Below are 144,179 nucleotides of genomic sequence, written 5' to 3'. Positions count from 1 at the left end.
GTGAAATATTGCATAACATATGTATACGGACCAATGTTCCCTGGATGAACTGGTAGATGTTCCCAATGAGGAAGAGGATGTCAATGGTGCAGCACAAATGGCGGGGTGACAAGAAAAAACACTGCTGCTTGAGTTCGCAGGAGACAACAAATTGTACAGAACTTCTACACCTAGATTCAACTATAAAATAGGAGAATGCACCACCAAATTAATGTCTGGGTGGAATGTAGGTAGAGTCTGCCCCTCTACCTATGTACATTCTAACACACTTGTCACACAAATCTGCTGTCTTGATACATGCATGCAGCAAATCTTGATATACATGTGAAGACTGATGTACGGGTATATGGTCTAGATAGGAAAGGATTTGCAATTACCTACAATGGTTGACATGTGTCAGCAAGGTTACCCAGTATAGTCTGTATGATGCCATCACACACCCTATATGAAAACACTAACTCTCATTGACACTCACATGCCTGACAAAGAGAAAGTTACAAAACAGTGAGAAAATTCCCTAAGCTGTCTTCGTCTCCAACATGCCACTTAGGTGTGGGAAGTGCAAGCATGTCTAACAATGTCCAAACCTGTCACAGGCCCATCCTAAAATGTATGTCTGAAAAAGGAGACAGATATGTTGCATGTGGCCAAAAAATAATACAGCACTGAGATGATTTCACTCACTAACAAGATACACTCATGGTGACAGTGACATGTGGAATGCTGAATTTAGTACAAACACATGTACACCAAAGGATGTGTAAGGACAGCTGAGAGAATCTCACATATACTTGGAGATACAACATGGGGAGGTCACTTGGAGACTACACAAGTGCTTTGGCAGGTGTTCTGCTGTGTGTGTGTCGAAGTGATGTAATCTCGCAAAGCCTGGAAACGAGAGGGAAACTATCATGTAGCCAGTAGTAGAAGATGTGTACATCTCCAACTTACACAAGTCACACATTGCATCCTGTCCATGTATGACCGGAAAATGTTGTAGTAGAAGATGTGTACAAAGTGTAAGCAACCTAAAGAATACCAGTAATGTAGGACCTAATTTATTCCAAACAAGAAATGCCGTAAATGATGGAGAATGTACACACCTAGGCTAATACTGACTGTGCAACACAATGTCACCATGTGATCACCCAACATATGTTTAGAGAGGATGGCTAGGTCAGTACATAACCCACTCATGTTTGCTACAACAACAGCAGCATTGTAGTTGCCCATTGCTTACTATTCTGACAGAAGGTAGTGACAGATGACATCATCTATCTCCTGGATCATGCAAAAATTTCAGGTTACACTAGAGGTACAGGCCCTAACCAAGCTGCAAATGGAAATTACTAAGAATGTATTACCTTGTCTGCCAGACAATGCCAAATGATGAAACATGTCCTACACGTTCAAGTAGTCAGTCCTCAGTATATGATAGGGCAAGCCTGACATCAGGTACCTCAAAGGATAATGAAAATCCCTTTTCACTACAGATCACTGCACCAGGTCACTGTAAGTCTCTCCTATGGTAGGCCCTCCTAGCCTAGAGGGTAGGGTGCAAGTACCTGTCTGTGTGGGCACCCCTGCATGAGCAGAGGTGCTCCCACGAACTCCAGCTCCATTTTCACGGAATTTGTGAGTGTGGGGATACCATTTTGTAGGTGTACGGGACATAGGTCACTTCCTATGTTCAGCTACATAATGGTAACTCCAAACCTAGGCATGTTTGGTATCAAACGTGTCGGAATCATACCCCAATACTGTTGCCAGTATTGGTTGTATGATTCTGTGCACTCTGGGGGCTCCATAGAAGACCCCCAGCATTGCTCCTACCATCTTTCTGGGGATTTCTGGGCAACCCAAGCTGCTGCCACCCCTCAAACAGGTTTCTGCCCTCCTGCTGCTTGTTCAGCTCAAGTCCAGTAAGGTAGCACAAAGAATTTCCTCTGGTAGAGGGGGGTAACACCCTCTCCCTTTGGAAATAAGTGTTACATGGCTTGGGAGGGGTAGCCTTTAAAGGGCACATTTGGATCCCTCCTTGCATAAACTAGTCTGCACCGGTTCAGGGACTTCTAGTCCTTGCTCTTGCATGAAAGGACAAAGGAATGGGGAGTGGCCAATCCCCTGTCCATCACCACGCCAGGGGTGTTGCACTGAACTCCTCTAGAGGGTCCCTTGATTCTGCCATCTTGAATCCAAGGTGGGAAGAGGCCTCTGGGAACATCTGAGTGGCAGGTCAGGCAAGTGACGTCAGAGCCCCCCTGATAGGTGGTCACCTGGATAGGAGACCAGTCCCCCTTCCAGGGCTATTTAGGGTTTCCCTCTTGGGTGGGTCGTCAGATTCAGCTTGCAAGATTCCAGCAGGACTCATCTGCAACCTCTACTTTGACTTCTAGTCACTGGAATCGCGACTGGACCCTCTAGGAACCGACAATATGCATCCACGACAAGACTCTGCTTGGAACATTGTTTCCATGCCTCCTTCCAGCTTCTTCAACATTTCCCAGGCTCTGCATCCTCTGAGGGCAGCAAGTCTCCAGACTGCACGAGAAGGAAGAAGAAATCTCTCTTGGACTGAAGGAGCCACTCCCCTGCATCAGCAGGCACCAACAGCAATGATGACTGGCTGTGTGGATCTCCTCTCCTCCTGAGCTGCATTGATGCTGCTTCATCGGTGGTGATCTGGAGTGGTCCTCTTAGTACTCACTGCCAGCTACCCAACTTTGCCTTCCCACGCAGGACAGTACCACCGTGCACTGCGTCTCTTGCAGCTACCAAGGCTTGTTGGCAGCTCCTCTAAGGGATCTTCAGGCTCTATGTAGCCCCAACATCCAGCACTCTTCCCTGCCACGCACAGCCCTCAGCCTGCTTCTCCTGCGGCATGGAACCCTTCTTCAGTTGTGATGCGTGGGCTCCTGGGTCCTCTCCCAGTGGGCCTCCTGTGAGGGCTGCCTCTTCTTCTGTGGTCTCTCTGGTCTCTCTGCCTCGCTGAGGGTCCCCTGAGACTCCCCCCTGTAGGTTGAGTCCTTCTGGACCTTCTGGATCTTGCTGGTCCCCAGCAGTTCCACTTTTCTTCTACTGAGGTTCTTGCCTTTGCCAAGGCTTGTTTGTGGCTTTTTCACACCAGAGACAGACTGCGATCTTCCATCTGGCATGGGAAGTTGACATCACTCTCCAGGAACTCTTCATCAACTCCAGGGCTGTACTACTGACCGTCTTCGTCCTACTTTCGACCAACTCCTACAACCACAGAGGACTGGGTAGTGGCTCCTGCCACCACTGGACACTTCTGCAACTTCTGGACTTGGTCCCCTTCGTTTTCAGGTCTTCCTCTTCGAGTATCCACCTCTGTTTTCATACACTTTTGTCTGGGTGTTGTGTTATCTTCTTTTTAGTCCTTTTGGGTGGTTTGGGGAAAATCCAGTAACTTACTCCTTTCTTCCTGGTCACTGGGGGGCCCTGTGGTACTTACCTTTGGGGTTTCCTAGTTCCACCAGCTCCCCGCTACACACTCCACTTATCTAGGTGGGGGTCCTCCATTTGCATTCCATTTCTTTAGTATATGGCTTGGGCTCCCCGTAGGGTCACTAACGTATATTGCTATTTGTACTGTTTTCTACTGCTTTACATGCCTATTTCTGTTTACTAGTGTACATATCAAGGGGCAGATTTATGGAAAGTGGAGCTGCACTGAGTGCAGCGCCACTTTCCCTGCGCCCCTTAGCACCCCCAACCGCCACCATGTGTGCGCCGTATTTAAAATTAAAATACGGCGCACCATGGCGCAGGGTAGGGGGCAATAGCGTCATCATTCATGACTCTGTTGATGAACTCTGCAGGAGTAGCACCAAAATATTGGCGCTACTCCTGCAGAGTACATAGGACCCCATTCTAAAGAATGGAAGGCCCTTTTTAACACCTGCTCTTGAGTAAAAAAAGGGCGTAAGGACCTTATGCCCTTTTTCCTGCTTCCCTTATGGGGGGATGCCCCCTTTACATACATTGTACCTGGCGCAGGCATAATGTAGCGCAAATGGTTACAGGGTGGCGCAATTCATACATTGTGTCACCCTGTATATAAGGCGCGGGGATTTCAGCCTCGTTAGGCCACATTAACATCAAAAACAATTACGGTAATGTGGTGTAAGGTGGCGCTAGGGCACTATGAATATGCCCCTAGTGTGTTACTTACCTCCTATTCGAGGGTTGCGTCTATAGCACTTTTAGGTAATTGTGTCACTAAAATAAAGTACCTTTATTTTTGTAATACTGAGTATTTTCTTTCAAGTGTGTAAATGCTGTGTGACTACAGTGGTATTGTATGAGCTTTACATGTCTCCTAGATAAGCCTTGGCTGCTCATCCACAGCTACCTCTAGAGAACCTGGCTTCTAGACACTGCCTACACTACACTAATAGGGAATACCTCTACCTGGTATAAGGTGTAAGTACCATAGGTACGCACCACACACCAGGCCAGCTTCCTGCATACTGTGTTGTATTTATATGTACATTTGGAAATCCCATATTAAAATGTGGTAGACCCACATCTATGTGTTAGATCACATATGTACACTCCTAGTACACATGTGGTAACATGTATGTGTAGCAACACATGCACATATGCAAACGGTATCGGTCATCGCATGCATCACACACATATACAAACAATGGTAACACATACCAATGTTACTGTTAAGATCTGTATGAACATGCACACACAATCAGCCATATGATACTTACTACATACATGCATAGCCCCTGTGACATAGTATGTGAATCTGGGTGCACTGTCAGCCTTTCCAACAAAATCCACACATTCCTGTTGTGCGTCAACAATATGGACGCATACAGCAATATTCAATACTCTGCTAAAAATATGACGCCTGGTCCCTGCGTGTCAATCTCAAGTCCACAGGACTTTTCAGGCTTCATTGGCAGGAATACCACACATGACTGTCATGCGTCCAAAATTTCGGCACAAACGACAATACTTCTAACTTTGCTAAGGAAAAAATTACGCCTGGCACCTGCATGGCAATCGCAAATCTTGAGACCTTGTCAGCCTCAAAGGGAAAAAATCAACGCATAACTGTCATGCTTAAAAAGAAAAAGACACAGAAAATGTGACGCACAGGCCCAGGAGGGGATGAAACAGGAATTCCTGGAAGCATACATGATACAGTGCATTCACTTTCACTTCACAGTTTTTTGTCCGTGACTGTGTGAGGGTGTGTGGAGCTGGTGCTGGTGAAGGATTGGTGTTGTTGGAGAGTTTTGTGCTGTGGCTTGTTGCTGTTATGTGCTTTTTGTCTATTTCCTCAGTCTTTTGTAGTGTTTTAGCATTGCAGGGTGTTTGCCCGGGGTAGCATAGTTTGTTGGGATAATTGGGGTTAGGCAGGGTCGTTTGTTAATTTTGATTTGTTTGGGGTTGGTACATTTGTGCTAACCTGGCATCCTTGGTGTGGTCTCTCCTGTCTTTTTTGCCTCTGCTTCCCATGTTTTGCCTCTGTGCTGGACTCTTTTTTTTCTCTTTTTGGTACTCTGGGCAATTTACCACTGCTGATCAGTGCTAAGGTGCAAGCACTCCCTGTGTAAAATGTATGTGTAGTTGGCTTTTCCATGATTGGTGCATTTGATTTACTAGTAAGTCCCTAGTAAAGTGCACAAGAGGTGCCTATGGCCGGTAAATCAAATGCTACTAATGGGCCTGTAGCACTGATTGTGCCACCCACACCAAAATGGCTCAGACCTGCCACTGCAGCGTCTGTGTGTGCAGTTTTAAACTGCCAGTTCGATCTGTACTCACTTGCCAGGCTCAAGCCTTCCCTTTTTATACAGATAAGGCACCCCCAAGGTAACTCCTAGGCATCCCTATGGGCAGGGCACAGTGTATGTTAAACATATTGGGGGTCTGCCGCCAGTCCGCTGAACCGCGATGTTGTGCCTGGAGACCTCTGAACGCACCTTCCACCGTAGGTTGTTCCACCTCTTCCTGATGTCCTCCCGATTTCTTGGATGCTGTCCCACAGCGTTGACCCTGTCCTCGATTCTGCGCCATAGCTCCATCTTCCTGGCTATGGATGTGTGCTGCACCTGTGAGCCAAATAGCTGTGGCTCTACCCGTAGGATTTCCTCCACCATGACCCTGAGCTCCTCCTCAGAAAACCGGGGGTGTCTTTGGCGTGACATGGGGTGGTGTAGGTGATGTGTGGGGTGGTGTATGTGTTGATGAGTGTGGTGATGTGTAGTGGTGTGTGGTGTTTTGTGCGTGGATGTTGTGTGGGTGATGGTGTTGTGTGCCTCTGTGTGGTGGGGTTGTCTAGTCTGTGCTCTCTCTCTCTGGCCTTCGTCTCTATTTTTTGGTCGTAGGGGTTTGTGGGTGCTGTGGGTGTGTGTTTTATATTGTGTTGGGTGTATGGGAGTGTTGTTTGTATGTGTATCAGGTGTGTGTATTTGGAATTGTCCAATGTGGCGAAGTTTTGGAGATGTGTGTGTATTTTGAGCGCGGCGGTGTGTACCACCAATGGAATACCGCGGCTGAAAGACAGCTGTGTGGATTCATGGGTCGTAATAGCATGGGCGTGTTTCTGTTGGCGTGGAGGTAGAGGTTTTGTTTTCGCCAGTTTACACTAACCTTTTTTGTGGCGGACTTGTGTGGGTGTCTGAATTTCGGCAGATTCCGAGATGTGGGTCATAATAGCTGGGGCGGGATTCCGCTGTCGCGGCGGTGTATTGGCGGTCTTCTGCACGGCGGTAAGCGCCTTTTATCGCCATTGTTGTAATGACCACCATTGTATTGTATTGTATAGCATTTATAGAGCGCATTCCAGCCGTAGCATTGAAGCGCTAAAGAGTAAAAGTAAGTCGGAAGGAGTCCTTACAAAAGTAGAAAAAACGGCTGCCTATGCTATCAGCAAAATAGGACGTCTACTTCAGAGGCAGAAAGAGGTAGAACAAGGACTAAATTGCACACACAGTAATTTGTGCAGGGAAAATTTCAACGCACCACCTGCAACCAGCTGAAAAAACTACGTGCTACCCGCTTCACGGCTGAAATACATGCACCACCTTCATCGCAGCTGGGAAATCGGCACATTACCTGCATCACGACTGGACAAATAACGCAAACACCCGCTTGTGGCTGGTGAAAACAACACAACCCCCTTGGTTTTTATCACTATGTGGCCGGATTTCACACACATTGTCGCTGGGCGTCAAAGTCATTGTGAACCTGTACCGATCCGAGGTGCCCTGTCCGGAAATCGACCCATCACTCTCTTGTTGGAGAGAAAAAAGGCACATAGCCTACCCGACCGGAGAAGAAACAACGCATGGTCTCAATTACAACTAAGGAATTGATGCATCAGTGACTTTTCCAATGCATGCTCGTCTGTGCTGCTTTATTTTTTATGCAAACCAGGTACTTTGTGTAAAAACAACATTTCCATTATTTTCTATGGAGTAAGAATGTATTCTTTTGAAAATTCATATCTTGATTTGTGTATGTTGGATTTTTGTCGTTTTGGTCTTGTTTGATTTAGATAAATATTGCATATTTTTTAAACTGTTGTGTTGTCCATTGTATAGTGTGTGTTGGTACACCTACTTTACACATTGCCTTTGAGATAAGCCTGACTGCTTGTGCCAAGTTACCAAGGGAGTGAGCAGGAGTTATCTAAGTGTGGGTCTCTATTGGCCTGACTAGAGTGAGGGTCTCTGCTTGGACAGAATTCAAACTGACTGTCAACCAGAGACCCCATTTCTAAAAGTGGTGATGAGCTGTACTTGACATACACTGATTAAGCGTACACTACTGTTTTCAGTGCAGACCATTACATGATCACATACTATTTGTTTTAGCTTTTTCTCATTTTGGACTTTTCTACCTCCTTTTTTTGTGATTTTTGAAGGAGGCTGGGAGGCACACAGAGGAGGAGGAGGGTAGGAAGGGTGCAAAGTAATCCAGGTGGTGTAGAGGATGTATTTGTTTTGCCTGGGGGAGGGTCTCCAGGACAGGCAGCAGTGTGTCATCCAAGGGTCTGACTCCTGAGGAGTTGCAGGACAGATAGGCTGAGAGGGTGCACCTGTTTGAGTCACAGAAGCTTAAGATGCAGAGGGAGATGGAAGAAATGAGGCTGGCCATTGAAGAGAAAAAGATGCTCTTGGCTTATGAGCTCAGTTTAAGGGAGCTGAATCAGAGGAGCCAGTCTAGTAGAGATGGTGGCAAAAGTACCTCAGGGGAGTCTGAGAGCAGGGTACACATTCCTAAAGATCTGGTGAAGAATTGCAAGAGGGATGATGACATCGGTCTGTGGTTCCAGGTGTATGAGTCTGCTCTCCACATGAACATGATCCCCAAAGCACATTAGGGGCAGGTCTGTGGAAACATTTTGAGGTAGAGAGGAGGGACACTCTGACATCATTAGGGGATCCTCAGGGGCTCACCTACTCTATCATGAAGGATGCCTTACACACCAGATATGGTCTTACTCCTGAGCAGTATGAGGAAATAATTGGGAGCTATAACAAAAGGATTCCCAAACTTGGTTGGAGTGTGTGGACTCTTTTTGCAGGTCACTGGATGGTTAGGTGAAGGGCAGAAAGGTAACAACTTATGAGGTGCGTTATAACTTAGGCCCTGATTTATACTTAATACGTTAGTGCAGTTTTGCACCAAAATGTTTAGCACCGGCTTGAACCATTTCTGTGCACCATATTTATGGAATGGTGCAAGCCGGTGCAAAGGGTAGGCTAGCATTAAAAAAATTGCATTAGTCAGGTGGGGCTGGTAGTATGGAAGAAGGGGGTTTTGTACCAAAAAATGACGTTAAGCAGGTTAGAGTAAAAAAAAGACTCTAACCTGCCTAGAGTCATTTTTTGATGCAAAACCATCCATACCACATGACTCCCCTCTTAGAAAAGACAGGTGTCATGCCCATCACCTCAGTGGCCAGCACAGGGGGCCACGGTCCCCTTGGCATGGCCATTGCACCCAGTGCCATGTAGGGGGGCCCATTTCAGGGCCCCCAATGGAACATTAAAAATAAAATAAAATACTTACCTATACTTACCTGGGATGGGGTCCCCCATCCTCCTCTGTCCCCCTGGTGTGGTTGGGGATGTCCCTGGGGAGGGCACCTGTGGGCTTATTCCATGGTGTTCCACCATGGAAACAGGCCCACAGGTCCTGTAACGCCTGCCCTGACCCAGGCGTTACAAAAATGGTGCAAAGCAAGCTTTGCACCATTTGTTTGACCCTCCTCCCTCCCGTATGAGAATTTAGCATGGGGGTATATATATGGCACTAAGGCCATAGAGTCATTTTTTGCACAGGAACACCTACTTTGCATCTCATTGACGCAAAGTAGGTTTTCACGTCCAAAAAATGACTTTAACTTCATAAATGTGGCGCTAGACGGGTCTAGCGCCAAAGTATAAATATGGACTTAGTTTTGCACCAAATTTGCATCAAAGAAATTATGCAAATTCAGCGCAAAACAAGTATAAATATGCCCCTTAACTGCTTGGGAGCACTTGTACAGTCTTTGTTTTCCAGAGGTGCGCCAGCACCTAATTAACAGCAAGCTGACTGACCCCAGAAGGCTTTCTTAGGAAGCGAACTGGTGAGAAAGCACGAGGGTCCAGAAGAGGTATGGGGGGGACCATGCCAAGGTTGGGCAGGGTCCCCATCCGAAGAAGTAGGGGGTTAAAGGTAAACAGGGGGAGTTCTATAAAGGGCCCCAACTAGTTCCCGGGGGAAGGATTCCCAGCCCCCAGTTGAAAAGAAACCATGGGTCTCTACAGGGAAACCTGCAGAGAGGGGTTTCCACAAGTTCTTTGCATGTGATTAGGTAGGTCATATGAGGGAACACAGGCACCCAATTGTGCTCAGTCACAGGGTTTGGCCAGTGCAACTCTTGGGGAAGAGTTGGTTCCAGGTGGGTGGGAGCCAGCTGAGATGACCTTTGCCTCACTAGGGGATAGTGAGATGGTCCAGAGGATCCTCGTGCCTGAGAACACAAAAAAATACAGGCAGTGGGTGATCATTAATGGACAGAGGGTGGAGGCTCTGAGAGACACAGGAGCCAGTGTGACTACTGTGAGAAGTCACATGGTGTCTGAAGAGCAGGTAGTTCCCCATGCACTTCAAGTTGTTGCAGAAGATAACTCAGAGCTTCTATGCATAGTGGCATAGGTTCCCTTTGAGTGTGGCGTGGGTCTCGGGTTCCTTGAGGGTAGCTGTTAGTCCAACCATGTCTGTAAATTGTCTGCTTGGCAATGTCCTCGAAGATTCCCCTTGGAAGCAGGTGGAACACAGGTCTCACTTGGAGATATTGGGTCTGCCTGGGTGGGTGTGTGTGTGTCCACCCAGTCAATTGCAGCCCGTCTGGGTGATCAGGAGGCCCTGGAGCCTGAAAGAGTGGTCCAGGTGTCTTCCAGAAGGAGGGAGGGCGAGGGTCATGGGAAACCAACTCCAGAAGTTTCCAAGGTCTGAGAGAAGAGTGAACCTGAGGGATATTCTTCAGAGCCTACAGGGGAATAGGTGGCTGAACTGGGGGAGGTCCCTGAGCTGACTCAGTGGCATCAGGAGAAGCATTCTGTGAGGCACAGAAAATATGCCCTTCTCTGATGGGTTTGTGGCAGCAGGCTGCAGACAGGCGTCTGGCAAGGAATTTGGTTCAAATCTGAATTATTGGGAGGATGGCCTCCTATATGGTGAGCGTAAGGTTGCTGAGCCTGGGGCAGCCTGTTTGCTGGTGGTACCCCAGTGCCTCAGAGCCTTTCTACTGGGTTTTGCTCATGATGTGCTTTTAGCTGGACTTTTAGGCAGGACAAGATCTTTGAGAGGCTTGTCACCAAATTTTACTGGCTCCAAATGCGCAGGCACTCAGATGCACACTGTAGGTCTTGCCAAACTTGTCATGCAAGTGGCAGGAGTGGGGGGTTTATAATGCTCCCCTCCAACCTTTTCCTGTTGGAGGGTTGGTATTGACATTGTGGGGCCTCTGGATCCCAAGACAGCCATGGGCAACAGGTTTATCCTGGTTTTGGTGGACCATGCCACCAGGTACCCAGAAGCAATTCATTTGAGATCAATAACTGCCCCTGTAGTGGGACGTGCATTGATGGGGGGTTTTACCATCATGGGGTTCTCCAAGGAGGTGGTATCTGAAAGGGGTTTCCAACTTCATATCTACATATATGAAGTCTCTGTGGAAGTAGTTTGGGCTAACCTACAATTTTAGCACTCCTTACCCCCAAGGAAACGGAGATTCAAACGCACCTTAAAGGGAATTATTATGGGCCTGTCTGAGCTGTTGAGGCATAATTGGGACGTCAAGTTACCATGCCTTCTGTTCGCCTACAGGGAGGTGCCACAAAGGGTCTTGGACATAGCCTTTTTGAATTGCTGTACGGCCACCCTGTAAGAGGGCCTTGAGTCTGGTTAGGGAAGGCTTGGAGAAAGCTTCCATTAAGCGCCACCAGGATGTATTCAGTTACATGCTGGCTTTTAGGAACCAGACTTCCTGCTTCAGGAAGCTCACTCAAGAGACCCTGGAAGTATGCCAGGAAGATATGAAACAGTGGTATGACCAGAATGCCACTCTGGTCGAGTTTCATCCTGGATAAAAGGTGTGGGTCATGGCCCAGCGGAGCCTCGCTCTCCCCAGTACAAGTAGACTGGGCCTTTTGAGGTGGTGGAGTGCAAGAGTGATGTCACCTATCTGGTGAACTTGCGGACTCCTAGGAACCATTTGAGGGTCCTGTATCTGAACCTCCTCAAGCCTTACTTTGAGAGGACAGAAATGACTATGCTCTTGGCAACATATGTTGGGGTGGAGAATGAGAGAGAGCCTCTTCCTGACCTCCTGTCTGCCAAAGAGAAAGATGGTACAGTGGAGGGTGTGAACCTCTCCCCCTCACTAACTCTACAAAGGGACTGTCATCAAGTGTTGGGACAGTTTGCCTCTCTCTTTTCCTTGATCCCAAGTGTCACGCACTTGTGCACACATGATGTGGACACTGGGAACAGTCCTCCTGTGAAACATAAAGTTTACAGGTTAGGGCCAACATGAAGGATGAGGTATCCAAAATGTTAGCTCTTGGGGTTATTGAGTTTTCCAGTAGCCCTTGGGCCAGTCCTGTGGTCTTGGTCCCAAAATCTGCTGCTTCTGGTGCCACTCCAGAACTCAGGTTCTGTGTGGATTACCGGGGACTCAATGCAGTCACGAAGACTGATGCACACCCCACCCCCCGAGCTGCTGAGCTCATTGATTGGTAAGGGGCTGCCAAATATCTCAGCACATTTGATTTAATGTCTGGATATTGGCAGATTGCTCTGGCTGAGGAGGGCAAGGAGAGGTCGGCATTTTTTACCCCTGATGGGCACTACCAGTTTAGGGTGATGCCCTGTGGGATGGAAAATTCTCTTGCCACTTTCAGAGGCTGGTTAACCATGTGTTGACTGGATTGGAGGATTTCAGTGTGGCCTACCTGGATGGCATTGCTGTGTTCAGCTCCACTTGGGAGGAAAACTTGCAACACCTCTGCAAAGTGTTAGAGGTCCTGAAGAAGGCAGGCCTCACTATTAAGGCATGTAAGTGTCAAATAAGGAAGGGTTCTGTGGGGTACTTGGGTCATCAGGTGAGAAATGGCCTGGTGACACCCCTACAGCCAAAGATTTATACCATTCTGGTTAGGGAGCCTCCCAAGACCCAGACTGAGGTGAGAGCCTTTTTAGGTCTCACAGTTTACTATAAGAGGTTTGTCAAAGGGTACGGCACTATTGTTGCTCCCTTGACTGAGTTAACCTCCAAGAAGCAACCCAAAAAGTGACCTGGACCGAGGGTTGCCAGACAGCTTTTGATGCGTTGAAGGTAGCCATGTGCACGGCACCCATGCTGAAGGCACCTGACTTCTCTACAGAATTTGTCATGCAAGCTGATGCTTCAGAGCATGGTGTGGGAACAGAGTTGCCACAGCTAAATGAAGAGGGCCTAGACCAGCCTGTAGCCTTCATCAGTAGGATGTTACTTCCCCTGGAACATAGGCAGAGTGCAATTGAGCGTGAAGCTTTGGCTGTGGTCTGGGCATTCAAAAAGCTAAGACCCTACTTGTTTGGGACTCAGTTCCGGGTTTAGACAGACCTCAGGCCCCTCTGATGGTTAATGCAGATGAGGGGTGAGAGCCCAAAACTGTTGAGGTGGTCTATCTCCCTACAGGAAATGGACTTTACAGTGGAACACCGCCCTGGAATAGAACATGCCAATGCTGATGGTCTGTCCAGATTCTTCTGCCTTAGTGACGAGAACTCCCATGAATTGGGTAGGTCTCCCCACTTTCAGCTGGGGAACACATGTTAGACCTGGCATCCTTGGCGTGGACTGCCCTGACTTTTGTGTTTCTGCTTCCCATGTTGTGACTGTGTGCTGGATTCTGTTTTTGCTGTTTTTGGTACTCAGGGCACTTTACAACTGCTGACCAGTGCTAAAGTGCAAGAGCTCCCTGTGTCAAATGTATGTGTAATTGGCTTTTCCATGGTTGGCACATTTGATTTACTAGGAAGCCCTTAGTAAAGCGCACCAGAGGTGCACATGGCCTGAAAATCAAACCAAATGCTACTAGTGGGCCTGCAGCAATGATTGTGCCACCCACGTGACTAGCCTTGTAAGCATAGCTCAGACCTGCCACTGCAGTGTCTGTGTGCAGTTGTAAACTGCCAATTCGACCTGGCACGTGTACCTACTTGCCAGGCTCAAACCCAGGTGCGGCTCCTCTATTAGGGTGGAGGAGCGTCGCCACCCACCAGCAGCACTGCATTTATTATAGTTTTATTTTTAAAGGGGCGGGCCATGGGATGACGAGCACCGAAGGGAGTGCACGGAGCACTCCCCTCAGTGCGCATGTATCTTTGGCCGGCCGTCTCTGGTTGGCCAAACACACATGCGTACAAGGGCTCTCTCCAACCCGGCACGGTGTAGCCGAGTTGAAGAGAGCAGTCCCAGGCTCCGAGTCTCCCATTTTTGTCATTTTGGTCTTGTTTGATTTAGATAAATATTGCCTATTTTTCTAAACTGGTGTGGTGTCCATTTTGTAGTGTTTACACTGTCTTACTGTGTATGTTGGTACAAATACTTTGCACATTGCCTTTGAGATAAGCCTGACTACTTGTGCCAAGCTGCCAAGGGGATGAGCAGGGGTTATCTACGTGTGTATCTCCATTACCGTGACTAAAGTGAGGGTCCCTGCTTGACAGAGTGCAAACTCACTGCCAACCAAAGACCCCATTTCTAACAATTTGCAGTTTTCACAAACTGCATAATGTCTTGGAAAGGGAGGGCAACCAAGATGGTAGCTGATGAACTGGGAGGGTTCATTTAGTTGGTGCAGTATTACCTTCCGATAATGCTAGTTTGGGTGGCCACGTAATCCAGGGCTACCCTAGAGAGGCACAGAAGTTGCAGTGGGGCAAGGTGCTCCACCACCTGCGCAGAATATTTGGAGTAGTGCACACTGACCACCAGTTGAAGCACCACTGGGCTAACCTGATAGCACGGAAGTAGGATCTACTGGATCACCTGGTGATACAGATAGGTGGACCAGTTGGTAAGTGTAGGAGGCTGGCCTGGTGTGTGGGGGGTACCAATGGTATTTACACCTTATATAAAGTCCAGGTATCCCTAATTAGTGTAGTGTCGTCGGTGTCTAGAAACCAGGCTCGCTAGAGGTAGCTGTGGATGAGCAGCCAAGGCTTTTCTAGGAGACATGCAAAGCTCAGGCAATACCACTGTAGTCACACTTAGGGTCTGATTCATACTTTTTTAGGGGCGCATTTGCATCATTCTTTGACGCAAAAGCGGCTAAAACTTACAAAATATAATTGCATTTTGTAAGTTTGCTCTGCTTTTGTGTCAAAAAGTGACACAAATGGGGCGCTAAAAAAGTATAAATATGGCCCTTAGTACTTACACACATGAAAGAAAACACTCAGGGGGTCATTACAACATTGGCGGTAAACGCCGCTTGCCGCCGTGCAGAAGACCGCCAAGACACCGCCGCGGAATTCCACCACAGCTATTATGACCCACATCTCGGAATCCGCCGAAATTCAGACACCCACACAAGACCGCCACACCAAAGGTCAGTGATAAACTGGCGAAAACAAAACCTCCACCGTCAGGCCAACAGAAACACGCCCATGCTATTACGACCCACGGATCCACGCGGCAGTCTTTCAACCGTGGTATTCCATTGGCGGTACACACCGCCGCGCTCAAAATACACACACATCTCCAAAACACCGCCACATTGGGCAATTTAAAATACACACACCTGATACACATACAAACACCACTCCCACACACCCTACACAATATAAAACACACACCCACATCACCCACAAACCCCTACGACCATAAATCTGAGACGAAGGCCAGATAGACAGAGAGCACAGCAACGGAGAACCCCACCACACAGAGGCACACAACACCATCACCCATACAACACTACACACACAAAACACCACACACCACTACACATCACCCCACACATCAACACTTACACCACCCCACACATCACCCACACCTCCTCATGTCAAGCCAAAGACAACCCCGGTTTTCTGAGGAGGATCTCAGGGTCATGGTGGAGGAAATCCTACGGGTAGAGCCACAGCTATTTGGCTCACATGTGCAGCACACATCCATAGCCAGGAAGATGGAGCTATGGCAAAGAATCGTGGACAGGGTCAACGCAGTGGGACAGCATCCAAGAAATCGGGACAACATCAGGAAGAGGTGGAACGACCTACGGGGGAAGGTGCGTTCTGTGGTATCCAGGCACAACATTGCGGTACAGCGGACTGGCGGCGGACACCGCCTCCTCCCCCACAACTAACAACATGGGAGGAGCAAGTCTTGACCATCATGCATCCAGAGGGCCTCGGAGGAATGGACACTGGTAAGTAAAATCTCAACTATTATATCCCCCACCCTACTTGCATGCCATCACACACTCCCACCCTCACCCCATCCCCAATCCCTCCAACTCCTCACTAATGTACTCATAACACAAACCACCCATCCCAACACCAAGCCCCGCATGGAAAAACAAAGCATGGTCAGCCCTAACCAAAGCATGCTCACTGCACATACCCATAACAACCCCCTAACCATCATCACACAAACACACACACAGGAATGCTTGCACTGGGGTACACGCACACCCACCCATTGCACACCATTACTCACACACATGGAATAATCATGCTTCCATATCCCTGCAGGACCACTAAGGAACGTCACCACACCAGAGGGTCCAGACATCTCCACTCCACCCACAGAAGAGGCCCACAGTGACGACAGCAGCTCTGCCCTACTGGATCTTGATGACCAGCCCGGACCATCGTGGGCCTTGGAACAGTCGGTTCCCCTTGCACAGGCACAGCCCAACACTGACCTTCCACCCTCTGGTAACACCAGCACAGCACCCACCCAGCGGGCTCAATCCTCCGTACCCAGGACACGTCAATCAGCGGTGTGTCCACCACTACAGGGAACCCAGGATAACCCACCACCCCAACAACAACAGGGACCTGGGGGCAATAGTAGTGGGCACACGGTCCAGGGGACGGAGGCACAGGAACACAGGGGAACTGGGAGGGCTGCTGTGCGACAGGGGGTGGACAGGCCAAGGGAACCCACTCTCCACGAGGCCCTCTCCTCCATCATGGGAGCATACCACCACTCCCAGGAGACGATGGCGACGGTACTGGCCAAGTTTCAGGAGACCCAGCGCATGCAGGACGAACTGTATTTGGGGTTCAGGGAGGAGCTCAGAACCATCAGCTCCGCCCTGGGCACCATCGTAGGGGTGCTGAAGGACATACAAAAGACCATGAGGGACACCGTGGCACTCCAAGGGGTACCTGACACTAGCATGGACGATGAACTGCCCACCACCTCCGCCGGCGCTAGTGGAGAGGACGCCCCGCCACAGGACCACCACACCAGCACCCCACCCCCGGCAGACAGACAACCACCCCGCAAGCGGTCCCTGAGATCCAGGAACAGGACAGAGCAAGATGAAAAGACCCCCGCCAGGAAATGAGACCACCCTGATTGTCCTCCCACTGTCTCACTATGTTACCCTGTCCCGATTGTAACTGCCCCATCTCCACTCCCTATGCCCATATGGGCAGTGCACCTGTGTGACTAATGGAATGGACTCTGCCATGGACATTCCTCCACCGTCCCCCATCACCATATCACTACCCCCATCCATTTATGAGCACTGAAATAAACACCCTTGAACCACAAAACAATCTGGAGTCAGTCTGTGATTTGGTAAATATGTATTATCAATGACAGTGTCAAAATGCTTTCCAATTTCATAGCCAACATACCTATGTCACACATCACAAGTCCTTGAAGGATGCAAGCAGATGACACACGTTGCTAACCACACCTGTGAAACCGTAATGGAAAGGTACAACTCAGTGACCAAATACTGCTATGAACTGACAGACAGGATAGAGGTAGAAGTGTGAAAGTGAATGTAACGGCAAAAAGAAAACTGTTCTCACCTGTGTGTCACTGGAAATATTGTCATATGACTGACTCCCTGTTGTCTATGTCTTCTTCCTCAGCGTCCTCCTCATCACTGTCCACAAGCTCCACAGGCTCCACAGCTGCCACAACACCGCCACCTGGACCATCCTCCTGCAGAAAAGGCACCTGGTGTCGCAAAGCAAGATTGTGAAGCATCGAGCAGGCGATGCCGATCTGGCACACCTTCCTTGGTGAGTAGAATAGGGAACCACCTGTCATATGCAGGGCCCTGAACCTGGCCTTCAGGAGGCTGAAGGTCCGCTCGATCACCCTCCTAGTCCGCCCATGGGCCTCATTGTAGCGTTCCTCTGCCCTGGTACTGGGATTCCTCACTGGGGTCAATAGCCAGGACAGGTTGGGGTAACCAGAGTCCCCCAATAGCCACACCCGGTGCCTCTGGAGTTGACCCATCATATAAGGGATGCTGCTACTGCGCAGGATGTAGGCGTCATGCACTGATCCAGGGAACATAGCATTTACCTGCGAGATGTACTGGTCTGCCAAACATACCATCTGCACATTCATGGAATGATAACTCTTCTGGTTCCTGTACACCTGTGGGGGGGGACCAGAGCTCCATGGGTCCCATCAGTAGCACCTATGATGTTGGGGATATGTCCAAGGGCATAGAAGTCACCTTTCACTGTAGGCAAATCCTCCACCTGAGGGAAAACGATGTAGCTCCTTACGTGTTTCAGCAGGGCAGACAACACTCTGGACAACACGTTGGAAAACATAGGCTGGGACATCCCTGATGCCATGGCCACTGTTGTCTGAAACGATCCACTTGCAAGGAAATGGAGCACTGATAGCACCTGCACTTGAGGGGGGATTCCTGTGGGATGGCGGATTGCTGACATCAGATCTGGCTCCTACTGGGTACATAGTTCCTGAATAGTGGAACGGTCAAACCTGTAGGTGATGAGTAAATGTCGCTCCTCCATTGTCAACAGGTCCACCAGCGGTCAGTACACTGGAGGATTCCGCTATCTTCTCAAATGTCCAAGCTGACGGTGCCTAGGAAGGACAACAGCGACCACAGAGTCAACAAAATCCCAGGTATGTACCCACAGATACACAGAACACGAGACCAAAGACAAAAATCTTCCTGTATGTGTGTCGAGTGTAGGCCCAGGTATGTGTGACGCAGTTGCAAATTAAGCCATGTGGGCCCCTGAAATGGCAGCTGCATGACCTCTAAACTGGGACAGTGGGATGTGAGGTAACTGCGCTGGCGTTGTACACCGTCGCGGTAGGAGTTTGTAGACCGCGTCGCAATGCTGCATTGGTTAACATTGGACACTATGGGTCCCAGGAGCCAATGATGAAGTGCGCCGGCAGTGATGATACGCACCACCACGGACGTCACCGCCGCGGACGTGACCGCCATTTTCTATCTGTTCAATCACTTGATACCTGATCTTCGACAGGAGAGGACCTACACTGCAAGTGCTGCTGTGACCTCGGTCTGGAAGAGACAATGGCTGCTGCGTTTGGGGAAAGGGCCCCCGCCTTCACTGCTCAGGAGTTGGAGAAGCTCGTGGACGGGGTCCTCCCCCAGTACACGCTAATCTACGGTCCTCCAGACCAACAGGTAAGTACCAAGGGAGCACGTTGTATGGGCTATGCTTGGGTGGAGAGGGCTGGTTGTAAGAGGGAAGGGGGCAGAGTGCAGTGAACATGAAGGACTGTGAATGCATGTGCCACATGGCAAGGGCAGGGATGGGGGCCACTCACTTCGACGGTGCTCTTGCTAATGACTTCTCTTCTTCCCCTGTGCATGTCATGTAGGTCAGCGCCCACCAGAAGAAGGACATTTGCCGTGCCATCGCCAAGGACGTCCGGACCCTGGGGGTCCACCAGAGATGGGGCACCCACTGCCGTAAGAGATGGGAGGACATTCGCCACTGGAGCAAGAAGACGGCGGAGGCTCAGCTGGGGATGGCCTCCCAACATGGGAGGGGTGCCCGTCGCCCCATGACCCCCCTGATGTTCCGGATCCTGGCGGTGGCCTACCCTGAGTTGGATGGGCGCTTGAGGGCATCACAGCAGACACAAGGGGGTGAGTACACAATCATTCTGGGACTTTGCGCGCAGTTGAGGGGTCTAGGTGTGGGAGGAGGGCTGTGGGTTTCCCTAGGCCAGGGCGACTTCCATAGGCTAGGCCCCTCTGTAATGCAGGCCATTTGGCACGCCACCCCACCGCAGTAGAGTGCCAAGTACAGGTATACATGCCCCTGTGGCATCCATGTGTGCAGATGTCCACCATAGCGATGTAGGCCATATCCCAGGAATTGCATCTGTAGAGGCCAGGAGCACGGCGTAGTGCAGGGGGCTGCTATGTCTGTATTGTCCGCCAACGGTAGCGGTATGCCATGCACTCAACCTGTCTTTCTTCTGTCGTCCCCGCCCCCTTTTTCTGCTCTCCATGTTCTTTTGTGCATCAGCATCATCAGGCAGAGGTACAGTGGCACGGGAGCACGAGGGAGCTGCATCCCACATGGCCATGGAGGGCCACACCACGGACTCAGAATGCACCAGTGGGACGGAGGGCGAGGGGAGCTTCACGTCGGCAACCGGATCACCAACCAGCGACACGGACTCGTCCGCAGATGGGAGCTCGCTTGTGGTGGCGGCACCATCTGTGCCCCACACTTCTACAGGTACAGCCACCACCTCCCCTACCAGCACCGCCCTCCCAGCAGCCCCTCAGCGTTCGCCCCGTGCCCGCTCACCAAGGAGGGTGGGCATCACCTTCGCCCCAGGCACCTCAGCCCCTGCCCCTGTCACCCCTGCTGCCCTCAGTGAGGAGGCCATTGACCTCCTCAGGTCACTCACTGTTGGGCAGTCTACAATTGTGAATGCCATCCAGGGTGTAGAAAGGGAGTTGCAACACGGTAATGCATTCCTGGAGGGCATTCATTCTGGTCAGGCTGCCCTTCATCAAACCCTGCAATCTTTGGCCTCAGCACTGATGGCAGCCATTGTCCCTGTGTCTAGTCCCCCTCCAACTTCCTCCACCCAGACCCAAGCCCCTGTACCCCAGCCTATCCCAAGCACACCAACAGACAAGCATGCACACACCTCAACACACAAAAGTAGCCCAGGCAAACATAGGCACCACACATCCCATAGGCACTCACACAAGCATCAGACACATACAGACACAGCAACATCCACTGCCTCCACCGTGTCCCCCTCCTCATCGTCTCCCTCCTCCCTCCCAGTGTCGTCTACACTCTCACCTGCATGCACTACATCTACAGGCACTAGGACTCGCACCAGAACGCCCAGCACCACACCCCGCTCACCTGCACTCACCACCCCCACTCCCATTTACACGTCCCCTGTGTCCTCTCCCAGTGTGTCTGTGATGCCTCCTCCCAAAGTACACAAATGCGGGCACCCACACACCCAACATCCACCCACCTCACGACAGCCTCCAGTACCTGCACCTGCACCCAAAACACCTAAAGTAAAACCTCCTACAACCACCTCCTCTTCCTCCACTCCCAGACCTCCTCCAGCTACCCATCCCAGTGTTCGTCAGAAACTCTCCCTCAGCAACGTTGACCTCTTTGCCCCCATCCCCACCCCTCCAATTCATAAGTTCCGTAGTAGCGCCTCAGCCAAAAAGACTCCAGTACCAGTGGTGCGTGTTACAGGTGTGTGGAGTGCACCGGCCACCAGGGCAGGCAATGTAACACGGAGCCAAAGCACTGCCAGTCCACCCCCTGTAAAGCATCTCAAGTTGGAAAGTGGCGGACCGGACAGGGTGAAGTCTCCGGGTGGCAAAACTGCTCACAAGGGTCCCAGGGGGATTGCAGAGTCAGCTGTGACTCCTCCAAAGGTGGTGAAGGGCCAGAGGAAGTCTGCACAGTCTGGTGAGAGCAGCACGGCGGAGAAGGGAGCCATCCTCCCCGGCGGCCAGGACGCCACCGCCATCACCGTCATCACTGGTCAGGAGACCACCGCCAGAGTCATTGCCCAGGAGGGCACGAGTATCATCACTGGTCAGGAGACCACCGCCAGAGTCACTGCCCAGGAGGGCACGAGTATCGTCACTGGTCAGGAGACCACCGCCGGAGTCAGTGCCCAGGATGGCCCCGGCTGCCACAGCCCCGCTGGAAAATGAGGGACCCTCATGCCACACACCAATGCACAGGTCAGAGACCGCCATGGCAAAGCCCAGCTGAACAAGGGAATCACCGCCATGGTGAAGACTGCTGAACAGGGCACAGCACCGCAGAACAGGGCAGAGAACCGCTGAACAGATCAGAGACCGCCATGGCAAAGCACCGCTGAACAAGGGAATCACCGCCACATCAAGCATCGTTATCCCATGTACAGCTGGGACTGTGACGGTACAGGAACCGTCACGGGGAGCTAAATGCAGTGTGGGCACCATTCGCCCTCCAGAACCAGTGGAGACTGTTATCCACTTGAGAGACTGTGGCTTTGCACTCCCCAGGATTGTTCAGTGGGCAACCCACCCACTGTAGAGACTTGAGAGACTGTGGCTTTGCACTCCCCAGGATTGTTCAGTGGGCAAGCCACCCACTGTAGAGACTTGAGAGACAGTGGCTTTGCACTCCCCAGGATACATCAATGGGCATGGAACCCCGTTGTGGATCTGACGTGGTGCTGTAATCCGGCTGAGGTGCCCTCCCCTTCCCTTCCGCCTGAGGTGCCTGTTGTATTTCGATCTGATGCCCCAGCAGTGTTCTCTCCGTTTGTGGACAGGTATCTATTGTGGGCCTCGCCCATGCATTTTTGGACCAGTGGTGCACGGACATTGATATGTGCATACCTGCACTGATTCTCGTAATGTATATACTTTTGAATGTGTATATATCTATCTGTATATATTTGGTAACTGTATTTTGATACATTACAATGGTTGCACTCATTTCCTTTGGTCTTTGCATTCTTCCGGGGGGGTTGTGGGTTGTTACTGTGATGTTTGAAAATGCATTGGTGTGTGTGTTATAATGTGCGAGGGTGGGCGTGGGTTGCGTGTGTGTCCCCCTGACTTTTGCCTCCCCCCTCCCCTATGTCGTAGGTGCAGTACTCACCATTGTCTTTGCCGCCGCCGTTGCTGGTGTTCATAAATGAGCAGGAAGACAAGGGCAGGTAGGATTTGTAATTCCGGCTCCATGGTGTCCTCCTTCCTCGTGGAGTGTGTTGAGGTGAGCGTTTTCTCCATTGCAAAAGCTGTTTCCGCCATGTTTTTATCCATGGTGAATCCGCCCTGGAAAAGTTGGCGGGTTGTAATACTGTGGGCGGTACATTGTCTTCCGCCTGTCTGTTGGCGGTGACCGCCGCGTTGCTTGTCTGTACCGCCGTGGTGGTCGGAGTGTTAAAGTGGCTGTCTATGTTGGCGGTTTCCACCACGGTTATGATTCCCTTTTTTTGTTCGCCGGCCTGTTTACGGTATTACCGCACCTTTAACACCGTCCGCCAGGGTTGTAATGACCCCCTCAGTGTTACAAAAATAAGGGTACTTTATTTTGGTGACACAAATACCAAAAATACCATAGAGGCTATGCTCCCTTAGGAGGTAAGTAATACACAAATTATATGCACTAGTATGCAGAAATAGGCATAACAACAGTTAGAAAACAATGCAATTACTGAAAATCACAATAGAGAGAAATGGCCCTATGGGGAGCACAAAGCATATACTCAAAAAATGGAATGTGAAAGTTGGTCCCTCACCTGGGTAAGTGGAATGTGTAGGGGAGAGCTGGGAGTACTAGGAAAGCCCAAGGGTAAGTACCACAGCCCACCCCAGTGACCAGGAAAGCGCGAATAAATCACTGTAAATTCCCCAGAACACCCACCTAGAAGAAAAGAATAATAATGCAAAACCCAGAGGAGTCTTTCAACCGCGGTATTCCATTGGCGGTACACACCGCCGCGCTCATAATACACACACTCTTACAAAACACAGCCACATTGGACAATTCGAAATACACACTCCTGATACACATACATACACCACTCCCACACACCCATTATAATATAAAACACACACCCACATCACCCACAAACCCCTACGACAACAATTACTGAGTGAAGGCCAGAGAGAGACACCACCATCAACAATACTAGCATCCACAGCCACACAACACCATCACCCACATAACTTCCACGCATCTCACACTACACACCACTACATATCAGCACACTTATCACCCCACACACCACCCCACACATCACCTACACCACCACATGGCACGGCAAAGACACCCCAGGTTCTCGGAGGAGGAGCTCAGGGTCATGGTGGAGGAAATCGTCCGGGTAGAGCCACAGCTATTCGGAGCACAGGTGCAGCACCCCTCCATAGCTAGGAAGATGGAGCTATGGCAAAGAATAGTGGACAGGGTCAACGCAGTGGGACAGCACCCAAGAAATCGGGATGACATCAGGAAGAGGTGGAACGACCTACGGGGAAGGTACGTTCCGTGGCCTCAAGACACCACCTGGCGGTTCAGCGGACTGGCGGCGGAACCCCACCTCCTCCCCCACAACTAACAACATGGGAGGAGCAGGTCTTGGCGATTCTGCATCCTGAGGTCCTTGCAGGAGTAGCTGGAGGAATGGACTCTGGTAAGTCAAATCTTAACTATTACATCCCCCACCCTACCTGCATGCCAGCACATACCCCCACCCTCACCCCCATCACTCTAACTCCTCACAAATGTCCCAGCATCACAAACCACACATCCTAACACCAAGCCCTGCGTGTAACAACAAAGCATGGACACCCATCACTAAAGCATGCGCACTGCACATACCCATACACCCCCTCTAAATCACCATCACACAAGGACCCACACAGGAATGCAAGCACTGGGGTACACGGTCACCCACCCATTGCACACCATGCTACACACAGATGCAATAAACATCCTTTTATACCCCTGCAGGACCCCTACCCAACGTCACCAGACAGGAGGGTCCAGACATGTCCACACCACCAACATAAGAGGCCCACAGTGATGACAGCACCTCTGTCCAACTGAATCTAGATGACCAGCCCGGCCCATTGGGGACCTCTGGACAGTCGGTTCCCCTCACACAGGCACAGGCCACCACAGACCTTCCCCTCTCTGGAAACACCAGCACAGCACCCACCCAGCGGGCCCATACCTCCGTCCCCAGGACACGTCAATCAGCAGTGTGTCCACCACTACAGGAAACCCAGGATAACCCACCACCCCAACAACAACAGGGACTTGGGGGCAGTGGTAGTGGGCACACGGTCCAGGGGACGGAGGCCCAGGAACACAGGGGAACTGGGAGGGGTGCTGTGCGACAGGGGGCGGACAGGCCCAGGGAACCCACTCTCCACGAGGCCCTCTCCTCCATCATGGGAGCCTACCACCACTCCCAGGAGACGATGGCAACGGTACTGGCCAAGTTTCAGGAGACCCAGCGCCTGCAGGAGGAACAGTATTTGGGCTTCAGGGAGGAACTCAGAGCCATCCATTCCACCCTGGGCACCATCGTAGGGGTGCTGAAGAAAGTACTCAACACCAGGAGGGACACTGTGGCACCACAAGGGGCCCCTGACACTAGCCTGGACGATGAACTGCCCACCACCTCTGCCGGCACTAGTGGACAGGAGGCACCACCACAGGACCACCACACCAGCCCCCCACCCCTTGCAGAGGGTGAACCACCCCACAAACGGTCAGTGAGATCCAGGACAAAGACAGAGAACGATGCCAAGACCCCTGCCAAGAAATGAGACCACCCTGATTTGTCATCCTACTGTCCCACTTTGTCACCCTGTCCATCCTTAAACTGCCCCAGCTCCACTTCCTATGCCCATTAGGGCACTGCACCTGTGTGACTAATAGACTGGACTCTGCCATGGACATTCCTCCACCATCAACCCTCACCATTTTGCTACCCCCTCCAATATTGAGCACTTAAATAAACACCCTTAAAGCACAAAAGAATCTGGAGTCAGTCTGTGATTTCAGAATACTGTTTTAGCAGTCACTGTTGCAAAAAGCTCTTTCATTTGTAATGTCAACATACCTATGTCACACAGCTCTAGTCCATGAGGAATCAAAGCAGATGTCACACTGTGGGACCCACATCTGTGAAATCGTAAGGGAAAGTGACAACTCAGTGACCATACACTGGGTGAAAATGACAGACAGTAGAGAGGTAGTAGTGTTTAAGTACATGTAGTAGGCAGGTTTGTATTCTTACCTGTGTTTCACTGGAAATATTGCTGGATCACTGAGTCCCTGTTCTCCATGTCTTCTTCTTCTGCTTCCTCATCTTCACTGTCCACATGCTCCACAGCTGCAACAACACCGCCATCTGGACTCCCCAGGATTGAACAGTGGGCAAACCACCCACTGGAGAGACTTGAGAGACTGTGGCTTTGCACTCCCCAGGATGGAACAGTGGGCAAACCACCCACTTGTTAGACTTGAGAGACTGTGGCTTTGCAGTCCCCAGGATTGAACAGTGGGCAAACCACCCACTGGAGAGACTTGAGAGACTGTGGCTTTGTACTCCCCAGGATGGAACACTGGGCAAACCACCCCCTTGTTAGACTTGAGAGACTGTGGCTTTGCACTCCCCAGGATTGAACAGTGGGCAAACCACCCACTGGAGAGACTTGAGAGACTGTGGCTTTGCACTCCCCAGGATGGAACAGTGGGCATGTGGCCCTCTTGTGGATTTGGCGTTGTGCACTCAACCGGCTGAGGTGCCCCCCCTTTCCTTCCCCCTGATGTGCCTGTTTTCTTGCTCTCTGATGCCCCTGCAGTGTTCTCTCCGTCATGGTTCGGGATCTTGTGTGGGCCTCGCCCATACCGTGTGGGCCCAGTGTTCCACGGACTTAATTGGAGCACTACCTGGACTACTATGCTTGGTGTATATTTTGTTAATGGTGTATATATATATATTTTTGCCTACTTGCTTTTAATATATTACAATGGTTCCACTCATTTTCTTTTGTCTTTGCATTCTTCCAGGGGGGGTTCGGGGGTGTAACTATAATGTATCATGCTGTATTAGTGTGTGTATTGTCGTGGGTGGGGGTGGGGGTGTTGCGTGTTGCGTGTGTGTGTCCCTGTTTTTTCCCTCCCCCCTCCCGTGTGTCATAGGTGCAGTACTCACCGTGGTCTTCGCCGCCGGCGTTCGTGCTCCTGGTGAAGGAGCAGGAAGACTATCGCATGGAGAATTTGGAGTTCCGGCTCCATGGTGTCCTAGTTTCTCATGGGGTGTGTAGAGGTGAGCGTTTTCCCTTCGGAATCCTGTTTCCGCCATGTTTTTATCCACGGTGAATCCATCCCGGAAAAGGTGGCGGATTGGTAGGTTGTGATACTGTGGGTGGTACTTTGTCCTCCGCCTGTCTTTTGGCGGTGACCGCCGCGCTGTTTGTTTGTACCGCAGTGGCGGTCGGAGTGTTAAAGTGGCTGTCTTTGTTGGCGGTTTCTGCCACGGTCGTAATTGCTAAATTTTACCCACCGGCCTGTTGCCAGTCTTACCGCCACTTTAACACCGACCGCCAGGGTTGTAATGACCACCTATATGTTGGTTGTAGCCCACAACACCATCATTCACCTTTTTCAAGTTAGGATCCTAGAGTGTGGCTTTGTGTCTGACAGTAATCCACACATGTAATTATGCTCTGTTCTCATTGACATAGCTTCACACAATGCATACATTTAGCTGAGCTGATGGATCAAAGTAAATGTTGAAATGTTACATGTGAGCAAGGTGATTTATTTACAGGTGCAAGTGTATTTTCCAATGCTAGACAATGTCCAGTTCACAGACTCAATGAGAGATCCTGAGCCATTTGTTGTACAACCAGAGTCCAGGGGTGAGGGACATGTCATGACACATGGTTAGGAGAAACGTGCATTAGTGAGGAGGTGTCCAAATTGCCAATAGGTATGATTTGAGACAATGTTAGTACATAGCAAACAAGTCAACAGTGGTTGAGTGTAGAGGGCACATTGCCTGCTGTCACAACAGTGGCATGCTTTTAAGCACAACACTAAGGAGATAATGTCCATGTGGCACAGACTGGTGCTACTGGGTGGTTTTCCTTGTAAATGTTGTTCCTTCCACATCTTCTTCCGCTGATGTGTGTGGTGCCTCCTATGCCATGGGTGGTGCTGTTGTTGAGGTTGAGGGGGCCGCACACACATCATGCGATAGATGTGGAGTCAAAGGTCCCGGCAGCTGCCACTTGCGGGAACACATAAGGCATCACTGCAGCAAGGAGGATCTGCTGATTTCTCAACATCGCAGCAACATCACGGTGGTAAGCCGCCATGTTTTCCCTGAAGGAGGCCACTTCCTGCTGTATGGACTTCAGGGTATTCTGTATAGCCCCCAGTCTGCTGTCTATCATGCTGCTGCCACTATGGGAGGGCAATTGTTGAAGCTGATTGCACAGGTAGGTCCATTGTGTACAATGCTTGTGTTACATTCTCATCTGCCTGTAGCAGGCCCCACGTGTTAATTGGAAGGGACAGTGCAACATTATGGATTGTCTGCCCCATTAGTTTTTACCTCCCTAGATTTGCGACATTCCTTGTATACAGCATATCTGCCACAGACTTATCTTGGTGGAAGGATATAGAATGTGGATCAGTGCATACATTTTGAGACTTTCCTGAGGTGGCACAAGGAGAATGTGCAGCTTGGATCGACCAGGGCAACTATTTGTATGATGGTACAGTTGCATTACGGGCTAATGACATTGTGCTGGTAGTGCAGCTTTGATGCTACCTGGGCCAGTTCTTATGCATGTAGAATGTCCCATTAGGCAGTATATCAACCATTCACACAACACACTCAGGCCCTCATTATGATATTGGTGGTAAAAACCACCTACCGCCCTGGCGACAGCCGCCAAAAGACCATCGCTGCAGTTACCAGCCGTCCACCGTATCATGACCATAGCTGGATTTCCGCCAGAAGGATGGCGAAAATCCAGCTGTGGCCATGCTGGCAGATGGCGGTAAGGTGGCGCTGCTGCCAGCAGCAGCGCCACACCAGTAGACTGCCTCCAGCTGTATTATGAGAAATAATACGGCCTGGCTGTGTTGTGCTGGCGGATGCTACTGCTGGCAGCAGCACTGTAGGAAAGTACCATCTTGCCTGGCATGTTACCCCCATTTTTACTTGTATGTCAGTTTGTTTTTGCCTGTCTCACTGGGATCCTGCTAGCCAGGACCCCAGGGTTCATAGTTTGTGGCCTGAATGAGTGTCCCTGTGTAGTGACTAACTGTGTCACTGAGGCTCTGCTAATCAGAACCTCAGTGCTTATGCTCTCTCTGCCTTTAAAAATTTCACTATAGGCTAGTGACCATTCTTTCCAATTCTAATTGGCACACTGGAACACCCTTATAGTTCCCTAGTATATGGTACCTCGGTACCCAGGGTATTGGGGTTCCAGGAGATCCCTATGGGCTGCAGCATCTCTTTTGCCACCCATAGGGAGCTCAGACAATTCTCACACAAGATTGCCACTGCAGCCTGAGTGAAATAACGTCCACATTATTTCACAGCTATTTCACACACAGCTATTTCACACTGCACTTAAGTAACTTATAAGTCACCTATATGTCTAACCCTCACTTGGTGAAGGTTAGGTGCAAAGTTACTAAGTGTGAGGGCACCCTGGCACTAGCCAAGGTGCCCCCACATTGTTCAGGGCAATTTCCCCGGACCTTGTGAGTGCGGGGACACCATTACACATGTGCACTACATATAGGTCAATACCTATATATAGCTTCACAATGGTAACTGCGAATATGGCCATATAACATGTCTAAGATCATGGAACTGTCCCCCCATGCCAAATCTGGTATTGAGGTGCTAATCCCATGCATCCCCGGGGCTCCTGCTTGCTCCCCGGGTACTGCCAAACCAGCTTTCTGAGGTTTTCACTGCAGCTACCGCTGCTGCCAACCCACAGACAGGCTTCTGCCCTCCTGGAGTCTGGGCAGCCCAGTCCCAGGAAGGCAGAACAAAGGATTTCCTCTGAGAGAGGGTGTTACACCCTCTCGCTTTGGAAATAGGTGTTAAGGGCCTGAGAGGAGTAGCCTCTCCAGGCCTCTGGAAATGCTTTGAAGGAAACAGATGGTGCCCTCCTTGCATAAACCAGTCTACACCGGTTCAGGGAACCTCCAGCCCCTGCTCTGGTGTGAAACTGGACAAAGGAAAGGGGCGTGACCACTCCCCTGTCCATCACCACCCCAGGGGTGGTGCCCAGAACTCCTCCAGTGCGTCTCAGACCTCTGCCATCTTGAATCCAGAGGTGTGAGGGCACAAAGGAGGCTTCTGAGTGGCCAGTGCCAGCAGGTGACGTCAGAGACCCTTCCTGATGGGTGCTTACCTGACCAGGTGGCCAATCCTCCTCTGAGGGCTATTTAGGGTCTCTCCTGTGGGCTTTTCCTCAAATAATGATTTGCAAGAATTCACCAGAGTTTCTCTGCATCTCCCTCTTTGACTTCTGCCAAGGATTGACCGCTGACTGCTCCAGGACGCCCGCAAAACTGCAACAAAGTAGCAAGAAGACTACCAGTGAAATTGTCACGCCTAATCCTGCTGGCTTTCTCGACTGTTTCCTGGTGCTGCATACTCTGGGGGCTGTCTGCCTTCACCCTGCACTTCAGCCAAGAAGAAATCTCCTGTGGGTTGACGGAGTCTTCCCCCTGCTAATACAGGCACCAAACTTCAGCTTCACTGGTCCTCTGGGTCCCTTCTCATCGTGAGGAGCGTGGCCCCTGGAACACAGGTGGTGGATCCAAGTGACTCCCACAGTCCAGTGGTCCATCTGTCCAAATTTGGAGGAGGTAAGTCCTTGCCTCCCCTCTCCAGAAAGTAATCCTGTGCAATGCGTGAATTGCAGCTACTAGGGCTTCTGTGCACTCTTGCAAGGAATCATTTGTGCACAGCACAGCCCAGGTCCCCAGCACTCTGTCCTGCATTGCTCAACTCGCTGAGTTGACCACCGGCTTTGTGGGACCATCTTTTGCAGTGTTGATATGACCGCTGTGCTCAGTTTTCTTGAACCTGTGTTCAAGTGCTTCTGCGGGTGCTGCCTTCTTGTGCGTGGGCTCTCTGTGTTGCTGAGGCCCCCCTCTGTCTCCTCTTCTAAGTGGCGACCTCCTGGTCCTTCCTGGGCCCGGGCAGCACCCTTTTTCTTCAACCTCGACTTTTGCAGCTAGCAAGGCTTGTTTGCGGTCTTTCTCCAAGGAAACAACTCCAGCACTTCATGGGACATCTTCTGTGCAAAGGAGAAGTTCCTGGCACCTTCCGTTGTTGAAGAATCTTCAGCTTCTTGCACCCAGAGGAAGCCATTTTGCACCTTCATCCGGAGCACTTTCGTGACTCTTGCATTTTGTCCCCTTCCTTTACAGGTCCTCAGGTCCAGGAATCCATCTTCAGTGCTTTGCAGTCAGTTGTGGTCTTTGCAGAATCTCTTATCACAACTTTAGTGTGTTTCTGGGGAAGTAGGGCCACTTTACTCCTACCTTTGGGTGGGGTATCTTGGACGGCCGTAGTGTTTTCTTACACTCCCAGTGACCCTCTACACACTACACTAGGCCAGGGGTCCCTAAGTGGTTTGCATTCCACTTTCTTAGTATATGGTTTGTGTTGCCCCTAGGCCTATTGCATCCTATTGTATTCTACAGTGTTTACACTACTTTTCTAACTGTTTACTTACCTGATTTTAGTTTGTGTGTATATTTTGTGTATTTTACTTACCTCCTAAGGGAGTATATCCTCTGAGATATTTTTGGCACATAAATAAAGTACCTTTATTTTTAGTAACTCTGACTGTTGTGATTCTTATGATATAGTGCTATATGATACACGTGGTATAGTAGGAGCTTTGCATGTCTCCTAGTTCAACCTAAGCTGCTCTGCTATAGCTACCTCTATCAGCCTAAGCTGCTAGAACGCTACTAATCTACTAATAAGGGATAACTAGACCTGGCACAAGGTGGAAGTACCATCAGGTATCGACTATAAGCCAGGCCAGCGTCCTACATTTGTGTTCCGTGTCGAATGTGCATGCATGTATGGATGTGTGAGTGCATGTATGTTGTGTTCTGTGAATGCGTGTTTGCATGTCTGTATGAAAGTGTGTGCAGATGTGTATGTGAATGGATGTATGCACGCGTGGATGAATGTGGGGATGGGTGCGTGTATGCATGTGTGCATGTGTGAAGGGAGGGGTGTGAATGAAGGGGGGGTTTGGGGAGGAAGAGGGGTTGGGGGGAAATCCGGGGAGTGGGGTGGGGTTGGGGAAGACCTCTATCAGTTACAGGGAAGGGATTCCCTGTCACTGATAGTGCCTACCGCCATGGGTTTGTGGCGGTAAGGAAGCCACTAAAACCATGGCGGTAGGCAGGGTCATTATCCCGCAGGCGATTCCAGTGACCAGGATGACTCCAGCATTTCCAAGTCCTCCTGTGGTGCAGGACTTTCACCTCCAGTGTGTAGTGCTGCCTTTCGGTTCCTGGCCAGTTTCTCCTTAGCCTGCGCTTGCAATTGTGCCGGTGCTTCCTGCAATCGATGACAGTCCTCTTCACCTCTGCCATGATGTTGACTTTGTCTACTATTGCCTGCCATATGGCCTCTCTCCTACCTATGGCAATTTGGAGGTGACAAAGAGCTGGTGTTGGTGCTTTGTCACGTCTGTGACCAAGATGTCATGCTCCTCCTTACTAAAGCGACACTTCCGCTCCCTCTTCTCCTTCTCCTCGGACTTTGTTGGACCCTCCTGGCTGGTACTTGGCTGACTGGGATTTCCCTAGGGTCTCTCTTGGCCTACACTCTCCATCTTGTCTTCCCAAATGTTTATTTCTTGCTTACGCATTTGTTTTACGCTAATGCAGTTTAATATGGCGCTAACCCATCCTCCGTCAAAAAACATGCTGCAAAACGGTCTAGCGCCCCTTTTGCAGTTTTAGTGTCATTTTTTCTTATGGCATGTCGAAACGGTTAGCGTCATTTTTTTTGCCACTGAGCATTATTTTGCGCCATCGTGCATCATTTTTTAAATATGGCGCACTGATGGCACTAGGGAATGATGGTAGCTTGTGTTAAAAATTTTGATGCACAACTAGCGCAGTTGTACGTAATTTTTCATAACTTTGGGCCTAAATCCAAAGTCTTCTCTTGTTTCTTTTTTTACAGTTTTTGCTTTCGTGCAGCACATAACTGAAAACGTTTCATCTTGGTTCTTGGACTCTGCAAAATACAGAAAGAAAAATAATATTTTGTTTGCATATCATGTGGCAATAAACAACACAATTACACATATCAGACGCAGAACCATACGAACACTTTAACTACTAGCTTACAGCTGAATCTTGTGCTTTTGTGCTTCAATTCAATAGACGGATTTTGGCTCAAAATCTGTAAACTGAAAAGTGGAGTTTCTGGGAGCACAGTATAAATTTGTAGCGTCAGTGGGACTTGAACCAATGTAGTAGTGTGTCCATGCCGTCGCTGTGGATGCAGGATGCCGTGTGTCACGTCACTTGATGAAATAAACTTAGTCACCACCACCATGTGAGAAAAAAAAAACACTCACGCTGTGAAAATTGAATGGAGAAATAGAAAAAAACCATGAATCACCTTACTTACAAAATTACAATGTTAGCACTGTGTTGTTGGCACACCGCACGCCGGATGCTGAGTGAGCTACTAACGCCCCTGCACTCACTCTTAGTGAATGACTGAACGAGACAGCCGACATGACTAAGATAAGAACGATCATGTGAGCCTCAGTGAGCGTTGAGGCAGTTACCAGATTCTACTTTTGTTGCATTTCCAAGATTAATATATACCATTATCGTCTAATATCACTATTTTAGCATTTTTTTTAATTATTGTATATATATATGTGTGTGTATTTCTTTTCGTTTATTTTGGGAGCCACTTGTTGTGGACCCTGGTTCAGCTTCACCATTTGCAGTTTTGCACCAAATAGTCCATGGTAAATCCAGCATTGAAAACATTCTGTAGTGCTCCCACTTCCCTTGATGCTCAAAGCATGTGCTAATGTTGCTTAATAGTTAATCCAGCCTTGCAATCATGATGGAAAATGTGCCCTTCAAAGGGAAACCAACCATTTTTAAACAAAACATGTTGACACCAATGCCACAGGGTTTGTCGATTTACTCACCAAATTTTATAAAAATTAAAGATTCGCCCATGTTTTTTGCGTAATTTTAAACTTTCCGGTCTAACACCAAGAATAGATTTATAAAGAAAACAAGAAAAAGTATTTCAAGAAAAGAGTATTTAATAGAGGAGGGTGAGAATTGGGCCATACGTGACATTCCAGGTATTTGCAGGGGGGGGGGGGGGGGTAAAGAGGAGAAAAGGGTTTGGGGGGGCTCCTATTGAAGTAAAAGGCATGACAAGGATAGAACTTCATTACAATACTGATAATAATTTCCTTTATTTTCACATAGATTCCATATACGGACTGAGGACTGTAGATACCAAGACAGTAATTAAAAAATAGGTAGGATAATGGACCCACGTTGTACATTATATGAGTTCTGCAATCCACACACTAAAGACACCTGAGGCCTTCAAACTTCCATACATCTACAATCCCCAGCATTTTTTACCCATGGCCAGTAGACAACCATGTCAGCTCGATGCCTGAAAACCCATCGGAGCCAAAGAGAAAGGCTTCCTTTCACTAAGAGGACTGGGCAAAAAAGGAGTCTGGAAGCAAGGGATTCAGGCAATAGGTAACCCCAATGGAATGACGGGTTTCAAATGCTCCAAACGACACAAGGAACAAGTCAAAGGCATCTCCGAAACAGGGCCTACTAACAGCATTGTGGTTACTAACCAATCCTCTGGCAAAAGGGTTTTCAGGCTGTCGCAGAGGTACATCACCCTTCATCATATGACCATCTGATTCTTTCCTTAGACAAGCCAGAAAATGACGAGCCTGCCATAGCGAAAAAACCCTGGCTCACAGCTCGGTCAGCGATTAGAAACCCAGCAGGCCTAGTTTGGCCAAGAAGTAGATCTCCCTCTTTGGAACTGTTAGACGAGGCTTTTCTTTCATCTGAGTTTGGGATTCTGGCATTTTTGGGCCCAAGACTTTCCGTAGGCTCATGTTTATCAGCGAGTCCTGACATCTCTTTAATAGCTTTTGTTAGAATATCCTCCATAGCTCAACGTCTCAGCCGGAAGACAAGACAAGTGACACCTGGGATGTACTGCTTTGCTCATTTCAGTCTGTTGTAAACGCTTTCCAGTCGAGCAAGTTAGATTTGCAGGTGGATCTCCTTAACACTATGGAAGTCTATTTCATGGCTATTGATTCAAGGGCCAGAGCATTAAATTCACTGATAGAGCTTGCACAAGCAGATGCAGATCAACCAGTCCCATCTTGTGCTAGTGGCCCAAACCTGTACAAGCTGGCATGCCCTCCGGACACCCTAGATTTGGTTCTAACAAACATAAAACTGCAGTTAAAGGTTGATCCTCCAGCTGTTCAAAACTCCACACTTATAAAGCCTGCCAATTGCTCTCCTCATAGCCTGCAGCATTAAGGCCACCAAATCAATGCCGGACAACATATGACAATTAGCACACAATCGCAGGTAACCTGCCAGTTAACCGCAACAAGCGCCAACGCTAGCCCACTATCAACGAGGGACGCAAGAAACGCTGACCAACAGAGCAGCGGAAACACCATCCAACAGAGCAGCACTATATCTTGCCCATCCACTAGCATGTCTGCTCCAGGTTGTAGGCGAGAAACGATCATCAAACTAGCTTAATTTCTCAGCCTCAGGAATAATTCAAAAGAGAGCGTAAGAGGCTCAGAAAATCCCATAATAAACAAACTGTCAAAGGATCTTCATCGACGCAGATTGAACAAGTCGATTCCACCTTCAGACTGCCCTCTAAGTCCCAACAAGCAGCCAGTGACCTGAGAGAAAAGGTGTTGCCCAGAGGACCAAACCTTGCTAATGAAGCCAACACCAAACTCTCACTTCAAGTCGTGACTGGTCTTACACCCATAGGCAGTCATCATCTGGCAACCAACTTAGTTTGTGACCTGAGCACAAGAGAGGGAACCTGCCCAGAAAACTGCCCTCCAACTAATGAAGCTAACTTGGCAGTCACTGAGCACGGCCAACTAGAATAACTACTCCTTTCTGTGGTGCTAATGGTGCCTAAAAACCACTCCTGAACAATCTTTAGAGAAGGCCAGATGCCTAACCAGCAGCCTAATTATTCATCACTTGGCCCCTTCTTAACTACAGGCAACAATGCAAGATCCATTCCTCAGGTTACTGTAAAACAGCAATCTCTCATAGATCTTAGCTCGTTGCCTAAAAGGTGATCAACGTCGAAGGCTGTATTTCTCCCCAAAAAACCCTGCAACCTGATCTTTACACCAAAATACAAATCAAGGGGGACAATTCACATTACATAGGAAATTCCTTCTGTAGGGCACATTAAGTTACCCAACATCTACTCAGTCACCTTTCTAAGCTCCTCAAACCCCACTTGGGAAGAAGCCACAGTCATCATTTTGGGCAGCTTGTCTGCTCATGCAACAGGTGTTGACGGAGAAGCAATCACTTGCTAAATGTGGTATCGCTGTCTCCCCTGAGGTAGTTGAAGCTTACACCCAATATTTAATGCCTCATAGCCCTCCTTCAGTTCATCCAGGAAAACGGGGCAAGCAAGAACAAACTAGGGGGCTAGAAGTCAACAAGCAAACCCAGCCAACACCAGTTCTCAGAGGGGCTCAGAGCCACTCGGTCTCAATGATATGCAGCCAGGACACCAACACAAATAGATACGTCAAGGTTGATCAGCTATAAAGTCAACTTCACCATGCCACAGTTGATTGGGCTAGGCTTTGTGGTGCCCTGCATCAGATTCAGATTGGCTCTGGATATATTAATAGAGTAACCATCTTGCCGATTGGTCCTCAAAGGAAAGTCTTTGAATTAGTGCCTGGAACATAGAGGGACTAACTACCAAAAGCAAAGATGACCACTTATCAGCTTACATTAAAACCTTTGACTTGTCAATCTTCGCAGAAACTTGGTCCCTAGAGACTGTAAACTTATGGCATTCTTGGGTTTCAGCATGCTGGCAGTCAAAACTCACATGCTGACCCAACTTGCCAGGCGTCTTGCCATCTACGCAGCAGTGGAACTCAACTCAAAAATAGAAAAGATCAACATCGACCATCCTAATTTGCAAGCTGTAAGACTCTTGGAATGGTTGCCAATGAGGGCTCTTCCCCTGTTGATTATAAGCATTTATATCCATCCCTCACTTGTTAATGTTAAGAAGCAAGAAACAATTGACATTCTATTGACCTTCATTACTGTTCAAACTACTGTAAACCCAGCTCTGCTAATTCTAATGACCAGCAACTTTAACAATTCTCAATCAACACATACCTTTATTTCAACCATTCACGCAGAGAAAGGATGCCGGGGAAGACTGTTTGTAAATGATGTGGAGAACATTGGTCTCAGAGCCTTTAAAGGTCGCCTTAACCCAGATATTCCTGCTCAGCAAACCTATTGCTCACTAAACTCTAAATCAATTATTGATTACACCTTGGTTTCTATTGATCTATTCCATATGGTTACTCACTACGAACCTGAAACCGGCTGGTAAAACAACCTCCAGCCACAAAGGATCCTGCCACTCACATTGTTCAAATGTATGACCAGGACCAGCCGGACATCGGCATAATTTTCACCACCAACTACAGAAGGCTTTACTGGTCAAGAGGATTCATTGACAGGGTAGAATGTAAAACCACAGACAAATGGGAGCTAGTGTGCAAAACAATCTCCAACCCATTAGATCAGTGGCTTGTTGCTGCTTCTCGATGATGAAGTACTTTTCGGGGGCATTAAATGCTCCAGTTCCAGCACTGGTATAGCCCAGGACCGATTCAGCCCAACTCAAGAGCTAAAAAGAAGCTGAACCATGCTCTGTGGTTAAGTTGAAATAGTTCAAATCTGACCTAACGGAGAGTGAAGCCATAATAGTAACTTACTGACGTGTTCAATCTTCCTCGCCATGCCTCTCCAGCTCAAATACGTCTTGAGTTTGGCTTCCAGGAACAGAACATAAGCAGTCTGGGTTCTTATCTGAAATTTTGTTATAAGCTAAAAAGGGAGCCCAGACCCACTTTAAGCAGCATTGTGTAGAAGACCATAAGTGATCAAAGAAACTCCAAAGCTCATGGTTACTCTAACCTGGCTCTCACCACTATTAAGGCAGAGGACTTTAGCCCTCAACCCTTTCAAAACCAGCTATAAACATTCATATATTCACCTACAAAAAAAACTCATCCCTCAACAATAAAGCTGTGTATTCCAAGGGACCTCACACTTGGATGATAATAGACTCATGCTACCTCCAATAACCCCAATCACACTTAGAGGAACTGTTTGTGTCAAAGTCTAAGCTCAAACTGCTGAATCTTCAGCTATGCGAACTCCGGACCCACTCTAATTTCCCCATCTGGAGGAGACCTGATTCCCCTATTGAAAAAGCCATCTCTTGACCCGACCCACTCAGGCAACCACCATCCTATTTCTCTTCTTCCGTTTTTGTCCAAAGTGGTCGAAAAACATGTTAACAAGCTCCTGGCAGAGTTCTTAGAAACAAACCACACTTTTCACATATCCCAAAATGGGTTTAGATCCCATCACAGCTCTGAGTCAGCTCTTTTGACAGTGACTGAGGCACTGCGCAGAACGGTGGATGAGGGAGGCTCTGCGGCCCTTACCCTTTTGGACCTGAGTGCTGCCTTCGACACAGTCTCTCATAAGGTGCTGTTACAGCACCTCTGCAAGATCGGGATTTGTGCTAAGCCTTGGCCTGGCTCATCTCTTTCTTTAATAATGACCATTTGTTCCAGGTCATTTCCCCCCTTTGTCTTCCTCTCCTAGACCCTTGGAGCACAGGGTCTCACAGGGATCCTCATTGAGCCCTACTCTCTTTAACATAAATGATAGACCTTTGGCAGAGGTGGTGAGGTACTTTAGGATATCCATTGTCTCAAACTGATGATACTCAGCTTCTCTTCCCCTACTCTGCTGACTCCTCAAAAGACATCTCCAATTTTTAGAGCTGTATGCTATCAGTGGCTGGGTGGATGGTAGACAATTGTCTGAAGCTACACTCTGGTAAAACAGAGATTTTACTGTTTGGTAAACATACCCAATCATGGGGAGACTCCTGGTGGCCCCCTCCCTCACCTAAAACAACCGTGAAAAATGTGGGAATCTGGGTAAACGAAACCTTCAATTTTGAGACGCACGCAACCACCCTGGCTTGCCCCTGTTTTGGGCTATTGAGAGGACTGAAACCCATTACTGGCCTGTTTCAATCTCATTTTTGTCACTTGATCATGTAATCCTTCATTTTACCACGCTTGAACTACTGTAATATTTTGTATCTAGGCAGCAAAAAATCGGTTTTAAAGAGATGACAGTCGGTCCATTATGCAGCGGCTACATTGAGGTTTCCCTTCCCTAAGTTCTGCCCGCCTCAGGACTGCTTCACAAACTCCACTGGCTTCCTATTGAGAGAAGCATCCAAATTAAAACTCTCACCATGGCACATAAGATCATGCACACATCAGATGCTCATATTCTGTTTGATCTAAGGCAGCTCTATCGCCCTAGGAGAGCACTTCACTCGGCCCAGCATAACCGGGCAACTATTCCTCTGTTGCAGAGAAAAAGAGCTTGTGGCCTCTCTTTTCGAGTATTATCTCTAGCCCTCTGGAACAATCTGCCCTTTAAGCTAAGGTTTAGTCAGAGCCCTCTGGATTTTAGGAAAAAGCTCAAAACCTGGCTCTTCACCTATTAGAGCTCTGACATCTTCTCTCCTCTCTCTCGGGTAGCTTTACTTGTTTCGGTGGCTAGGGCTGGGAAGCCCTTTTGCTGGGGAAGCTATGCACTCAATACATTTTATTAACAAAACATTACAACTTCCACTGAGGCTACATGCCAGCTCTGTAACTATTCAAAGGAAGACATTTGCCACATTGTCTGCACTTGTCCAGGTCTAATTGCAGAATGAAAAGGTCTGTTGAGATAGTACTTTATTAGGAATGGAATAGGTATGTGTCAGCAAGCAATCATAGTCTGTCTTCAAGGAGAGGATGTTTTTCAGGAAATTCCATAAGTTAATGTGCATAGCAGACTTAAAACGAATAAATACAGAATTATTTATGAGCACAGAGACAAAAATGGTGTGCTCATGCACCGTCTGGATATTGACTCACGATTTGTTCCCGCTTTGAATGAATAGTAGGGATCTACGGTCCCTACAGCCACTGAAATTGCACAGCGTTCGCTGCCTATTACCAGTGGCTCTATGCTTGCAATTCATGCCCCCCCCCCCATAGAGTGCTTTCAAACGCCCTTTAATGACATACCGATTCCTACTTTGACTCCGACGCAGGGGAGAGCTTTGGAGGAACAAATCACAGAAGATGAATTCATGCTGCCATTAGAGAGCTGAAGTCTGGGAAGACTCCAGGCCCAGCTGGCCTCCCCCATTGAGTACTACCCCACATTTTGCGACAATCTGGTCCCCCATTTACTTCTGCTCTACTCGGAACCCATTGGAAAAGGATTGTTTCCTCTGGACCTAGCGACAATTCCCACTCTGCCCTCGCTGGACTGTGAATCCTATCACCCCATTTCCTTGATCAACGCGCATATTAAGACATATGCTAAGATCCTTGCAACAAGACTTCACCCGGTTCTCACCTCCCTAATACATCCTGACCAGTGTGGTTGTTGGAGGCTGGCACTCTATGTAGTGTACAAAAACCAAGTACACTATACAGAGGGTCCGAACACCCACATGCTAGTTTTCAGGGGTAAAAATCAGACCACCTATTGCTCTAATTTTTAAGGTAGCTGGTCGAGCAGTTAGGCTAATCCAGAAGATGTGCTAAGTATTTGCTCTACTCACAAATCCAATCATGCACCACACACACTCAGTGAATCACTCGAGTCCAGATTTTATAAAAATACTTCAGACTTTTATCTAATTTTTAAGACCAAAATCTTTAGAATAGGTTAAGTACTTTTCTTGTAATTACTTTTAATTTTTTTAGCAAAGTTAGGCCCTCATTACAACCCTGGCGGTCAAAGACCGCCAGGGCTGTTTTGGAGGTTGCACCGACAACAGGCTGGCGGTGCAAACTTGTGGATTAAGACCACGGCGGAAGCGCCGCAGTCGCACTGCCAGGACCAGCGGTTTTCCGCCATGTTGGTGACAGCGGTTTTAATCCGCCAGGGCAGCGCCGCTTGCAGGGCTGCCCTGGGGGATTACGAGTCCCCTTCCTGCCAGCCTTTCCATGGCGGTAGGAACCGCCATGGAAAGGCTGGCGGAAAGGGGAGTCGCGGGCCCCTGGAGGCCCCTGGAGGCCCCTGCACTGCCCATGCCTTTGGAAACCGAGTTTCCGCCAGCCGGCCCAGCGGGGATGTTATAATTGCCACCACAGGAGTGCAGCGGTTACAACTTGGCGGGCGGCGGTTGCTGCCCACCAAAGTTGTAATGAGGGCCTTAGTCTTTCTGTGCGTAATTACGCACCATTGGAATCAATAAGCAGTCACTTTTAAAAATGCATTAAAAATCGCACGGTTGAGTTACCAGTCTCTTCTTTTCCAGGATGGTCGCAGAGTTCAGTGGGAACCTTGTGCCAGCTGGAGAGCTTCGGGCAGCTCCCGAATTTCGGAGGGAGCAGCATTGGCAAAGTTCTTAGCACAAACACAGGGCCACCCAGATGGGCCACTTCGCAAAGGTGCTGGTTTGTAAATTCAAAGTGGTACCTGGGGGTCCCTTTGGCTGTCGAGGTCACAAGAGGGTGGGGACCTGAGGCACACAGCAGAACCTGCGATGCAAGGCCCAGGGCGGCAAGGTGCAGGGCATTTTGGAGGTCTTGAATGCTGTGTGCAACAGAGTCCTGTGGAGCTGGAGGTAAGTCTCTTTGGGGGTCGACAACGAGGGCACTCTGGTCAGAGGTCCAGGGTGTTCCTGAAGTCCCTCTACTGGGGCTTCCTTCTGATCCTTTGTCAGCTCTGGGGAGCTGGTTTTCTCCTGGTCTGGTGTCAGCTGACCAGTACCCAGGGAATTGCTTTATCTCGGCCACTAGGGGCTGCAGCACCACCAAACTTGGAACAGCTGGGGGGCTCATCTGGACCGTCGTCTGTGTGTCGTTGGGTCCAGCTCTGGCTTCAGGTCGCTGAGGTATCGGCAATTCAGTGAAGTGTCCTTCACTGGTTTCTTGGACGTTTGCAGTTTACTTGCTTTTCATGAGTGGTGCCTCCACTCAGGAGCGAGATCTGGGGTGGTCCTTGAAGCCTGGAGGTCCCCTGGGTCTTTTGGGATCGGTCCAGTGTTCACCTCCTCCGCTGTCACGATTGTCGGGACTCTGGTGCAGCCAGCAGGGGTCTTGGCGCCTCTTCTGGTGCTGCAGGTCCTCAGTTCTCTTCCTGGCGGTTTCTCTGGTGCTGGTTTTCTTGTCTTCCTGGAATCCTTTTCAAATCTAAAATCTTTGTGTAGGGGAGCCCACTTAATACTGACTTTAGTGGGTGTTTTAGGGGGAACCGGGTAGCGTCCAATGGGGCACCAAACCTTGGGTGGCTACACCCACTACAGTGACCACTTCCTGTGGGAAGGGTCACTTCCCTAAACCTCATTGACTGTTTCTCTCCATTCCAAGATGGAGAAATCTGAATCAGAGGGTCCACTTCGCATGTAAGCCCTTAGGGGTGGTGCATGCTCGGTGAGGCCACTGCTCCTAACCTTTGTCTGGTTTCCCGCCTTTGCTCCTACCAAAAGTGGTGGCTTGCTATGGGTGAAGCCCTCTCCTGCTAGCAGCAGGCCTGGTGTTCGAGTTTCAGGGGCTGTAGCCCTTTGAAGCTCACCGCCAGGGTGTTGCATATTCCTGAGGGAGGGGAAGTTAGCTCCTCCACCCAGGAAGGGCATTGTCTTACAAACCAGAGAGCCAGGGCTCTACCCCAGCTTTGTATATTGGCTTTCTGGAGTGGCAGCTGGATGGAACCAGCCAGCAACTCTGCCAGTTAGGGTTAGCTTTTCCAGGGGGCACGTCTAAGGTGGCCCCTGGATACATTTAAGGGTAAATCCAATAATGGCGTTAGTTTGGATTTAATATTCTGAGGTGTTTGATACCAAACAACCCAGGGTACAGAGTGGCCATTATGTAGCTGAGGAACTTGTGTTTGACCAGTGCCCAGTACCTACATTAAAATGGCTGCCCTGTTCACTCACTATGTCCTAGGTTTAGCAAGGACACAGTGGGGGCATATTGCTCCTGCAGCTATGCCCTCACACATAGTATGGTGCACCCTGCCGTAGGGCTGAAAGGCCTGCTAGAGGGGTGGCTTACCCATAACATATGCAGTGTGTGGTGGACAGGGCACAGAGAGAGTGTGCCATGTTGAGTTTATCTTTTTAGGGTTGCTCCAGTACACTCAGCCTGCATTGGCAATGCTGGGTGTATCTGAATGCAGGGCCCTTGAAGGTGTCACAATCAGTGCTGCTGCCCCCAGGGCCTAATCTTAATATCTCTTGCCCTGGGTACAGGGGTACCCATTTACTAGGGACTTACGGGGGCATTTAAGGGGGCATTTAAGAGTATAACCAATTGTGCCAAGCATCACAACAGTTTTAGGGAAAGAGATCTGGTCCAGGGAACCTATTTAGCAGGGGCCCTGGGCACTACCAACTTCTAGAACACATCAACATCAGGCAAAATGTGGGGGCTAACCATGCAAAAAGAGGCCTCCTCTCAAAGTGGTTTTATACCAAATCGCAGTATCCAACACTGTATCCGACGACTGGAGTGCTCTTGCTCAGGCAGCTGACAGGTGACTTAGCTGTGTTACTTGTCTTTTTAAAAGCCACTGACATGGTCGATTGAGACTATCTAGCTGCAGTGTTGCAGTGCATCAAACGACTGGAGGGTGGGCATCCCCTTTCATCGGCTCAGCTTTAAACATTTGGGAATGCACATTGCGACCATACCCTGGCCCTTAATTTGACACCCCTCTTGTGGAGCACTAAGGCCAGCCTAATTGCATGGCGGGATCGCCCATTTATCTTCTTGGCAGAGTTGTGTTATTAAAAATGATGACCTATCCTGTTTTTATACATACTAAAGAATTTTCCACTCTACACTCCCAACACTTTGTTTATGGAGGTTGCAACACTGTTTTGCTTCTTCCTGTGGCGCAGTGATATTCCCCGGATAGCTCAGGGTACGTCCTTGTTGTTTTACAAGGAAGAGACTGGGGTAGTAGATATCCATCTATATTACTGGGCATCCCATCTTTTGGTTAGAAATGACTGGCTAATGGGTTGATGGAATGACCCAGCATACCAAGTGGAGTTATGTGGCTTGGGTCTAGACGATGTGATGCTCTATATTTATAGTCTATATCTTCTCCTCTCACTTCTGGAGGTCACAAATATGGTTTACTTGATATGGGGGCTGTAGGAGGCTGGCCTGGCTTATAGTGGGTACCTGATGGTACTTACACCTTGTGCCAGGTCCAGTTATCCCGTATTAGTAGATAAGTAGTGTTGTAGTAGCTTAGGCTGATAGAGGTAGCTATAGCAGAGCAGATTAGGCTGAACTAGGAGACATGCAAAGCTCGTACTATACCACTTATATCATATAGCACTATTTCCTAAGAAACACAATACTCAGAGTTACTAAAAATAAAGGTACTTTATTTTAGTGACAATATGCTAAAAGATTCTCAGAGGATATACTCCTTTAGGAGGTAAGTAAAATACACCAAATATACACACAAACCAAAATCAGGTAAGTAAACAGTTAGAGAAGTAGTGCAAACACTGTAGAATACAATAGGTTGCAATAGGAGGCAATAGGGCTAGGGGCAACACAAACCATATAGTCCAAAAGTGGAATGCGAACCACAAATGGACCCCAGGCCTAGTGTAGTGTGTAGAGGGTCACTGGGAGTGTAAGAAAACACTAAGGGTGTCCAAGATACCCCACCCCAAGACCCTGAAAAGTAGGAGTAAAATTACCATACTACCCACGAAAGACAGTAAAGTCGAAATAGGGGCTTCTGCAAAGGCAACAACTGACTGCAAAGCACTGAAGACGGATTCCTGGACCTGAGGACCTGCAAAGGAAGGGGACTAAGTCAAAGAGTCACGCAAGTGTCCAGTGGGGGCAGGAGCACACTAAACCCCGGATGAAGGTGCAAAAGGGCTGCCTCTGGGTGGAAGAAGCCAAAGATTCTGCAACAACGGAAGGTGCCAGGAACTTCTCCTTTAGTCAGAAGATGTCCCACCACGTGCTGAGGATGCAGAGTTGTTTCCATGCAGAAAGACAGCAAACAAGCCTTGCTAGCTGCAAGAGTTGCGTTTGAAAAAAATGTGTGCTGCCCGGGCCCAGGAAGGACCAGGAGGTCGCCCCTTGAAGGAGGAGACAGAGGAGGTGCTGAGCAATACAGAGAGCCCATGCAGAAGCAGGCGGCACCCGCAGAAGCACTTGAACAGGCATTCAAGTAATCTGAGCACTGTGGTTGTCTCAACACTACAAAAGAGGGTCCCACGAAGTCGGTGGTCAACTCAGCGAGTTGAGCAATGCAGGACGGAGTGCTGGGGACCTGGGCTATGCTGTGCACGAAGGATTCCTTGCAAAAGCGCACAGAAGCCGTAGCAGCTGCAGTTCACGCAGTCCACAGGATTATTGTCTGGCGTGGGGAGGCAAGGACTTACCTCCACCAAATTTGGACAGAAGGACCACTGGATGGTCCGGGTCCCAGGGATCAAGCTCCTGTGTTCCAGGGACCATGCTCGTCAAGATGAGAGGGGACCCAGAGGACCAGTGATGCAGAAGTTTGGTGCCTGTGTTAGCAGGGGGAATATTCCGTCGACCCACAGGAGATTTCTTTTTGGCTTCCAGTGCAGGGTGAAGGCAGACAGCCCTCAGAGAGTGCACCACCAGGAAACAGTTGAGAAAGCCGGCAGGATTTGTCGCGCCGCACCGCGCGGCGCGAGCCGAGCGTTCGGCACAAGCCGCGCGTTCGGCTCGGGCCGCGCTTCGCGTCTTTAAGACGCGGCGCGCCCCGAGCCTTTCCTGCACCCTACGAGGCCCCAGGGCTTACTTGGGGCCTCGCGCTGCTCTCTCCCTCCGTCTTGTTGGGGTCTCCTGACCCCTCTTACCTGTTTGGGCTCCTTTTCTTCTTTTTCTGTCTTCTTCCTTTTTGGGTCTGTTCTTCCTCTGTCCTTTATGTCTTTTCCCCTTCCCAGGTTACCCCTGTCTTCCCAGCATTCCTCCTTCCCTATTCTCTATGGTTTCTGCTCCAGTCTATTCTATCTACTTTTCCCTATCCAAGATGGTGTCCTTTTTCTTCCTGTGGGTCACTTCCTGTTTTATGGTATTTAAGGGTGGTGTTTCTTTTCCTCTTTGCGCTGCAACACTCTCTGTTTCAGTTAGTGTCCTCGCTCCTGATTTCCTAGCCTTTGGCTCTGGATTTCGCCATTTCTGTGTTATTACGTCAGTTCCTTTGATTCCTGTTCCTCTGTTCTTGTTCCAGGAATCCCCTGCGAATCTTCTTGGAGGTTTTTTCCTCTTCTTCTGAAGGGGTTTTTTCCCTCTGGCGCTACTTTCTCACGGTCACGGTCTGTCCTTGGCGTTTCCTTTGCCTACAGCACCGTGGCTACCAGAAAGAGTCGCCCCTTTTTGGGCCAAAGTCGAACTCTCAAGATCCACGCCTCAAGATCTGCAAACTCCAGGCGCAAGCAGCACGTGAGTCGTGACAGATTGCAGCGCCCAACCATCCCGACGTCTTCTAACACCATGGAAGACACTGTGGTAGCTGCTGCGGATCCGGATCAAGCTCTGCTAACTACAATTCAGCAACAAGCTCAAGAATTACAGCAACTACGCAGTGAGAATGCTGCGCTGCGACAGGCTTTGGCTTTCCGCAGTGGTGATGTCCCGACGCTCTCCGCCTCTACCCATCGTTTTTCGGGTGAACCAACCAAGCTGCGTGAGTTCCTTGATTCCTTAACAGTGTACTTCGCCTTCCGACCCACCCAATTCTCCCATGACAGAACAAAGGTGGGTTATCTCATCAGTGCCTTATCTGGTCCTGCCTTGGCCTGGGCAACCCCGATGGTATCATCTAACGATCCGGTATTGTCGGATTATTCCGCCTTTGTGAACCGCTTCAAGCTGATGTTTAGTCGTCCGGGATTGGAGGCTTCAGCGGAAGAGGCCTTATGCGATATTCGTCAAGGTTCACAAGATGTCCTTCAATACATTACACGCTTTCGTCAACTAGCGGCAGAGACCACCTGGGTGGAACGTACTTTGGTGACTTTGTTTCGTAGAGGACTCAAAGAAGAAATCAAAGACGAACTAGTACATTCCACCAGAGTGGAAGATCTTCGTGGCCTGATGGATCAAGCCCTCTCCATCGAGTATCGCCTTCAGGAACGGAGAGCAGAGAAGAGAAAGAGCAGAGGGTCTTTTCAACCAAGCACCTCACGAGTTTTTCCGCATCGTTCTGAGGAACCTCGCCCTCCTGTCAGAGACACCGAAGGAGAACCCATGCAGGTGGATACAACTCGAGGCCCTCTCTCCGCTAGCGAACGAGAAGATAGACGAAAGAAGGGTTTGTGTTTATACTGCGGTTCTGCCGGCCACATACTGCGTACCTGTCCAGTACGTCCATCAAGGCCATCGGGAAACGCCGCTTCCCGTCCTCTGTAAGAAGGGAGGGGACGGGATTAGCAGCTATACCTTCCATCAGTTCTTTCAATGACAATACCACATCCTTGTTCATTTTACCAGTAATGTTACAATTACCTGATGGCCGTCAAGAGAAGACTATGGCACTACTAGATTGTGGAGCTAGTGGTATTTATATGGATAAGAAGTGGGCCACCACTCAACAAGTTCCTATACAACCTAAGGAGATTCCAGAACAAGTACACACGGTGGATGGATCTTTGATATCATCGGGTCCAGTAGATACAACTACCCTGATGCTGAATCTACAGATCAGTAACCATCAGGAACACATCTCCTTTGATCTTATAACTTCCCCCAACCATACCATCATTCTTGGAATCCTGTGGTTCATCAGACATAATCCATATGTGAACTGGGCTACCCGGACGGTTTCCTTGTCTTCACAGTTCTGTCACGAGCACTGTTTTGCTTCAGACAAGTATTGGTCGCCTAAGAGATCAATAATCACGGAGGGTACCACCGGTTCGACCATAAATACAGTCCAAGGAGTTCCTGAACACTATTTGGATTTTCAAGATGTCTTCCAAAAACCTTCCAAACCTGTGTTACCTCCACATCGAGATTACGATTGTGCTATTCCCTTGGAACCTGGCACTATCGTTCCTTTTGGCAGGATGTATTCCCTCACGGAAACTGAAAAGGAAGTACTAAAGGAGTATTTGGATGAAAATATTCAAAGTGGTCTTATTGTTCCATCGTCTTCTCCGGCCGGGGCTCCTCTCTTTTTCGTACCCAAGAAGACAAAGGATCTTCGCCCTTGCCTGGATTTTCGAGGCCTGAATAAAATAACTATTAAAGATCGTTATCCTTTGCCTCTCATAAGGGACATTTTAGAGGCAGTCAGAGGGGCCCAACGGTTTACCAAACTAGATCTACGGGGAGCCTATCACCTCTTACGCATTAAAGAAGGAGATGAGTGGAAAACGGCCTTTAGGACTCCATTTGGTCACTTTGAATACAGGGTAATGCCTTTCGGTCTTACTAATGCCCCGGCAATCTTTCAGAGATTTATGGACTCAGTATTCTCGGATCTCCTGAATCAGACAGTTGTAATCTACCTTGATGATATTCTTATTTATTCCAGAAATCCCGAACTCCATTCTTCCCATGTTAAACAAGTCCTTCAACGACTCCGGGCACATCAACTATTTTGCAAACCCGAAAAGTGTGAGTTTGACAAGACGGAAGTCAAATATCTAGGATATCATTTAAGTACCACCGGAGTAGCTATGGATCAAGAAAAGGTACAAGCTATCCTAGATTGGCCTTCTCCATCTTCTATTAAAGAAACACAATGCTTTCTAGGATTGGCGAACTTCTATCGACAATTCATCGCAGACTTTGCAAAACAAACTAGCCATATAACTCACACTTTAAAGAAGGACAATCTTATTAAAGGGTTTGTCTGGACTAAAGCTGCTGAAACAGCCTTTCAGGATTTAAAGAAGGCATTTACACAAGCTCCCATCTTAAGACATCCAGATACCAACAAACGATTTATTGTCGTCACCGATGCTTATGAAAAAGCCATTGGTGCCGTCCTACTCCAACAACAAGAGGATGATGGTCTTGAACATCCTGTTTTCTATTTGTCTCATATACTCTCTATTGCAGAACAACATTACTCAGTATTGGAAAGAGAATTGTTGGCTCTGAAAACAGCTTGTATTGAATGGAGGCAGTTTCTGATGGGTTCCAAGGAACCTTTTGAAGTGAGAACAGACCATCGAAACTTACAATGTTTACGAAATTTCGTATGCCAAAATAGTCGTCAAGCTCGTTGGGCCTTCTTCTTCAGCCAGTATGATTTCTACATTACATATATTCCTGGCTCCCAAAACATTCTGGCTGATGCTCTGTCGCGTCGTTATCCAGATTGTACTCCTGTCCCAGCTCAACCCCTACTGGAACCTAGTAAGATCATTGGGGTAGCTCAGTCTTTTCTGGAGGAGGTACAACTGGAATACCCCAATCTATCTGATGATGAAGTAGAGAACTTAAGGCCTCTTTTACATAAGAGACAAGGATACTATTATTATCACAATCTGTTATTCATCCCCACTAACAGAGTGAGAGAAAAGGCATTACAAATGTGTCATGATTCACCGGTTGCTGGTCATAGAGGCATCAAGGCCACACAAGAACTGTTATCACGATTTTTCTGGTGGCCTACTTGGAAACAGGATATTGAAACATACGTTCAGGCTTGTCCCACATGCGCTCAAGTCAAGATTCCCCGAACCAGACCTGCGGGATTACTCCAGCCCTTGCCGGTTCCGCCAACTCCTTGGCACACCATCTCTACTGATTTCATGTGTTCGTTACCACTCTCAGCAGGAAACCGGGTAATCATGGTCACTGTGGACTCCTTTACTAAGATGGCTCACTTCACTGCCTTGGAAAAGCTGCCTACATCCCAAGAATTAAGCCAGATATTCATCGAACATATCTTCCGTCTTCATGGACTTCCTCATACTCTTATATCTGATAGAGGACCTCAGTACATTTCCCGGTTTTGGAGGTATTTTTGTAAGACACTAAACATCGATAGAGCCCTGTCATCGGGCTTCCATCCTCAGACCAATGGACAGACCGAGCGTCTGAACCAAGGCTTAGAACAATACCTTCGTTGTTTTTGCAACTCAACTCAAAGCAACTGGAACACTTATCTCCCTATTGCTGAATTCTCTTATAATAACTCAGTCCATAGTGCCTCCAAGACCACTCCTTTTTTCTGTTCTTATGGTTTTCATCCTACCTCTTTTCCTACTTCTTCTCTGTCTCCCACTCCCTTGCCCGCTATTACTCATTTTTCCAAACGTCTTCTACAAATCCATAGACTGATTCGTTCTAATCTCTTACACACCAAGAGATATATGAAGAAAGTAGCAGACAAGAAACGTAGGGCCACTCCGGACTACCATCCACAGGATAAAGTTTGGCTTTCTTCTAAATTCTTACCCTCACGTCTTTCTCAGAACAAATTCACACCTCGCTATTACGGGCCTTTCCGTATTCTCCAGTTGCTTAATCCTGTCACTGTCCGTCTTCACTTGCCTCACACGTGGAAGATTCATCCAGTCTTCCATGTCTCCCAACTCAAACCTTATGTACCAGATCCGTATTCTCGTCAGTTTTCCTGTCCTCCTCCTGTCTTAGTTGATGATGTTCCTGAATATGAGGTTCAGGAGATTTGTGACTCTCTTCTTTTTCACACCCGTCTGCAGTATCTGATTCATTGGAAGGGTTATCCTCTCAGTGAATGTTCTTGGGAAGATGCATCTTCTGTTCATGCTCCTCTTCTGACTCAGCGCTTTCACCATTTATTTCCTTTCAAACCAGGGCCTTCGGGAGGGGGGCCTACTGTCGCGCCGCACCGCGCGGCGCGAGCCGAGCGTTCGGCACAAGCCGCGCGTTCGGCTCGGGCCGCGCTTCGCGTCTTTAAGACGCGGCGCGCCCCGAGCCTTTCCTGCACCCTACGAGGCCCCAGGGCTTACTTGGGGCCTCGCGCTGCTCTCTCCCTCCGTCTTGTTGGGGTCTCCTGACCCCTCTTACCTGTTTGGGCTCCTTTTCTTCTTTTTCTGTCTTCTTCCTTTTTGGGTCTGTTCTTCCTCTGTCCTTTATGTCTTTTCCCCTTCCCAGGTTACCCCTGTCTTCCCAGCATTCCTCCTTCCCTATTCTCTATGGTTTCTGCTCCAGTCTATTCTATCTACTTTTCCCTATCCAAGATGGTGTCCTTTTTCTTCCTGTGGGTCGCTTCCTGTTTTATGGTATTTAAGGGTGGTGTTTCTTTTCCTCTTTGCGCTGCAACACTCTCTGTTTCAGTTAGTGTCCTCGCTCCTGATTTCCTAGCCTTTGGCTCTGGATTTCGCCATTTCTGTGTTATTACGTCAGTTCCTTTGATTCCTGTTCCTCTGTTCTTGTTCCAGGAATCCCCTGCGAATCTTCTTGGAGGTTTTTTCCTCTTCTTCTGAAGGGTTTTTTTCCCTCTGGCGCTACTTTCTCACGGTCACGGTCTGTCCTTGGCGTTTCCTTTGCCTACAGCACCGTGGCTACCAGAAAGAGTCGCCCCTTTTTGGGCCAAAGTCGAACTCTCAAGATCCACGCCTCAAGATCTGCAAACTCCAGGCGCAAGCAGCACGTGAGTCGTGACAGGATTAGGCACTACAATGTTGCTGGTAGTCTTCTTGCTATTTTGTTGCAGTTTTGCAGGCGTCCTGGAGCAGTCAGCGGTCGATCCTTGGCAGAAGTCGAAGAGGGAGATGCAGAGGAACTCTGGTGAGCTCTTGCATTCGTTATCTGAAGAGAAACCCACAGCAGAGACCCTAAATAGCCCTCAGAGGACTGGCCACCTAACCAGGTAAGCACCTATCAGGAGGGGTCTTTGACGTCACCTGCTGGCACTGGCCACTCAGAGGCCTCCACTGTGCCCTCACACCTCTGCATTCAAGATGGCAGAGGTCTGGGACACACATTGGAGGAGCTCTGGGCACCACCCCTGGGGTGGTGATGGACAGGGGAGTGGTCACTCCCCTTTCCTTTGTCCAGTTTCGCGCCAGAGCAGGGGCTGGGGTATCCCTGAACCGGTGTAGACTGGCTTATGCAAGGAGGGCACCATCTGTGCCCTTCAAAGCATTTCCAGAGGCTGGAGGAGGCTACTCCTCCCCAGCCCTTAACACCTATATACAAAGGGAGAGGGTGTAACACCCCCTCTCAGAGGAAATCCTTTGTTCTGCCTTCCTGGGACTAGGCTGCCCAGACCCCAGGAGGGCAGAAACCTGTCTGAGGGTTGGCAGCAGCGGTAGCTGCAGAGAAAACCCCAGAGAGCTAGTTTGGCAGTACCCGGGGTCCATGCTGGACCCCCGGGGATGCATGGGATTGGCACCCCAATACCAGATTTGGCATGGGGGGACAATTCCATGAACTTAGACTTGTTACATGGCCATATTCGGAGTTACCATTGTGAAGCTACATATAGGTATTGACCTATACGTAGTGCACGCGTGTAATGGTGTCCCGCACTCACAAAGTCCGGGGAAATTGCCCTGAACAATGTGGGGGCACCTTGGCTAGTGCCAGGGTGCCCTCACTCCTAGTAACTTTGCACCTAACCTTCACCAAGTGAGGGTTAGACATATAGGTGACTTATAAGTTACTTAAGTGCAGGTAAAATGGCTGTGAAATAACGTGGATGTTATTTCACTCAGGCTGCAGTGGCAGTCCTGTGTAAGAATTGTCTGAGCTCCCTATGGGTGGCAAAAGAAATGCTGCAGCCCATAGGGATCTCCTGGAACCCCAATACCCTGGGTACCTAGGTACCATATACTAGGGAATTATAAGGCTGTTCCAGTGTGCCAATCAGAATTGGTGAAAATTGTCACTAGCCTGCAGTGACAATTTTAAAAGCAGAGAGAGCATAAACACTGAGGTTCTGGTTAGCAGAGCCTCAGTGATACAGTTAGGCACCACACAGGGAACACACATAGGCCGCAAACTATGAGCACAGGGGTCCTGGCTAGCAGGGACCCAGTGACACATATCAAACACACTGACAAATAGGGTTTCCACTATGAGCACTGGGGCCCTGGCTAGCAGGATCCCAGTGAGACAGTAAAAACACCCTGATACATACTCACAAACAGGCCAAAAGTGGGGGTAACAAGGCTAGAAAGAGGCTACCTTCCTACAGGTTCTCTTCGATTTACAGGCTGGAACGGACTGGAACGAACATCTGGCGGGACAAATCCCCCTGTGGAGAGGTCGTTGGGTAGAGCAATTGACGCAGCTAGGAGGTTTCCATCGATGGGACTTAATTGGAATCCCCACATTAGTTGACATTTGGAATGGGTCAACCATGAACTCCTTTGCTGAACTCCAGGCACAAATCTCTCTATCCTATACACAATTCCAGGTACACCATGCCAATGATTCACACAGTGAGGATGCCTGATCTCCCAGACTTTAATCCCCTAGAAGCCAGACTATTGATGGCGGGTTAGGCCAGGGTGGAATTTCCCAACTATACTGAGCCGTGGTGGGTAATGCTCCTAGGTCCCTAAAGTCACTAAGTCTGAAATGGGAGGGTTGGATTGGGGACCTGGATGAAGTTGAATGGCAGGAGGGTTTTATGACTCCCAGGGAACTGGTGATATCTGCCTGACTATGACTATTCCAACCGCACTGTCTTCACCAAGCCTATATGATCCCAGATGTGCCTGCTGCCAGTCCTCTGTGGCTGATTTCTTTCATGTGGTATGGCTATGCCTGCATATTGCCTCATACTGGTCCCAGGATGGTGCTACCCTATTAGCGGTCTTTGAGACTATCATACAATTAACGCCTAAGGTGGCACTGCTGGGTGTGATGGATCGGCTAGACAAAGAACATTAATTGGACTGGTGACTCTGGGAGCCATAAGAGCCATTGCCTGAGCTTTGAAACACTATTCCCCACCGACACTAAAACAATGGCACGCTGGAATGGACTGGTATGCTAAAGTGGAAGAACCAGTCTACATTGCCGGGGCTGTCCTGTGAAGTTTTCCAGAATTTGGGGAAATGGTTGGAATACTATGGATTGCCTTCAACACTGTGGTGGTCATTACGACATGGAGGTCTGCACCGCCTTGTTCGCGGTGGCGGTAATTTCCGTCAACGGCATGGCGTTCCAGACTGCCATATAATGAACGTGGATGAGTCTGATTCCACCAGCCTTTCCAGCGAAAGGCTGCCAGAATGAGTGACTTAGGCCACTCCTGGGGGCCCCTGCACTGCCCATGCACTTGGCATGGGCAGTGCAGGGGTTCCCATGCACAGCCCCGTCAAATCGGGCAGTGAAATGCACGACAGGTGCTGCTGCACCCGTCACACTGCCACATTGCCGCAAACACTGTTTCCGCCTGCAGGCCCAGCTGGAAGTTCATTATGTGGCCGGCAGGGGGTTCTGCGCGCTGGTGGTATTCTGTCGACCGTCAGTGCCGATCTCGGCGGGGAAACCTACAGAGATCGTAATGAGGGCCTGTATTCTTTGGTGAGCCATGTAATTTAATTTCTGGGGGGCGGGTGGGCAGAGGGTGAAGGAGGTAAAAGGACTGATGGCTCAGAGCTTTACTATTGTTGCTTTTCTCTTTTTCTTACTTTTTACTGGAAATTGAATAAAATCTGTCTATCAAAGAAGGAGCTCTTTCTTACTATGAATTGCCACAGTCTGCAAAATGACCAAGACACTAACCTAGTAGACATTGTGGTAGGATTGAGAGGCCCGTGCCGTCAACCACTTACCTTGCAGGGCACCAATCAACTCAGTATTAAGCAGTATGCACTTTCCTCTCCTAACATGTACAAGTAAGCAGTACGCACTTCCTGTTGCCCTTAGTATTAACATTAGAGACCCTGTTATGACCTGTCATCTTCCTCTTCCGGTTCAGTATTTCTTGTATGATGAAATGAATGACACCAAGCCAAAGCAGTAAGCATTTTTTCCAGAGTCTTTGCACCACCAAAGCTATTATGGGTCATGCCCTGTCATCTTCCTCTTTTGGGCCAGCATTTTCCCTGTGATAGAACTGCCACTAAGCCAAAGCATCAAGCACTTTTCCTTGAGTATTTGCTCCAGCAACACTGTCATGTTTTAGGATTTACGACGGATTTAAACTTTGGAGAAAGGATTATTCTTTTTATGCCAGTAATCTGTTAGCTGTCAAAACGTTTACAACTAAAGATGCTTAGAGATACGCAAGCCTTGGATTTTACTTAGAGATGCTGTTGAATTGTGATTTTATAACAATTGCAAGTATTAATTAACTGAACAATAAAGATGATTGATTGTTGATTCGTGGGGCCTACCAGCACTCATTTTTGGAGACCGGCACTTATTTTTTCGCATCAGAAATTTACAGTGAGCAGGAGAGAGGGAAAAAACACTAAACTGAAAGAGGGAGTAAGAGGAAGATGGGAACCTGTCACAAAGGGAGAAAGCAGGAAAGTGCAGGAGTGAGATGAAGGGGCTGGGAGTGCCTGGTGGTGGATTATAGAGGCCTGTGGTGGATTTAAGACTACGTATCCTTGGTATTCGGTGCCTGACGTTTAACTGCACTGACCGCCAGCTTTGGGCACCAGCACTCATTCTTTTACAAATTAACCTCTGCACGACTTCTCACACGTTAGTAAAATATGTCCTTAGAAACTGGCAACAGATTACCACGACAGAGAGCAGGAGGGAGGGGTAAACAGGGCCACTAACAGATGTGCAAAGAAAGATCGAAAGACAGACTGCTGTAGGAGTGGTAGAGGGCTGATCTCTGCGCGTCTCCTGTCTGCTTGTAGCTCATCTGCTTCCCTTTCTTCGCATGTATTCATTTGTTATGTCTTCACATCAACCCACGCATCCAAGCACTGATCCATTCGTCTATGTATCTAGCCATCCATTCACCGCTCTTTGCAGCCATCCACCCATTTGTCCATCAGTCGATCCATTCATCCTTATCCGCCTCTTGTCTGTCCCGAGAAGTGACATAAATACGGCACGAGCGTGAATAAAAGACATCGCCCCCGCGCGTGCACGAGCATCTTACCAGATGCCCTCCTTGTGTCAAGTGTGTTTTGTCCGCTCTCTGGGTGCCTCGAGGACTCTGGGTGTTGTTTGAGGAGCCGAACGACGGGAGGGGACGCGTGTCCAATCACAAACTCATTTCAAAAGGATTGACACTGTGTGTAGCAAACTCGATTTATCACGCTGAAAAGTTGATTAGCATTGTTTTCTTGGCGTTCACTATGTCAGCGGAGCTCCCTGGCATCCCCTCTAGCACCGACACACCTTGTGGTGTGTGCAGAAGCTCGTGTCATCCTTCGTCCTGAGAGCTGATTGGAGGATGCTCATCCTCTCCAGGGTATATAAAGGTTCGGGCTGGGTTCAACATAGCATCGACCTGAAGGAAGAAACATTGTCCGCTGGTGACCTGAGCACTGCCCAGAACCCGAGGATGGACAGGAGAGCGTGGGCCCTGGTCGCAGTGTGTCTGCTGAGCACCTGCTGGAGCTCACCTGTGCAGGTGAGAGCCGAACTAACAGGATTATACTGACAGGAGGGAAGCAAGAGTTGAGGGAGAAGTACAAGTATTGTATAGACCTGAGTACAGATAGACGTGAGACTCCCTTTCACAATGGTATATAGAGCTCTGCGCGTGTACTGCTGGGAGCTGCAGTGATAGTATTAGATAAGGTTCTCTGCTTGTGTAGAGTCTCATCTGTGCATCACTGTAACTACACCTGTGCAGGTGAGCGCCGCAGTGATAGAATTATATAAGGTTCTGTGCTTCTGTAGATTCCCAGGTGTGCAATTCTGTAACTACACCTGTGTAGGTGAGAGCTTCTTTAATAGTATGGTTCTGTGCAGGTGTAGACTCTGAGATGTGCATCACTGTAAGTGCACCTGTGCAGGTGAGAGCCGCAGTAATAGTATTATATATGGTTCTGTGCTTCTGTGGACTGTCAGGTGTGCGTCACTGTCAGTACACCTGTGCAGGTGAGAGCCGCAGTAATCGTATTATATAATGTTTATATAGGTGTAGTCTCAGGTGTGCAATTCTGTAACTACACCTGTGCAGGTGAGAGCTTCATCAATAGTATGGTTATGTGTAGGTGTAGACTCTGAGATGTGCATCACTGTAAGTACACCTTTGCAGGTGAGAGCCGCAGTGACAGTATTATATATAGTTTGTATAGGTGTAGTCTCAGGTGTGCAATTCTGTAACTACACCTGTGCAGGTGAGAGCTTCATCAATAGTATGGTTCTGTGTAGGTGTAGACTCTGAGATGTGCATAACTGTAAGTACACCTGTGCAGGTGAGAGCTTCAGTAATAGTATTATAAATGGTTCTGTGCTTGTGTAGACTCTCATGTGTGTATCACTGTCAGTACACCTGTGCATGTGAGAGCTGCATGAATAGTATGGTTCTGTGTAGGTGTAGACTCTGAGACGTGCATCACTGTCAGCACACCTGTGCAGGTGAGAGCTGCAGTAATAGTATATAAGGTTCTGTGCTTGTGTAGACTCTCATGTGTGTATCACTGTAAGTACACCTGTGCAGGTGAGACCTTCAGTAATAGTATTATATGTGGTTTGTGTAGGTGGGGTCTCCCAGGTGTGCAATTCTGTAAGTAAACCTGTGAAGATGAGAGCTGCAGTGATAGTATTATATATGGTTCTCCACTTGTGTAGACTCTCAGGTGTGCATCACTGTAAGTACACCTTTGAAGCTGAGAGCTGCAGTTATAATATTATATATGGGTTGTGTAGGTGTAGTCTCAGGTGTGCAATTCTGTAACTACACCTGTGTAGGTGACAGCTGCATTAATAGTATGGTTCTGTGTAGGTGTAGACTCTGAGATGTGCATCACTGTATGTACACCTGTGGAGGCGAGAGCCGCAGTTATAATATTATATATGGTTCTGTGCTTCTGTAGACTCCCAGGTGTGCATCATAGTAAATACACCTGTACAAGTGATTGTGGAACTAACAGGATAGTACTGACATGAGTACAGGAAGAGTGACAGCCATAACAGTACTAAGTATACCTAAGTACAGGTACAGGAGAGAGTCAAGTCCGGGCTGTGGAACTTAATAAAATATCTGCTTGTCCATGGGACAGGTTGCTTCTTAAATCTACTTGTCCTGTAAAAAAATCTACTTGCTCCTTTGGTGCCATGTAGAGCAGCGACACATTACTGCAGCAATCTCATTGTGGAAGAGCTCTGATAATAGCCTCTGTGATTATGCCAGGGCTACTACTACAGTAGAGCTTGAATACTTGCAATTTCAATCCCTACTATAGCAATTTCCTTATTTTGCCACCTTTGCCAGGGTCTACATACTGGGACTAGTGGAAGCAGTAAGCAAACGGTCCAGGGCTGGAATGCGTTTGTGTCTGCAAGCCTACTAGCTTGCATGTTTTGGGGATTTTCACCAGCTCTTCCCTAATCTTTTCCCATAATGATAGAGGTTAGAAATTTACTCCTGACAAGGGCAGTAGGTGAAGTGCTTCCAGGGTTGGGAAAAAAGTGGTTGGACGGAAAGTGAACTTGGAAACGCTCAACAGATTTTCACATGAGCAATCTCTACAGATGCATATTTGCTCATTCTAAAATAAAATTCACAAATATTTTCTAGGATTACGATTTCCTGGTCTACATCTGTAAGTTCTTGTGAATTCATGAAAACCTCAAATTCAAAGACATACACCATGGATGCACTTTTGTGACTTTCTTTAAGAATTGGGTCCCTAATTAGGTCTGGCGTTAACAAAGACATTTAGTTTTTATTGAACTGCTATTTCTCTCTCTATCGGCTGGCTTTACTGTGAGTGGTCACATTCTGCTCTTCCACAAGGAGCATATTGGCACACAAAGTAGTTTTTTTCAGTGCCAGGAACTACTGTGGCAGTCAGTGGCATAATGAAGCTGGAGGGGGCCCCCTGCAAAGAACATGGAGGGGTACCCCTCATGACTCACTCAGGGCAGGTGCTGTTCTCATGGCGCTCCCTGGTGGGGGGCTGCGGGTCTTTGTTATGCCACTAGTGGCAATGTGTGCTTTTTGAGACCAAAACCTTTTTTTCTTTTTGCCAGTGTTTGTTACAATGGTGAGAGCCTGGAAGCTCCCACAACAATAAAGTTTTACAAAAGTCATGTAAAAAACAAGACACACATTGGGGAAACCAAAATACTCCCAAAAAAATGTCACATTGGTTGGCTTTGCCAGTGCTTGTTTATTTTTATGCTTCCCATAATCTTGTTGAAAATGGTTGCAATGATTTTCCATTAGGAATATCTTTCAGAAATGCAAGCATGCATCAACACATTTTACTAAATTATTCTTAAAAAAAATAGCACCTAGAGTTTCATAGTAGCAAAACGTTTTTTTCCTTCTTGCATTTTTTTCTGAACATTTTATTTTGTAAGCAAAGAATCTTCACTCTTGCTTACAAGCTTCTGCAAACATATACATCTAACCCGAGAGCATTCTGGGAGCATTATACTTAGCCTCATATTGTTAACTTTTCAAACATGTGCACTTTTTTTTTATGGGACTACTGTCATTAGTGCTGTGTGATTTTAAAACGTTTATTTATATCGCTCACCCTAATATTAAAGGCTTTTCAATAATGAACGATAAATGCACTTTTGAACAGCATTGACATGGGTGCTAATTACTTCAAATGCAGAGAGTTCCCTTCTCTGTAAACTAGCAGTCAAAGGGTTTGTGCTGCTGTGGGTGGGGCCTACTGTCCCAAGGATAAAAATAAACATGAAAACTTGTTGCCCTTGACCCCAAACAATATTTCCCAGGCTAGATGATATATAGCGCTGAGCACAGGTGAAGATGACAGCCCATTTAAAAGTATTATCTGGAGGAGTGTGCTGAGGCAGGTGAGAGTCTCAGTAACAGTGGTATATTGAACCTAGTACAGATAGAGGTGAGTAACAGTGTGATGTTGACCTGCAAGATACATGTAAGATCTTCAGTAGCAGTGTTATATAAAGCTGTGTGCAGGTACAGGTGAGCGCCACAGGAACATTATACGTTATATAGTGTGTGTGGCGGTACAGGTGAGAGGCACACTAAATATGCCATATAGAGCTCTTTGAAGGTACAGGTGAGAGCCATAGTAACAGTGTTTTAGAAAGCTGAGAACAGGTACAGGTGAGGGCTCAGTGTCAATGTTATCTAGACCTGTGTGCAGGTATAGGTGAGAGACATAATTATAGTTATATAGAGCTGTACTCAGGTATAGGTGAAAGCCTCAATAATAGTGTTATTTAGACCTATGTGCAGGTAGAGGTGTGGGCTCAATATCAGTGTTATATTGATCTGAGTACACCTGCAGATGAGAGATGAACTAACAGTCTCCTATTGATGGTGGGGAGGTACAGGTGAGGGCCTCATAACAGTGTTATATATGGCTGTTTGCAAACACAGGCTCTCATGTGTATATTTCTGTGAGTACACCTGTGCAAGTGTGATGCAAAGTAATAGTGTTATATAGAGCAATGTGCAGGTGCAGATGGGAGCCTCTGGAACAGTGTTATATTGAGCTGAGTACAGGCACTCTGAGGTAACAGTGTTATACACACCAGAGTACAAGTGAGAGCCTCAGTAACAGTGTTATAATGACCTGAGTACAGGTACAGGTGAGAGGTGGAGTAACAGTCACCTGTTAGCATGTGTGGAGGTACAGGTGTGGGCTTCAGTAGCAGTGCAACCAGAGGCTCTCGGGTGTGTATTTCTGTACGTATACCTGCGCAGGTGAGAGGTGAAGTATCAATGTTATATAAAGCTGTGTGCAGGTACAGCCAAGGTGAAGTAACAGTGTTATAGAGGCCTGTTATTATGTCTAAGTGAAAGCCACTCTGGTGTGCTTCATTTTGGCTGTACCACTACGACTGACTGCTGTAGCAACAGTGTGATTGACACCTATGTACAAGTACTAGTGCAAGCTACATTACTAGTGCTACGAAGACCAAAGTGCATTTAAATATTTCCATAGTATGTGAATTCTTGAGTTAAACAACAGTCTAGAAATATTGAAAGGCTATCAGGTCTGTATACCTTGTGTGTTTTATGGACATAAACACCTTGTGGCAGCGCTCACACAGAGCAGCAAGGAGTGGTTCAGATCTGTGTGCTGTTGCTTTGGCTCTCATTGTACCAATGAGGCTGCTGCATTTGGGCAGCAGCATAACCGGAATTGTGGTGAACTGAGTTAGATATCACACTATTTGACAACTGTCGCCTAATCCATCTTATAGATGCCCCCTGAATACCAATCCGACTTCTAGTGTTAGGGTGACCAGTTTCTGCCAGCCTGCCACAACTAGACGAGTTGCTGGCCACATGGGGAGAGTGAATTTGTCACTCTGTGGACAGGAACAAAGCCTGTATTGGGTGGAGGTGCTTCTCACCTCCCCCTGCAGGAACTGTAACAGCTGGTGGTGAGCCTCAAAGGCTCACCCCCTTTGTTACAGCGCCACAGGACATCCCATCTAGTGGAGATGCCCGCGATTCTGGCCACTGCCCCACATTTTGGCGGCAAGGCTGGAGGAGATAATTAGAAAAACAAGGAGGAGTCACCCACCAGTCAGGACAGCCCCTAAGGTGCCCTGAGCTGAGGTGACCCCTGCCTTTAGAAATCCTCCATCTTAAGTTTGGAGGATTCCCCCAATAGGATTAGGGATGTGCCCCCCTCCCCTCAGGGAGGAGACACAAAGAGGGTGTAGCCAACCTCCAGGGCAGTAGCCATTGGCTACTGCCCTCCCAGACGTAAACACATCCCTAAATTTAGTATTTAGGGGCACCCAAGAACCCAGGAAATCAGATTCCTGCAACCTGAACTAAGAAGAAGGACTGCTGACCTACAAGCCTGCAGAGACGACGGAAGACGACAACTGCTTTGGCCCCAGCCCTACTGGCCTGTATCCTGACTCGAAAAACTGCAACAGCGATGCATCCAACAGGGACCAGCGACCTCTGAAGCCTCAGAGGACTGCCCTGACCCCCAGGACCAAGAAACTCCACTGAGCAGGGGCTCTGCTCAACAAACAGCAACAATCTTGCAACTTTTCAGCAACTTTCAAAGACCTCACTCTTCCCACCGGAAGTGTGAGACTTCACCCTCTGCACCGACACCTCTGGCTCGAGATACAGAGAACTAACACCACAGGGAGGACTCCCTGGCGACTTCGACCCGGTGAGTAGCCCAAGACGACCCCCGGGACCCTCACAGCAATGCATGCAGAGAGAATCCAGAGGCTCCCTGTAACAAGGGACCCAACGCCTGGACCAAGCACTGCACCAGCAGCCCCCAGGACCAGAAGGAACCGAACTTCAGTGCAGGAGTGACCCCCAGGCGACCCTCTGCCTAGCCCAGTTGGTGGCTGGCCCGAGAAGCCCCCCTGTGCCCTGCCTGCACCGCTAGAGTGACCCCCGGGTCGCTCCATTGAATCCAATACAAAACCCGACGCCTGATTTTCACACTGCACCCGGCCGCCTCTGTGCCGCTGAGGGTGTGTTTTGTGTGCCTACTTGTATCCCCCCCAGTGCTCTACAAAACCCCCCGGTCTGCCCTCCGAAGACGCAGGTACTTACCTGCTGGCAGACTGGAACCGGAGCACCCCTGTTCTCCATAGGGCCTGTGTTTTTTGGCACCTCTTTGACCTCTGCACCTGACCGGCCCTGAGCTGCTGGTGTGGTAACTTTGGGGTTGCCTCGAACCCCCAATGGTGGGCTGCCTTTGCCCAGGAACTGAGACTTGTAAGTGTCTTACTTACCTCACAACCTAACCAGTACTTACCTCCCCGGGAACTGTTGATTTTTGCACTGTGTCTACTTTTAAAATAGCTTATTGCCATTTTAACAAAAACTGTATATGTTATTGCTCTAATTCAAAGTTCCTAACTTACCTGTGTGGAGTACCTTGCATTTTATATATTTACTTCAACTCTTGAACTTGAGCTTCTAAAAATAAATTAAGAAAATATATTTTCCTATATAGAAACTATTGGCCTGGAGTTAAGTCTTTGAGTGTGTTCTCATTTTTTTGCCTGTGTGTGTACAACAAATGCTTAACACTACCCTCTGATAAGCCTACTCCTCGACCGCACTACCACAAATAGAGCATTAGAATTATTTAATTTTGCCACTATCTTAACTCTAAGGGGAACCCTTGGACTATATGTACACTATCTCTTACTTTGAGATAATATATACAGAGGCAACTTCCTACAAGCGTTTTCTTGGTTTCACATACTCAGTTCCCTGTTCTGACTGTCCACCTCTCTCACTGCATTTATTTGGTGAGTCTTGAAAGGAACAAAATTGGTGTGTATCATTAAATTGATATCAATATAATTGATTATAGCAGTGTTGAGGGTTCTCCGAATGCAGAGAGTCTCCCCTTTCTTTTTTAGGTGTTTGTTTTTGTTCATCCCGGCGTTTTTTAGAGCCCTTAGGTGCTTGCTTGTAGAATCCTTATTGGCTTTACCCTGTAATTGTGGTTTACTAGGTCTGGCACCCAGACTATCCCGACCAATACTGTAGTAGGTCTTGGCGATAATCTTTGGCAGCTTACCTTCTTGCTCCTGTGCAGAAACGTCCCAGAGCCACATGCGCACTGCTAGTGCTACTGCTTCTCCTTTAAGAATACTTAATATTATTGCAGATACGGTGGCAAAATTGCTAATTAATTGCATCCCCACATCTAGGGCCAGGGCTTGAATTTGTATTCGTCTTGAATTTGTTTTAACACTTCGGAAGATTGGCAAGTGTTGGTGTACCTTGTGCAGCAGTACAGAGCGTGGCAAATACCGTGCCCCAAGTAGTGCAGTTATCTACTGTGGGAACCATCCCAAATGGCAAGCACAAAGTGAGAATTCTGTGTTTATCTTGAAGTCCCATATGGGGAAATACTGCCTCCAGCGCATTTATTTTTTAAGCTAACCAAAATGGAATTTCTTCCCGTTTGGCAGATACTTTACCCATAATTGAATGTACAGTTGCAGGGTTAATTCCTGGTGAGATTGCGTGTGGTTGAGCTGGAGTAGCATGCATTGGGTTAATATTTAATGTTTGCATTACAAACTGTACTTTGGGGGTTATTCCAACTTTGGAGGAGGTGTTAATCCGTCCCAAAAGTGACGGAAAAGTGACGGATTTACCACCAGCCGTATTACGAGTCCATTATATCCTATGGAACTCGTAATACTGCTGGTGGTATATCCGTCACTTTACCGTCACTTTTGGGACGGATTAACACTCCTCCAAAGTTGGAATAACCCCCTAAGAGTCTATAAATTGCTGTAAGCTCAGTGTATAAGCGGTGAACCTTAGCTACCTCCAAGATGCTTGCATCATGATGCGGTGAGTATGTGGCCAATAAGGGCCAGGTTGGACCATCATTACTCAGAGAACCTAACCTAATATGGAGTATTGTGTGGCATAGGGCAACATCAAGCCAGTTATGCTGGTCTTCAAAGGATAGAGGTATCTCTAAATATGCTTATGCTCTGTATTGGCAGGTACATTAGCAGGTACAGGTGTATAATGATGAAATATCTTAGTGTTCCCATCGACTTCTGAAAAGTTGACCCGAGAGTAAAATGTTTGTCTTCTATAGGCTGCATGGGCTTCAACTACAAATGTAACAGGACACACCTAGGCTGTAATGCCATTAGCCAATAAATGAGCAGTGAGAGGAGGTCGCATGTATACTGCAATTACCACCCATTGCGGGGTCGCCATGGTAAATGTACCTGTTCAGAGATAAGGACACCAAATGCAGATTAACCCTCTTAAAGTTCAAGCTTGAACAACCTACAGCATGGATTAGGTACTACCTATCTAGCTGAGGAGGAAATCCTCAATACATATCCGTAAACAGTATTGTGGTGCTTTAGGTCGTAGTGAGACAGAGATGCTCAGGAAGATCTGAAAATCAGTGCATGACCAAACATTGGTGGCACCATGTCACGTTCTCTCTCATTGTACCAGTGAGGCTGCTGGATTTGGGCAGGAGCATCACCTAAATTGTGGGGAACTAAGTTTGATCCCACACCATGCGACAACTGTCAGCCTTATCCATTTCTGCCCAGCTAACAGTGCCTCATCTATGGCCAAGACCAGGGATGATTTTTGGCAACCAGGCGCATGACATTGTGACTGCTCAGGAAAATCGTGGTGGATCAGATCTTAGCCTTTTCTCTCAGTTTCATTTGTCTCACACTAGCAAAGACAAACAGAAGCAGGGAATGGTTAAAAAAGATTTAATAATCTGCGTCTTAGATAAAATAACATAAACTGCAATATTTAAGATGATAAAACATACTAACAGCTGAATGGTGACAAGAGTCCCACCATACTGTCACTATACAAGATGTGTGATTCCTACCTATGCCACTAATGTTCTATGCTGAAGCACAGAAGGATAAGCCCTAATCTGACCTTCAGGACCCCCCTGGAGGACATAACTCCCCATACCTGAGTATGACAGTAGGGAGGAAGCCTGTCATCTATAGAGACACCACCCCTATATAGGCCAGGGAATCGTTGGTCTCAGTGAGCAGCTGTATCGAAGTCAGACAGCATGCAGTCATGGTCATCTGGCTGGAACCTCCCTCTAACGTGCAGTGGACAGAGAGATGTTTTTATAATTAAACAGCTAGTGTTCTGAAGAAAGCGTCCCTGTGTAAAAATATGTATGTTTCTGTGAAATGTTAGAGATGCAGTGTACCACTTATGGCGGCAATCCTATTTCATCGCAGCCTTGAATAAAGCACAGAGTGAAAGAATGTCATGCTAAGAAATGTAAAAGATTTCCTAGTCGGAAGGCCAGCAAGATAAAGGAAAATAAGCATCACCACAAACGTGATCATTTTTAAAAGAAATAAAATGAAACGTTACTAGACTAAAGGACACAGGCACAAGGCCTATTTGCTAAAATAATGTGCCCAAAGACATCACTAAAATGGTTCCATAACAATGTCCTCAGTGTGGCAGTGAACCCCTGACCAATTTCCAATGAGATAATCTTTAATTCGAACAGTACATTACATTTTTTACTGAAGCAATCTCCTGACCTTGTGATGTTTTGCTTCCTTTAAGGTTCTTCAGCTGTGTGGTGCTTTGCTTGAGTGCCCTCACAATGGGTGTTTCTGGTTATTTGTAGACTGCACACTGAGAAAACAATTTATTTTTTGGTGTTGGACCAGAGACAGGTCAGTTTCATATTTTGATTATGATGGTCTTTAACTAGAGTTTACCCTGAAAACTATAGAGTCAGCACTGCATTACTTACCATTACTTTGCAATATATTAGGTGCCAGGACGTAGCTCTTTCTTACAGTAATCCTGCACCTTTGTTACACTCACCGGATGTGAACGCTAGATAAGAGATGCAAAGGTATGACAGTTGCAGGGATAAAGGTGGCCACCTCAGGGGTTCCCAGGGTCTGACATGGTCAGTAGGAGTTGGCGTCCATCTCAGAGGAGGGACACACTCATTTCACCTGTGAATAGCATGAGGCTAGACAGGTTGCAACCAATAGCCAGCCATGAGTGTACATGTTCTGTACACTGTGTATATGTGCACTGTCAGGCCCTCTGTGTAGAGCAGGCTTCTAGCTCTTCAGCAACCTGTCAGCAGCTCTTCTGTATGCAGCCCAGCCTACAAAATTAGAAGAGTTTGCTTTACTGAATTAATATTTGTTTCTATTTGTTTCTATTTGTTTATGACATGCATTTGTCAGCTACAGTCTTACTCCACCAGTTCTAATTATCCCCTGTGTTTCCGAACTACTTTATTCTTTCACTTCATTAGGCCCTCATTATGAACACGGCGGTAAACACTGTCGGCCTCCGTGGCGACGGTGAACGGAAGACCGCCATTGGCGGTGAACAGAAACCCACCATATAAAGATGCAAAAATCAGAATCCCAAAAAAAGTCCCAGCCACCAGTCACCGCCAGGACCTTGACGGTGGAAATGCAGATCCTCTGACCCCGCCACCGGCGAACATACAAACCCCCTGCCCTCCAAATAAGGGTGCACAAATCACTGCGGTGGTCAGTGGAAGTCGAAAGATCATTGGCGGTACAGACCGCCACAGACAGCAATGGACCCAACAGAGAACTCCAGAAGCAGGCACTGAATGCCACAATACACAATGCATACACCCAACCACGTAACACCACCCTCACCTAGATCCACACACCACTCACAACACACACCATGGTACCCCCCAAACACCCACGCTTTACAGGAAGGGAGCTAAGGATCATGGTGGATGAGATACTGAAGGTCGAACCACAAATATTCCGGGCACAGGTCCAGCATACACCCATCGTCAGGAAGATGTAGCTATGGCAGACAAGGTCAATGCAGTGGGACAGCATCCACGCACGAAGGACGACATCCGCAGGAGATGGAACGACCACCGTGGAAAGGTAAGGTCCATGGCATCCCGGCACAACATTGCAGTCGAGAAGACTGGGGGAGGACCAACACCACCAATTACACTGATTGAGAGCAAAAGGTACTGGCCATCCTGCACCCTCAGGGCCTCACTGGACTCATTGGGGCAATGGACTCGGGTAAGTCGTCTACAATTACCACATATCGATCACACCTGTAATGCATGGACCACCCCACCCCTCCAACAACCACCAGAACCACTACACCACCGAGGCCACAATCACAACATCCAGTCACTCTGCATGCCCACAAACCCACTAACTGGCCCACATCCCTCCCTCTGTGCATAGCCTGTGCACAGCTACCCCTGCAAAGAATCACAAAGCACTACACCACACATAGTGCACCTCCACATCCTAAGCAAAATGCAATGCAAACCTCACAAAGACACCATGCATGGCCCCTACGTGTAAAACCTGCACAAAACAGCCCAGCCCTGTGCACCCCATCTGGTTATGCAACTATAACAGACATGTCCATTCCCCCAACAGGCACCACCAGCCATGCCACCCTGATGGACAGGACAAGGAGTGGTAGTGCCCCACATTGAGACAGAGGCACCAGCCAGGGCACAGAAGAGGGAATCCTGGACAATGAGGAACACCCTAGCCCCTCACACAGTCCTGTACTGTCACCATCCAGCAGCCCCACCCAGGACACCACTGACACTCCTACCACCCAGCCAACAACATCAGCCCAGGGCAACCATCCCCACACCTGCGTATCCAGGCCACAGACTGGTGGAACACATAGACAGAGGCCACAGCACCCCCTACCAACAGGCAGGAAGACGATGGCCCCAGTATAAGTGGTACCGCCAGACCTGTGCAGGGGGCACAGGCACAGGGGGCTAGACCCAGTGGGAGGGCATCACTGGCCAAGAGGGGAGGCCACAGGATGGATGCTGCAGAGCAGGAAGTGATATCTGAGGTCCTGGGAGCATGACACCATACCCAGGACAGATTGGCCCAGATTGGTTCCACCCTGGAGCAGAGTCAAAGGATGCAGCTAGCACACCACCAAGAGGCCATGGTACAGTGGAAACTGCACAATGCCACCATGGCTACCATAGCAAGTGCGCTGCTACACCTTGTCCCAATCCAGCCTGAGACCCCCACAGACCAGGAAGACCCTACCACAGGCCAAGATACAGACCGGCAACAACATCAGCAGCAGCAACTGGACTTGTGCCACTATCTCAGGACACACAAGAGACCTGCATCTCAACCCGTTCAGGTCAACACCATGCACCCAAACGGTCCCCCAGGCCCAGATATGGCACAGGAACACCTGCCAATACCAAGGCCCCCTCAAAGAAGTGACACTGACAAGAACTGTCCTCCAAGTGTGCCACTGAACCACTGTCCACATCGTGTAATACCAACCACAAAAACTGTAAATGATAGATGGGCATATCACGACTGCCAACAAACAATGCAACCACGCAGCCAATATGGACATCCACCAGTAGCTCACTCACATCACTGTAAACTGCACGATGTCATCCCTGCACCAAATAAAACACCTGTTCACCAATGGCAATGTCCCCTGTCATTATGTTGAAACAAATGGAAGTGTGGATGCAATAGTCTTCGAAATCATTTATTCTTATCTGAGTTGCAGGAATTGCACCCCACGCACAACATGTGGTTGTGCCAACTGAATTGTCAAACAATTAGTCTAGAATGTTACATGTCCCATGCAAACCTGGTCACAGTGACAATATCTATAGACCCAACACCCCCATAGAGGAGAAGGCACACTGACAGTATGCTGCACAGACAGCAACATCATCGAATAGTCCCACATATTTACTGGAAGTTAATTTTTTATTAGTTGGTTCCTGGAATGTACATCTTCCCCCTCCTCATCATCATCATCACTCTCATCCCCTCCCTGAGGAAACTGGTCTGGATATGCAGCACCCACCTCTTCCAAGAGGGGGATAGATTTCTTCACAGCCACGTTGTGCAGCATGCAGGAGGCTACCACTATTCTACACACCTTTCCAGGCTCATAGGCCAGGGATCCCCCAGAGATATGGAGGCAACGGAATCTAGCCTTCAGGAGACCTATTGTGGGCTCTATCACCCTCCTAGTACGTCCATGGGCCACATTCTAATTCCTCTCTGCATCTGTCCTAGGATTCCTCACTGGTGTCAGGAGCCAACGCATGTTGGGGTAGCCAGAATCACCTAAAAAGGGGGCAAAACAGGACTGTCACTGACAACCCTCAGTGGCAGACAGCCTGGCTGTCTGTTATGTGCCAAAAAGTGTCAGACACACTTACCTATGATCCATCCTCTGTCCCCTTGTAGTTGTTCCATCATGTGTGGCACACTACTGTTCCTCAGCACAAAGGAATCATGGACTGATTTCAGGAAACATGGCAATCACATGTGAGATGTACGGGTCTGCAGTACACACCAATCAAATGTTAATGGAGTGTTTATGTACACCTGTTCACTGGTTCTTGGGGGGATGAGAGCAATGTGAGTGCCATCAATGGCACCTATCACATGAGGAATGTTGGCACAGGCATAGAAGTCCGACTTGATGGCAGGGAGGTCAGCACTTTGGGGAAACCTCACATTGTACTGCAGGTGTCATACAAATGTATTCAGGAATCTGGACAGTATAATGCTAAACATGGGCTGTGAATAACCTGCACCCATGCCCACTGTCACTTGAAATGAGCCTGTGGCCAGGAAAGCACCTGCACTTCAGTTGGGATGCCATGCTGATTCCGATTAGCCGGTCTCAGTGCTGGATCCAGTAATGCACATAGTTCATGAATAGTAGCACGGTTAAGTCTATAATTGATAAGGATGTGACGCTCCACCATAGTCCTCAAATCAACAAGTGGTCTGTACACCGATGGGGCCCTTCTTTGCCACATGGGTCTGTACCTAGGAGGAGTTGAGAACACATGTGAGGAACACACATACGTCTGCCCACAATGTTTCCTATTCAGCACAGCTGGCATACAAGTCGACGACACATATGCATAGTAGGTGTGAAACTGGAGTAACATGTCCTCAATGATCCACCAGGACTGTTTTGGTGAGTAAATGTATACTTGTTAATGCCTATGGGGATTGGGGACAATAGGGCCTGCATGGGCCATATGAGGATTTAATATCTGCGTAGTAAAGGCCAAAATGTCTGCCCCCTGTACTCCAGAAATGTTGTAGTGGAAGTGACCTCATATGCTAGCGGTTGACGTAATAGTGTAAGGCGGTGTTCACCTCTGTGCGACCATTTATTGGTTAACATGGTTGTCAATGTGGATTGTTAGCGTGTCATAATCGCCACCGGTGGTGACGGTGCACACCGCCATGGTGCGTACACTAACTCGTCACCCGAACTTCACTTGACTCCCAGATTTCGTGCATGCAGGTACTCCACTGAGTGTGCTGCTGTGTCCTGCCTCTGGTCATGGAAATGGCACGTGTGACAGGGGAAAGGACCCTGGCCTTCACCAGCGAGGAATTGGAGAAGCTCATGGATGGGGTCCTACCAATGTACGCCAAGCTCTACGGTCGACCATAGGTACAGGTGAGTAGGTGGATTTGGGGGGGGGGGCATGAATGTGTGTAATGGTGGCAGATGGCTGTAAACATGTGTGCACGCTTGACACTGTACAGTCCTGGGTTCCTGACATGCTGCGTGTGTGTGTGCTGTTATGCTGTCGTAAATGTCCGTCCCATTGTGGACATATAGCCAGCTGTATGAAATGGACATTTTCTGACCTCTGTGTTCCTTTTTCTGTGTGTCCCATATAGGTCAGCACCCATCAGAAGAGGGGACTGTGGCAGGCCATCGCCAGGGAGGTGCGGACCCTGGGGGCTACAGCCAGCGGAGCACCCATTGCAGGAAGCGGTGGGAGGACCTGCGGTGCTGGACGAGGAAGATCTGTGAGGCCCAGTTGGGGAAGTCCTCCCAACGAGGAAAGGGTGCCCGTCGGGCACTGACCCCCTTTATGCGACGCATTCTGGTGGTGGAGTATCCAGACCTGGATGGGAGCTTGAAGGCTGCACAGCAGACACAATGGGGTGAGTACATGAACCATCGTATGCCTCCTTGAGGGATGTGTGAGTTGTCTGTGGTATGTATGCTGTCTAGTGGCAGGGAATCTGACTGATGTCCTTTTACATAATGACCCCTGTGGGGAGTAGGGTTGCAAGGGTCAGGTCTGCAGTACTTCAGGTCCTTCAGTGCTGTGGGGAATGGCTGTAGAGCAGGGTTGTGGCCACTAGTCAGGGGCATAGCCATGTGTATAGCTGTAGGTGCTGTCTGTTGGAATATTTGCAGGTTGGGTGTATGTGTGAACCACTTATGTACCTCCATTCAGCTATCTACAATTGTCTCTCCTGTTTTGTCTCCCCATCCCTGTCCTCTTGTGTTTTCTGTGGACATCAGCATCATCTGGTGAGGGAGCTGAGGCACCAGCGAGTGGGAATGCAGCGGCCCACGGTTCCCTGGAGGCAGAGTGGTCCGACGCCAAGAGGACCAGTTGGTTGGAGGGAGAGGGGAGTACCACGAGGGAGGCAACTACCTTTAGATGTAGCGACTCTGATACCTCCTCCGATGGGAGCTCCCTGGCAGACCCTAGTGGGCCCACCCATTCTGTGTCATCTTTCGCCACCCCCCACACCATCACCATCCTCCCATTTGCTCCCCACCGAGTTGCCCGTGCCTGCCCACCCAGAAGGGTGGGCATCTCCTTCGCCCCAGGCACCTACTCCCCCACCCCTGTCAGCCCTGCTGCCCTCACTGATGAGGCTACTGACCTCCTGAGAACCATCTTTGTAGGGTAGACAACCATCGTCAATGCCATCCAGGGGCTAGCATCAGAGGTGCAGCAGACCAATGCCTACCTGGATGACATTCACGGTGCCGTGTCTGGCCTACAGACATCTTTTCAGGCTCTGGCCTCCACTTTGACGGCAGCCGGTATCCCTGGTCATTCCGTCCCCCCTCCAACAACCTCTACCCCTTCCAGCACCCCACTCCATTGACCCGTCCCAAGCACACATTCTGACATGCAGGCACACACCTCAACACACGAGAAGCACACTTCAAAACACAAGCACCACACTTCCCACCAGAGGCATACACACAGCCAATATACACAGGCTCACACACCAACATCCACTTCCCCCAGTGTGTCCCCATCTTCCGCCTCCCTGTCTGTCCCCTCTACATGCACACTCACAGGCACTGAACCCTCATTCAATACTGCTGACCCTATTCTTGCAGCCACCACAAAATCAGACATCCATTCATGCACCCCAGACACCACACCTGCACTCACCACAATGACTTTAGTTGACATGTGCAGCACACTCACTAAACTTGCAGACACCCATACAACATCCATGTACACTGACAGCCTCTCTTGTCCCACTGTGTCCACCCCCCTCCTCCCAAAACACTAAAACGCACCAAAACACCCAACCAACACACATCCACCACACCTCAGCATACTGTACAGTCACCTGCACCCACGTCATGCACACTTACACCTGTCACAACCAACCCCTCTACCTCTACCTCCACTCCCACGCCTTCTTTCAGGTCCACCCCGATTGCCCATAAAAACTTTTCCTATCCCAAGGTGACCTATTCAAACCCACTGGCCCACCCCGTCTTGTCCCTAAACATGCCCACTTCCTTGCCCTGTCCACTCATCCTACATCACAGCACCCCGTCCGCCCTTCCCATTCCCATGCTACCTCCCCTGTTGGCAAGAGACCCCGTGCTGGCCCTGAAACACCTGCTGCACCCCAGGCCAAGTCCCCTCTACCAGCTTCAAGGTCCAGACCCAAGCCCCCTCCACCTCCAAAACGTAAAGCCAAACCCCCCCTCCCAGTCGTAAGTCCCCACCCCCACCACCACCTGCCCCTTTTTCCTGAGGTGCCTGGATGCCCCATGATTGAGTCTCGGTCGTGGAGGTATATGGCAAGGAGCGGGGCTTTCATGATTTGCAACTCTCTATCCATTTCTGCTTCAGCATGTTGTGTGTGCCTCTGGTGAGTGTTTCCTTTTATTTGGTTCGTTTCCGTCTGGCTTTGCGTGGTGGTGGTTCCCGCCCAGGAACTGATAGCGGTCTAGTGCTTCATTATTTAATGGGCCGGTAGGACCTTTCCGTCGGCCTGTGGGCAGGCTTGGTCGTCGTTGTCGGCACTCCTCTGCTGGCGGTGAGTGTTTTTCAGGCTTCCTTTTTTTTAAGGTAGTTCACAATTTGGTGGTCCAGACTGCCAGGCTGTTGGAGGTTGTTACCGGTGTGGTGTTTACTGCGGTGTTCATAACGAGGGCCTTAATCTTCTTGTGTGGTGCCCCACCTCGTTGCTGCTTATTTTTGTTGTTGTCTGCAGATGGTTTACAAATGGCAGCTTTTCTCCTGCAATATTCTTTACTTGCAAAGCACACGCATATAATCTCCCTGTGCCGTGCCCCCCACCCCCACTTCGTCGCTGCTTGTTTTCTTTTGTCTGCAAGTCATGCACTCAAGGTGCATTAAGAGCTTGCCATCGAACACAAGGCACTCTGGTGCTGTTGAGGTTATAGTTGATTTTGCTGTTTGGAATGATAGTGCATGTATTTAATTGAAGACGAAACACCACACAATGTGGCACAGATATGCTGCTGCCGGCATACAGCACACATTGTACAGCCTCTTGCCACTAAATAAAATACACAGACAACAAGCACCACACAGTGCAAGCGGAGTTTCCCCAACCGTCTTCTGGAGGACTTCAAATGTGAGTTTTCACATCTTGCCTTTGCTGGGTTGTTTGATAACCTGCTGTGAAAAAGTTTAATTTGGGGTCTGCTTGTGTTTCATCCTTACAAGTATTATGGTTGCTGCTTGAGTAGGGTTTCATCCCCTCAACCAGCAGCCAAATTTCCTACATTGGTCATGCTGAGTTTACTGTTGCTGATGATCTGCACATGGTGCTGTTCATGAAGGATATGATTTTCGTCTTCTCTCATAGGGGATTTCCATGTACAGTCAGAATAGTTCCACCCGCCTGAGGGGACCCCGGAGCACTTTTCTGAAAATGTCTTCCTAAGTGTTGATGTTCGCCTTTCTTCAGGAAGCATTGCAGTCACTTAAGAATTTCATTATGCAGCCTACAGGAGAGGCTACAAAGGCCAAAATTGCCATTGTACAGACTAAAAAGTGAAGCTGTGGCTTTAAGAGTGGGTGGTCCTCCCATATTCCATCATGCTCAGCAAGAGACTTCTTCTGACAGGACCCTGAAGCATTGCGCGCTACCTATTTAGAGGTTTTTTTCCCAAAAATTCTTGTCAAATACTTTTGATTACACTTTCGCTCAACGTTTACCATCTTGCCTGACGACTTTATGTCATTTTTTGTAAAATTCTGACAGAAATTTAAAGTATTTTTTCATCCAAATGTATTCACTTTTTTACAAGTGTCCTTGCTGTGGCAGGAAGAAGACCAAAACAGACCGACACAAGGTCCGTATTATCTGTCTTCCGTCTTCACATGTATCTGCTGCCTGTGACACATGTAAAAACCTCTCCAGACGCACTCTGTGTGATAGAGAGAAAATTTGTCTCCAAGCCAGAGAGGACAGCAGAAGAAGAAAGCAGATACCGGTAGGACCTTAGATCGAGGGGAAGGGCTCTCCCTTCATCAGACAGTGGACACAGAATGTCCCAGAAGCACAGTTCGGGCCAGAAACGATGCAGGTTGCAGTCGACGTCGAGGACATCTATGTCGAGGCAAGCAACAGTGCAGACATGTTTGCTATTGAGAACAAGTTCAATGGCGAGGAAGTGACACCGCTCAGCGTCTCAACACTCAACGACGTCGGAGTTTACACACCATCACCACCACCACACGTCATGGACATCCGATGTCAAGAAGTACCTCTCTGTCGAGGTTGCCGTCGGCACAGCTTGGAAGATCGACTCTGAGTGACACCCAACGTCATGAAGTTTTGACGTCGAGAGGAACACGTTGATGGAGTACATCGACATCCAGGAGCTTGTCGACATAGAGGAGGTCACAGAGAAAGAGGATTTACTCCACATCTGAATCTTCTCTTTCTCTGGAGATATTACCATCAACTTTTTCTCAACCTTCTCCTCCTCCACATACAATAATGCCTTCACCAGTTTCACCGTCTTCACCAACTCCTCTTGCTCCTGTAGCGCCTCCTCCGGTACCACCTTCTGCACCGGCTCCCACGACGCCTGTAGGCTCCTCAAGACATTCGCGCCATCAATCTATCTAGATGCTCTTCTAGATCCAGACATCATCACCGTCATCACTCTAACACTAGATCAAGATTTTGATTCCACCAATGTCATTCCTTGTCTTCTACCACCTTTGGCAGCACCTACGTCGACAACATCTGTAATCTTCAAGACCTTACACCAACGTTCTTCCACAAGATCCCAGGTCTCCTAGAACTGGTGATGGACTTATTCCTGACACCAGCCACAGCCAACCCTGTGCTTTCTAGGCTCCAAAAGAAATATTGTCCTCCAGAGCAGGATCCTTCATTTCTGCGGGCAGACCCAGCTCCAGATTCTGTGGTTATTATGGCCGCTAAGAAGTTGCATTCTATTTCTCCTTCATCCTCCTCTACCAGACAGGGAGAGCAAAAAGCTAGAAGCGGAGGGTCGCAAAGTTTGTTCAACATCTGCCATTTCCATGAAGACAGCCAGAGCCACAGCCCTCTAGGGCAGATATGACAGTGCTCTTTGGGACTCCATTCTACAATTTGCTGATCATCTTCCCAAATATTGGGCAAAATGGTTATTGTCTCAGGTTTTTAAACCCTCTGCCTTCTATTCCACCGAAGCCCTTCATGTCCCATCTTCATACTCTCAGGGCAGAGGTCAACATCCGATTACAAAAGAAGGCGATTGAACCAGTTCCCACCGATCAACGTGGAAAAGGGATTTACTCAAGGTATTTCCTGGTACCAAAGAAGGACAAGCACAAATTCAGACCTATTCTTGATCTAAGAATAGCCAACAAATGGATTTGAGAGGAGAAGTTCAGAATGCTGGCTTTACATCAGATATATCCCTAGCTTCATCAGGGAGATTGGCTCTGTTCCATCGATCTTCACGATGCATACTTCCACATCCCCATTGCCAGTAAGCATCTGAAGTTCCTAAGGTTTCTTGTGGGACAAGACCATTACCAATTTGCAGCAGGCATCTACATCTCAAGAGGCCCAACTACATTTCAACTACATTTCAATCGGACTTACCAACTTCTTCAACAGTTGGGCCTCCAGGTCAACCTCGTCCAGAGGCTGCACTGCTAAGGCGCCACAATCAACATCATTCAAGGAAAGGTGTTTCCTTTAGAGGACTAATGTTTATCAATCCTTCTGAAATGTCAAGCTCTTGAGAAAGCACTTCATTCACTAGCAAGAATAGTCTCATCTGTCCTTGGATTGATGGCTTCTTGCATCCACCTCACTCCCAATGCTCGCCTCCACATGAGACCCTTACAGAAGTGTCTGGAAACTCCTTGGAATCAACTGATAAACAGTTGAGCGGACAGGATTTCTCTCTCCCACATGCAACACGGTCCCTCACATAGTGGTGTTCTCCGAACAATCTTCTGAAAGGGATGCCCTTCCACCAGCAAGCCCCCACACAGACGATAGTCATGGACACATCGTTGCTAAGATGGGGTGCCAAAATGGATCATCTACAGATTCAAGGTTCGTGGTCTTAGAAGGAGAGATCATATCACATCAGTCTCCTAGAGCTACGAGCAGTTCATCTGGCACACAAAGCCTTTTTCCCGGCATTCACCATGAACACTTTAATTTTTCAGACAGACAATACAGCCACCATATATCACCTGAACAAGCAGGGGGGCATCAGATCCAGAACTCTATAGCTGGAGGCACATACAATATGGAACTGGCTTCTAGCCAGGAACCTAACAATAACAGTGGCTCACCTGCATGGCGTAGAGAATGTTCAGGCAGATGCTCTCAGCAGAGCACCGGACGATAACCACGAGTGGGTGCTGCACGATGATGACGTACAATACATCTTCATGTGGGACCCCCCTTCTATAGATCTGTTCGCAACAGCAGACAACAAAAAAATGCCTAAACTTCGCCTCCAGATACCACCATCCAGGGACATTGGGAAATGCCCTATGGATAGACTGGTCTAAACAAATTTATTTACGCCTTTCCGCTACTTCCCCTGATCCCGGCAGTCCTGATCAAACTGTCCAGCTTCAAAACGAGGATGATCCTCATCGCTCCGGAATGGCCAAGGCAGTGGTGGTTTCCAGACCTTCTTCCCTGGTCACTCCGTCCACATATCAGTCTGCCATGCAGCCCAGACCTTCTGACGAAATTCGGAGGTCAGATGAGACATCCCAACCTTTCATTGTTGAATGTGACAGCATGGCTCCTGAGCCAGTGCAATATGGTCAGCTTAACCTGCTGCAAGACTGTATGGACGTTCTAAGAGAGGCAAAACAATTGTCTACCAGATCAGCATATACCTTAAAACGGAAAAGATTCTGCATTTGGTGTTTGGACAAGAACATAGATCCCACAACATGCAGAAAAGATGTTATTCTTCCATACCTTTTGCAGCTAGCAAAATCTGGCTTGCAATTCTCGTCCATCAAAGTACACCTGGCAACTCTCACTCCATACAAGAAAAGTACTTCACAAACCTCTTTCTTTAAAATTCCAGTCACTAAAGACTTCCTAGAAGGGTTAAAGAAGCTTTTTCCTCCTACTTAGTGTCCACCTCCGCCATGGGAGCCTAATGTAGTTCTTTCACATCTAATGCAGCATCCTTTTGAGCCCATACACAAGGCATCTCTCCAACTTCTCACTTGGAAAACTGCCTTCCTTGTAACAATTACATCAGCTCGCAGGGTTAATGAGATCCAGGCCCTTTGCACTCAGGAACCATACACAGTTTTTCCTTCTTCCAAGGTTCAGCGCTTATCATGAAAATACCCCTACGAGAGAACTGGAGTTACAGGTAAGAAACTATTCCTTCTCAATGTTCAGTTTTAGACAATTGGTCTTCATCCAGTGAACAATTTGGCCATGCAGGTATTGAGCTTGATCCAGGTACTGGACGTCCATGAGGAAGAGAATGAGTTGTGGTCTGTCAGCATAGGAGAAGACATTGATATCATGAGAGCAGAAGATGCTGGCTAGAGGGATCATGTATGCAATAGGTATAGTTACATATATGGTGGCGTTTACATATGGACCAGGTGCAGTCACTTATTATTAACATACATTATCAGATACTTGCATTCTTTAATTCTCCTGCATTTTGAAATTCACAGAGATACATCTAATCGATTTAACATGGTTATTCCTTTCCTTCTTCAGGTTTTCTTTGAAAAGCCAGAGGCACATCTTGGTAAGTAACGTGGTATCCCCTCATTATTGCATGTGAGACATGTACATAGTCAGCAGTTTCAGTTCTGATCTGAGATGGAAATGTGCCTTTTCTTCCAGATGCAGAACACCCACCTGAAGCAAAAAACTTGGATGTCTTTGAGATCATCAGCAAAGAGAATGAAAGTAAGAGCAAAACATAGAGGATTGTGGGAGCTGCGGATGGGGATAGCAACGCAGGGAAGACTTGGAGCAATAACAGTCCATGGTAGCACCATGGTGCAGAGATGTGTGTGGCCTGTATAGCTTTTATACTGGAGGCATACTGTTCTGTTACACATACCTGTGCGTAGAGAAACTCAGTATATTCCCATAGTTTCGATGCGCACCTTGACACACATAAAAAGTGCAGATTTTTTTAAGACATTAATACATTTTTTTCTGGTTTCATCTTTAAGCAGACGTTACTTTTGATGCAAAGCATGTCAAACATAGTAGAGCAGGCTTTGTGTCAAAGTATATAGGTGTTTCTGTTGACCAACCCTGTAAGGCAGCATGAACACTACCTTAAAGCGAAGCAATGCAAAACAGTTTTTGTACTGTGAAAATGCCATCTTTCTAGGACAAAAAAACCTTTTCACACTGAATAGCTAGTAGTGTCATGAGGCCCTCTTTTATCCAAGTTGTTTCACTCATTTTTTAGGTTTGTTATATATTTTATATTGTACACATTTTGGCTGCATCACTTTAACTGTGACATTTGAAACACTTTTCTTCCATGATATTATTCTAGGAATATACTGTGTGAGATGCTTCTCAGCATGCAAACAGTACATTTTGTTTAAGGCTAGGAACACAGTACATGATACCCTAGTGCTTGTGTTGCCCTTTCATGAGACAGCTTTTAACATCTAGATATAACTATGCATCAGAGCTGTTTTTCTAAATCAATGTGATTTTATTACATAAATGATGCACTGATCTAGAGGGGGCAGACGGGCATTCCAGCCATGACCATCCTGGGTAGAATGCTGTGTTCAGCAAGGAGCTCTGCTGGTGCTAATCTAATCCAGATATGGGCCAAGGTTAGTCCCTTAAATCGGGCCAGGTAGAAGGGTACACCTGCTATGCTTTTAGTATTTTCTTAGGGCTAGGTTGGAAGTTCTAGTATCTTTAGAAACCATTCACTATGGTTGGATTTTTCATCATCTTTACCATGTTCATAATGCTGGTAACTTTGCTTTGTTTCATCTGCCTAATTATTGCAGTTCATTCTCTCCAAGCAAGACTAAGATTGTTTTAATGAATGTTGTGAAAACGTAGCTCATATCTGTCTTGTGTTTTCACCTGGGTATGCATGAAAGGCTGAGACCTGTTTCCATGACTTCCATGGAGAGACAGATTGTCATGTTCAGGTTGCCATAATCACCTTCCACCCCGGTCAGGTTAGGGGTTTAGTTGAGGCACTGTGAGCCAGCCAAGGGTTAGGCCGGCGTTTTCTGATGGTGTGGAAGGACTCGATCCCCTACATTCTAAGGTTCTGTCATCCTAATAAGCAGTCCTACTACCTTAGTAGGAGCCCGTATAACAATAGCATGCACCATGTTCTCCAGTATTGGGATATCTTTCATAGATTCACATGCTTGTATGATTCCCCGTCGTCAAAGTAGTACTCCTACGTTACAATAGTAAGCCGTATATATCAGTGTAATAGGCTGCAAAGTGAATGAAGAGTTCATCTTACAGTCTATCTATGTCCTTCCTTTTTTTTAAAAAAAAGGACCAAAGTTGACCAATGAAAATCAGGCGATAGCACCCTCCAGAACACTCCCAGCAGAAGCATCTTCCCCCAGATTTTCACTGCACGTAGTGTGTGAGGGAGTCTCCCTGAGCTCTGCTCTGTTTTTTCTTCAGGTTTCCCAATCTACAATCTATTTTCTTCCCTGTATGTCAGAACTGGTTACAAAAGGACCTTTCTGGCCAAGAAAAGACTTCATTCTTTAAATCCTCATCAGGAGGGTATTTATTGTCTTCACCCATCACATAAGGTGAGGGATTGCAAGATATCCAGAACTTTCTCCTCTAAAATCTAAAAGCCTCACGTGAGGGAAGACTTTTAATATGACTCCAAAAGCTCAATTCTAAGACTGCTGTTGTTTCTGAGAGAGAAGGTAGTGACTGCTCCAAATCTTCACAAACTTCTGAGAAGAGGGAAAGATCTAGTCATGATTCTCCTCATCATACCAGAAAAGCCTTAAAAAAGACCCATCCTGGATCTGCTGAAGGTTCCTCATCTGAAGAAAAACGTAAAAGGATTTCTTCTGATTCAAAATCGGAGGCCTCTACTCCTGCTTCTGCCCTTCTGTTGAAGCCTAAATCTTCCTCAGAACCAGCTTAAAAAAAACATAAAAAATGACTGTTAAAATATTGTTGACAGTACCGAAAACTTTGAAGCCATTCAACGATAGTGAATGGGAGCCCGATGACGCTTTCACTGCTGTTTTCTATACCCACGATGACAACATCGACGATAGTATCAGCAATGACTAAGACCACTTCTTCAACAATTACTACGTCTACAAGATCCATCGTTACAACCACGACGGTCACTTCCACTAAGACTGTGCAAACACTGTAGGCAACAGTATCGTCGTGGGTACTATTGACAACAAATGCATTGTCAATGGCACTGTTTGTTACCACCTCGTCGACGGCCGCCTTGTCGATTCACCATCGACAACCGATCCATCAACAACACAGTTCACGGCGCAAAATTTGGAAAAATCTGCAAAACCAAAGAAAAGACCTTGCCCACTGTTATTGCCTTCATTGTCGACGACCTTATCAGCAACTTTTTTTTCACCACAGCGTTTCCATGCTGATTACACATCAGCTGCTGAAGTGTTTTCTCTTGTAATCAGTCATCTATTGGATGTACAGGACTCTGATGACAACCAGGGGATGTTTTGAACAGCATACAGTCCCTCTGAACTACATGTAAAGTATGAAGATGATGATGATGAGGAACAAGATTATTATGAACCTGTGTACCAGAGTCACCATTGCCCAAGGCAACACCAGCAATATCACCCTCTTCTGCCACTACCAGCCATGGTCCAGGTTTCAGCTACTCTGGTGCAAGATTTACAAAGTATGCTGCAAGATTATTACAAGCGGTTCCCAAATCCGGCTGCAACACAACCATCAGCAGCACAGCCTCATACATCTCCAGATCATCTTCCTCCACCTTCTCCGCCGAGGATGACTCTGCAATCATGTATTGCTTTTCACCTTTAAGACGACCCTTCTTCATCAGGCAGTGATGATAGTAATGGAGAGAGGGAGGAAGGTGAGATAACTGACAAGCACACCACAAAAAGTGAATGAGATGACTACCGCATCCCTCAACCTTCCCCTCTACCACCTCATCAAGCAGATTCTCTACCTGCAAATATTGGTGCTTTCCACATGTTGATGGAGAGAGCAGCAAAGCATTTTCAACTGCCCATAACTATTAAGCAGACAGACTGCTTTCTTTATGTTTTTAAGGACCAATCTAGAAAGGCGATTAGAGAAATTCCAATTGTTGATTAGATATGGGAGGAAGGAGTTAAAATTGTGAATTTTGCCGGCCACTTCTCCTGCTGTCTTTCCTAGGATAGATAAAAAGTATAAGGCTCCAGAGGACACACCTGCTTGGTTAATTGTTCTCCTGATTCGGTGATTTCTCAGTTACATCTCCGCCGGACAAAGATGGTAGATGGTTGGATAACATTGACAAGCTATTCACTGTAATGTCTGGTACAACTGTCTGTGCTGCAAACTCCCTAGATATTCTGGAGCATTACGATTGCCAGATGTGGTCAGACATAGCTTTGTATCTAGATCAATTATCTGACAATAAGAAGTCTGAAGCCATGTATATTCTTCATGAGGGCGAAACAGAGGCTTCCAAGACTATTGACTGCGCAGTGGACATTGCATCCATTTGCTTCCACCAATTGGCAGGTTCGGCTGTGCTCCGATGTAAAGGTTGGCCTAAAGCCGTTTTGTTTCAGCTGGAAGTGCAAACCAAGGTCCTCAATATACCTTTGATTGCGACTCCTTGTTCGGAAAGCACGTCAATGACACTGTGCAATATATAAAGGCAGACACAAAGACAGCTTGATCTCTCTGAAAGCTTCTATACCGCAAGACTCATTTTCAAGGTGTGGGTGGCCATGGATCATATTCGTATCCGAGCGAATATGAAAGATACCAGCCGCAATCATATCAGCAGCCCTTTCAATTAGCCTACCACCAATATCAACCTTATCAACTTCCACCATCGGCAGCCTGTTCCTGGCATCCAAGAGGATAGCAGCCCATTTCCTCCAGAGACCCCGCTAGGAAACAGTGACACTTTCAAAGTGTCTGCTATATCTCCTTCCTAACAGCCAGGGGGTGCCAAAATATCCCTTTATTTAAATTAATGGAACAAAATAACAACAGACAGGTGGGCTTTAGACTTCATCGAACATGGTAATACTCTGGAGATCACTCAATTTCCGCCCCAGACTCCACTGACAAAATTTCTTCCAACCCAACTTTGTCTTCTATGTGAAGAAGTTATAGCCATGTTGTGAAAAAGAACCATAGCACATGTTCTACATTTACAGAAGGGAAAGGTTTTTTACTCCCATTTTTTCCTTGTAAGGAAGAAGTCAGGGGGGTGGTGTCCCATCCTCAACCTCAGGAAACTCAACAGTTACCTGAATAAACAATCTTTCTGCATGGTTTCCCTGCAAGAAATTCTCAAGTTCCTCAATCACAGGGATTTTCTCACACGTTTGCAACTCCAAAACACCTATTTTCATACACCATCCACCCCAACCATTGGAAATTCCTCAGGTGTACAGTAGCTGGTACTCACTATCAGTTCAAAGCTCTCCCCTTTGTTCTCCGATCTGCTCCCCGGATATTCACAAAGCTACTTGCTCCAGTGGCAGCTCACTTGCGACAACAGGACATTCAAGTTTTCCCATATCTCAACGACTGGTTGATAAAGACTCCATCTTCCCAGCAGGCGTTGAGGTATAATGCAAGGTGCCTTCATCTTTTTCAAACACTGGGTCTTACAGCAGATTTCCAGAAGTCTCGCCTTACGCAAGGATAACCTTTCTGGGAGCCACTCTCGACACATTACTCGACATGACATTCTCACAGCAGACATTTCCACTCTAGCTGATCTTCTGTCCAAAAGAAAGTGTGCTTCAGTTCGCGTAATGAAGCCTCTATTGGGCATGAGGTCTTCAGTCAATTTCTTAATACCTCATACTTGTCTCAAGATGCAACCTTTCCAAGAGCAATTGGACACCCAATGGGTCCAATCAGAAGGCAACTTTGATGACATCGTGAACATCCTGCCTGTCATGAAAGCAGCTCTTTGGTGGACAAACACCAACTACCTCTCAGCGGGCTAACTTTCCTTCCTCCCATTTCAACAGATGCTTATTTAGGAAGGATGTTGAGCTCATTTACAAGATTTACAGATTCAGGGCAAATGTATCCCAACACAAATGAAGATGCATAATCAACTTCCTAGAACTCAGTGCAATCGCACTGGCTCTTCAAGCTATTCTGCCAAGAGTTCAAGGTTCTGCTGTGCTGAAAAGAACAGACAACACAACACGTATGCATTACCTCAAAAACAAGGAGGTACACGGTCCAAGACTCTATCACAAGAAGCTTAAACAATCTGGCGCTGGGCACTGTGGCATCAAATGACCTTAAGGGCAGAACATCTCCCTGGAGTACTCAACTTTCTAGCAAACACCTTGAGCAGAACGTCCCGGAGGTGTCACGAATGGGAGCTGAACTAATTGGTCCTAGACATGATCTTTCAGCAATGGGGTTCACCCAGTCTGGATCTATTTGCATTAAAGAGAAAAAGGAATGCCAGTTTTACAGTTTTATGCCAGCAGGCACCAGCAAAAAGGATCTTGGGGGAATGCCCATTCGATGCAATGGTCTGGGATCTATGTCTACGCTTTCCCCCTGATTCCACTTATTACCACTTATTCCCGGAGTTCTTTGAAAGATCGATCGGAAGCTGCATGCCAGTTGATTCTCATAGCCCCACATTGACCCAGACAGCATTGGTTTATGGAGTTACTCATGCTGTCAACCACATCCAACTCAAGCCTCAATCGGATCTGTTGCAGTGTGGTCAGTTTCACGTATTCGTTGCGCTTTAGCTTCAGGCTTTAGGCCTTTATGCACTTTGCCCTGAATATATTTTATTCATTTGTTGACAGCTTAGAGCCTCTGTGCACTTTGCTCTACATGCTTTTTATTAGGCTTTGTACTGTTATTTTTAGAATAGCCAGTTCTATGGTGTTGTTTTGTTATTCATATCACACTGTTTTGCCTACTTCAGCACTGGAGTTCTCCATAACATATTTACTCTGTGCTTCAGTCAAGGATACAGTCTGGTACATTGCCGATAGACGTGGTAGGAGTTTAGACTTGGCATTCCTGCGTAGGGACATTTTGTGATCGCGATGACATGTTAGTTATAAAATCACTTCATTGTCCCAATACACGCAAGAGGGAGATTCCGACCAGAGACCCACAGCTAGACGCTGACTGCCTCGTTGCAGATGCCGAACGAGATCACAGGCCTTTGCTCGGGTATGAAGGCGTATGTCTCCCCGGTGATTCGGAAAGGCAAGCTAGAAGCTTAACATGCTGTGCTCTAAATAGAACAAGCAGAGGGAGAGTAGAAACTGTTAGGAAATATGATAGCTTTATTCTTATGTTTTACTCTCCTGGTGACTATTTCAATCCTACTGTGTTGTATTGTTCTGGTTATTGCGGCTCACGCCTTATATTCTAAAATACAGTTGTTTTATTAAAAACAGTATATAAAACCTATACTGTCTTTGTCATTTGTATATGAGACCATATTGTAAATGAGAGAGTTGGTTTGGATCTGAGTGACCACGACTTCCCTGAGAAGTTCCAAAGATGTCATGCGCTCGGCTGCCTAATCATTTCTTCCCCGTGGGAGAAATGAGGCACTGCTAGTTAGCCGGAGCAAAAACCGGATTTAGGGTGACAGAGTTCCTTACACGTGGGTCAGACTCAGTCTCCCACACCGTTATCGATCCTGCTGCCTAGAAATCCAGTAGTCTCATTTAGGATAATGAGAGTCCACGCGACATGGCGCGGCCAACGATTGGTCTGGCTCTAATGTTTAGGTCCGACTGACTCTCTTGGTCTCATATATATTTTGACTCCTCGGTTCCGTATACGGAGACGTCCGTGGGGCTGAGGCTTTCCGCCGCCACAGGATAGGTGCTTCCTATTGCTTAGTGGTTGGTTGTTCAAGCTTGAACTTTGAAAGGAAAAACCCCGATAATGGTGTGCCTTCTCTGACCTGGAGCTATTTTTTATAAATGGCGAATCCTAATGTAGTGAATATAGCAATCAATATGCGTCACCCGCTCACAGGACATCTGATAGCACATGGACTAACAGTCCAGGGGGGTCCAGTCACTTTTGTGGTGGATGCCCATGCAGCCTATAGGACAGAACTTTTTTATTCTTGGGTCGCATTTCCAGCGGTAGATGGGGTACAAATACTTTTCACGAATACACTGTTGCGAATGTCCCTGGACAATACAGGGCTTACGCTTATTTAGAAATACCTCTATCTTATCAAGAACACCATAATTGGCTTGATGGCGCCCTCCCACACACAGTTGCACAAGTTAGGTTAGGTCCACTGAGTAATGATGGTCCTACCTGTATATGAGATCATATTGGAAATAAGAGAGTTGGTTTGGATCTGAGTGACCACGACTTCCCTGAGAAGTTCCAAAGATGTCATGCGCTCGGCTGCCAAATCATTCCTTCCTCCTGGGAAAAATGAGGCACTGCTAGTTAGCCGGAGCAAAAACCGGATTTAGGGTGACAGAGTTCCTTACACGTGGGTCAGACTCAGTCTCCCACACCGTTATCGATCCTGCTGCCTAGAAATCCAGTAGTCTCATTTAGGATAATGAGAGCCCACGCGACACTGTTGTCAATGAACAATCACCAGGTCATCCACCCAGACCAGACTTCGCTACACTTAGCAGCTTGGCTCCTGAGCACCATGAGCTAGAGCACCTAGACCTCCCAGACGATTGCCATAGGATTCTTGCGCAAGCTGCAGCCTACTGTACCAACAAAACATATTCCCTCAAATGGAAGCGTTTTTGTATTTGGTGCGAAAAATCTAATATACATCCTATCATGTCTCCTGAACAGGTGTTGCCGTTTTTGCTATCGTTAGCTCAGTCTGGCCTAACTCACTTCACTGTCAAAGTGCATTTGGCTGCAATGTCAAGGTATAGACAAACTCTGGGTTCTGCTTCCTTATGGTCGCACAGATTGATCTTGACTCTTGAGGATATTTCAACCAATAAAATCATCCCTACCTACATGGCAGCTTAACATTGTGTTGTCCCAAATGATTAAATAACCATTTGAGCCAGTCCACAGATCTGTGCTAAAATTCCTCGCTTGGAAGGTGGCTATCTTATTAGCCCTTACTTCTGCTAGGAGAGTAAGTGAAATTCAAGCATTCACTCTCAAGAAACCTTTCCCTCAATTCAAAGACAACATGGTGAACCAATCCCAAGTTCATTCCAAAGGTACCTACCGATTTTCATCTCAATCAACCAGTTATGCTTAAACATTTTTCCCTAATCCACAAACACAAGCTGAACAAACACTGCATTCTCTTGATGTCAAGAGATGTCTGAAATTTTATTTGCAATGAGCTAAAGATATCAACACAACTGATGAACTCTTTGTGGCCTATGGCAGCAACAATAAGGGCAACCAGTCTAGTCTAGTCTAGTGAGATGGATATCGTCTACTATCCAGTTCTGCCACTGTAAGGTGGGCAGGCTTTGCAACAGAAAACAAAAGCACACTCAACTAGAGCAATTGCCACAACACTGGCTCTATTTGTTGGGTTGTCCATTGAAAATATCTGTCCTTCTGCAACTTGAAAGAGCAAGCACACCTTAACCCAGCAATACTATTTGGATGCAGCGCATACTTCTGATACAACCATGGATCAAGCAGTCTGCCCATCTGTCTGTCTATCTATCTATCTATCTATCTATCTATCTATCTATCTATCTATCTATCTATCTATCTATCTATCTATCTATCTATCTATCTATCTATCTATCTAGCTATCTAGCTATCTATCTAGAATCTTACGCCCACCATCCGCTATTTTATTCATGGCTACTTTGGTTATGTATTGCACTGCTAACTATTCTGATTCAAGCATGTGAATCTATGAAAGATGTCCCCATACTGGAGAAAGAATTAGTTGCTTACCTGTAACTCTCGTTCTCCAGTATTGATATCGTTTGTAGACTCACATGCGACCCACTCGCCTCCCCTCAGAGGCTCTCCTTTTTGGCTGGTGAGGTATTTCCTACTAGTGCTTAGAAAATCTGAGGGAAGGTGCCACTACTGGGAGTGTTCTGGAGGGTGCTGTTGCCTGATTGGTCATTGGCCAACTTCAGTAATTTTTTTTAAAAAGGACATAGATAGGCTGTAAGATGAACTATTCAATCCCTTTGCAGCCTATTATACTGATATATATTGCTTACTATTGTACTGTGGGACTCCCACTTCAACAACGGGGAATGAATCCATAAAATATATCAATACTGGAGAACAAGAGTTACAAGTAAGTAACAAATTATTTGCATCAAATTGCATCATTCTTGGGCTGGCGCAAACCTTTAGAAAATCTGGGCCATACAGAGAGGTCCTAGTTTACGATGCCTCCTGCGGCACACAGGGCCGCTAAAGGTTCATTTTTTTAATGCTCCGGTGGTGAAGTGTCCCAGCCCATATTAACATATGGACCCCTTTCATGCATGTGTGAAAGGGGCGTTCCATGGGTGTTGCTGTGGGTGTTCCCACGCAACATCCATGGAATCGAAAGGAATCTGATGCATTTTCAGATTTACAAGTCTGGAAATGCATCAGATTTCTACGCCACCTCAGGGGTGGCGTTAAAGTGGTGCAACGGGGAGAAATAACATTATTTCTCCCCTTATTTTCCTTCTTCTATGTGTTCTGCATTCTGCACATAAACAATCATCCCTGCAAAGCAGCCACCCTTGCACACTGGTGCAAGGGTGCCTGCATTGGCGCTCGTATAGGAAAGTACCCTCTTTCTTGGCATGGTTAAACCCATTTTAAACCCATTTTCTTCCTGTTGTCAGTGTGTTTGACTGTATTCACTGGGATCCTGCTAAACAGGACCCCAGTGATTATTCTCGCTCCCTTTAAACTTGATTACTTAAACCACATACACCCCACGTTTGGCATACTGGTGTCCCCATGTAAGTCCGTAGTATACGGTACCCAGGTCATTGGGGTACCAGGGGATCCCCCATGCACTGCAGCATGTATTAGGCCACCCATAGGGAGCCCATGTAAAATGTGACTGTAGGCCTGCCATTGCAGCCTGCATGAAAAGGTGCATGCTCCTTTTCAGTACAGTTCATTGCAAAAAGGTCACTGTAAGTCCCCCCTATGGTAGGCTCTCCTAGTCCATAGGGCAGGGTGCAACTGCCTGTGTGTGAGGGCACTCCTGCACTAGAGAGCATGACTTCTAGACACTGCCTACACTACAGTAATAGGGGATACCTGGACCTGGTATAAGATGTATGCACCTTAGGTACCCACCACACACTAGGCCAGCTACCTATAGTTAGGCAACAATTTGTGCACCAGTGCAAGGGACAAGGATAGAAATGCTCTGTATCTTATAGATACAGCACATTCCTGCCCTTTTGTTTTAATGCAGGGTGGCGCAGGAAAAAAGGCTTGCGGCGCTGCCCTGCACCAAAGCTTAGTAAATGTGACCCTAAATTTAATGCTACCACTTAATGTAAGAATAATGGTTCAAGATTACAAATCTTTACCTTTCATAATTTTGAGTCGCACACTCATCCCTTGATCCAACTGTCCCTCAACTGTGCTGGAAGGAGGTGTGTGGTGCTTGAGTGAAGTGTCTAGCAGAAGTAGAAATATACAAGTGGAACATGGATTCAGTAAAAAGGGATAGTGATGAAAAGGGTTAGGTGCTGTGGTTCAAAATATCTGTATCACCTCAAAATGGTTTGAAGCTACAAGTGATGTATCAGCAGGAAGGAGAGGCACCTTCTACACATGGCATCTGTTCTCAAAAACTAGATACTTTGGAGCTTATTATTTAGAGGCTTGTGCTGCCAGAGTGTCACATTTTCTGGAACTCAGCGGTGCAAAACTCTGAACCTTATCTATGAGGCCATGCAAATCCACTTTGTGTGGCTTTTCATGGCCTCATAGATATGGAGTAAGGCAAAGCAGCACAAGTCACTGCGTTGCCTTACTGTACACCAGGAAGCGTTCCATTGCAGTGTGTTTTCCAATGCAATACCCATAGATTTTGATGCTGCCCCAGATTTACACCATCACGTAAACCCAGAGAAACGCCAAAACCATACACCTTACCAGAGCTGGTGCATCAAGGAGAAATATTTGTATTTCCCCTCCTTTGTCACTCTTTGAAAACACCTCTCTGGATTGGTGCCCCTTCCTACACAAAAACAATCCTGCATGCAATGCGGACACCCTTGCACCATGGTGCAAGGGTGTAGGAAGCTGGCCTAGTGAGTGATGAGCACCTATGGTGTTATCACTTTATAAAAGGTCCAGGGATCCCCTATTAGTGAAGTGTAGGCAATGTCTAGTAAGCCAGGGCTCTCTAGAGGTAGATGTCGATGAGCAGGCAAGACTTGTCTAGGAGCCATGCAAAGCTTATGCAATACCACTATAGTCACACAGCACTACCACACATAAAAGAACCACACAGTGTTGCAAAAATAAAGGTAATTTATTAGAGTAACACAAATACTAGAATACCAATAGACAGCCCCCAACTGGAGGTAAGTAAAGACACTATTATATACACATTAGCAATCATTAAAGAGCATAGAAAGTAATAAGCAGTGGCAAAAGCAATAGAAAACTATGTAGGCCCTAAAGGAGGGCCAAACCATATACTAAGAAAGTGGAATGATCCCCAACGACCAGGAGAGCAGAAGTAAGTACCTGGTTTTACCCAAACCCAACAGGAGGATTTTGGAAAAGTATTGTGCAAGCCACAAACAAGACTAGAAGAACCCAAAGGTGGATTCTGGCAGAAGAGAACCTGCAAAGGAAAGGGACCAAGTCTAGTTTGTGATGGAGTGTCCTGTTGTGGCAGGGGCCACTACCCACCCTTTTGTGGATGCAGGACCACGTCAACGGAGGACGAAGAAGACCAGCAGTGCAGAACGGGAGATAAAGAGAAGTTCCTGAAGTGATGCAGATGGTGTCCCACATCATCCGTCAAGTTGCAGCTGATCAGTGGTGCTGGAGAACTACCAACAAGCCTTGGCAAGTGCAAAAGAAGAAGAAGACGAGTTGCAAGGCTGAAGAGGACCAGTAGATCCCAGAGGACTCGACCCAACGAGGGGAGTCTGGGGTGACTCTCAGCAGTCAGGAGAATCTCTGGCAGCAGGCCCCTCAGTTGCAGTGAGACCCACTCAGACGGGTTTCTGCCCTCCTGCTGCTTGACCTGCTCAAGCCTAGGAGGGCAGAACAAAGGATTTCCTTTGGGAGAGAGAGGTAACACTCTTTGGAAATAGGTGTTACATGGCTTTGGAGGGGTAGCCTCCCCAAGCTACTTTTATGCTTTGAAGGGCACATTTGGTCCTCTTCTTGCATGAACCAGTGTGCACCGGTTCAGGGACCTTCAGTCCCTGCTCTGGTGCAAAACTGGGCAATGGAAAGGGGAGTAACCACTCACCTGTCCATCACCACCCCAGGAGTGGTGCCCAGAGCTCCTCCAGGTGGCCACTTGATTCTGCCATCTTGAATCCAATGAGGGCAGGGCCTCTAAGAGCATCTGATTAGCCAGGTCAGGCAGGTGACGTCTCAGCCCTCTCATGATAGGTGGTCACCTTGCTAGGTGACCAATCCCCCTTTCAGGGCTATTTAAGGTCTCCCTCTTGGGTGAGTCCTCAGATTCGACATGCAAGACTTCAGCAGGACTCCTCTGCAATATTTGCTTCGACTTCTGGCCACTGAAACTGCAACAGGACTCCACAGAAACCTACAATCTGCAACTACAGCCACAACTCTGCTCTGCAACATTGTTTCTCTGGCTCCTTCTAGCAACTGCAACATTTCCCCAGCTGTGCATCCTCTGAGGGCAGCAAGTTTTCAGTCCGCACAAGAAGCAAGAAGGAATCTCCCTTGGAGTGAAAGAGTCACTCCCCTGCCTCTGCAGGCACCAACTGCAACAACAACTGGCTGCGTGAATCTCCTCTCCTCCAGAGCTTCGTGGATCCTGTGTTACAGGTGGTGGTCTAGAGCGGTCCCCTCAGTCCTCTCTTCAGACTTGGGAGGCGGTAAGTCCTTGTCTTTCCAGGTAGGACAGTCTCCCCATGCACTGTTTTTTTTGCAGCTACCAAGGCTTGTTGGTATCTCCTCCGAGGGCCCTTAAGGCTCTGAGTAGCCCCAGCTGCCAGCACTCCTCCCTGCTATGCACAGCCTTCTGTGTTCTTCTCCTGTGACGTTTTTACTCCTTACTAGGTGTGCTGCATGGGTCTCACCGCGATTTATGTGCTTGCTGCCTGTGAGTCATCTGTGGGGGCAGCCACCTCTTCTTTTGACTCTCCTACTTGCTGAGGGTCAACCGGGACTCCCTTCCGGGGGCTGAGTCCCCATGGACCATGCTGGTCCCCGGCTGCTCCACTTTTCTTCGTTCGTGACATTTGCCTTAGTCAAGACTTGTTGGTGGTTTTCCCACACCACAGACCAACTACAATTCTTCATCCAGCATGGGACATCGACTGCATTACTCAGTAACTCTTCAGCTGCTCCAGGGCTGCATTGCTGACCGCCTTTGTCTCACCATCGACTAGATCCTGCATCCACAGATGGGTCAGTAGTAGCTTCTACCACCACTGGACACTCCACCGTGAACTGGACTTGGTGCCCTTCTTTTCCAGGTCTTCCTCTTCCAGGATCCACCTTTGGTTTCTTGCAGTCTTGTCTGGGTCTTGCAATATCCTTCTCTGAAGTCATTTTGGTGGATTTGGTGAGAACCAGTTACTTACCTCTTTTCTCCTAGTCGCTGGGGGGCACACTGGTACTTACCTTATGGGTTTTCTAGTTCCTCGAGCTCCCCTCTACCAATTTCCCTTCCTTGGGTGGGGGCCTGACTTTTGCATTCCACTTTCTTAGTATATGGTTTGATCCCCCCCCCAGGCCTTCAGTAGTGTCTATTGTTTTCCCTGTTTTCTATTGCATTCTCTGCTAATTCCTGAATGCTACTGTACATATAATAGTGTGTTTTACTTACCTCCAGTTGAGGTATTGCCTATATAGTATTTTAGTATTTTTGTTACTAAAATAAAGTACCTTTATTTTTGTAATACTGTGTGGTTCTTTCATATGTGTAAGTGCTATGTGACTACAGTGGTATTGCATAAGCTTTGCATGTCTCCTAGATAAGTCTTGGCCGTTCATTCACAGCTACCTCTAGAGAGCCTGGCTTCCTAGACACTGACTACACCATACTAATAGGGGATACATGGAGCTGGTATAAGGTGATAATACCATAGGTACTCACCACACACCAGGCCAGCTTCCTACAGTACCTAAGTACCATATACTAGGGACTTATAAGGGGGCACCAATATGCCAAATGTGGGGAGTGCAAAGTCCTAGGCAATCACATTTTGAGGGAGAGAGCACAATCACTGGAGTCCTGGTTAGCAGGATCCCAGTAAAAACAGTCAAAGCATACTGACCACAGGCAAAAAAGTGGGGGTAACCTTGACAAAAAGAGAGTACATTCCTACAATGGGGGCCTGCATAGGCGCTATGCAGCCTCATGTGCGCCAGCTCCAGGTGGAAAGACAGGAATTCACAGAATTTCATAAATACTGTGTATTTCTGCCCTTTCACTTTGGCGTAGGGCAGTGCAGCAATGCTTAGGGTGCTGCCCTACGCCAATTCCCTAAAAATAAGCCCCTATTCGCCAAATTAGGAAAAGACTTGCATTTGTAGAAGGGCCTATCCAGACTTATGATGGCATAGTATATAATTATATGGTAAATTTATTAATGGGTTGGTGGTTGAATCCCTTGGAGGTTGCAGATTTCCTCATTTTACATGCTATGTACTATTTACTTCTGCTAAATGTAATGGTAAGAGCTTTAAATCAATGTAACAATGTCTCCGCCTTCATTCCAGAGAGCTCCCTGCTTCTGCATGCTGGAGACATCATTGTGAAACCTGGCCGCAGTGCCATCACATGTCAGGACAGCAGCTGTTTTTGGCCCAAATCTAGTGATGGAACCGTTAAAGTACCCTACACTGTCAGTGGTTTCGGTGAGTGTTTTTCTGCCCGAGGGGTGGAGATTATGGGCTAGATATATCAAATATTTTTGCAAACGCAAACGGCCCAACAGGCCGTTTACGATCCCAAAAATGCGTTTTGGTATGTAACAAGTCTAATTTGCGATTCAGTAACTTGTTACCAAATCACAAGTTGGATTTGCGACTACATACCCATTCGGTATTAGGAAGAGGCATTTCAAGGGCGTCCCTTCATAATACCGAATCGCAGAGGTATGTATGATTGGTTTGTGACCGTGAATGCGGTTGCAAAACAATTGCAGTTACCACCTACTTCAAGTAGGTGGTAACCCATTCGCATAGGGGAAGGGGTCCCCAAGGGACCCCTGCCCCTTTGTGAATGCATGCGGAAACATTGTTTAAGAGCAGGCACTGCCTACTCTGAAAAAATGAAAAGAAAACTTTTTTATTTTTCATTTTTAAATGTTCCCATTTTCCTTTAAGAAGAAACTCCTGGAGTTTCATACATTCCAATAGCGATTACTTAATTATGATTCGCTAAAAATCACAATTAGGTAATCGCTATTGTAAAAAATTATACATATGGCCCCATATCCTTTAAAATTATATACTATGTTTATTTTGAATGTCTTCAGTTATTCCTTTTTACAAGATCTTCATTCTCTACTATATTTTGCAGGTGCTAGTGATGTTGCTAAAATCACTGAAGCTATGAAAGAATTTACATCAATGACCTGCATCCGCTTTGTGAATCGAACAGCAGAAACCGACTACGTCCAGATTTCATCTGGAAATGGGTAAAGACAGGGCCAGCTCCTGTATCCAACCTAGGAACACATTTCTCCTTCTAGCAGATAACACATTTTCATATTCTAGCAAATATGACAGCAAAAGGAGCCAGCTTACCCTTGACTATGTAGGATGTGTTTCCCCTTTCTTCACAAATGCAGAACTGAACTCAATTTAACAATTGCATAAATGTCCAAACTCTGAAATTATGTCCCTGCCCCTGAAGGGCGAGGTAAATGAAGTATTGATAGACTTGAGAAACAATACATAGCAATGAGTCTTGGTACATGGAGTGGCATATTTATAGCCCAGTGCACCGCTGGAGCACCACTATTTTTGATGCTCCGACGGCGCACACTGCAAAACCATATCCATGAGGCCACGCAAAACCACTTTGTATGGCCTTTCATTGCCTCATAGATATGGAGTAAGACAAGGCAGCACAAGTCAGTGGGTTGCTGTACTCTTTGTCCCGGGGGGCATTTCATGGGTGTTACAGAGGGTTTTCTCCTTCATCACCCATGATTTTTGACTCATTACCCGATTTACAAGGATGTGTAAACTTGGGAATGCAGCAAAATCTTAGGCCTCTCCAGTGGAAGCATAACAGGGAGAAATATCTTTATTTCTCCTCCTTTGTTTCCTGTTTCGATGTGTGCTGCCCTCTGCATCAAATCTAGAAAGAGGAAAACTCCGCCTTGGATTGTTTTTGTGAAGGAAGGTGTCTCTTCCTGCGCAAAAATGATCCTGTATACAGCGCAGTAAGAAAAGACAGGAATGCACAGTATTTCGTAAATACGGTGCATTCGTGCCCATTCCCTGGGGCGCAAGGCAGCACAGCAAGGTCACTTGCTACTCTGCCCTGCTCTGCCCTGCTCTGCCCTGCTCCGCCATTTCAGCAAACTTGCCCCTGAACATATGTGTTGTGGTGCACCCATAATCCATTTAGTGAGATGTTTGTGAGTGCTAGGTAAGATGGGAAGCATTCACACTAGAACACATCAGAAATTATGCACACATAGTCCAAGTCTTCGCAGGCTTAGGGGTGAACACATTAGAAACAATGATTTAGGTGAACTAGAAGGTGAACTTTGTCATTGTTGATGTGCTTCAGTATTGAGAAGATGACATTTAAGAGGCTGCATTCAAGCCCACTTAACGCAGCACAAATCTCAGATTGAGTGGTCGGTGCAGAGATCAAACCGTTGGTATATGGAGGTGAGGTTCATCACTGTGTCCTTAGGGTTATGTAGAAGACGAAGATAAGCTGATCGGAAAATATGAGCAGAGTTCTCCATCAAGGTAAGAAGGCTGGACCTTGAAACAGTTGGAAAGCGAAGGACAGGGCTTTGTATTAAACTCTGTAGCAAGAAAAGACCCAACCTACCTGTTGATGATCATGGAAGGTTTTAAATGTTTCTTGGTACTCTGGACTTCCCAGGATGAATGTAAGCTTGTGATGGCCATCATGAGCTGTGCCAGGACAAACTGTTACATGGAAAGATGCTGAGGCATTTATTTGTGAAATTTGAGTGGGTGTGCAATAGTGCAGTCATGAATGGTGTAGATGGGCTTGTTACTCATTTGATTGGCAGATACATGAAGGAGAAGGTGAAACTTGGTACTGAATGCCTAAAAGATAATGGATACTCTATACCTCCTCTCTGTGGCTTTGTTTTCTGAGAGGTACTTGTAGCTTATGAAGGACAATTCTACAATACTGAGGAATCTTTACACCAACTCTTAGAGATTCTCAGAATGTGGGACAGTCTCCTATGATCAGATCATGAATGTGTGATGCATTCCACCATAATACATAGTGAGATTAGTAGGGCACTTGATCTTTCCTGGGAATACATCAGCACATGAAGCCAGTCCATTCCCTCTCGTATAGTAAATTGGTTTTCTCACTGATGTTTACAACATGAGCAACTCAAGACAAGCACTGCAAAAGTCCTCTTTGGTATTGAATGAGCCCCTTTTAAATGGTACTCTCTGTTTGTTAGGCATTCTGAGGAGTAGTATTCTGTGCCACCTGGACTACCCTGTCATTTATATTTAGTAGCCTATGCCACAGTCACTGCTCTCCTAATGGTGTGTATTATTCTCTTCCACTGTTTCTGTTCTTCCAAAAATGTATAAAATGATATGTTGCTGAGGCTGCTTTCTCAGTGAGGTTTAGTAGTCTCTGCTACTAAGGCTGCTCATAAGTGATGTGTAATGTTCTTTGTTACTGAAGCTGCTCCCTCAGTGAGGTTTAGTGGCATTTGCTGCTGAGGCTGCTTATAAATAATGTGTAGTGCTCTCTGTTGCTGAAGCTGCTCTTTCAGTGAGGTTTAATAGCCTCTGCTGCTCAGGCTGCTCATAAATAATGTGTTGTATTCTCTGTTGCTGAAGCCACTATCTGAGTGAGGTGTAGTAGCCTCTGCTGCTCAGGCTGCTCATAAATAATGTGTAATAGTGTCTGCTGCTGAGGCTGCTCATAAATTATGTGTAGTATTGTCTACCAACAGGGCTGCTCTCGCCATGACTCCTCCTATTCTTTGTCAATGGGACTGGTCTCTTAATTGTATCTTGTATTTCTCTTGAAGGGGATTTCCATGCATAGTCATAAGCGTAGAATAGTTCTGCATGCCTATGGGGACCCCGGAGCACTTTTTCCAATCAATCTTCTTAAGTGTTGATGTTCACCTTACTTCAGGAAGGCCTGCAAAGTCACTTAAGTCTGTCAATATGCAGCCGAAAGGAAAGCCTACAGTGTCCGAAACTCTTCATCTTGTTTGCTTTACAGAGGACCAATAGCTAAGGCACATGTATTTAAATGCATGAATAAGTTGAAAGTTTGGCAGAAAAAATCCTTCACAAACCTTTTTGTAATGCAAGATAAGGATGAAGGAGTGCAGTGCAGTGTAGCCCATAGGTCTTATCGCCGGTGTTGAAGAACACCACATTACGAGTGTGGCGGTTTGGCCTGTGCCAAACCGCCACTTTCCCATGAATACTGCCAGGGCAGTCGGACCTACAGGCCGGAGATAAGCATCTTCGACCCGGTGGACCACCCAATACTGCTGGCGGTATCACGTCGCCTTTCCGCCAGGGATTTCATGGTAGTAGCACTGCCACGAAATACCTGGTGGAAAGGCTAACGGGGACAGGAATTTGCATTCCTGTCGCCGGTAGATGACTCCCCCAACCCCCCAATCTACCCAAGAGTCCCCCCTTCCCTTACAACATTCCTACTCCCCACCTCCTGGAACCCTCCAGTAACCCCCCACCCCACGTTCCCAGTAGTGATCCCCCACCCTGCCTGCGTACACGTACTTACTCCTCAACCCCCCTATCCTTGTACTTACCCCCCGCTTACACACATGAACCCACATGCACCCACAGACACACACACCCTGACACTCACTCACACTCACAACACCCTTACACTCACACGCACGCACACTCGCAACACCCCCAAATACATACCCACATATACAAACACACACACAACATCCCCACTCACATGTGCACTTACTACATTAACCACTATTGACATGCATACACACTCCATCCCCCCTTCCTTTCCTCTACATACATACGCACACAACCCCCACCCTTGCTACATGCATGCACACATGCACCCCGACCCATCATTTATTCACCCACACACGCATTGCCATCACCACATTTACACACAGGCACACACGTACGCACAAATACTCCCCCTCCCACCCCCCCCATTCATGACATGCATACACACACTCATACACATATATTCACACACCACATCCCCCTCCCCTTGTGGAGGACACTTACCTCGTCCAACGAGGTGCTCCTCCCTGAGGAGACGGGACTCAGTGCTCCCATCACCGGCAGCACCCCGCCATCAGGACACCTCCAGGCCGTATTACAGGTTGTAATACAGCTGATGGAGTCCTTTTGGTTGGGGGGAAAGGCGGGGGAACTACCTCTGTGCCTCTGACCGCCAGCACAACCACTGGAGGTTTTCCACCTAAATTGTGGGGGAAATCTGGCAGTACTGATAAAATGGCGGTCTTCTGGTGCCTGCAGCTTCAGCGGTCTTAGGAAAAGACCGCCAAAGTGAGATGACCACCTTTGTCTTTAAGGACAGCTGGTCCCCCAGTATCCCATCATGCCTACAGAGGGCCATCTTTCTCAGTTCTTTTTTCCATTTCTTGCTGACAGGACCCTGGAGCATTGAGCTCGACCTTTTTAAGATTTTTCTTCAAAAATTGAGTGAGAATCTCAGTGACAACTGTTTCACTCAATGTCTTTTGACTTTCCTTCTTGATCTGTACCTTTTTCTGACAGGAATAAAGGTATCTTTCCGTGATAAAATGCCTTCTTTGTTTGACAAATGCCCTCCTGTGGTAGAAAAAAGGACAAAACAGACTCTCATGATGTCTGTATCATCTGCCTGCCATCTTCACACCCTCCTGCCTCCTGTAACATCTGCAAGTTATATTCCAGGCGTACCCTGCATGATAGTGTGAAGATTCGCCTTCAAGGGAGAGAAGTGGGCAATGCAGCAAGAAGCCAGTGGAACCTCTGAGCGAGGGGAAGGTCAGTCTTCCACCAGAGCTCTTCCCTTGGCCTCCGGTGCACGTGGAAGGTCTGAGAGGTGTTTTTCAGGAAATAAATGCTTTTTGTCCCGGTCGACATCGAGGAGATTGACGTCCAGAGGAGGAACTTCACCATCAAAGACTGGCTCGATGGCACACAATCGTCGCTCGACGTCAAGATGCCACACAACGTTGAGAACTCCTGCTACTCGGTCCACGATGTCAAGGAGTATATCAACGTTGTTGGACTTGCTCGTTGCGATGAAGCAAGCGCCGACATCACAGTTAGATGTTGAGGTCCTGCTCAACATCGATACCTATATGTTGGAGAGAGAGACTGATGTCGAAGAGACCCTTGACGCTGAGGAGACAGAAATCTACAAAACGAAGAAGGATCTATTCCTCATCGGAATCGCAGCATTCCCGAGATGTTTCTCCTTCACTGGTGCTCCTTCCTTCATCACCTTCTCTGCCTCCCACCACCTCTCCTCCGCCGGCTGTGACACCTCCTCCTAAGCCTCCACCTCAAGGTCTGTCATCGGTGCTTCCGGCTTCTCCGCATCTCCCGGCACATGTACCCCCACTGCCTCTGGTGCCGCAAGTGTCTAGCACTGCTCCAGCTCCCAGACCCTGCTCAAGATCGCGTCACTGTTCCCTTTATGGCCATAATGCATCTGGCCATTCATCAACACGGTCAAGCCACTCCCATCACAGATCGCAACAAAGATAAAGATCGCATTACTACCAGTGCTACCATGGAGATTCCACATCATCCACCAGAGGCTTTTCACCCACACTATTGTACTCGCCTCAACCTCGTACCTCACCGGTGGACGATATCAACACCTTTCAAGAAGTTCTAGTTCGAGGTGCAGCAAAACTAAACATTCCTATGGCTGTTCCAACTCCATCCAATTCAGTCATATTCGAGACACTCTAGCAGCGCACAGCCTCCAGACCTTTGCTACCACTAGTGCTGGGTCTTTTGGAACCCACCATGGAAATTTTCCTTATGCCGGCTACGACTAAGTCTGCACCTTTCAGGCTACTAAAAAAGTATTGTCCTCCGGGACATGACCCCTTGTTTCTGCGTTCTGATCCTCCACCTGATTCGGTTGTGATCCTGGCTGCCTGTAAATCTCACGCCACATCTCGGTCTGCTACCTCTCCTCCTGACAAAGAGGGTAGGAAGGTGGATTCAACAGGCTGCAAAGTCTGTAGAACGGCGGCAACATCCATGAAGGCGGCAAGCGCAGTGGCCCTCTTGGGCAGATACGATAGGGTCCTGTGGGACTCCCTGCTCTTTATTGGGATCAGAAGGAGAATTTTGGGGAAATCTTCCAAGAAGGTGCAATGGTCTCTAAACAGATCATTAGTGCAGGGACGGACTCATCCTTGCTCCCAGCACACACGTACTGCCATGCAACAACCTTAAGGAGGCATGCCTGGCTGCGTCTAACGTCCCTGAAGCCGGATGCTCAGCAACACATTCAGAAATTGCCATTTTCAGGATCCACCTTGTTCGGCTCTCATGCCGACGATGAAATGGTAATGATGAAGGATGAAGTAGACACATTGAAGAGCAACAAATATTCTTCCATCTTTTCCAGCGTTGCTAAACTTCACAGAGGGTTCAAAACCATTAGTGGCCACGTTGAAGATCTCAGCAGCAATTAAAAAGATTCTACCAGCCTCAGCGGAAACAACAAAGAGGAAGGGCGGCACACCAGCCCAGTCAGGATACTCGACAACCTCCAGCCTCAAAACCCTGAAACTTTTCTTCCCCCGCATGCGTTAACCACTCTGGTGAGAGGAAGCATCACCAATTTCCTGGCAGAGTGGAAATGAATTACAACAGACGCCTGGGTCTTGAACATTGTGCTCAATGGGTATTGTCTCAGGTTTTCCACCCCATCACTGAGCATTCTGCCAAGGTCATCCACTTCTCAACTTGACCTTCTAAAGGCAGAAGTCACCATCCTGCTGCAAAACAAAGTGGTAGAGCCTGTTCCCCTCAAGCAGCAGGGAAAAGGCATTTACTCAAGGTGCTTCTTCATCCCAAAAAAGGACAAAAAAGAGTTCAGATCCATTCTATACCTAAAGGTTACCAACAAATGGATCCAAAAGGAAAAGTTCAGGTTGCTGGCCTGACACCAAATATATCCCCAGATCTGGCAGGGGGACTGGCTTTGCTCAGTCGACCTACACAATGCCTACTTTCATATCCCCAACGTGATAAAGCATTGGAAGTTCCTGAGATTTGTTGTGGGGCCACAACACTACCAATACACCCTCCTACCATTTGGTCTCAAGTCAGCACCCAGAACTTTCTCCAATTGCATGGCTGCAGTGCCAGCACATCTTCAGAGGCACCAAATCTTTGTCTACCCATATATGGATGACTGGCTAATCAAGGCATCCACCTTTCCAGCTGCACTTCAAATGGACATGCGATCTCCTTTATCGGTTAGGGCTTCATGTCAACTTTCTCAAGTCCACAACAACTCCAGTCCAGAAGTTGCACTGGAGTTACCATAGACATGCTGCAAAGAAAAGTGTGTCCTTCGGAGGAAAGATGTTTATCTATTCTCCAGAAGTGTTGTGCGCTCAAAACTATGCCTCACTCAACATTACGCACGGTCTCCTCACTTCTAGGGTCCATGCCCTCCTGCATCTTTCTGACTTCCAATGCTCGTCTCCACATGTGGTTTCTCCAGGAGTGCCAAGAGGGCCAGTGGAATCAACTGTCGGGAAACTAGGAAGACAGGATCATTCTACCCACCAACTCAACCAGATCCCTCAGTTGGCAGTGGTCTCCAACCAATCTCCTACAAGCGATGCCTTTTCATCCACAGGCTCCATTACAGACTATTGTGATGGATGCCTCTCTCCTTGGATGGGGAGCCCATATGGATCACCTACAAATACAAGGCCTCTGGTCTCCGAGGAACCATCATACCACATCAATCTCCTCGAGCTTGTCTCAAGAGGCCCGGACGATATGGCACTGGCTCCTCGCCAGGAATTTGAAGATAGTAGCAACTCACCTTCCAGACGTTCAGAATGTCCAAGCAGATGCCCTCAGCAGGGTTCTTGACGAGAACCACAAGTGGGTACTGAACAATGACATCATTCAAAATATCTTCAGTTTGTGGGGCACACTTTCTATTGACCTCTTCGCCACAGCGGAAAGCAGAAAATGCAGTGGATTCACGACCAGGTTTTACCATCCAGAATCATTGGGGAATGCCTTGTGGATAAACTGGTCCAACAAATTTCTGTACGCCTTTCCACCAATTCCCCTGATCCCAACATTCCTACTCAAACTCTCAACGACGTCAGCCAGAATGATCCTCATTGCCACAGAGGGGCCGAGGCAATGGTGGTTCCTGGACCTTCTTCACCTGTCGCTCCGACCAAATCTCAGGCTGCAATGCAGGACAGACCTCCTGACGAAAGGAGGACAGATGACTCACCCTAACCTCTCCTCCTTGAGTTGGGCAGGATGGCTCCTGAGCTAGTACAGTATGGGCACTTGCATCTTTCACAGGATTGTATGGAGATCCTAAAAGCGGCAAAATAGCCATCCACCTGAGCTGCATATGCCTTCAAATTGAATAGATTCAGCATCTGGTGTTCCTCCAAAAAGATAGTCCATACATCTTGCCAGGAGGTTGTCATTCTACCACATTTGTTACACCTGGCTAAATCTGGTCTGCAATTCTCTTCTATTGGAGTTCTTCTGGCAGCTCTGAGTGCATACAGAAAAGGTCCTTCGCAAACCTCTTTCTTTAGGATACCAGACATCAAAGATTTCCTAGAGCGGTTAAAGAAGGTTTTTCCTCCAGTTTGGTGCCCTTCCCCACCACTGGAGCTTAATATGGTCCTTTCACGCCTCATGCAACATCCATTTGAGCCCAGACACAAGGCATCTCTCCAACACCTCACCTGGAAAACATCCTAAATTCCTGCCCAAGGTTATCTCTGACTTTCATGTCAACCAGTCGATTTCCTTGCCATCTTTCTTTCACAACCGAACTACTCCAGCTGAGACATCCCTCCACTCTCTAGATGTAAAGAGGGTTTTAAAATTCTACTTAGATAAAACTAAATCTATTCGAAAATCCCAACAATTGTTTCTTAATTATGGGTCGGTTCACATCGGTCTGGCCACCGCCAAACAATCAATCTTTAGGTGAATTGTCTCCTGTATACTCTTTTGCTACCAACTAGCTAACAAAACCCTAGATGGCAGACCAAGAGCACACTCTACCAGATGCAAGTCTGCCACGACTGCCTTGATGATGAATGTTCCCTTAGCAGATACCTGCAGAGCTGCGACCAGGAGGTCTGTCCACATCTTCACTAAGCATTACTGTCTTGACTCTGATGCGAGGACAGATGCTCAAGTAGGACAGGCTTCTCTCAAGAACCCTTTTGCTTGCTAGCGTATTTAATAATGTTCTGTCTATTCCACCACTGTCTATGGGATGGGCTTGCTATTCTATTCTACGCATATGACTATACATGAAAATCCCCTACAAGAGAACGAATAGTTTCTTACCTGTAACTCCAGTTCTCTCGTAGGGGTATTTCCATGATAGTCCTAAACAACCCTCCCTCCTCCCCGATGGAGTAGACAAAATAATATTTCAGGGATATCATTATCTCAGCTAGGACTGACTACAAAAAGAACTGAGGTAGCTGCCTCTCTCTAGGCATGATGGGATACCGGAGGACCAGCTGTCCTTAAAGACACAGGCCCTCATTAACATTGGCGGCAAATGCAGCCTACCGCCACGGCTACGGCTGCCAGCATACCCTCGCTGTGGCTACCAACTGTCCACCAAAATATGACCGTAGCTGGAATTCCGCCACGGTCATGGCAGCGGACTGCAGTAAGGTGGCGCTGCTGTCAGCAGCAGCACCACGCCAGCAAAACGCTGCTGACCGTATCATGAGCCAAAATACGGCCTGGCGGTGTTCTGCTGGCGGACGTTGCTGCTGGCAGCAGCGCTGCGTCCCGTCTCCTGCCTGAGGACCCCCTGCAAGCAGGTACGTTGGGTTCTCCAACAGGGGAGGGGGCTGGGGGAGGTGTGACTGTGTTTGTGTGCGTGCATGCGGGTGTGAGGCGTGTGTAATGCGTGTGGGCATGAATGGGTGTGAGTGTAAGTGTATGTTGTGTTGTGTGATTGCATGTGTGCTGGTATTTGTGTTTGTGAGTGTTGCTGTGTGTGTATGAATGTATGCATGCGTGGGTGAATGTGGGAATGCATGTATGTATGAGTGTATATTTGTCCGTGTAGGTGTGTGTATGTCTGGGGTGGTCGGCTGTCGGTGGTCGGTTTGGGGGCTGGGGAGGCCCCTATCAGTGCCAGGGAAGAAATTCCCTGGCACTGATAGTGCCTACCGCCATGGTTTTCGTGGCGGTACAGAAGCCACAGAAACCATGCCGTGGGAGGGGTCATAATGCCATGGGTGGCCTAGTGATGGCCGTCGGGCTGGAGACTGTAGTCTCCAGCCGGGCGGTCATTACCGCTGTGGCGGTCGGTGTGTTAAATTGGCAGTTTGGCTTTGGCCAAACCGCCAATGTCATAATAGTGGCAGTATGTACCGCCAGCCTGTTGGCGGTACTACCGCCACTATTTCACCGACCGCCGGGGTCATATTGACCCCCACAGTCTCCTTTTTCTTAATTTATAATGGCAGCCTGTCGGCTACAATGCCCTGCACTCTTTCATCCTTATCTTGCATTACAAAAAGGTTTGTGAAGGTTTGCAGGCCTTCCTAAAGTAGGGCAAACATCACCATTTAAAAAGATATATTGGAAAAAGTGCTCTGGGGTCCACGCAGGTGGGCTGAATTATTCCACGCTTATGACTATCATGGAAATACCCCTGGAGTTACAGGTAAGAAGCTATTCCTTTCTGCTAATGAGGTTTAGTATTTTGTCCAACACAAAAACACAAAAAAGTGGTGTATGAAATGCTTGAATTAATCTCAGCCTCTAGTAGTAAGTCGGACCCTGTCCATGTTTTTTTTGCCCACTGTGCCACCTCAATTTGGACCCAGCTATATGTCAATCAGCCATAGTCCTGCTCCAGTAGTAACAGTCCAGCCACAAATGCCAGGCCAGGTCCTCTCAGAACCAGAACACAAGTAACCCAAGACTAGTTTAGGCATAGAAGGGCATCTTTAGTCAGGTGCAACTTGGTTGTCAGCATGGAACCCATATTTGAGCATACGCATCACCCTTGGGATATCGCAATGAAGAATACAAACAAATGATAGATGGAATGTTAGAATTAATATCAGCCAATGATTATTTACTGGCCATATTACAGTCCATCATTTTTGCCCACTAAGCCACCTCCGATTAGATCCAGTCATATTCAAATCAGCCTTTGTTCTTCTCCAATAGGAACAACCCAGACCGATCTGCCACACCAGGACCTCTCTCAACCAGAAGACTAACAATCCAAGGCCGGTTTAAGCTTAGTTGGGTCTCTTTAGTCAGGTGTAGCTTGGTCCTAGTCAGTTGCAGCTTCGTATTTCAATAGGTTGAAAATGGGGTATTTGATTTTGGACACAGAGCAAGCATTTATTTGTATGCAGTTTAAAGAGGATATTTAGGATCTGGTGTGATTTTGTGTTGTGGGGGAGTGGGTATGGTCCTTGTGAGTTGATGGCAGTGTGCAGTTGCTGAATGTGTTTACTGTAACAGGACATACAGTGAGTGGTTTTTGGTTGTGGTTATCCTCATCAAACAAACTTAGACATAATTTAGTGGGGTCTGTGTGTGTGGTTGGTGGGGAAACTGGATGAATTTGCGTGGGTGGCCTGTGTAGTTGTCATAGAATAATCGTTTTGTTGTGTGATAAACAAAGGAATGCAAGAATATGAAGAGTGGGGTGCTGTGGCTTCTTTTATGTATGTTGTAGGTGGAAAGGGTCTGGGTGAGAGATGGTAGTGAAACATGAAGGTCTAGTTTCATGGCTCTGGATGATAGATGGGTGAGTGAGTCCTATTGATGTGTATTTTTAGAATGAGTGGTTGGTGTCTATGCTGCATGGACATGGTAAGGTGGCGATGTTTGAAAATTGATATTATTTATGTAGGCAGTAGGTGCATAGTTGATATTTTGTGGTATTTTGGCATGGATGGGAGTTTTGTAGCATCTATGCGGTTTTGCAGAGAAAGGTTGTGCAGCTGTTTCGATTTGGCCTGGTTTTAATATGGTATGATATTGATAAATTGTTTTGAGGTGTATAGTTTAAAAGTGAAGGAGTATGGTATTTTAGAAGTGAAAGGGGTGTAGGGTCAGGTGTTAAAGGAGAATATCTGGGGAGTGGGAAATGGGATAAACAGGGCTTACATGGTTTCTTTTTTGTGTGCGAGGGGGTAAGAGGTAGGTTTATTGTTAGAGATGAGTGTTGAAAGAGTGTTGTTCCGGGCTTTGGATAGCAAGAAGAGTGGGGTAGTGTAGGGGTGGGTAATAAAGAGGGTTGGTATTGTTAATATTTTGAGTTGGTTGAAGGTAAAGAAAGAATTAAGGCGGTCATTCTAACTTTGGCGGGCGGCGGTAGCCGCCCGCCAGGCGGGAACCGGCAATCGCCGCCATGCGGCCAAAAGACCGCTGCCGGCATTCCAACATTCCCGCTGGGCTGGCGGGCGCTAACCAAGTTAGCGCCCGCCGGCCCAGCGGGAATGAGGCCGCAACACAGAAGCCGGCTCCGAATGGAGCTGGCGGTGTTGCGGCTGTGCGACGGGTGCAGTTGCACCCGCCTAGCAGACAGTGAACACCTAGCCGGGGCCCTGCCAGTGGTATGGGCAGTGCAGGGGCCCCAGGACACCCCTTACCGCCAGCCTCTTCCTGGCGGTGAAAACCGCCAGAAACAGGCTGGCGGTAAGGGGGTCAGAATCCCCAGGGCAGCGCTGCTTGCAGCGCTGCCCTGGCGGATACGCCCAGCCGGGGCAAAAACGGCGGGAAACCGCCGGCCCCGGTTTTCCGACCACGGCTTTACCGCCGCGGTCAGAATGGGCTTTGAAGCACCGCCAGCCTGTTGGCGGTGCTTCCGTCATTCTGCGCCCTGGCGGTCCAAGACCGCCAGGGTCAGAATGACCCCCTAAGTGTATAAAGGGAGATGGCATATGAGATTGAAGGGGATATGGATATGTACTGTGCACTGGCAAAGTGGGTATAGTAGAACTGGCCTGGGGTTTAGACCAGAGTTGTGGTTTGTGTAGAAGATAAGGGCCACTTGTATGTCTGGAGAGGTACAAGGGTATGTAGGAGTGTTCAGTAGGGTGGTAGGAGTGACCTTGCTTGCTGGGAGTGGTAGATGTGTGTTTGTTGAGATAATCTGTGCCTGTCTGGTCCTAGGCCTTTCCAGGCCTAAACAGGCAAGTTCTCCTTGTCCTCTCCACTACGGCGGGACTGAGATACCCTGTGGATAGGACTAATATAGGCTGATGGTGAAATCATGTGACCCTCTCTCAGCCTCTTAAGCTCACTTGCAGGCAGAGCCAAGTGGTTGCTAAGCAACCATAAAATGAGAGAATCTGGAATACTGGTGTGTTCAAAATTTTATTCCACAACCTGTGTCTAGGAGAACAGGTAGGGAGGATGGAATGGTGGAGGAGAGGAGGAGGGTGGCAGGAAAACTGGGTCTTGCAGCAGTTAAGGTTTATTAATGGCAGGCAGATTTGCACAAAATCCCCAAACTGCTATAGTTTACAGAAGCACAGTTTTGTCACATGAAAAGGTAAATAATAGTTCTAAAGGCCATTTGACTATAGTCATAGGAGTTCACAGCTATTGTAATATTAAGCAGACTCAGGTAGTCAGCAGCGGCCTTTAATTGGAGTTGCAGGGGGCAGAGAGACCAGGGAAGAAGACAGAAAGATCAGAGGCAAAGAAGAGGCAAAGAAGAGCAAATAAAGGTGAGCTGAGCCAGGGTTAGATCTGACATCCTTGGTGTGGTTTCCAAACCTATTTGCCTTCACCTCTCCGGTTCGCTGAAATTATTTGTGTTGCCATTAGGACTCTGAGCACTTTACCACTGATAACCAGTGCTAAAGTATTTGCACTCTCTGCTTAAAACATAATAAAATTGGATTACACTAAATTGCCACATTTATTTTTGTTAAAAGCCTCTAGTAAAATGGTACTACATGTACACAGGATCTATAAATTAAATGCTACTAATAGTCCTGCAGCGCTTATCATGCCACTCACTAAAGTAGCCTTTGAAAACATTATTCAGGCCTCCCATTGCAGCCTGTGTGCAGTTATAAACTGTTAATTTGACCTGGCAAAATAAACCTTTGGCCCGGCCTAAAACTTCCTTTTTAATACATATGTCCCTAAACAGCCCATACGGTAAGGTGCACTGTATTTAAAAGGTTGGACATGCTTTGCATGTCTTGGAGGTGAAAAACACTCAACTCGTTTCTGTAAGGCCTACATCTCGCTTAGAATGACATTGGGCTACCTTATTACATTTAATAAGTGACACTTTTGTTTGGGAATAGGTAGCAATTTCATGTTTGGTCTCTAGTGAATTGTAGTTTAAAATCCTCTTTAATGGTTGAGTCTGAGATTCAGTCACATCACTGAAAATGGCACTTTTAGAAATTTTGCATTTTCTTGCCCTAACCATTTGGTGCCTGCGGCCTGTATCATGGCTCACATGACTTGGTGTAGTGGGCAGTTGATATTTGTGTATTCTTCCTGGACAATATTACAAACGGGGGTGTGGTTGTTGGCAGGATGAGTCATTGTTGCCTAATGGGAGGGGAGGAGCTGAACCTACCACTTGCACTTCAAGAAAGCTGCCTCAACACACTCACAAAGAACTTCACACTATCTTCCTGTGACGCCAGACAGGGAGGAAGGACAATCCAAATTCAGATGTGTGAGGAAGTCTAGAAATTTCTTCCACTTCAAAGCTGGCACCAGGTATGAATATTGGACCCTGAAACCAACTCTTGAGTTCACTCCTGGACATGTGGATACCACAGAAGAAAGACCGTCCTGCTGCCCGAGGACTGCCCTGTCGCTTGAGGCCTGTCCTGCTGTCTGGAAAGGAAAACTGGATCTGCTCCCTACATCCCAGGCTACCTGGAGGGACTCTAATGGTCAGCTGAATGGCCTCCTGGTCAGAGCTACAGGGACATAACAATCTCCAGAGGCCTCCTTGCAATTCCCCAGCTGCCCTGGACCTGCCTAGATCTGCAACTGGATCAGTCTCATCCCCTAGAGGTCCCTCCCAGGTCCTGGACCCTTTTTTGGCACAGTTTTAACTCCTGGAAGAAAGGGAGAAATGCTGAAGATTTGGGCTCTTTGCAAGCACAAATGGGCCTGTTCGTGCCAATATATTGCTGTCTGCGAGAACCGCCAATGCAAAGTTCCAGTGAACCCAATTTTTTGCACTTTGGTGACTGCCAGCGACAACTGACAGTACAATATCTGCACTTTGGGCTACAGCATTGGTAGCCTTTAGTGACTGTCAACCAGAAGCTGCAGCAATGACCGATTGTGACGTCCGACTGGCTCTTTGAGCTACTGTGACGATCGTTCACGATGCCTTGCCTGCTCTTAGCACTACAGTGACAACCATCTGCAACTCTCTCCCTGCTCCTTGTGGCCTCCTCCACCATGAACTGGATTCTTCTTGCCAGACTTTGAGCTGCTAACTTGTACATTGAGACTAACCTAGTCCCTGTATCCAGCCATGCTCCATCACGGTTGGCCTGAACATGTGACTTTCCCCTGGTCTAGCACAACCAGATGACCAGAATTCTCATTTTGAGGTGCTGTACCTACTTAAATCTTTGAAATTGCACATCTCTGGTTCTACTAATTGGATTTTTGATGTTTTGGTGTCACATATTTTAATACATTTTAAGCTCTGTTTCGAAATTGGTGTTCGATTTTTCTTCTATTGTTTTCACTTTAATGGTGTTAGTGTGCTGCACAAATACTTCACATATTGCCTGTGAATTAAGCTTGGCTGCTCTTGTGCTAAGCTGCCAGATGGTTTAGCATAGGGTAATTTAGTGATTTTTGTGGTTCACTCTGACAAGGAATGAAGGGTACTCACCCCTCCAATTAAAATCTCAGTTGTCAAAACCAATAAATGCTGGTGAAGGGGTGGGGTGATGGTGGAGAAGGGGTAGTGAAGGAATCACGCAGGGGCTGAGGAAAGAGGAGAGAGGGGAAGCAGAGAGGAAGGTAAATGACAAAATGAGACTGCAAAGAGGGAAAGGAGGGAGCTTTTCTAGACTTCCGCAAATTATAACTGTTTTCACTGGTGCAACAGGAGATCACCGTCCTAACAGGATCAGAGTCCAAATGGACCAGTGAGTGCTAGCATAAAACACAATGTAACAGGTATTAAGCTTTGTTATATTTTGCAAAAATTTAGGCCTGGCTTGAGGCCAGACTAAAAGAAGTAGAGGCACTCCTCTTACCTACAAGAGGTCTCTGCAACTGTCCTGAAATGACGTGTAGTGTTCTACATCAGTGGACTGCTCTCTAATTGCTGTTGGATAATTTCTGCAGCATGCCCTCTCTAAATGATATGTGGTCTTCTCTACCATGTAGGGTGCTATTTCAGTGATTTTGCTGTTCAAAAGGCACAGATACTCACAGTCCAATCTCTCTCAATCTCTCTTTCTTCTCTTTTTCTTCCACCCCCCTCTATCACAGCTGCTCCTCCTATGTTGGAAGGATTGGGGGACCTCAGGGAGTTCAGCTGAGCGGGAACTGTATGGTAAAAGGAATCATCCAGCATGAGCTGATGCACGCCTTGGGCTTTCTCCATGAGCAAAACCGCAGCGACCGTGATGACTATGTGAAGATCATGTTCGAGTACATAGAAGCCGGTACAGTAACCCTCCAATCTGTCCAATCACTGTCGCTAATCAGAGAGAAATGTGTTGGTTTGTTAAATAGATCAAGTGCCTTACAGACTGAGATCTAGTTGGGAATCACTTACAACAACACAGTGAGCATGGGAGGAAGATTAGGGTAAAGGGTCTATTTTGAGTTCTAAATGTAATACTCTAGTTGCTGCTGTCTGAGTGGCAATAAAGTGGTATGCATAATATTCTATGCCTTGCCAGAAAATTGTCTCTTCTTTGACTCAAAAGACATCAAGCTCAGATTCTAAAAAATACAGGGGCATATTTATACTCTGTTTGCGCCGAATGTGCGTAAAAAATGTTGACGCACATTCAGCGCAAACCGGGTACCATATTTAAACTTTGACGCCCGAGTGTGTCATTTTTTGGATGCGGGAAACTGCCTTGCGTTAATGACATGCAAGGTAGGCGTTCCTGCCCCAAAAATTACTTTAAGGCCTGTGCGCCTTATTTACACTCCTGCGTTATTTTGACGCACAGGAGGGGGCGGGCCTTAAAAAACAACGCACAGCCTAATGTGCGCCATTTTTTAACGCCTGGGTGAGGGCAGGCGTTAAGGGACCTGTGGGCTCACTTCCTTGGTCTCTGACCATGGAAGGAGTACAGAGGTGCCCTTCCCTGCCCCGAGGGACACCCCCTGCCACCCTCACCCCTGGAGGACACCCATGGATGGGGGGGACCCATCCCAGGTAAGTACAGGTAAGTTGAGGTAAGTATTTTTTTTAATTTTTTTTAAGTGGCATGGGGGGCCTAATTTGGGCCCCCCTACATGCCACTGTGCCCAGTGACCATGCCCAGGGTACAGAAGTCCCCTGGGCATGGCCATTTGGCAAGGGGGCATGACTCCTGTCTTTGCTAAGACAGGAGTCATTTCATTGGGGGTTGTGCGTCAAAAAATGGAGCAAGTCCGGTTTGAACCACGATTTTTGCCTCAAACCTGACTTGCACCATTTTTTGACGCACAAACCCCATTTTCCCCTACACCGGCGCTGCCTGGTCTGAGTCTTTTTTTTTTTTACTCTGACCAGTCCGCAGCGCCGGCTAACGTCATTCCTTAAATAAGGCACCCGCATGGCACGTAGGAATGGCGTTAGCCGGCAGTAAAATGTTTAACGCAAACCAGCGCCGTAGCTGGTTTGGGTCAAAAAGTATAAATATGAGCCACAGTTTAATGCATGGCCTTTCACAGCAGAGATCCAGAAATTGGAATTTACTCCCTCAGAACTCATGCTGTTATCTGCGTCTTCTTGTGAGTGAGCTGTTTCAGTGTATCCCAGCATCTTAATTGTCAATTTTCTGATGAGCATAACAGGCAACATCAGGACCCCTGAGCATCTGTAATTACTGATGGGCATAGACATCTAGTTACGCATCTATTTGTCTCTGTATGTGGTCAGTGGCAGATTCATCACTACTAATGGGTCTGTGACTTGCCAGTGTTTACTGATGGATGAATCAATTGGCCAGTGTATCCTTAATAAATCAATGCAGTGGAGTCACTCTATTGTGGATTAGTAGGGCATGATGAAAACGTTTAGCAGTACAAATTACCTGTGAGACTGAAGAAGTATGAAATGTGCTGTAAATTGTGTTACTTTCTTGAGACGAGATATCTAAGTTTATAGATGGCACATAAAAACATACAGTAATCACTGAGGTTTATGTATGTGGGATTCAGTGACTGTGATGGAAGGGCATGATGGGCTTACATGGCAGAAGGGGCCTTGTGGGCAAAGGAGAGTTTTATGAGTCAAGTGACTAGAGGTGAGGTTTTAGAGCTCATTTGAGCTCCAAGAGAAGCCACCTGCCACTTATGGGTTTAGTAAGAGAGGATATTACGGAGAGAAATTCATGCAACTTGAATGATCTGAACTTCACTGGGGTTTGTGAGATCTTGGATACAGTGAAGAGGTTAGGGTTGGCTGAAATGCATAAGAAGTACTGTAGCTTTTGTTTGCTTTGTGGATACACACAATCATTCTGTTCAGTTTCCATGAAGTTGGGTAGGTGGGAGTCTAGGCAGGTTCTACGGTGTCCTCTTGGTGAGCTGTGGCAACAATACATCTGAGCCATAAAAAGCACTTTGCTCAGTGTCTCTGCCATTTCCAAAGGGAGGCGCTGGTGGATTTTACTGATATGTAGCAGCTGGACTAAACTGCTCTATTGATGGTGGTGATCCACTCCAACCCCAGACTGTAATCAAATTGCACTCCTAGGGAAAGATGACAAGAGGGTTTTGGAGGCCGAAGAGGTAGGTATTGACTATGTGGGAGCAATGAGCCATTTGAAGGTTGATGGGTTCAGAGATGTAAGTATGGGGAAGAACTGTGAAGGTAGTGAATAAGAAGAAAAGGGGTGTATGACCCATATGTCAATGATGTAAAGCTTGCGAATTATAAACACTGGGGCTCATAGGGTCCCTGCATCAAAGCTAGGGTGTCCCTCCTGATGGAGCATTGGAGCAGCTGTGTGCTGGCTACAGTTCATTCCTGCAGGGCCAGCCTTAGCACTGATGGTGACAATCTTTTTTAGCACCCCTCTTCCCCAGATTCCCTCTCGAGCACCCAGCAAATGTGCCCCTCATCTCTTCATAGCCACTCTCTCACATACAATTCATGTTTTAAATCGTATGCAAATCTGACTTTACTAATCCACTCAGCTATTCACATACAAATCTGTTCTTTGCAGCAGACACATTAACCCTCTGCGCTACGATATGCAGAATCAAAACTGCCATTAGACAAAACTCTAAACCTTCTCTCTCTCTAGCAGGAACAATAATCAGAAGAGTTATTGTGACATTTTCATTGCTACTTGAAAGCTGGTTGCATACGGAACTCTGCAGCAGGTGTTTTCAAATCTTAAGCTTTTGCTCAACACAGTGCCCCCTCACCTGAGGTCAGTGCCCCTGCTCCAGGTCAGCACCCAGTGCGGCCACACTGTCCTCACCCTCCTAAAGCCTGTCCTGCATCTCTGCTATGACCCTGGGCTACAGCAGCCCTGGGTGAGTGTGGAGAAGCGCAGCTCTCTGCAGTCAGATGTTGAATCCATGTTGGGTGGGACATCAGCTTCAGAGAATGTTTGTAGGAGGCTGGCCCTCTATTTAGTGTGCAAAGCTAGCCACACTGTGCAGGGGGGCCAGGCAAAAACTATATCACATACTGCTGTAATTTTAAGGTAGCTTGGTCATGCAGTTAAGCCAGTGTTGGAGAAGTGCAGAGCATGTGTTGTACTCACAGCATCAATCCTGCAACTTACACACTCAAAGGAATAACTCAAGACCAATTTATGTGGTCGGTGGACACCCTGTGCCATCTGGAGAAGGTTGGGTGGCTCCTGGTTTCGGTGGGAGCAGTGAGAGAAGGTCTCTGGAGCAGGGCCACTGCGGAGGACCACTTAGAAAAGCACTGCATAGGTAGGTTTTAAGTTGAATTTTAGGGGTCCCCTTGGAGTCTCAAGGTCGCAAGGAGTGGGAGATTCTTAGGGCACAGCACGTTCTTTGGTGTAGGGCACACAGCGGCTGAGTGCAAAGCGAATCAGTGAACCAGGAGCTGTGCACAAGGACGCTCCCTGGAGCAGGAGGTAAGTTGGTTCAAGGGCCACTTGCAAGACAACAGGGGCATTCTGGCCGGAGCCCCTGGGTGTTCCTGAAGTCCCTCGACTGGGGCTTCCTCCCGGTGTCCTACAAAAGCTTCCAAATACCCAGAGTATTGGCTTGGTTTGGCCACTAGGAGTCCCTGTGCCACCAAACGTAGCACACTGGGTGGGTTTGCTATCACAGTCGTCATATGAAGTTTGGTCCAGCTGTGGCTTTCAGTTCGGGAGTTAGCAGCTGGTCAGTGAAGTTACCCTCAGTGGCTTGATGGTTTCTTTAGGATTTAGAGTGGTACCTCCACTCTGAAGGGAGTTTTTGGGTGATTTACGTAACCTGGAGGTTCTCTGGGGTTCTTGTAGAGTTGCCCAGTTGTCCAGCATCTCCTCAGCAGTGATTGTCAGGTCCTGGGTGCAGGAGACAGGATTTGGCACATTTTCTTGGGTACAACAGATCCACATTTCTAGTGTTTCGGATCTTCTTGGTGATGATCTTCTTCTGTTCGTCGAATCAGATTTTCTGGTCTAGGGATGCCCGCTAAATACTCTATTTAGTGGGTGTTTTAGGGAAAACCTGGGACTGACCAATGGGTCACCTACCTTTGGGTGGCTACACCCACTAAAGTGACCACTTTCCAGTGGGAAGGGTCATCTCCCTATCCCTGATTGCTATTTTCCTTCCATCCGAGATGGAGAAAAATTAAATAGAATGCCCACCTCGCAGGCAACACCTTAGGGGTGGTGCCTGCCAGGTGGGCCACTCCTCCTACCTTTTGTTTGAGTTTCCCGTCCTTGCTCAGGGGTTTCATCTGCTGCTAGCAGCAGGCCTGTGGGTCGAGTTTCAAAGACGGTTAGCCCTTTGAAGCTCGCCACCAGGGCAGTGCACATTCCTGAGAGAGGAGGTGTTAGCCCCAGGAAGGGTTTTGTTCAACAAACCAGAGGGTCGGATCTCTCCCTACATATTTTATAGACAGGATGTCTGGAGGTGCCCGGCTAGAACCAGTCATCAACCATGCCAGGGTTGTTAGCTTTTGCAAGGGACACCTCTAAGGTGACCCCTGAGTACCTTTTATAATAAATCCAACATTGGCACCAGTGTGGATTTATAATTCTGAGTTGTTTGATACCAAACAACCCAGGGTTCAGAGTGGCCATCATGTTGCTGTGAAATGTGTACTGACCAGTGTCCAGCACATGGATTTTAAAATAGCTGCTCTGTTCACTCACTATGTCCCAGGTTTGGTAAGGACACAGTGGGGGCATATTGCTCATGCAGTTATGCCCTTACATAAAACATAGTGCACCCTGTCTTAGGGCTGAAGGCCTACCTAAGGGGTGACTTACCTATATGGTATGCAGTGTGGAGTGGACAGGGCATACAGGTAGTGTGCTGTGTCAAGTTTTCACTTTAGGTTTGCATCAGGGCACTCAGCCTGCAATGGCAGTGCTGGGTGTACCTGGATGCAGGGCCCTAGAGTGTGGCACGATGAGTGCTGCTGCCCTCAGGAGCTTACCCTTAGCACGCCCTGCCCTGGGCACCTAAGTACCAGTTACTAGAGACTTATTTATGATGGCAGCCAATGGTGTGTCCAGTTGTGCCAATGCATCACAACAGCTTAAGGAAAGAACTCTGGCCCAGGGAATCTGGTTAGCAGGGGCCCTGCGCACTATCAACGTCAAGGCTACATCATACATCAGGCAAAAAGTGGGGGGCTAACCATGTCAAAAAGACACCTTTTCTCACAATGAGACAAGAGCTAGTAAATTATATTTAGAAAAGTCCAGGACACTTTGCACTTCCTTCCTCCGACTTGGCAGGCATGTGGCATCACTTTGCTGCTCCTGGTCATGTGTAAACTTGGCCTGTCAGCTTTGTCGATCACAGCAGAGCAGTGATCGCGGATGAGTTAGAAATGAAGATGGCACTGATGCTCTGAGGCGAGGACATTGGAGGCATGTCTACACGCAGTTTTTACCTAACAATGGTGACGAAAGCCTGACACTGGGGTGGCTTATTTATGAGCCACTTGTGTCGATGTTACGTCACTTTTCCTGATGCTCCGGCGGCAAAAACCTTTTATCCATACCCATGAGGCCACCCAAAGCTACTTAGGCCTCATAGATACAGACTAAGGCAAAGCAGAGAAAGTTGCTGTGTTGCCTTACTCTGCGCGAGGGAGGTGTTCCATGGGTATTGTGGTGGGTTTTCCCACACAACATCCATGGATTTTGACCTATCCCAGATTTACCTAATCATGTAAACCTGGGGAAGAGCTGAAACCTTCCGCCTCACCAGAGCAAGCAAAAAAAAGTAGAAATATTTTTATTTCTCCTCGTTTGTTTTTCTTTTCATGTGTTCTGCATAATGCAGCACACATAGGAAAAGGAAGATTCCTCTGGACTGTTTTTGTGTAGAAAGGTATCCCTTCCTGCACAAAAACAATCCTGCATGCAACACAGGCACCCTTGCACCATGGTGCAAGGTTACATGCATTGGCGCTAGGCAGCCCATTGTTCGCCAGTCCAGTGGGAAACGACAGGAATGCAACGTATTACATAAATACGGTGCATTCCTGCAGTTTCACATTGATATAGGACAGCGCAGCAAGAAGACTTGGAGCACTGCCCTACACCAATTTCCCCTAAATATGCTACTGGGTTCAGTGAAAGAGGTAAGACAGGTTTCTTGAAAACAGACCTATCAAGGGTTTTGAAGGAATGCACAAGTTAAGATACTTGTTAGAACAAGAGCAGGTGGGCTTGGGACCTCTCAGCACAGGCAGCATTCTGTGGACTCATGGAGTCTGGTCCCTAGTTGTTTGTGTCCAGGTCAGACCCGGAGCAGCCATTTATTTCATTGTGCATTTCGCTGGAGGGCTGGAGCCATTTATTGGAAAGAAGTCTGGGGGTATTGGGTACACTGCTGACAGGGGGGTTGGCGAGGAGAACAGACATTAATTAATTACTGCAGGCAAAGTGGGTCCACAGGCGAGAGGAAAGCGAGAGAGGAGGGAAAGAGAAAGATGAAAGAGAGAGACGGTGAGGCAGCAGGAGCAGGGCTGGTTTGAACATTTTGTCCCAATAAATCAATTTACAGCATTTGTAAAGCACAGCACTATCACCCCTAAGGATATATGGGCACTGAGGGCGCAGTATTTCAGTCAAAAAGCCACATCTTGAATCTCCTTGTGAAGTCTGCCAGGGAGAGAGCTGTTCAGAGGTGTAAGGGCAGGCTGTTCCAGGACTTGGCTGCTGTGTAGGAGGAGCGACCTCCACTGTGGATGTGATGGATGTGGGGTGTGTGCGAGGTTTAGTGAGGCAGAGCATAGTTGTCTTGGTGGGACTTAGAAGCTCAGTCGATGGTTGATGTAGGACGGCCCTAGGTTATGGAGAGCCTTGTATGCGAGTGTGAGGATTTTGAATTGGAATCTCTTCTGGACGGGAGCCTGTGGAAGTTCCTAAGGTGTGGGATGATGCTTGAGCACTTAGGGAAGTTGAGGATAAGTCTGGCTGCAGTGTTCTGTAGTCTGGAGTCTTTTAAGTAGCTGGGAAGACACTCCAGTGTAGAGAACATTGCCATAATTGAGGTGGCTGATGACCAGGGCATGTGTGACTGTCTTTCTGGTGTCAATAGGGATCCATTTGAAGATTTGGCGTAGCATACAGAGGATGCAGAAGCAGGAAGAGGTGACTGAGTCTACTTGTCAATTCATGGATAGTTGGCAGTCAGGAAGATGTCAAGGATTTGTGTGTGTTCTGATGGAGAGGGTGTTGGTCTGAGTTCTGCTGGCCACCAGCTGTGGTCCCATATGGAGGTGTTCTCTCTAAGATCAGGACTTCCGTTTTGTTTGTATTTAGTCTAATGTAGATGTTTTTCATTCATTTTCTCATGGCATTGTTGAAGTTGGCTTTGGTGTTCTGGGGGTCTTCGGTGAGCGAGAGGATTAGTTGAGTGTTATCAGCGTAGGAGACTATATTGAGTCCACAGGATCTGACAATGTCTGCGAGGGGGGTCATGTATGTAGGCGTTAGGCTTATTTTATGGTGTACACCTATGGTGTGGCACCCTATACTAAGTTCAGGCAACCCTTTGTGATAGTGAATAGGTGTCTAGATAGCAAAAGCTATCTAGGGGTTGCTGAGATGAGCAGCTATTGCTTATCCAGAAGGAATGCAAGCACTTGCAATACCACAGTAGTCAGACAGTAACTCACTCACAAGAAACAAAAACACACAAGTGTTGCAAAAAGAAAGGATACCTTATTACAGCACTACTACTAGACTAGCATTGGTTTATTTCCCTTTGTAGATATCTACACAGAATGGATGCAGGAGAGTTACTCATTCACTCCAAGGGATATCCCTTCGTTCTGCCAGGTGCAAACAGAGTCCTTGTGACCCTGGAGGATGCACAGTCCTGGATGTAGCAGAATTCATGCAGGTTCCGGAGAAACAATGTTGCAATGGGAGCCTTCCCATCATAATGAGACGTGTTTCGGTTCCAAAGCAGGCGAGCAGTGGTTCCAGAGGCCAGGAGCAGAAGATGTCTTGCAGAAAGTTCCTTAGAGAGTCTTTCTGGACGAATCTGAAGACCCACCCATTGGGTAGCCCTTAAGTAACCCTAAAAAAGGGATTGGTAACTCTTTGAAGTGACCCACCTATCAGACGGGGTCAGGGATGTCATCTTCCTGGCCTGACCAGTCAAATGCTCCCAGGGGCCTCTGTCCATCTTGTTTCCAAGACGGCAGAAACAAGTGGCCACCTCACAGAGCTATGTGCACCTCCATAGGGGAGGAGCTGAACAGTGGGGTGGTCACTCCTCTGTGTAGTTTTGCACAAGAGCGGAAACTGGTGGTTCCTCAACTGGGGAAAACCAGATTATGCACAGAGGTCACCAAAGGTGCCCTTAAAAGCAGTCTGGTGGCGATCAGAGGCCACCCAACCCCAGCCCTTGGAGACCTAATACACAGGGTAAGGTGGTTAGACCTCTCCCTTGGAGGCAATTCTTTGTTCTGCTTCTCTGGCTGGAGCCTGGCTCACCAGCAGGAGGACAGAACAGTGTCTGGGGTCAGCAGCAGCGTGGGCTGGCAGCTAGACCTGGTAAGGCTGCATAGGCAGCACTGGGGGATCCTCTAAGAACCTGCAGAGTGCATGGTATCATGATCATGCAAATAACACTGGAATCAATGTAGTTTGCATTATTCCAACATGTTTGATACCAAACATGCCTAGGTTTGAAAAGCCATTATGTAGTTGGACCACTTGTGTTGGCCAGTGCCTCCAAATACCTTAATATGGCTTCCCCACACTTACAGATTCCAGGAATTGGCCTGGGGTCTTTAGGGGCACCCTGCTCATGCAGGGGCACCCTCACACTTAGGGACATGCACCCTGCCCTTCCGCTGAAGGACCTACCAGAGGGTTGACTTATAGTGTCTACATGCAGTGACCAGGTTAGGTGGTGAAAGGGTGCAGGCACCATTCCACACGGCCTGCAGACACAGTTTGCATGGACTCACATGGGTGGCACAATACATGCTGCAGCCCATGGTGGAACCCTGGTGTACCAGTGCCATGGGTACTTACGTACCATATATTAGGGACTTGCTTAGGTGCACCAGTATGCCAATTATGGGTGTAAAAAGGTTATCAGATTTATCAGCAACCACATTTTGGGGAGAGAGCATAGTCACTGGGATCCTGATTAGCAGGATCCCAGTGAACTACAGTCCAAACACACTGACATTGGGCAATAAGTGGGGGTAACTATGCTAGAAAGATGGCATTTTCCTACAATGTAGATGTTGAACAGGGTTGGGCTGAGGGAGAATCCCTGGGGTACACCTCAGGTTATGTTCTTGGGTGCAGAAGTGAAGGTAGGAAGGCGGATGATCTGCGTGTGGCCTGAGAGGAAAGAGGTGACCCACTTAAGGACATTTTGTTGAATGCCTGTGTTGTGGAGTCTGTGGAGGAGAGTGTGGTGGGTGACTGTATCGAACGCTGTTGAGAGGACATTAAGGATGAGAACTGCCAACTCTCCTTGGTCGAGGAGGGTCCTGATGTCTGTGGCAGCAATCAGTGCATTCTCCATACTGTGGTTGGCCCGGAATCCTAATTTTAGGATGTTGAGAAGGTGGTTTTGTTCGAGGTAGTTAGTGAACTGTTAGTTGCTGACTTTCTCTAGCACTTTGGCAGGGAAGGGGAACAAGGAGAAGGGTCTGTAGTTTTTAAGGTTGCTGGGGTAAGCGGAGAGTTTCTTTAGGAGGGGTCTGACCTCTGCATGGCCGTGGAGAAGAAGGTGTTGAGAATGTGGGTTAGTTCTATGCTAATAAGGTTGGCTCCAAGGTTGAAAAGCCCCTGGGGGCAGGGGTCAGTGCGTGCCCTGGAGTGAATGGATGACATGATTGCTGCTGTGGTCTGTGTGGTAATCGGGGACCAGGAGGTTATCGTGTGGCTGGTGTTAGCTGCTTGAGAGATGTTGTCTAGGCTGGAGGTGGAGGGTTGGGGGTCGAAATAGTTGTATTTGGTGGTGGTCTTGCTGTGGAAGTAATCTGAGAGGATGTCGTAGAGTTCCTGGGATGGGTAAATGGTGGTCTTTGTGGCTATTCCTTGATGATTCTGAAGAGTTCTTTTGCGTGGTTGGCTGCGGTGTCACTGCCAGCAGGGATTACGGCCCTTTTTGATGCTTTGATGTGGTGGTGGTAGTTGTTGAGGGCTGGCTTTTAGGCAGCAGTGTTGGAGGGGTCCTTGGTCTCGAGTCAGTGGCATTCGTATTTGGAGTTTCTGAGCCCAGGAGTGTACCATCTCGCTGGCTTGGAGGTGTTCTTGGTTGGTTTCAGCTGGGCCACGTTGATGATTCAGGTGGTGAAGTTTTGGATCGCTTAGTTGAGGTCGAAGTCTGTCCTGGGCTCGGGTTGTATTGTGCCTAGGACCTGTGCCCACAGGATCTTGGTTACCTTGTCTCAGCTTCGGTTGGGGGTACTAAGGTGCTTGGAGTTGGTGGGCTGGGAATTGAAGATGGTAAAGTGGACAATGATGTGGTTGGTCCAGGTGAGTTCAGTCATGTGGATGGAATTGTCACTAGAAGTGAAGATGGCATTCAGTGTGTGTCCGGCATTGTGCATGAGTTTGATGACCAGTTGGGTGAGGCCGATGTTGCTGAGGTTCTCTATAAGAGAAGTGGAATTGGTGTCGTTAAGGTGGAAATTGAGATCGCCGAGTAGGGCGTAGTGGAAGGAGTTGATGGTGAAGGAGGCAATGAGGTTGGTGATGGGGTCGCTGAAGGCTGGACGTGATCCTGGGATCTGTATGTGAGGGTGCCTCACATTGTGGTGTTGGCATCGATTTGGAGTTGGAAGTGAAGGTGCTCCATGAGAGGCGTTCGGTCGTCGTCAGTGATGGTGCATTGGATGGTTTCTTTGAAGATGATGGCAATGCCCCCGCCATGTTTTCTGGTGCGATCTTGGTGTATCATCTTGTAGCCATCAGGGTGGCTGTGGCCGTCAGGGTTTGAGGAGGTGTTAGCCATGTTTCAGATGTTTCAGTAATGAATGCAATGTCCATTTCGTGGGTGGTGATGGTGTCCTAGATTTCCATGGCATGTTTACATGAGGAGCGGGCGTTTAGAAGGATGCTAGGTTTCTTTAGGTACCTAACCCTGCCCTGGTCGAGGTGTCTCTTAGGTGATGGTGAGTGTTGTAAGGCTGCAGTATTTCTCTGCCCTAACTCTGTCTCTTCCCTGCAGGAAGTCTACCCAACTTTATCAAACAGACCACCAACAACCTGGGCCTGGAATATGACTACTCCTCTGTCATGCACTACGGAAGGTGAGTCTGAGATACACCTTCTGACAGTCTCAGGGAATCTGGGGGCCGTGACTCATGCCTTTTAACTTCCCAAATTCTTGGCTTGTTTTGGGCCCACTTTGTTAACTGCTAAGAGAGGTTTGATTTGCAGAATGAGCTGAACCATATGATTGGACTTACTCGTTCACCCACTAACTCATTTTCATATTCTCACTCATTTATTCACTCACACACTAATTCACTAACTCACTTATTCACTCACTCAACTAGAAAGCACTCTCTTGTTCAGAACCCAGTCACATATTCACTCACTCAACATTCACTCATTGACACACTTGTGCAGAATCCACATTCACTCAGAACTCACTCATAAACGCAGTCTCTAAGTCTCTTCACTTACATATACACTCATCATCCAGAATTAACTTACTCACTCACTCACCTCAACAACTCACTCAACTCTCACTCACTCACTGACTCACTCTGAGTTGAAGCATAAAAAACACATAGAAGCCCACAAGAGCCAGACCCATTCTAGGTATTGTAGTGAACTAACTCTCACTGCCAGTTGGCTTTTTATTCCATTCCAACAAATTAATAAAACTGGTGACACGCTTGGGTTGTGCAAACAGATATTTGTATATTTTCTACATAGACAACATAAAAACATATTCTGGGGTTGTAAAACTGCACAGATGCAGGCAAAAATAAATTAGGTAAAACATCACACACATACTGTTAGAAATGGGGTTTCTGGTTTGCTGTGGAATGCACCTAAGCGAGGCAGAACCCACCACTCTAAGGCAGGGCAAGTAAGTTACATACCAAGGATAACATTTGCTCACCCCCTTTGTAGCTTGGCACAGAGCAGTCAGGCGTATCCCCAGAGGAAATGTGTAAAGAGTTTGCGCAACACACTCACACCAGTGACACAATAAATACACCACAAAAGAGACTCCACACAGGATTATATATAAAAATAGGTTTCTTATATTATCTATAACATAGATCCAGAACAGCATAAATCATAAATATTGTGTATATTACGCAATTTCTAAAATACACCTCGTTATCCTGACATAGCAGGTATCACTGTCATGCAGTATAACATCAGTGCACACAAAGCAGCAGTAAAACACATGAATCTCCATGTTTCATAAGTATTGTGCATGCTATTCAGTTGCTGAAATGGTACTCTTTATCACAGATAAACAAGAATTAAAATGATATGCTTTGTGGTATCAGGCTATGGGGAACACAGACAGGTACTTAGACCACCACATTAGGGTAAGCACAGCATTTTGGTTGTGAAAGCACACAAATCACCAATAATTATAGAGTGCCAGGACACCTGCGCTCCTATTAAGTGTATTATGGTAATCAGAAGTCTCTCGTATAGTGGGGGCCTCCGTTGAGGTTTTAGTGGGGAGGCCTCTCTGGGTCTCCCCGCATGCAGGGCAGTCAAAAAATCAGATGCTAAGGGCACAGAGCAGCTTGTCTGTTGTTCACCGAACCATGTCCCTCCAGGCTCGGAAAAAGGAAGCAAACAAAAATCAGAACAAGGCCACCCGCTAAGATGGAGCGGGCGGATGTGCAAGTCCCCCGGTGCCATATGGGCTTTGGAGACACAGAATGTGGTCCAGGAACTGTGCTGCTGTGGCATTCTACCAGATGAGGGCCAGATTGGACCCAGCATTGCTTGTTAACCCTACCATTGAGCAGCACCATTGCAGCTGGGAGCCCGTCCTGGCAGGTACAGAAAGGCAGGCCCCTGATCTCCCTTCTCTCAAAGGCCGGGCAGCACCACGATGCTGAACCATGCTCAGCAGTCTCCTTCTGGTCGGGCAACAGGCTGGGTCAGGTTTTGCTCTGATGACTCATCCCTGTGGAATTGAGAGGAGGCGGTTTGGCAAGATACTACCAACCTGAGTTCTTCCACAGGCACTTGAGACCTTGGGTCCCTGGGGAAATCACACATGGAGCACCCAGTTAAGGACTGGGCATGCAAACATCACTATCCTTGATGGTCCTGAAATTCTTTTATAACAAAGGGGGGCCCAATCAGCATTTGCAGAGCACTGGGGGTCCAAGAAGGGAGCAGGCCAGCTCATCCAACTTAAATTTCAACGTGGCGGTCCCTCCTTCAGCCCAGCAAGCAGCAGGCAGTAGGCCAGCACCACAAAGCAGCTAGTAGGGATGGCAGTTTGTCTCAGCAGCCCAGTAGTGTACAGGCCAAACAGAGTCAGGGAGCAGCTGGCAGCAGGGCAACAAGCAGAAAAGCAATCCGGTCTGTCATTTAGGCCACCCAGGCAGTGGCAGGTAGCACGGTAACAGCAGAAGAGCCGTCCAGTTGAGTCTTTGTGCAGCATAGCAGTCCTTCTGACAGCTCTAAAACATGGGGTTAGAGACCCTGTACTTACAGTCCAAAATGTTATTTTCAAGGAGTAACATTAAAGTAACTCTTTCAAGTGTAAAACAACCCCTTTCAACCCGGCCCTGGCTCCAAACATCACTGAGGTGGGGAGGTAGATCAGCTCTTTGTGTGAGTGCAGGACACACACTATTGACATGTAAGATATGAACGGCCTCCCCCTCTTCCAGCACAGGATGACTATTAGTATGCAGATGGATGCAGATGCCTCTTCTGTCCCACCCAGCCCCTGCCATGTTGTGGCTGTCTGGAAAGCATGCACAAAGTATAGCTGACACTCTACCCTAGACGTGGATTGGAGTCAAGCTGCAAAACACTAGAGTTATAAGCGCAGAGAAATGCCCACTTTCTAAAAGTGGCATTTCTAAAATAGTAATGTAAAATCTAACTACATCATTAAGCAGGATTTCTGACTACCATTCCAAACATGCCAACACTGCAACTTTCAGATCAGAAATTACCACTTAAAAAAATATATGAGACTTCCCAATGCTAACCTATGAGAGGAGCAGCCCTCACAGTAGTGAAAAGCAAAATAGACTGTCACTTCTAGGGCATGTGAAAAATAAAAGTACATGCCCTACCGTTTACTTACACAGCACCCTGCCTATAGGGCTACTTAGGGCCTACCTTAGGAATGACTTAAGAGTAGGAAAAGGGGAGGCTAGGCCATGGGAAGTAGTTTGAAATGCCAAGCCAATGTGACAGTAAACTGTGCACGCACTGCAGTGGCAGGCCTGAGACAGTGATGAAAGGCTACTTTTATGGGTGGCTCAATCAGCATTTAATTTACAGGCCCTGGGTGTACGGTATACTACATTGTAAGGGACTTACAGGTAAATTAAATATGCCAAGCAGGTGTACGCCAATCACACCGGGTTTTAGGGAAGAGAGCACATGCGCATTACTACTGATTAGCAGTGGTAAAGTGCCCAGAGTCCTAAAACCAAAAAAAGAAGGTCAGAAAAATAGGAGGAGGAAGGCAAAAGGTTTGGGAATAACCCTGAAGAAAGGGCCATTAACAACACGTACCCTATATAGTTATGGTGCAAAAGAACACCCTGGCACTACAGAAATGTCAGCTATCATGAATCACACGTTAGAATATTGCAAATAGATCTAAGATCAGCTGTCACACTCTGTATTCTTGTCCTCACGCACATTGAGCACGTTAGTACTTAGAAATGCTGCTGCAATGGGTTACATCAGAAGCACAAATTGCCGACAATGCAACCAATTAGAACAAATTAAGTGGCAATTACATGACCAAAAAATAATAAGAACTTGTTACAGTTCATTCCACACTTCTTTTGCAAAAGCAGCGACCAGTGTTACCCCTTTGGTGGTACCCAGTGGCCTCCAAAGGAAGGTTGAGAGAGCTTGCAGGATGTCAACTCGTGACACACCTCCATCTATCCCCTGATCACAGAATATTCAAATTGTGAGACATACAAGGCAAATTTTGGAACACATTCTATGGCGTTATTAATTGACTATGTTGTCAGCTTTCCACACATCTACAGAATGATTCCAGTGCTGTGCACATACATAAACGTCTTAAGGAAGAACAGTATAGACATTCATTAGTTTATCTCCAAAGTGGTGCTCACCAGCAATTCATGATTGTGTCTTGATCTGAAGTACAGTATTGTCTCTTTACTGACAATATCCTTACCACCTACTAGAGTGAAATTGATTGTGTGTGACATAGGCACTTTTCAGGGCTTCCAAGTGAGGATCTAAAACTAGCCATCATTCATGGATTAACCCAGTATTCAGATTATTGGGCCCCTGAAAACACCTCTTTCCATTAGAAACCATTAGAAACCTTAGAAACCAGCTCAACAGAACTGTGTAGGGTAGCAGGCGCGGCTCTCCCGTTATGGCAGTACCCCACTGATGAAAATGCCCCCAGATATAAAATAAAACGGTTGTAAACATTACCATTTTATTTTCCAGTAACTCGGCAAACCCTCGCCCCAAGCCTAGTGTCAGGATGGGGCGGGGCCTGCTGAGTCACGTGGCAGCAGCAGGGAGGAGTGGGGGGCTGCCTGTGCACTTGTTTAAAGTGTGCATGTCTCTTTTGCTGGCTGTCTTGAGATGGCCTACCCTGTGCTCTTTAAACCTCTTAACCCAGCTGTTTCGGACAGCAGTGTTGAGAGCCAGCACTGTCCGCCAGTGCCCTTTGAAGCGCTGAGGGAGCCTGCTCCATCCAGTCCTGGTGCTGAGAGCAGTGCCAGGATTGATTAAGGGAGTTGGCTGTGCCCAGGCTGGAGGAAAAAACACCGGGACACAAGCTAGGACATGCAGCAAGGTAAGTTACTTTAATTTTCTTTTTTTTAAATGTATTTTATATGTGTTCATATTTTGTATGCATGCCCTTAATCGGCAACATGCATGACGTTACTGTTTTAAAGTTAAACATTTTAACTTTAATATTAAATACCAATGGATGTCCGCGTGAATGTAGTTAAGATCATTTTGTAGTGAATGCACCCTGCACCCGCTGCCCGCTCGACCACGCTTCATACCTGGCAGCTGCCACTGTAGGGCAGTGGTTCCCAACCTGTGGTCTGGGAATCCCTGGGGGTCCACAAAGCCTTCTTAGGGGCTCCATGATTGCTTTGAAAAGTAACTAATATTAACAGATTAGTAAAGTGTATATAAATAAAGTGGCTAAAGGTACAACTGAAAATTTCAAAACACACTGTATATGTCAAGAAACCTGAAATTGAAGGCTAAAAATTCAATTAGTATCCTCAGTTTAATTTGTGGGAGCAGTGCAGGTGCTTCAAACACAAGACAGGATGGACGATTTGTGGCTTCAATTGAATTTAAAACCTTCCTATTAAAATTAAGATTTGCATTTTTTTATTTTGTTTGCAAATTAAATAAAACGTGTTATTTGTGTATGTGTTTGATGAATGCCTATTTCTGTATTCTTATGTGTATTGTTTTGCAATTCAAAGTATCAACAATGTTTAGGCCGGGGTTCCTGGCTTCCAGTAATGGCTCAACGGGGGTTCCTGGATTCCAATAATGATTCAGTGGGGGACTGGGGAACAGTAAAGAGAAAGTGGGGGTCCACGGATGTCAAAAGGTTGGGAACAACTGGTGTAGGGCATTTCATATTTTTCATATATCTCACTAAGAGGCGCTTGGGGTCAAAGACATGGGATTATAGAAAGAGATGTAACATGTTTAGGTTTCTTCTACAATCTTAGGTGTTTACATAGCACGGGCCCCTGCATAAGTCAGCAAGGCTGCCTTCCCTCCAGCCCCACAGTTTGACCACCATATTTAACAGTGAGGCCACTGCTAGGTTTCTGATGTTAGAAACCTATCACCTGGTGGACCATTTGCCACAGGATGGTGGGGACACTACAGTTCTCCCGCCTAAGACCGACATAGCAGACCCAGGAAATAAAACTATTCAATAGCTCCCACATGTGAAGGGAAAACTCCTAGGCCATTTATTTGTATTGTTTTCTGAAACAAATTCACTTTTGGGGTTTGCCTCTTGCATAGTAAAACAAATGCTGGCTGGCTGCCATGATAGTGCTTCGTCAGACTAGTAGGGGAATTTTTATTGTAATGTTTCCCATTGACATTTCAAAACCTTTAAATATAGTGAGTAGTTCTCAACCAATAAAGGTAAAGACTTTCACCACACCTGCATGCTGGCGGGCTTCCTGCAGATGTCTAAAAGACCTTCTTAGCATCAGTCAAAATAATTCTTCCTTTGAGAACACTTTCTATGATACATACACAAATCTGGGTGGTGTGAAAACAAATAATTGGAAGGTAAAGAAGTGACCACCCTTGCATTTCTTGAGTAAATTTAATGTATTCAGCTAAGTTCTTTGCTGCATACTAAAGTGCTTCTTTTGGTTTATCAAATGGGGATGTTTAAACTATCAGGGCAAAATTTACATTTTTATAAATTTCTCTTTAAAGCAATAAACAGCTGAGATGTGACTACTTACCTTCAGGATAGTTTTAAATGTGGCGACGCATCCCTGTGCATCAATTATTTTACCTTGTAATCTGGGAGAGGAAAACACTTTTATTTTGATAAAATCTGAAAATGATGTAACATATGATAGATAACATGGCTGAAGAGGCAAATCTGATTGACAAGTGTGCTTCCCCAGTGACATTTCTATTTCACATATAAACGTGGTAATTATTTCCAATAGAGCATTTGCAAAAGTCACATTCAACCAGCCATAGGAGCAGCATCTGGTCTTGCAGCTTTTGTCGACATGAAAGTAATCCCAGTTGTAAGAGCCTCTGGTATGACAGAAGCTTGGAACCTGTGAAAAAGCCTACAGTCCAAGGGGTGCATTTATCAAAGGACTGAATTGTGTTTGCACCATGCAACGGAGTGCAAAAGCGACGCAATCCTTAACTTTGATTTATCAAGACACCCAAGGCCCCCTTGCATATATATCCCTGAGAGGCTTAATAAATCCAGAGTAGCGCAGCGCAGTGCAAATTGCTGAGTTGCGTTACTCTGCACTGAGAAGGCGTTCCGTAGGTGGAGCATGGGTGTTCCCACACATCCGCCACTGGATTTTGGCGCATTCCCAGATTTACTACGAGTAAATCGTACGTGGGAATGCGTCAAAAACCTGCACCTCCCCTGGTGAGACGTAACAAGGAGACACATATAGAAAGAGGAATATGCCTTAGTGGATTGTTTTTGTGCAAAAGGTGCCCCTTCCTGCAAAAAAACAATGCTGCTGACGACTCATTGCATTTGCACAAGACAGCACATTGTGCGCCAGCACAGGGAAATGACGGGATCGTGCCGTATATAGTTAAGGAAAGCATCTTCCTGTCCGTTCCCTATCAGACAACATAGCGCAGAAAGGTGAGTTGCTGCGCTGTGCTGGGTGATAATTTCATAAATATGCCCCCTACTCCTAGTCTTTGTAAAATAGCCATAGTACTTGACAAGAAACATTTTCAGTAAAATAGACTAACTAGAGACGGTCAATGCACTGCTCTCATATGCATTTTCACCACATATGGAAAAGCAACTTAATATGAACTCTTACATTTTTCACATCATGAGACTGTGGATGCATACCTACTGCTCAAGATGAAATGTCTTAGCCAGGAAGGGTGTGATGTAATAGGTTATAAGTGTGAGAAGGGATGTGGTCAATTTATTGAAGAATGACATTTTATCAAGAGGGGGAAATCATCCCAACCTTGACTCAAGACTGTGTTGTTGCACCATCCCAGGTGGCAAATCATAGCAATGTGATGCTAGGAGAGTAGACTGACTGTGCCTTTGTCCTCCCCAGTTATGCATTCAGCACAATCTACGGACAAAAGACCATCATTCCCACAAAAAATCCTACTGCAGAAATTGGGCAGAGAATTGGTGTCAGCAATCTGGATATTGCTAAAATCAACCAGCTTTATAAATGTGGTAAGAAAATGTGTTCTAAGAGTCATTTTAATAATCTGGATTAGTCCAGCTGCCGTCTTCTCCTATAATATTACAAGCTCATTTCATCTGGTATGAAAAGGTATCATATCATCCCAATATCTACCCCTCAAAATATCCTCTACTTCTGTGTGATTCCAGCACCCTCTATTCCTGTGTGATCCCAGTATATTATTTTCTGTGTGAACCCCGTATCCCCTCATTGTGATCCTATCATTCCCATCAAGGTTATCCCAGCATCCTCTCCTCCATGTGATCAGAGCATGCTTGCTCCCATGTGATCCAAGTATATTCTCCTCCATGTGATCAGTACATGCTCACTCCTGCATGATCCCAGTACCTTTTCCTCAATGTGATCCGAGCATCTGCTTCTCCAGGGGTTTCCAGTACCCTGTTATCCATGTGATCCCAGCATCCTCACCTCCTGTGATCCCAATATCCTCTCATCCATGTGACCAGAGCATCATCTCTTCCATCCATATGATCCCAGCACACTCTCTTTCATTTGATCAGAGCATGATCACCTCCATGCGATGCCAGTACCCTCACCTCCATGTGATCCCAATATCCTACCCACCATGTGATCCCAGTATCCTCTCTTTCATGTGATCCCAGCATCCACCCCACCATGCTCTCTCCATCATCCTCACCTCCATGTGATACCAGTATCCTCTCCTGATGCGGTCAGAGCATCCGTGCCTGAGTGATCGCAGTATTCTCATCTCCTCTTGAGCCCATTATCCTCTCCTCCTGTGATCCCAATATCCTATGGTCCATATGATCAGAGAATCATCTCCCCCATCTATGTGATCCCAGCACCCTCTCCTCCGTGCGATCAGACATTCTCTCCTCGTGATCCCAGTATTCTCTCCTCCATGTGATCCCAGCACGCACACCTCTATGTGATCCCACTATCCTCACCACCATATGATCCCAGCATCCTCACCTCCATGTGATACCAGTACCCTCTCCTCCATGCGATCAGCGCATCTTCATTTCCTTGTGATCCCATTATCCTCAACTCCTTGTGAACCGTGTATCCTCTCCATCATGTGACCCCAGCATCACAACCTCCTTGTTATCCCAGTATCCTGTTCACCATGTGATCCCAGCATCCTCACCTCCATGTGGTACCAGTACCTCTCCTCCATGCGATCAGAAGATCCCCACCTCTTTGTGTTCCCAGTACCCTCTCCTCCATGTGATCCTAATATTCTCCCACCATATGAGCCCAGCATCCCATCTACATGTGATACAAGTACTCCATGCACTCAGAGCATCCCCACCTACTTGTACCTCCTACATACCTGTCCTATCTACAGCATCCTCACCTCCATGTGATACCAGTACCCTCTCATCCATGCAATCAGAGCATCCTAACCTCCTTGTGATCCCAGTATCTTCTCTTCCATGTGATTGCAGCATCCTCCTCACAATTTGATCCCAGCACCCTTTCCTCCATGTCATCAGAACATTATCAGCTCCTGTGATCCCAATATCCTCTCATCCATGTGATTAGAGCATCATCTTTTTCTTCCATGTGATCCCAGCACTCTCTCCTTCATGTGATCAGAGAATCCTCACCGACATGCAATCCCAGTACCCTCACCACCATGTGATCCCAGTATACTCCCACCATGGGATCTCAGTATCCTCACCTCCATATGATCCCACTATACTCACCACCATATGATCAGCGCATCCTCACCTCCATGTGATACCAGTACCCTTGCCTCCATGTGATCAGCGCATCCTCATCTCCTTGTGATCCCAGTTTCCTCAACTCCTTGTGATCCGTGTATCCTCTCCACCATATGACCCCAGCATTCCCACCTCCTTATAATCCCAGTATCCTCTTCACCATGTGATTCCAGCATCCTCACCTCCGTGTGGTACCAGTACCCTCTCCTCCATGCAATCAGAAGATCCTCACCTCCTTGTGTTCCCACCATCCTCTCCTCCATGTGATCCTAATATCCTCCCCCACCATATGATCCCAACATCCTCACCTCCATGTGATACCAGTCCCCTCTCCTCCATGCGATCAGAGCATCCTAACCTCCTTGTGATCCTAGTATCTTCTCCTCCATGTGATCTCAGCATCCTCCTCACTATTTGATTCCAGCATCCTCTCCTCCATGTGATCAGAACCTTCTCACTTCATTGTGATCCCAGTATCCTCCCCTCCATGTCATTCCAGCACCCTCACCTCCATATGATCCCACTATCCTCACCACCATATGATCCCAGCATTCTCACCTCCATGTGATACCAGTACCCTCTCCTTCATGCGATCAGATCATTCTCACCTCCTTGTGTTCCCACTATCCTCTCCACCATATGATCCCAGCATCCCCACCTCCATGTGGTACCAGTCCCCTCTCCTCCGTGCGATCAGAGCATCCTAACCTCCTTGTGATCCTAGTCACTTCTCCTCCATGTGATCTCAGCATCCTCCTCACTATTTGATCCCAGCCTCCTCTCCTCCATGTCATCAGAACATTCTCACCTCATTGTGATCCCAGTATCCTCCCCACCATATGATCCCAGCATCTCCACCTCCATGTGATACCAGCCCCCTCTCCTCCATGCGATCAGAGCATCCTAACCTCCTTGTGATCCTAGTATCGTCTCCTCCATGTGATCTCAGCATCCTCCTCACTATTTTATCCCAGCCTCCTCTCCTCCATGTCATCAGAACATTCTCACCTCATTGAGATCCCAGTATCCTCCCCTCCATGTGACTCCAGCACCCTCACCTCCATATGAACCCACTATCCTCACCACCATATGATCCCAGCATTCGCACCTCCATGTGATTCCAGTACCCTCTCCTCTATGCAATCAGATCATTCTCACCTCCTTGTGATCCCAGTATCCTCTCTTCTATGCGATCAAAACATCCTTACCTCCTAGTGATCCCAGCATCCTCTCTTCAACGTGATCCCAATGTCCTCCCCATCATATGATCCCAACATCCTCATCTCCATGTGATACCAGTACCCTCTCCTCATGCGATCAGAGCATCCCCACCTCCTTGTGATTGCAGTATCCTCCTCACCATGTGATCCCAACACCCTCTCTTCTATGTGATCAGAGCATCCTCTCCTCCTTGTGATCCCACTATCCTCTCCACCCTGTAATCCCAGCATCCTCACCGCCACATGATACCAGTACCATCTCCATGTGATCAGAGCATCCTCACCTTCTTGTGCTCCCAGTATCCTCTCCTACATGAGATCCCAATATACTTTGTTCAGTGCTATTTCAGAGTGTAGGTTGATTAGCAGGCTCTTAGTAAGGATGAGTGAGTTGATGTATTCAGGAATGTCTCATCCTAGAAAGGATAAAGTACAAAGTCCAAAGGAAATCATACCTCCAAGGTGTTTTATCATTTTATCCATTAGCTACAATGCCTGAGCAAATCTTCCCATTAATGATCCCTTTTCTTTATTCATTCCTTCAGGTACTTGTAGCACTCTCTTAACCTACGGTTATGGATCCCTGAATTCACCTAATTATCCCTCACAGTATCCCAGCAATACTGACTGCTCTTACTTGATGCGAACCAGTGGACTGCCGGTAGGTCTGAATAAAATGCTGCACACTGTGGATGGAGACCCATTAGAACTCCACCCTTCAGAACAGAATGGGGCACCTTTCAGGTAGCCCACTGATCTTCAAGATTCCCACATAATGCTCTAGTGCCTAGTCTCTTTCCATTATCTTCTCTTTCAGATGTTACTGACATTCAGTGCCTTTGATATTGAGTCCTCCAAGAACTGCGAGGCGGACTACGTCACAGTTTATGATGGCGCCACCAAGGATGCACCTGTCTTACTGGAAAAGGCCTGCGGGAGAGGAAATGTGCCTCCAGTGGTCTCTTCAGGGAGTGCAATGCTACTGCAATTTGTCAGCAATGGAGCCATCTCTGCCAGCGGCTTTAGCGCCTTCTACCAAAACAGTAGGAGTCTTACTACTGATCATCTCTCTGTCACATAAAGGATAGAATTAATACATTTTAAGCTTTGGCACTCCTCAAAGTATTCCAACTGTAGGGCACTAGAGCACATGATCATAGCACTGGTATTTTATGTTGCAACACATAAGATTTGTATTGGATGATTAAATATTGCAACAATTTCCTAGTGCAAGAACACTAAGGACCTGATTTAGAATTTGGCAGATGGGTTACTCCGTCACAAACGTGATGACTATCCCGTCCACCGTATTACGATTCCCATAGGATATACTGGGACCGACCGTAATACAACAGATGGGATATCTGTCACATTTATGACAGAGTAACTCCATCCGGCAAACTCTAATCTGGCACTAAAAGTGCATCTATGTTCTGAATGGAACATGATCAATTCTGTTCAGAGGTTAAAATCATCAAAGTATAAAAGAGGGGCATCACATACCTGGGGAGGAGGGCTATAGTAGATACATCATTCTCAATCATACTAGAATTTATATTTGTTTGAGGAATTGCACTTGTAAACCAGGAGCCATGCACTGCCACTGCTGCTACCAAATAGCACAACCAACCACTGAGCACCCTAACGTCCAACAACAGCATTCCAGTCAACCATCTATAGAGAGGAGTCAAGGGTTTGAGATGGTAAGATGCTCCTGGAAAGAGCTGATGCTAACACGTAGAGGTCTCTGAAACTTTCACTCTGTCTCCTTGCCTTCTAGCTCGTTGTGCCCATGTGTACACCACGTCAACAGGGACTGTTACATCCGAAAACTACCCCCAGAACTACCCAGCAAACTTCGACTGTCAATACTACATATGGGCCCCAGAGGGGAACAAGGTGAGTCACAGCTGCACACTCTTTTGTATTCTGCAGAGGTATGATGCCCTGTCATGTGTTGGGATGTGGCCCAGAGCAATTGCCAGTGGCTGAGATTAATTAAAGCATTTCATCCATCACCTTGTTGTTTTTGCATTTGCCTCCCTTAGTGGGTCGAGTATGCCAAGACGTTGGTTCCCTGGCTTTCTGTGCCACTGGAACCAAGCTATGCCTGGGTGAAGAGCCCTAACTAGGGAACCACCGGTCCTAGGTTTCTTGTGTTCCGGTTTGCCTGACAGTTCAGGCTGAACTGTTCCCATGAGGCGCAGGATCAAGACTGATTTCATATGGCTGGGTCCAAACTGAGATAGCATGGTGGGCAAAAAAAAAAAAACAATGGTTTGGGATGCGGGCCAGACGATCACTAGTGGCTGAGTTTAATTCAATCATTGCATCCATCATCTTGTTGCTTTTGCACATGGTAGAACACAGCAATGACATGTCACAACTCTTCAAAAAGACTATTTTTCACTTCTGTTTCAATCATTTCAGATTTCATTGACATTCACTGATTTTTACTTGGAGCCATATGAGAAATACTGCCTCTTGGACTACCTCTTGATCTACAATGGCCTCACAAGTAGTGCCCCACGTATTGGTCGTTATTGTGGCTCTGGTCCAGTGGCCCCAGTGGTATCCAGAGGTAACTCCTTGTTGCTCCAGTTTCACAGCGACAACAGAGAGCAGATGAAAGGATTCCAGGCTACCTACACCTTTGGTAGGTTTACACCTGCTAAATGCTACCTTGTGTTGAGTTCTGTTGTGCTATATTATTACACTTGCTATAGTTTGCCTATAGTGCACACCTTGCACTGCCTCCTGTGCTTGGGTCTACCCACTGATGATTGGTGCCACTGATGATCACTGACCACTTTCTCCCGTTTCTGAAATGCCTCACTGCCATGTGAACCTGCATGGAACATACAACAGCCACCTCCTCCATTGCATCACATGAGCCGAGGGAACTCACAAGTCACAGAGCAGGGTGTGTGCACCCAGGGTAATAACTGTGAGTCTAGAATGAAGAGAAGTAGAGCATTGACTCCAGGACTGAGTGGTCACAGCTTATCATTTAGAATTAGAAAAGTTGTATCACTTATTCTATAATAAAGAAGTTTATAACATGTGTGTCTAGAATTAGGATGGTTTAGAACCAAGCATGAAATTGACTGCGTTATGGTACCGAGTATAGAATCAATTAGTTGAGCGCACAGGGCCTAGACTGAAGAATGCTATGAGTTGAGTCTAGACATAAGAGGGATATACCACTGACTCAAGAAGTAAGTGGACCACAGCACCATGTATTTAATTTCAAGTGGGATAGTACTATGTCTATGACAGAGTTATTGAGCCAAGCGTGGAACTCGGAGGATTAGAGAATTAAAGGACTTGTTCACTTATTTAGGAATTTTCTTTAGCACTGCTTGCTGCTCCTCAGGAAATTCAGAGCTGTGATAGTTAGTAGCTACATATATCATCAAGGAAGAGGAAGTCTGTATCCATTCAGGCAAGTGGGTTGCTATGTTTGAGAGGCTTCAGCACAATTGGTGGTTCCCTTGCCTCATGTAGAACTGGGAATCACTGTGTGAGCCTCATCTGCTTCAGCATTCAGAAACCAAATGATCTGGTGGCCAATCACTGGTTAAATGAGTGAGACGTACTGCACTCTGGAGGGCAGCCTTTCTGATACTGTTGATCCTGCTAGAGGTTGCAATGTGAAGAATCAATCAATCGATCAATCAATCAATCAATCGAGTGTTTCATCAGCCTGTGAGACCATCCTTCATAAATTAACTGCTTACAAGCATTTAATTCCTCCTAACATGTTTCTACCAGTAGACTGTGTTAAATAATCTTGCTGTCACGGGGACACAGCCCCACAGAGAATCCTTCACTCAAGAGATATATTGCCACTCATACGCACGGTCACCTGTGTCCTTGTGTCATTGAACAGGGAGTGTATAAGTTAGCATGACACTGGTTATCCTTTATTCTTCTATTACAAGGATTACCTGTTCGACTCACTCACATTAGCCCTCAGAGGGGATTCCGTAACCAAAGAAAAGCTTCACCTCAGAGGGGTATAATCATCCTGCAGACCCTCAGAGCCACCTTCTTTAGCCTACTCCACTCCTTTTGACGTGCTCTTATCCTACCACAAACAGCATAGAGCAGCAGAACCTGGGGAGGTTTGTCCACTTAGCATGTGGTAGAACCAGGATCCAATCAGGAGGTCATGAGAGGAAGCAGAACCTCCTTAGAGTGGTGTGACCAGTGCAGCCCCACCTGATGCTGAACTGGGGGACGGGAGGTGTTTAGAAATAACTTAAGGGTTTAAAAGCACCTGCTGCTTAGTTACTTGTGTGTCCAGCAGTTCTCAGGCAACAATTAAAATTTCAATATAACTCTGGTGATTAATGTAATATTCTTGCTGCAAATAATGTGTACCATACATGGCACAGACCTGTATTTTATGTGGGTAGCTCAGAGGGTTACTGCTTTTGTCATAACATCCTTTTGCTACTTGCAGTTCATAAGTTACAATCCTAATGTAGGAGAGTGAGCTATGCACTGTCCTCAAAGAGGTACATGCACACCTCATAGAATAGGTTAGAAAGGTATGTTTTTTTCCCTAGTATGCTGGTAGAAAAGGTTAGTTTGGGTGGAAATACATTCTTATTAGTAAAGCCAACCCTATCCACTGTAGTGTGCTTTAGATTCTTACTTTGTGCTCCTCCAGACCAAATGCTCTAAAATTGTACTGCCCACTAGTATGGAAGACATATGATTCCTACACCTTGTAATCCTCATTGTCTTATGTATCATTTCTTATGGACTGATTTACACAAGAATAATTTGTCTGATTTAAGGTGCTTTGATACCCCACACTGGTTTGAGTAGTGATATAAAACAAATGAAATCTATATGTGAGAGGGGCAATGGAGAGATGAGGAGCACTGTTGGAGGGTGGTAGTAAGGAAATCTATGGAGAAGGAGGTTATTGGTGGGGGGTCAAAAAAGATTGTAGCACCAGGTGCCACCAGTGCTCAAGCTGCCCTGGCTGGAGACTCCAGTGGAACTCAAGAGACACAGAGGAATCTTTGTTCAGATGAGAATTTTCAAGATCCCGGTCTTCTCACAGATACAATACTCACCAAATCTAACTATGGATGTTTGGAAACTCAATGGAAACTGTCAGTCAAACATTCATACAGCAATAAACTCCTGGTGCTAGTGAGTACCAATGGGTGTTGAGAGGTTGCAACCAATGGATACTTGCACCACCTGGCAACTGCTACCATGAGCTCAAGAAGAGCTGAGAGACATTAATACTTGATTTCAGATAGATCTAAACTTTCTCTGGTACAATCTGTACACCCTGTCCTAAAAGGCAAGCACCAGGTTGCATTTTAGTATGTGCATGTGAGAAGGTATAGAGTTTCCATGACCTATCTATATTCTGTGAAGTGGACTTGTGACATCAATGTAGTCTATGATTTGGAGGAGGTCTAGGAGACAAAGTAGAGGATTTGAATGTAGGAGTGATCTGATTTATGCTTGTCTTTATAATGTACAGTCTTCTAACTATGATCATTAAAGCTGTTATTCTTCAAGAGCCAAGATTTGAGTGAGCTGAAGATCTTTACTTATCCATGCAAAGCTGACGTCTCTTTCTCACTTTCTATTTGCAGTGAAAGCCTAGACAGAAAGGTGGACATACCATGGCTCAGAAAAACTCATTGTCTCAACAGGGAGAAGAAGCTCCTACATCACATACTACATATTCTGTCCTGTCACATTGACCTGATGTCAGGACTTGTGCCTGTTCTTTGAATATGATATTTCTAAAGGCGAAATTAGTCAAAAGGCAGCAGAGTGCTGTACATGGTCAAAGGCAAGCATAAGGCCAATGATTAACAGAAGAAACTGGGTTGTAGATTGTTACATATGCATGGGTATATATATATAGAATTTCTATGGCACAAACCTAGCCAAAAAGTAGCAGATCCTTATACATGCTGTTTGACCTTTCCTCCTCTGTAGGGGTTTAATTATCTTTTAGATGGAGACTAGGTGGGATATGATCAGAACTATGTATATGTTGTGAAGAGCAGCATAAGAATGTGAAGCATAAACTGTTATGGTGTGAAGTGAGTTTCAGAAAAACACGTCTAATAAAGTTACTTTGGAATATGATTGTTTGATCTCTATTTTTACAAACATCAGAATGGTCAGCATCGTCTGTACAGAATCATTTCTCGAGCAGGGAAGTACTCAGAGAAACACCTTGGGAGCTAGGTTATCCATTCAAAAAGGAACATATTTGGGGGTGCCGGGGAAAGCCAGATTAAATTATCACTGCCCAGTGGAACAGTCCTCAGAGCAATAGGCACAAGTATATACATAGTGACTTTGACACAGTGTCCAACGGCACCCTGTGTGCCAGACTACACTCAGGCATACACAGCAAGGCCCTTCGATGGATACACTCCTTCAGGTGCCCGCCACACTTGTCAGAAACTACAGAGATCAGCTGTGGAGTACCCCATGGATCCTCGTTGAGCCCCACAATGTTCAACATCAATATGGCCCCACTTGCCCCAATCGTCAGGAACTACAGCCTGAACATCGTCTCCTATGCTGATGACACCCAGCTGATCATCTGCCTCACTGAAAACCCCTAAATGGCCAAGAAGAACTTCCAAGACGGGATGGAGGCAGACCTGGATGAAGGAGAGCTGCCTTAAGCTGAACTCTGACAAGACTGGGATCCTTATACTGGGACAATCCTCCACAGCCTTGGACAAATCCTAATGACCCTCAACACTTGGCACCCCCACAGACTATGCACGCAACCCCAGGGTCGTCCTCGACTCAGGGCTCACCATGACAAGACAGGTCAACTCCATCGTCTCCACCTGTTTCCACACCCTCCAACTCCTACAGAATATCTTAACATAGATCACAAGCGACTGCCGCAAAACTGTGACACATGCCCTGATCACAAGCAGTTTTGACTACAGCAACGGCCTCTGTGCCGGAACCACCAGGTAGAACCTGGGCAAGCTACATCAAATCCAGAACGCCGCCACCAGACTGGTCCTGAACTTCCCCTGCCGAGAACACATCACAGGACACCTGAGAGACCTCCACTGGCTCCCCATCGAGAAGAGGATCAATTTCAAACTTCTCGTACACGCCTACAGGGCCCTCCACAACCTTGGACCCAGTTACCTCATGTAGGAAAGTACCATCTTGCCTGGCATGTTACCCCCATATTTCAATGTATATATGTTGTTTTAGTTATATGTGTCACTGGGACCCTGCCAGCCAGGGCCCCAGTACTCATAAGTGTGCCCTATATGTGTTACCTGTGTTATGACTAACTGTCTGACTGAGGCTCTGCTATCCAGAACCTCAGTGGTTATGCTCTCTCATTTCTTTCCAAATTGTCACTAACAGGCTAGTGACCAATTTCACCAATTCACATTGGCATACTGGAACACCCTTATAATTCCCTAGTATATGGTACTGAGGTACCCAGGGTATTGGGGTTCCAGGAGATCCCTATGGGCTGCAGCATTTCTTTTGCCACCCATAGGGAGCTCTGACAATTCTTACACAGGCCTGCCACTGCATCCTGAGTGAAATAACGTCCACGTTATTTCACAGCCATTTACCACTGCACTTAAGTAACTTATAAGTCACCTATATGTCTAACCTTTACCTGGTAAAGGTTGGGTGCTAAGTTACTTAGTATGTGGGCACCCTGGCACTAGCCAAGGTGCCCCCACATGGTTCAGGGCAAATTCCCCGGACTTTGTGAGTGCGGGGACACCATTACACGCGTGCACTACACATAGGTCACTACCTATGTGTAGCTTCACAATAGTAACTCCGAATATGGTCATGTAACATGTCTAAGATCATGAAATTGCCCCACCAATGCCATCCTGGTATTGGGGGGACAATCCCATGATTCCCCGGGTCTCTAGCACAGACCCGGGAACTGCCAAACTGCCTTTTCAGGGGTTTCACTGCAGCTGCTGCTGCTGCCAACCCCTCAGACAGGTTTCTGCCCTCCTGGGGTCCAGCCAGGCTTGGCCCAGGAAGGCAGAACAAAGGACGTCCTCAGAGAGAGTGTGTTACACCCTCTCCCTTTGGAAAAAGGTGTTAAGGCAGGGGAGGAGTAGCCTCCCCCAGCCTCTGGAAATGCTTTCATGGGCACAGATGGTGCCCATTTCTGCATAAGCCAGTCGACACCGGTTCAGGGACCCCTCGGCCCTGCTCTGGCACGAAACTGGACAAAGGAAAGCGGAGTGACCACTCCCCTGACCTGCACCTCCCCTGGGAGGTGCCCAGAGCTCCTCCAGTGTGCTCCAGACCTCTGCCATCTTGGAAACAGAGGTGCTGCTGGCACACTGGACTGCTCTGAGTGGCCAGGGCCAGCAGGTGACGTCAGAAACTCCTTCTGATAGGCTCCTTCAGGTGTTGCTAGCCTATCCTCTCTCCTAAGTAGCCAAACCCTCTTTTCTGGCTATTTAGGGTCTCTGCTTTGGGGAATTCCTTAGATAACGAATGCAAGAGCTCATCAGAGTTCCTCTGCATCTCTCTCTTCACCTTCTGCCAAGGAATCGACTGCTGACCGCGCTGGAAGCCTGCAAAACTGCAACAAAGTAGCAAAGACGACTACTGCGACACTGTAACGCTGATCCAGCCGCCTTCTCGACTGTTTTCCTGGTGGTGCATGCTGTGGGGGTAGTATGCCTCCTCTCTGCACTAGAAGCTCCGAAGAAATCTCCCGTGGGTCGATGGAATCTTCCCCCTGCAACCGCAGGCACCAAAGAACTGCATCACCGGTCCTCTGGGTCTCCTCTCAGCACGAAGAGCGAGGTCCCTTGAACTCAGCAACTCTGTCCAAGTGACTCCCACAATCCAGTGACTCTTCAGTCCAAGTTTGGTGGAGGTAAGTCCTTGCCTCCCCACGCCAGACTGCATTGCTGGGAACCGCGTTTTTTGCAGCTACTCCGGCTCCTGTGCACTTTTCCAGGATTTCCTTTGTGCACAGCCATGCCTGGGTCCACGGCACTCTAACCTGCATTGCACGACCTCCTGAGTTGTCCTCCGGCGGCGTGGGACTCTCTTGTGCAACTTCGGGTGAGCACAGTTTCACTCCAATTTGTAGTGCCTGTTCCGGCACTTCTGCGGGTGCTGCCTGCTTTTGAGAGGGCTCTTTGTCTTGCTGGATGCCCCCTCTGTCCCCTCACGCAATTGGCAACTTCCTGGTCCCTCCTGGGCCACAGCAGCATCCAAAAACCTTAACCAAAAGCTTTGCAGCTAGCAAGGCTTGTTTGCGGTCTTTCTGCGGGGAAAACACTTCTGCACGACTCTTCATGACGTGGGACATCAATCCTCCAAAGAGGAAGTTTCTAGCCCTTGTCGTTCTTGCAGAATCCTCAGCTTCTACCATCCAGTGGCAGCTCCTTTGCACCCACAGCTGGCATTTCCTGGGCATCTGCCCACTCCCGACTTGATCGTGACTTTTGGACTTGGTCTCCTTGTTCCACAGGTACTCTCGTCTGGAAATCCATTGTTGTTGCATTGCTGGTGTTGGTCTTTCCTGCAGAATTCCCCTATCACGACTTCTGTGCTCTTTGGGGAACTTAGGTGCACTTTGCACTCACTTTTCAGGGTCTTGGGGTGGGCTATTTTTCTAACCCTCACTGTTTTCTTACACTCCCAGCGACCCTCTACAAGGTCACATAGGTTTGGGGTCCATTCGTGGTTCGCATTCCACTTAGGGAGTATATGGTTTGTGTTGCCCCTATCCCTATGTGCCCCATTGCATTCTATTGTGACTATCCATTGTTTGCACTGTTTTCCATTGCTATTACTGCATATTTTGGTATTGTGTACATATATCTTGTGTATATTTGCTATCCTCATACTGAGGGTACTCACTGAGATACTTTTGGCATATTGTCATAAAAATAAAGTACCTTTATTTTTAGTATATCTGTGTATTGTGTTTTCTTATGATATTGTGCAAGTGACACTAATGGTACTGTAGGAGCTTCACTCGTCTCCTAGTTCAGCCTAAGCTGCTCTGCTAAGTTACCTTTTCTATCAGCCTAAGCTGCTAGACACCCCTCTACACTAATAAGGGATACCTGGGCCTGGTGCAAGGTGTAAGTACCCCTTGGTACTCACTACAAGCCAGTCCAGCCTCCTACACCTCAACCACTGCATCACCTGGTACTCCCCTGCCATACCTCTCCGCTTCACCCAGGAGTCGTTCGCCACCATACCCCACATAAAGAAGTCTTCGGTTGGAGGTCTATCTCCTGCTTTAAGCCTGTCT

The 144,179-nt window shown here is 47.4% G+C and overlaps 1 protein-coding gene across 1 annotated transcript; it reads left to right on the top strand.

Annotated features, from left to right (window-relative positions):
- Positions 1-56,410: 56,410 nt before the first annotated feature.
- LOC138283728 (embryonic protein UVS.2-like) lies at positions 56,411-140,014 on the top strand. Its single transcript, XM_069221773.1, has 13 exons — positions 56,411-56,535; positions 78,891-78,921; positions 79,020-79,085; positions 94,257-94,394; positions 95,062-95,179; positions 111,456-111,631; positions 123,006-123,087; positions 130,813-130,940; positions 134,425-134,540; positions 134,697-134,922; positions 135,660-135,778; positions 136,310-136,535; positions 139,510-140,014. The coding sequence occupies exons 1-13, from the start codon at positions 56,467-56,469 to the stop codon at positions 139,518-139,520; spliced, it is 1,506 nt and encodes a 501-aa protein (XP_069077874.1). The 5' UTR covers positions 56,411-56,466; the 3' UTR covers positions 139,521-140,014.
- Positions 140,015-144,179: the final 4,165 nt, after the last annotated feature.

This window comes from Pleurodeles waltl, chromosome 3_1 (assembly GCF_031143425.1).
Source record: "Pleurodeles waltl isolate 20211129_DDA chromosome 3_1, aPleWal1.hap1.20221129, whole genome shotgun sequence".
Lineage (NCBI taxonomy): Eukaryota > Metazoa > Chordata > Amphibia > Caudata > Salamandridae > Pleurodeles > Pleurodeles waltl.
Note: the sequence above shows the minus strand (reverse complement) of the source record. Positions and strands in the feature narration are given on the sequence as shown.

Excerpts from the sequence above, each read along its gene's own strand:
- LOC138283728 (XM_069221773.1), top strand. The coding sequence starts at position 56,467 with ATGGACAGGAGAGCGTGGGCCCTGGTCGCAGTGTGTCTGCTGAGCACC. Across the intron at positions 56,536-78,890 it reads GCTGGAGCTCACCTGTGCAG|GTTTTCTTTGAAAAGCCAGA; the intron begins GTGAGAGCCGAA and ends TTCCTTCTTCAG. Across the intron at positions 130,941-134,424 it reads CAACCAGCTTTATAAATGTG|GTACTTGTAGCACTCTCTTA; the intron begins GTAAGAAAATGT and ends TCATTCCTTCAG.